This window comes from Balaenoptera physalus (genome assembly GCF_965194825.1).
Source record: "Balaenoptera physalus genome assembly, chromosome: 18".
Taxonomy (NCBI): Eukaryota; Metazoa; Chordata; class Mammalia; order Artiodactyla; family Balaenopteridae; genus Balaenoptera; species Balaenoptera physalus.
The window spans coordinates 2,149,606-2,291,693 of NC_138899.1; the positions used below are offsets into that span (position 1 = coordinate 2,149,606).

Sequence of the window (142,088 nt, forward strand, 5' to 3'; positions counted from 1 at the left end):
TCCCTACGCTCACTGGCTGGCTGGCACAATGGCTCCATTATAACTGGGGACAGACACAGAATGAGAGGAGTATTTTTAACAAAGTGCTCGCACGAGCAGCTGCACCCGTTCGTAATGACTCGTTGCTGTCGCGTCCAAGGAGGCCTGTACTTTTGTTTGCTGCGTTTACGGAGGTCAGCACACTGGGAAGCCACTGTCATCACAGCACGGCCCTCTTTCCGCCTTTTCCTGTATTGTTCTAAGCCGCGGGCCGCAGATGAGCCGATTGGTACGCAGATTGTCCATCATTAAAACTGTTTGAAAATCAGCGTCGTCACTGCTTTAGTGCTGGAACTTGCGAGTCTGCAGGCGCCACCTGAACGCTCTGTGTGCCCCGAGGGGAAGGTGGCCCTGCCCGGCGGTCCCTGGGGGCGGCTGTCTGCTCTCTGGACCCCCCAGGGGCTGGAGGAAGAGGCTGACCTTGACCTTGAATGGAGGCCGTGGAGCCGGACACCCAGCTCTAAGAAGAGTGGGAGGAGCCCTGGGTGGTGCTGCCGGGGGACCGACACTCACAGTCACCGCCCACTTCCCGGCCCGCGAGGCCGGTTCAGGTCGGCAAGGCCGGGGAGGCCGGCGGCCAGGAGCCCAGGGGCCCCACGGAGGACTGGCTTCCGGCGGTCAGCTCCCCCAGGGGCCTCGGACCACCCGGATCGCTCGCTTACGGAGGAGGAGCCGGCGGGGCCAGTGTCTCTGCCCGCCCCCCGCCCCCCAGAGAGGCACAGGGCAGGGGGCCGTGACGGTCTCCCTTCCTGCACGTCACATCCTCAGCCCCCAGACGCGCTCGTGGCCGGCACCGGTCCTACGGGAGCAGCGTGGGCTTTGTGCGGAAGGGCGTGCGGGGCCCCCCCCACCCGCCCGGCGCTCCTTGCCCCCCCGAGGGGCGGCGCCCGTGAGCGCTGCCCGGGAGCGGCCCGTCCTCGCCCCTCCCTCCTGACGAGCCCCCGCGTCCCAGGAGCCCCGTGCAGGGCCCCTCCCCCTCGAGCAGGTGGTCGGCCCCGCAAAAGCCAGGCCGCTGACAGAGAAGTCGGTGCAAACTCAGGGAACGTTGTTAAACTATTGGGGCTTTTATCCTCCCCTCCAGGTCCAACTACTGAAATGAGAACCAGTTCAAAAAGTCAGGAGGATATTCCCGGAGTATTTGGTAAGGAGCCTCCCTTACCGCACATCGGGTCCGTGCCTGGAGGGGGCGGGTGACCGTCGGGGGGTGTGTCCCAGATAAGCTGGTGCAGTCGCGCGAGGCGGAGCCAGGTGACTTGGTCTGAGGCTAGGATCGCGTTCCCACGGCCCCGCGCGGGCGGGGGCTGCGGCGCAGTGAGACCCCCTTAGGATGTTGCTGGTGAGGCCGCGCAGCTCCGGGGCCGCCCGCTGGTCAGGCGAACTCTCGGGGGGAATCCGGCTCCACCAGGTCAGGGGGCGGCTGGGACGAGCACTCACACTTGCCTGGCGGGTCTGACAGTGGCTGTAGCGGAGAATTACAGTCCCGACACGCGCACCCGCCCCGTCCGGGCGGCCCACCACCCAGAGCCCCAGACAACCTTCGGGAAAAGGTCAGAAACAATGGAGTCACCGGGATTTCTGAGGATTTTCTGGGCTCAGCAAGCTAACCCTGCAGGGGAACTGCAGCCCCTGCCCTGCCCTCACCTCCTCCCAGGTAGAAAGTGGAGAGCCTTAGAAGTGAAAAATCCTTGTGTCTGGAGATAAGCCAAGGCGACCCACATGAGAACAGCAGAGGTGCTGATTCAGAGCTCGCTGTGCAGGGTCACCCACCGGCACTGGCGTGTGGCAGAGACTCTGACAGATGGGAAGGGGAGAGCTCATGGTGGGAAAAGGGGTTCAGGGGTGTCCTGGGGGAGGTGCTGGGGGGACAGCTCAGGGGTGTCCTGGGGGAGGTGCTGGGGGGACAGCTCAGGGGTGTCCTGGGGGAGGGGCTGGGAGGACAGCTCAGGGGTGTCCTGGGGGAGGGGCTGGGAGGACAGCTCAGGGGTGTCCTGGGGGAGGTGCTGGGGGGACAGCTCAGGGGTGTCCTGGGGGAGGTGCTGGGGGGACAGCTCAGGGGTGTCCTGGGGGAGGTGCTGGGGGGACAGCTCAGGGGTGTCCTGGGGGAGGTGTTGGGGGGACAGCTCAGGGGTGTCCTGGGGGAGGTGCTGGGGGGACAGCTCAGGGGTGTCCTGGGGGAGGTGCTGGGGGGACAGCTCAGGGGTGTCCTGGGGGAGGTGCTGGGGGGACAGCTCAGGGGTGTCCTGGGGGAGGTGCTGGGGGGACAGCTCAGGGGTGTCCTGGGGGAGGGGCTGACCGGAAGCGGGTCCCGTGTGATGGGTCAGGGGAGCACGTCTGACTCTCTCGCGTCCTGAGTTGGAAGCAGGGAGGAGCACGGGAAGCTATCCGTCACTGATCAGGCCCGGCCGCCAGGGGGGCGCCGATCCCTGCAGGCGGGTGTTTGGCCTCCAGGATTGTCGCTGGGGGCGGCGTCAGCTTCCTGCAGGTGTGACGTCTGGGCGGCCAGCTGGCTGCCCCGCAGGGCACTCACACAGTGGGCCAGAGTGTTTTCTGTGCTATGTAGGTCAGGTCATTGTCCGTTTGCACGTGCAACGTCTCATTTCTCAAAAAGGAAAATTTTAAGTAGAAAAAGGACAAGGTTTAAAAGCACAGAGCTTTCTCACCTTGCACACCTGGTCGGCTCATGTCTACCTGAGGGTTTTTCCAGCTACGATTATACGCACAACATACAGAGGCGTGGAAGTTTCCGGCAGCTTTTGGTTTCGGTTTGCCCACCTTTGGGGCGGCCCCAGCCCCCAGCCCTGAGGGCGACTTCGGCCCCTCTCACCCGAGGTTGTCCCTGCCCGCCAGCAGGCAGGGTGTCCTGCTGCAGCTGGGCTGTCACCACCTGCTCCGGGGACCTCTCAGGATGCCTGCAGGTCACAGCGCGGGGGGTTCCCAGAGGCCACCCCAGCTTGCTGCGCATCACACTGACCCCAGGAGGCCGAACCCTGTCCCCTGCCTGGCCGCCGCGCCAGCCCCGGGTCGGGGCCCTGTGACAGCTGGAGGGCTGCGCACGCCTCGTCCTGCCCTCACACACGGCTGGACGCCTCGCGACAGAGGCCAAGGACCAGGGCTGGGCCGTCCTTGACCCTCCAGCACCTGGACCGCGTCGGGTACACAGTAGGTACTCAGTAAGTGCTTGTGGTTCCCATGAGTGTCCACTCTTCCCCGTGGTCCCCAATCTAGCCTGACACCATGACGTTTTAGGGACTTAGCGGTGGTCCTTCTGCACAGTAGCTCCCAGAAAAGGGGCCGAGGTCAGCTCGAGGTGGAGGAGGTGCTGCCGGAGCAGCTGCACCGGCTCAGGCTGCACCGGCCGCACGAGCAGAGCCCGGGGGGGGGGCAGCCCCGCCCCGCGGGGTCCTGTCCTGTGTCCCCAGCAGCCCCACCAGGAGGCCGCACCCCTGAGGTCACCCTGGCCGGCCCTCCAGCTTGAGCCCCGGGGTCCCGGGGGGCGTCCACAGCTCCAGACGTCAGGGCCGCCGCCAGGTCGTCAGAAAGAAGCAGGGCTGCAGGTTTAGACCCTCCACACACCCTGTACCCCCCACCCCGGCTGCAGGGGTCTCAGAGCGCCCCTGGGTGCGCACAGCCATGCCCTGGCCAGGCTCAGGCTCTGTGGGGAGGGAGCCGCAGAGCTGGGAGAGCCTGGCCCCGTGTGGGGGGGCGAAGTCTCTGCTTCCGGTGATGCTTGCGGGCTTCTCCCCTTTCCGTGTGTCTCCACATGAGCTGGAACCGGGGGACCAGCCGACCGCTTCAACTTCGCTGGGACTGAGGGGCTCCCGGGACTTGGGACTTTCATGCTGAACCAGGAAAATCAGGGCTCGAGTGAATACAAACCCAGCGCGGGGATGGCCGGTCACATGACCACCGGGCTCACAGCTGGGGCTCAGCGCTGCCGTGTATTCATTTAGCCTCAACCCCATGCCAGTCTATGTTAAGTGCTTCCTACATGCCCTGCTTCATTTGAACCTCGTAAAACTCCCGATGAGATAAGCACAGACCCCATTCTACAGACGTGAAAACCTGAGGTTCAAGAGAAACGTGTGTAAGAGCACAGCCAGTGAAGGCTGAACCAGAGTGTGGTCCGGGGCTGCCCGACACACAGGCCAGGACGCCCAGCCCAGGACGCCCACGTTAGCAGCTCCCTGGCAGAGGTCAGAGGATGTACAGGAAGGAAACCCTGCCGCACTAGGTAGAAATCAGGGAAGATGCTCGTGCCTGCCTGCCGGGGGACAGCTAGAGGGGGAAGTCTCAGAGAGGGGACAGAACGGCAGCAGGGGCAGGAAGGAGAATTACGACGACGCCCGGGCCGGGTTTCCAGCATCGTGTCTCTGGGGGCATGTTTCTTGTCCAGGGTACCTGGATGATCTCAGGTTTTCAGAAGTTATTTAGGGAGGCGGTGGTCTCCCGCCGAGACAAGGTTCTTTAGAAACCAGGTCCGTCTCCACGGAGCTCCTTGCGTCCCTGTGTCCAGTCCTGCATTCGCCGCCTGCCTTAGGTCTGCATAGAGCAGAAGGGTGTAGGGTCTTGCATCGCTGGTTTAACTGTCCTTGTGTGCTTTTTCCAAGATGAAATTCTGGTCCAAGAGATGTTGGAGCCAAATAAATCATCATTTCTTGAAACACAAAGACTACCACCAACATCAACAAAGACTCCGACAAAGAAAAAAAGCAAGTACACATTTTTTAAAGCCTAATTGCATGTGTTCCTAGAGGTCTGTGGTATATATGCACAATCCCATCATGGTAGCATTCTTTGAAGCAGCTACTTCTGGGGCAAAAGCAGATGGAGATGTGGATGAAACAGTAGTCCCAAACATCTGCTATAATCTTCCTGAGACTGGGGAGGTCACACCTAGACAGGCAGAGACAAGTTCCTTTATCCTGGCTGGTCTCTGGGTGCACGTGCAAGAAAGGCCTTGTGCTTGGGATGCAGGTGGGGTTTAGCCACTGCAGGAACCCGGGGCGCACGGAAATAGGAGCTTCTGACCACCCAGCACGTTTGATGCTCACCTAAACCTCTGAGAGCAGGGCAATGACCACGACCCCACCCGACGGGATAAAACTAAGGCCTGGAAGAGGACTGGCCCAAGGCCCCAGAGCTAGTAGTGAACAAAACAATGTGCTTTCCCAAACTGCAGCTTCATGTGGTCCAAATGCGTACAGATAAGTAAAATAGCACCCTGAGACCCAAGACGGAACATTTGATCCTTGCTAAGGAGAGAGCGGCATGGCAGAAATCTAGGCGCAGCGCGTGAAAATGCATTCAGCAGCAGGGAAGTTCAGCATTTTCTTGAAATTTTACATCCAGATGTAAGTTCCAATTCCTAGAGTTAGCTCATGGAACATCTGCCAAACAGTTGGGTTCAAGGAGGTCAGAGGATGCCTGACTGTTTACATACTAAGTTGCCAGAGCACATTTTCAGTAGAAGTTGAAAATTGTGTTAGCATCCCAAGCTAATGTTTTAAAGTACAGTATGGATCAAAACGTTCACGGGAGTGAACATTTATGTTTTCCCTCATTTTTTTTCCATGCTCTTCATCAAAGAAGCCCGTATTAAAATGAATTATCAGACTGACACTAAGACGATGCAACATGAAGATCAATTCTCTGCCAGGAAAGAAAAGAACTCTTCTTTAATGGTAAATGCAGCCTGGCAGGTCCCCCCCGCCGCCACCGAGCTCAGACGAGGTGGGAGGACGGGAGGATGCAGGCAGATACGCCTCCCTCACTGGGGATGAACACGTGGTCGGAGAGCGAGGTTGCTTCCCCCGGGTCGGGCAGATTTCCCGCCTCTGTCGGGGCTCAGGGACCCAAGCCTCCACCTCCCGCCTGTGGGTCTGACCCAGGACCACTGGACAGAGATACTGTCCCGCAAGCAGGTGGACGCCCCAGCCGAGGAGGGCGCTGTGGTTCTGCCCATTCCTTCCCAGTCTTTTACTCTGGTCATTGCTCCTCCCTGGAGTGGGCGGGACAGGGAGAGCCCAGAGTGTCCCCCAGGGGTGCCCCCAAGGAATGGGAAAAGCATCTCCCCAATCAATGAACTTGCTGGATTAAAGATCAGGGAGCCAAGGCTCTGAGGCTGCAGAGCCAGCATCCTGCGGGATAACAGAGCTTCCCTTTGCCCTAAAGACCAAGCACAGGAAAGGGGGCACCGCACAGCTCCTGGGGCTCCCGGCTGGGACCCGAGCTGGGCCGTAGAGGCAAGGCCAGGTCACGGGTGAGGGGCGCCGGCTCAGATTCTCATTCCCGGGCCCCCCCGAGCTTCTCTGTAAGCAGGGCCCGGGAGCCTGCCTTTCAGTCTGTTCCCCAGTCTCTCCAGTGAGCCAGCCTCTGGTGTTGGGAAGATCGAGCAGGAATAGGGTTCCAGTTCCAGCTAATATTCCTGACACCTCTGGACGTGTCCCGCTCCTTGACTTCTGCAAAGAGCCTGATGGTTATAAATTAAATATAGCTGGATGTCTTTGGTGGTGGGCCCACGCTAGGAGAGGTGACAGGGTGAGTCAGGTCCGGCCGCGAGCTGGACTGGCCTGGGGACACAGCGTCTCTGCATCACACGCATCGAATTCATTGAAGAAGTGGGAGGAAGTGAGGATGGACCTAACGTCCCGGGACAGGCTGAGAGCAAGCCACAGGGAGGGGATGAGTCGGGGGGCAGGAGTGAGGGAGAGAGGACGGGGTGAGGCGAGCCTGCATCAGAGGAAGCGCCGGCCCACCAGGGTCCTCAGAGGGACCACGAAATTTCCAAACCCGTCGTGCGGCGCGGACAGCTGCAGAGGGGACCACACCCTCGCTGTGTTCGTCCCCAGTCGTCCCTCAGTCCTGAGACTGACCTGAGGGCCTGGGGGGCCCTCCTCGCTGTGCAGCTCCTTGAGCTGCTGGGACCGTGGTAGATTCATCCAGACCCTGAGGCGGGTGCCAGGCTTTACCGCCAGCGGATCTGTTAATGGAATTGTTTTGCTCCTAACCACCAAGCGTGACCGACCGAGAGAAGATGGAGGTAAGTTATGAGTTTGGGGCGGGGCAGGCCAAGGCCGGTCTAGGAGGGAATGTGGGGGCAGAGAGCAGGGCCCTGGGCCGACACTGTGAAGAAGCTGTTCCACTCTGTCCTGGCATGTGACCTCCGATGGAACCAGGGCCCAGGACACTGCGGGGGGCGGCCATCCATCCCAGCAGCAGCTCTGAGAGGGGCGCCTTCAGGGCTGCTTACTTTGCTGCGCAAAGACCCTGAAGCTGCCCTTCAGGTGTTTCCCCGTGAGCAGGGGCAGCTGGTGACCCACTGATCTGTTGGGTCCATCAGCTTCTTGACAAATGGCCACTGTCCCGGGAGAGTCAGGGACTGCTCACTGGCACAAGCCCGGGCCAGCCATGACGTGTACGTGAGACAGACAGCCATGTACGACAGATGGAAGGGGGCCAGACCCAGTGCCCCCCTCCTGCCGTGTCCCTCTGCCAGGTTCCAGTGAGTGATGTTGTCACCAGCAGAGCTGCCGTGGCGTGTCTGGTTCTGAGACACTGGCTTTGAACAGCCTCCTCGGGTTACAAGGCTGGGTACCTAGACCGTTGTCGTTCTGGCTCCTAAAAGAATGCTCGGGCCAGGGGACCGCGAGCCAGGCACCTCGGGGTCAACAGCCTGCCCCGCCTTGCACACTGGAAATGCTTTTGCTTGGACTGGATGGCAAAGGGGTCCATCCCCTGGTCTTTGGAAAGGCCTGTAGCTCGTGCTCCTCAGAGGACCCATGTCCACGGCACGAGGGCTTTCTTGGAGTGAGCAAACAGCGCATGCATGTAGTGGCCACTCGCAAGGTGCAGGTGATGGATTTAGAAGCACACAGGCAGACCCGTCTCTTATCCGCTGCCCCTCCTCTTGTAAGCCATGTCCTGCCCGCCTGCCCAAAGCTGCAGGACATGAGGAAAGGTGTCACGAGAGCAGAGTCCTGCATTGGTGGAGGGCAGATCAGATGAAGCACCAAGGTTGCCCGAACATTGTGTTCGTGGCGTCATTTTCATCTTAATTGTTTAGACTATTTTGAGCACGATTCAGCTAGTGAAGGTCTCCTACGTTAGCAAGAGCTTGGGTGTGGCGAAAGTAGACTGTGCCTCTCCCAGCTAGAGAATACAATTATTCAGTTGTCTCCTGAATTTTCCAGGTGGAGAAGAGGAGGCACTGCTCAGCGACGGATCACCTTGTACCCATAGCGGGTAGAGGCAGACGGGGAGCTGGCCCCCAGGCAGGACAGGAGATGGTGCAAAGAGGTAGCTGGAGGTTTGCAAGAGGAGATAAAAGCCTTATTAGCATTTTAGCTTGGTCACAATAGAAGCCTGGTTGGACAGCTCCAAGAAGGGCGGGGTGACCCTGGGCAGGAGAAGGGCGGGGTGACCCTGGGCAGGAGGTGTGGGTGACCCTTGGGTGCAGGTGAGGTCTCCGAGGCTCTTGGAAGAGCCCCCTGGCAGGAGCGGAAACAGAAGGAAATTGCTGAGCAGGATGGAGGGCTGTCACCCTCAGCAGAGATTACGATGGTGCATCTAAACAAAGACATTTATTTGCAGAATGCTCTCGGCGATAGGCAGATTGTCTCCAGCTATTTATAAATGGGAGTGGGTTGCTGCTGTGTGTGCGCCTGTAATCCCGAGTGTACAGGCGTGAGCGGCGGCGTGTCTGGGGAACAATAGCACGGGTAAAACAAGGACAATGTGAGCATTTAAAACGGTTTCCATTGTGAAATCATTTTAGACATAAAAAACCTGCAAATGCGTACAAAGAGCTTCCTGCGCTCCCTTTACATGGCGTTCCCCTGCTGTGAACATCTTAAGCAACTCAAGTACAGTCACGGAAACCAGGACATTACCATCAATGCGATACTATCAAATAACCTACAGACCTGATTCAAATTTTGCCAATTATCTTACTAAATTTTTTTTTTTTCTTTTACTGCTCCAGGATCCATCCAGGATTTCACATTGCATTTACCTCTCATGTCCCTTTAGCCTCCTCCAATCTGGGAAGTTCCCTAGTCTATCTTTGTCCTTGATGACCTTGAAGAGAACTGGCTAGTTCTTTCATAGAATCTCTTTCAATTTGAGTCTGTCTGAAATTTCCCCATGACTAGATCCAGGTTATGCATTTTGGTCAAGAATGTTAAAGATGTGATGCAGACATATCTCGTTACCAGGGATGTTTACTTCATCACTTGTTTAAGGTGGCGAATACCAGTTTTCTCCATAATCAAATTAATACTTTTTGCGTTTGTAAATAAATAGTATCTTGTGGCGAGATACTTTCAGACTGTGCAAATATCTTATTTCTCATCGTATTTTCACCTATTTAGCATCCTTTGCTTCTTACCTGCAAAAATCATCACTGTAGTATTTGCCAAAAGGTGATTTTCTATTTCCATCTCTCCTTCTACATTTATTGGTTAGAATTCTACTGTAAGGAAGAACTGTTTTTTCTCCTCCCTTTATTTACTTGTTTATTCCATTCTGTGTTTACATCAGTGTGAACTTACTGATAGTTGATACTGATAGTGGGTAACAAACCACTAATATTTAGTCTCTCAGACGCTCAGATTTGGTTCTTGGGGGCTTGGCATGCTGCTATCGCTTCTGAGTACTTTCTAGCTTTCTGGCAACACGAGAAACTCCAGGCCCCTCCCTCACTTTCCCTGGCCCAGCCCTGGGACCAGCCATGTCTCCAAAGAGCCCTGGTCTCTTGTATTGGAGAATGGTAGTTAGAAGTCAAGATCTGGGGCTGGGAGTGTTCACGGCTCCTGGCGTGTCATTGTTTGCAGGCCCTTCCAACGGACAGAGCCAGGAAGATCTGTGTGCGTACAGGTGCATCTATTCTACATCTATCTGTTCAGATGAGCCCGCTGACCCCAGGCCTGTACCACCGGGCAATTCTGAGCCTCCCCCTCTCCTTTTAACTGTGAGAAACCTGGCTCTCAGACGTCACAGGAGCTGACCCCCTTGCTCAGTCCTAGAATCACAGGAAATAGTTGCTGACTTCCTAGCGTACACCCACCCCTGTGAAAAACAAATTTGCTATCAGACAAGAGCTGTGTACAGGCTTTTGTTCTCAGCCTTACAGTATACCGTCGTCTACTGCTTTCCAAAGTTCCTTACTGGTTCTTTTCTTCCCATCCCCTTCCATGGGGTTCTCTTATTTACCTATAACGTTCCATCTGGGGTTTGTATTCCATTTTGGGTCCCTCTCCATCATGGTTGATCTCACTTATTTATTTTGGAGTGTGTGAAACGTGACCCTGGTTCTAACAGAAAACGTGGTACACTGGGAAGCCTCACTCCACCCCACCCCCCTGCTTTCCACCTGTCCCCTCCCGGCTCCCGTAGTTAACCAGCCTCACTACTTCCTGGCTTGTCCTTCCTGTATTGTCTTGGACACAAATGAGTAGGTACATGCAAATGCTCCTTTTTGGGTACAAGATTATTCTGTTTATTGTTTTATATTGTATGTTTTCTCTTTTAATTGAAATATAGTTGGCACACAATATTACGTTAGTTTCAAGTGTACTACATAGTGATTTGACATTTGAATACATCATGAAACGATCATCAGGATAAGTCTATTAACCATCTGTCCCTAAACAGTTATTACAGTATCACTGACCATATTCCTTATGCTGTATATTACAGCCCTGTGGCTTATTTATTTTATAACGAGAGGTTTGTACCTCTTAATCCCCTATTTTGCCATCCTCCACACCCCTCTCCTCTGGCAACCCCTCATTTGTCCTCTGTATCTATGAGTCTATTTTCATTCTGTTATGTTTGTTTGTTTTGTTTTTTAGATTCGACATATAAATGAGATCATAAAGTACTTGTCTTTCTCAGTCTGACTTATTTCACTTAGCATAATACCGTCATAGTGTATGTCTTCTTATCCAGTGTTTTTTAAGCCACTTTATTGAGCTATGATCATGTATGTTTTCTCATAACCTCTCCTTTCTTACATGAAAGGTAGCACACTGTAGATATTTTGTACTTTCCTTCTTTTAACCTAACAATATACACTGTAAAGCACTCATGTTAGTTTGTAGAAAGCTTCCTCATTATTTTTTTTTACAGTTGCATAGTTCTCCACTGTGTGGACCTAATATAGTTTATTCAACCACCGCGCTATGCATGGGCTTTCAGCTTATTTCCAATATTTTGCCAACAGTGCCGAGATGGGTAACTTAAGCGTGTGTGTTTTCATTTTGTTGGAATGGTATCTTCAGGATAGATAGCTACAGTGGATCGCTGAGTCAAAAGATGAGTGTAGTGCATGTGTGGTTGTGTGTGAACCACCAAACAGCCCACAGGAGGCTGTGCCAGTTTGTGTCCCCACCAGCAACATATGCGAGAACCTATTTCCCCACAGCCTGGGCTGCAGAGCAAATCATCAGACATTTCCATCTTTGCCAACCTGACAGGTGAGAGATGGTATTGTGGAGTTGTTTAAATTCACATTTCTCTAAGTATAAATGAGTTGGAACATCTCATGTTCATGGGTCATTTTTATATATTTTTGTGAATTATCCGTTGACATCTTTTTCTCATTCTTTTATACCTTCATTTTTAAGAATTCTTTATATATGAGGGATATTGGTCTCTGTCTGTGATGTACATTGCAAATATTTTCTCCCAGTTGGTCAATTGTCTTTTGATGTTGCCTGAAAGTTTATAAACACAGGCTTGTGGGGGGGTTATGGTTTGAATTGGTCCTTTCAGCATGTTCTGGCCAAGCTGGGAAACATAGCTTTAGAGCCCTGGCATTGACACTGCTGAGACACTTGGTAGAAACAAATGCAAAACTACTTTGAAGAAACAGCCTCAACCAAGCTACACGTGATTTCCTCAGCCAAAAGCACTGCCAGACATGAGCTTATAATTCACATACAAAACATGTAAAGAGGCAGTGCACCACAGGGGAGAATAAAAATAGCAGGTTTAGACAGGAAACTCAGATAATGGAACAATTTCACAGTGTAGAATAAGCGTGCTTCAGAACTTTTTCTTACTTTTAGGATACAGAAAGCTACCAAGAACGTTGCTCCCATCCTAACAATGTGCTGTTTGTGATAACAAGGTGATATTTTCCTGGTTCCCTATATGTTGGGTATCAAATCCTAGACATTGTAAATATTATGTTGTTTTGATTTAATCCTCTGGAGAACCATTGATGTTTTTATTTTAGCCATCATTCCACCTGATTAGGTTCACATGGTATATTTTGTCCTGCCATGTGTGGGTGGTGGTTCAATCTGTCACTTTTTAATTTTTTTGGCCGCGTAGCCTGCGGGATCTTGGGTCCCTGACCAGGGATGGAACCCGTGCTCCCTGCAGTGGAAGCTCGGAGTCTCAACCATTGGACCACCAGGGAATTCCCACAAATCTTTCACTTCTCAAAGTGTTTGCTCTGCTGGTTTGAGTGTCTTGTGTATATACAAGTTCCAGGGTGAGGCTGGGACTTGCGGGGTTCCGTACATAGAATTAGGAAATCCACTTTTCCTGCATTCTCCCCTCCTGAATTCCCTCAGGCACTCTCTGCTCCCAGGGACTCCTAGCCTGTTTCCTACGGCTAGGAAGATGGCTTTCTATCTGAGTTTTCATTCTCATGACACAGCATCTCACCACCACTGAGGCTGAGCCTTGGGGCAAAGCCAGGAGAGAAATAAACACAGACACATGAAATTCATCCCCTCATGGGTAATGTTTCCACACCTGCTCTCTTCTCTGAAGCCTCAGGTCATTCCTCTGTGAACTCTGCAGAGGTTTCGGTTGTGATCGTTGGGAGAGATGACACAGACCTTACATAGGACTTAGAGCACCAAGAGGACACCTGATTCCCACTTGAGCTTTTTTAAAGTTTCATGAAATGCAGACCTTCCACCCATGAGAAAGTGCTAACAAAACGGAGCCTGAGCTACATAGTGTGACCTCCCCTGGGGACCTTTTACCTGCAGGTACTGCTTGACCACCTCCTACTTCCTCCCACAGCCCGAGTCAGCTTTTTAATTTAGGAAAAGCTGGCTGAAGTGTTAGACGCCCCCAACCTAGTTTGGCTCCTGGACATTAAGGTGTAGATGGAGGTGGAACAGGTGAGATCCTTTGTTCAGGCTCCGGCTGCAGGGTCCCTGGCGTGCCCACCTCCCAAAATCTACCCTTTGCTCTAGGATAACTTTAACAATGGCTTTAAAGTCCATTTTCACGTGTGTTCCATCCTTTCCTTGGATTCCTCCTTTTTCCATTTTCTCTTCCAACCAACAACCTCATTTAGACAGTTAAATATTCAAGTGGCCTCATCCCAGGGAGGCAGGATACACAGAGTAGGTTCAAGTCCATGTGCTTAGGTCAGTGGTGGGTACCACTTCCTGGGCCTGGGACCGCTGCCCATCAACCCCTGATATGTCAGAGGGCTACGGTTGAAGTGCTGTTCTGCTGGTGAGTATTGCCTTTCTAGCAGGGAAATCTTGACTAGGAAAATCTTTCAAAGGAATGGATCTCTACTGGTGGGACCTCAGCCATTTGGGCAGATGGCTGGGATGGGTGTTGGACTTGGGTGGGGCTGACTTTCTCAGGTTCTCTGCCCACAGCCACCCACGCTTTCTTAGGAAACGAACCAACCCCACGGGCCCGTTGGCTACACCCTGAGCTCAGCCTGAGTACCCAGAATCCACCTCACGGTCCAGGAGCAGAGCTGAGGCCCTCTGCCAGCCCGGGACCAGCGGCACCCTCAGACCCAGTTCCCCGTTTCAGGGGACCCCACGTATTACTAACATCAAAATACACCTGTTTTGCTTTTGCATCTTGTAGGAAGGGTTGTTAAGAATTTGGTGACCAATAGACAAAAGGGAACCACAGCAGAGAGAAGCACAGCGGCAGTGGGTCCTGGGCAGGGGGTGCTGAGGCTGCGGGTGGGAGAGGGGAAGGGCCACCTCTGCCCTGGAAGCCAGAGGAAGGGGCTGCTCTGAACGTCGCCCCTGATAGCCGCAGCACCGTCTGCACAGACAGGCTCTTGCTGGTCACCGCGCTGCCCCGCCCTCCGCTCAGGCGTGTGGTTTGGGAAGCACTGAGTGGGAAAAGGGGGGCGGGGAGGGGCCTGGGCCGGGTCCCGCTTCTGCCTTGCCGCCCTGGCTGCCCAGGGCAGGGGCGTCCTTTACCCTCCAGGTTCCCGGGGCTCGGGGGGCAGCAGGCTGAGGGGTCCTGGGCCGGGATGTGGCCGCCTGAGTTACAACGCTTTCACAGTGGGCTCCACCGCAGGCGGCCTCCCTCAGCCTCAGGCCGGGACCTGCTGCACCAGGTGGCCTGTCCAGTAGCGCCCATCACAGCCGCCTCCCACCTCCCCACGTCAGAACGCCTCCTGGGGACCACGGGGTAGGCTGAGCCGTTGGAAGTCCCTGTTTGTGCAGATCAAACATGGTCCAATACCCGCAGCGTCACTGGCCCCACCCCGTCCCTGGTGCCTTCCAGGCCCCTGCCCCAGGGGGGGCTCCCACCCCTCGGGGTCCCCGCAGGGAGGCGCGCCCTCCTCTCTCCATCCCCGGTCCCCCGGGCGCCCACGCTCTGCTGAGCAGATGCCGGGCCTCCTGCCCCTGTCACCACAGGCAGAGCCCCCCCTGTGCTCAATGGCCTCCCCTCCAGACAGACGCACAACCCCCAGCACACAGGCTGCCTCACACCCGCTGGGGGTGCGTTCATTTCTTCCACGAGCGGAGCAATCCCACGTTTCCCGGACTCACTGTTCGGGGCTACCCTGAACCCACCACTGACCCCCCAGAGACACAAACGTACAGGCCTCGTAACATCGTCCTCATGAACCAGACCTCGGAGTCACGAGGCAGAGAGGTTCTAAAGGAGGGCTCCCGGGGGTGACTCTGTGACGTGGACTCCAGGCTCCGCGGCAGGGGAGCTGCTCTCACTCCCCTTCCTGGGCTGCAAGATGTCCCTCACCACAAGGGGTGTGGTGGAATTTACAGTGAAATTATTCCTTTTCCTGGCATTTGATCTTTTTTTAACATAGTGTTTTATGTCTGGTTTCTTAATGATACCTGTCTTACTCTGATGGATGTCACATGACCTGGGGGCGGAAAATAAGAAAAGGGGGTGGGAACTGTTGATGAATAGAGTTTGTGCTGACAAAGGAAGACCAGCTGATGCTCCGGGCACCTTTCTGAACCATTGGCAAGGGGGCTGAAGGGCTTATGGTGGGACGTGGGGCCTCTGGAGACGGTGCAGAGACTAAGAGCCTGGGTGGAGCACCAGATGGCCTGGAGAGAGGAAAAGCACAAGTTTGGAATTAAACCACAACTGTGTGTCAAATCTAGATCATTGTGCTTAACTTTTCCTACAGAAGAGGACCAAGAAATACTTTATCAGATTACAAGCCTAGCAGCTCTGGAAAAAATCACTGAAAGTCTTCAGAAAGCTTTAGGTAAAGGGAACTGGGGGCCACCCGGCGATTGATAAGTGTGGAGGACGGGTGCTTGTGCTGGGATTCTTTTACCTGTTGAGAAGGGACGTAAGGCGTCCACTCAAGGGCCCCGCGTGCCCTGAGAGCAGCTCCGGAGGAGCAGGGGGTGCCATCCCACGGGGACCAGCGTGGGCGCACAGGGGTCTCCTGGCCCAGCACGTGCACGTTGCAGGAGTCCCGGGCCACCTGCGGGCGTCGCCTCCCTTCCCGCTGGACCGAGCGAGGCCGTGCCTCTTGCCCAGGAATAACAGGGACGCGGGGTCCGTGACACACCCACGTGCGGCGGTCTCCTGCCCCCGTGACCGGGCCCAGGGAGGTCCCGCGCGGCCTGTGGGATGCGCCCTCCTCTGCAGGCGCCCCCACCCTGCTTGGGACCCCGCTTCCCACCCCCCAGGCCTCTCCAGCTACGGCCTCCTCACCGCTGACGTCGGTCCCCGCACTCCCCCGCGCCTTCTGCCCTGGGCCCACGCCTGTCACCGGGACCTTCCTCTGAGCCTCTTCCCTAGGCTGGCCTCCTGTCCTCCCGGCCTCTCCAAGGTAGACTTGGCAGCCGCGTGGAGGCTCCAGGTGACTCCTCCAGTGCACCTGTCACCCGCGTTCGGCCTCACCTGACGAGCCCCGAGCACCTGCCTCACGCCAGGCACTCAGTTCCCGGCATTTACCACCTCCAGCCCCGACCCAGGGCCCCGCCCTCGCCGAGCGCACGTCCCAGGCCCTCGGGGAGGCTCAGGGGGCCTCAGCGGCCCAGCCTGGGGGAGCTTCTGGGTCCTGACGCTTCCTATTGGCTGCTCCTCCGGGCCCCCATCATCCTCATACGGCAGGGCCTCCATCCCGTCCTTGGCTCAACGCCCCCGAGGACGGGCTTCCGGGCTCGGCACTGGGACCTCCCGGGGGTTCAAGGTGTCGTCAGGCACAGGCCCAGCTGCTCTGAAGTGGGGCCTCCCCGCCTTGGACTTTGGGGCCGCAGCTGGTCCGGGGGCTCCCCCCACCTCCCTGCCGGCTCCGCCCCGACCTTGGCCGAGGCCTCTTCCTCCCCCAGAGCTGCCGGCTCCCTCCCCTCCTCGCTCACTGACCATCTCCCCTCAACCCACGCTCCCCACTTTCCCTCCGTGCAAACACGCCCGTGTCGCCTGGGGTTCTGTCCTGCGTCTTTAACATCCTCTGAGCCCGACCGGGGTGACGCCCAGCACCTTAAACTCAGAACGCCCGGCCGGCCTCCGTCCCCCGCTGGACGCCCGCCTCTCCCGTGTCCTCCCAGCCCCCGGGCTCCTCTGGGGAAACTGAGAAGGACTCACTAAGGTGCTGCTCTGACTCCCAGCTGGTGGGGCTGGGTAACAGCTGAGAGTGCAGGATTTAGAGCGCCCCAAGCTGGGTTCAAATCCCCATCGGGCCCCCAGTGGGTTGTGTGACCTTGGGGTAACCTTGGGCAAGTGACAGCACTTCCGAAGGCTCAGCATCTTCGTCCTCAAAGTGAGGTATTCAGAGCACCTGTCTTATTGGGGCGCAGGGGCTTGAACGAGGCGACGCTTGCCGAGCGCCGAGCCCGCGGTCTGCACACACACCCGCCACCCGGACCTGTGGGAGGGTCGCACCTCACGCGACCCCAGGAAGGCGTTTGTTCTGGGTCAAGGACCACAAAAGAGGGGATCCAGCGCTGCCCCTGGTCCCGCACTCCCCAGCCTCACTGGGGCTCACAGGGGTGAGTGAACCGCGGGAGGGTCTGCAGCGCAGGCTCATAGGAACACCTAGAATTTCTCAAGAAAATCTCCTCTTTCCAAACAGGAAATTCTCTCAAGCAAAGAAGAAAGAAGTACAAAAGTTTGTTCGAGGGAGGCAAAAACCACAAGGGGACGCAGAACCTAGCCTGAGAAACCAGGACTGCCCACTCACCCCCCGCCTCTAGGAAGAAAAACAAAATAGAATTACTAACCATTCTGTGTAAAGGAGAATCACTTTATTCAAGGAGTGCCAAATAAAATGAACCTATTTAAGTATTAAGTTAGAGGCAGTGTGGTTTTTTTCCTTAAAGAAAAAAAGAAATGAAAATCTAATTGAGCCTGAAAAATAAGTGTCCAAAGCTTCTATTGTCTACCAGGATGAGCTCTGAGAAAAACATAACCTCAGAGGCTGTGCAGTCGTCAGTGTCCTCCAGAGGAATAGAACCAACAGGATGTGCATATAAATATAGAAAGAGTGACTGTACAATAATTGCGAAGAATTGTATCACGTGATTAGGGAGGCTGACCAGTCCCGAGAGCTGCAATTGGCCAGCTGGACCCAAGAGAACAGATGGTGTGGTTCCAGTCTGAGTCTGAAGCCTGACAGTCTGGAGACCAAGGAAGACCTGATGTTTCAGTTCAAGTCCAAAGGCAGGAAAAGGCCGATGTCCCAGTTGGAAGGCCATCTGGCAAGAGGAATTCCCTCTTACTCGGGGAAGGGTCAGACTTTTGTTCTGTTCAGGCCTTCAACTACTCAGATCAGGCCCACCTACGTCGGGGAGGGCAATCTGCTTTACTCAGTCCACTGATTTAAATGTGACTCTCATCCAGAAACAACCTCATAGAAACACCCAGAATAATGTTTGACCAAGTATCTGGGCACCCCGTGGTCCAGTCAAGCTGACGCATAAAATTAACCATCACATCTGTCCAATCTGTCCGTGAAGAACCAGAGCCTATGAAGTCCTGACAGCCATCCCTTCCATGCCCCCCTCCTGCTGCAGCATCGTGCAAGGTGCACAAGCACGTGTACAAAGTATGCAGACACACAGAGTATGTTCCATTGCTTTGTGAAGGCTCAGAAAGCACACACTAGGTTTCTGTCATGAGGAGATGAACCAGCTTTCCAGGGAGCCACGTGGTTTGACCCTCACAGAGGGGGGGCTGACATCCTACCTCCCCGTGGCCACGTAGCCACTGTCAGACCCCGAGGGTGCTTAAGTATTTTGCATCTGATCCCTGAGTGAAACCAAGATCTCTACAGAGAAGAAAGCTTTCCAATCCCCAGGAATGACCCAATTTCAAGTAATTTTCACTGCACTGGAATTCTGGTTTATCAGAATGACGTTGGCTGCGGCACAGAGAGATGGACATGCTCTAGGAGCTGGCCCCCACTTTGCACCATCAGTGTTTTAGCTGCAGAGGATTTGGCCCACCAGCGTTTTCTGGGAGAAGATGAAAAATTTCGTTCAGGAACTGTCAGCGTGTCTTCCACGGCTTCTTATCCAAACTGGTTCTGGTTGTGGATGAGCTCAGCACATTGAGGTGAGCAGGCTGGAAAGTGATATTTGGGTTAAAATGTGAGATTTCCCCCATTTCTCCGAGACGTGGGTCTGGAAAAGGTCGTGAATCCTGCCTTAGAAACAACCAAGGAGAGAGAACTTCTGTTCTGAGGTGCAGACTTGGCAATGGATTGGTGTTTGTTCTAAAACCCCACTTATAAAGGCAGCTGGAGATTGGATCAAACTAAACCATCTTATTTGTAATTGCCAGCTGTGCACTCTTCTCAGGACAGACAAAACCCTTCTCCCCTTGTTCCCTGATGTCACCAATATGACTGTAAAATAGAGGACTGGGGGATTGGAATCAGAGAATGAGGCCTTTAATCCAACACCGAGACCCCAGACGAGGAAGCTGAGGCACAGAGAGGTCCTAAGACTCTCGAGTCACCAAGTAACTCGGTGGCCGAGCAGGAAGCAAATAGCTCTGATTTCCAGCCTCTCCTATTTCTATGGCATCATTCTGCAGCTCCCTATCAATAAATGGATGTTTCAGAGTCGTTACTTCTGTTTTTTTTTTTCCTACTTGATTCTCGTATTAGTTTGCTCAGGCTGCCATAACAATGTACCACTGATGGGGTGGCTTAAACCACAGAAATTTATTGTCTCCCAGCCTGCAGTCTGGAAGTCCAAGATCAAGGGCAGCATTGGTTCCTCCTGAGGCCTCTCTCCTTGGCATGCAGACAGCCGTCTTCTCCCTGTGTCCTCACAAGGTGTTTCCCCTGTGTGTGTCCAAATCTCTTCTTAGAGGACGCCAGTCAGAATGCATTAGGGCCCACCCTAATGGACTCATTTTTAACGTACCCATCCTTTTACGAGCCCATCTTTGGATATAGCCACATTCTGAGTTCCTGGGTGTTAGGGCTTCAACGTGTGAATTTCGAGGGGACACAGTTCTGCCCAGAATGCCTCGCCAACATTTTTAGAGTATTTTGTGATTTGTGAATTGTTTCCATGCACACAATGCCATTGAACCCTCACCACAGTTCTTGGGAGGGAGGTGTCACCTCCACTCAGAGACGTTAAGTGACTTTCTCATTGTCACACCATCACATGGCCTGTGGTGGACCCAATACCCCAGCAGGCCTTCTAATCCAGAGGCCAGGGTCTTCTCACTAAATGTTCTAAAATCATGACCATCACTCTTTGCCAATCAGGATGTATAGATGTAATCAGTTTACACAGCCCTGCTGCCCCCAGGTAAGACGAGATATTACAAGTCCTTTTCATGACCTTCTGTAGGTTAAAGAGATGCTTGACTTTGACATTCCCCTGGTCCACCTCTGAACCTTGTAACTCCTCTAAGTACAGCAGTTTCCAAATCCTGAAAGTGTAATGATTTAATATTTTGACCACACAAAAATGTCCCCAATCTAAGTGACAGCATCCAAAACAGCTGAGTCAGTGCATTGGGTCCTGGGCAGAGAGCTGAGCTCCCGTTCTCTGGAGATCTGCTGTCCAACAACGTAAATATGCTTAACACTACGGAGATGTACACTTAAAAATGGTTAAGATGGTAAATTCAATGTTATGGTTTTTCTAACCACAATAAAAAAAAAAAAGAATGCCTTAAAATGTATATCTACAGCTACATCATGAAGAAAATAAGAGAACCCACAGAATAGGAGAAATTTGTTGTAATAATACATTTGATAAGGGACTTGTATCTAGAATATAAAAAGATCTATTGGGGGGAGGGATAAATTGGAAGATTGGGCTTAACATATATGCACTACTATATTTAAAATAGATAACCAACAAGGACCTACTGTATAGCACAAGGAACTCTGCTCAGTATTCTGTAATAACCTAAATGGGAAAGGAATTTGAAAAAGAATAGATACTTCTATATGTATAACTGAATCACTTTGCTGTACACCTGAAACTAACACAATATTGTTAATCAACTATACTCCAATATAAAATTAAAAATTTAAAAATAAATAAATAAAAAGATCTATTACAGCTCAATAATAGAAAGACAAATAACCCAGTAAAAATGGGCAAAGGCTCTGAATAGACAGTTTTCCAAAGAAGAAAATGGGCCTTCAGTCAAGACTGGTGCTCAACCAAAGGAACCTGTAGTCTTCTCTCAGTAGAAAAAAATCCTCAGCTAGTTCCGCTGATTTATTGCTAGATGATGTATTAGCTTCCAACCTGCCAGAGCTGACCAACGGACACGAAATACAGGGTACATATATGTAGTTTAAAATTTTCCACTAGCCACACTAAAATAAACAGTTGAAACCAGCTTGAATAATCTATTTTATTTAACCCGATGTATCCAAAATAGTACAACTTTAATATGTACCCAATATTAAGTTATTAGTGAGATATTTTATACTCTTTTACTACGTTTTTACAGTTCAAGGTGCACTTTGCATTTGCAGCACATCTCAGTCGTAGAATTTGATTTTCACTGGGAATATCTGATCTGCATTTAGATTTCAGGATAGTTGCAGTCGAAAGAGAAGCTACCCATAACCAAGTTGTTTTCAGGTTGTTTAAAAATACTCAGCATTTCCCCAATAACTGAATCAAGTTTAAGATTTCAAATTTAAATAAATTAAAGTTAAATACAATTTAACATTCCAAGTCTGTGCCATTTGGATTTTAAATTCAAGAAAAATGTATTGGCCGGTTTTAAGGCAGTGCTGTTGTTAGCTTTACATCTTGAAAAGATCCTCTGGCTGCTGGGCAGGAAAAGCGGAGAGGCTGTCACGCTGGTTTAAGTGAGAGAGTGTGGCCTGGGTGGTAGGAGGGGAAGAGGAAGGAAGGGGGTCCCCTGGAGGCAGGGCCACCAGGACCCGCGTGAGGGCGTGTGTGGGAGTGGAGAGTGTTGACCCCGGTGCTGGACGTGAGCCACTGCAGAGAACCCAGTGAGGGTGAGTGTGGGTAGCAGGTCTGGGGCGACCCGAGCATCTCATCTGGGGCATCCGTGGAGACGCCTAGCAGAGATCCAGATGCAGGTGGGAACTGAATTTATAAGACAGGGCTGAGGGAGAGCGCAGGGCTGGAGATGTGAACTTCCAGATCATCAGCACATAAACAGCATAGGAAGGCGTGAGATGGGACGACATTGCCTAGGAAGGAAGTATGGAGAGGAACAAAAGGTCTAGGACCCAGGCCTGGGGTCGTTGAATCTCTGGAGGTGGGACAGAAGAGCTGGAGAGTCACGGAAGCCAGGAGATCAGGGCGATTGGAAAAGGCGCTGAGGGCCAACCCGCTGAGCGCCCAAGTAGGTAAGCTTAGGATGAAGGATTGATCACAGGCTTGGCCAACAGGAAGGTCTGTGCTGAGCTTGACCAGGGCTCTTCCAGGGGGGTCCTGGGGGCTGACACCCAGCTGGAATGGGCTGAGGAGGGAACATGAAGCAATAACTCTGCAAATTCTTTGAAGTTAGGTTATGAAAGGAAACAGAGGGACGAGCAGTGGCTGAAAAGGTGCGCATGGGAAAGAGAGCTGTTGTCGCAACGCAGAGCATCACGCTAGCGTTACCGAGCCAACTCACCTGTTCATGGTGCTGACCCATGCAGCAGGGCAGGAGAAACCCCTGCTCACTTGCTTACTGGATATGTACACTTCCTTTCAGTGAGCTGCCTTTTCACGTCCTTTGCCTGCTTTCTTTTGTTGTTCACCTTTTCTTGTTTATTTGTAGACTCTTTATGCTGAATACGAATGCTTTATTTGTTGAAAGACTTGCAAACTATTTCCTTCGGTCTGCCACTTATCGTTCACTTTGTTTCCAGTGCCTTTTGTCAAAATGAAATTATCAATTATAATATAGTCAGAGCTGTCCTTTTTTCTTTATGGGTTGCTTCATGAGTCTTGTTAAGAAATCCTTCACTACTCTAACACCATAAAGATGGTCTGCTGTTTCCTTCTGAACCATTTTCACTTTTGCTTTCACATTTCTGTCTAATCCACAGGAACTAGATGTTTGAGTGTGGTATGAGCTCTTTGGTTCACCCCTCTTCTCGCCCCTCATCCACTGAGGCAGGCAGGGAGTGGAGCGGGGCCGGTCACATGAACGACAGTGACAACAGTCCTTGGTCTCCAGCTACTCTCAGGAGGGCAGCAAGCGCTTGCTGGTGTCCCCAAACCTTCAGCAAGTGCTGCCCACAGTGACAGCCCGCTCTCTGCTGTGCCTTGAGGAACTAAGAGGAAGGGTCCACCCTACATTTGGGATGGAGGGGCCAGGGAAGGGCAGTGTCTCTCAGCCACAGGTCAGTGCGCTGTCACACCAGCAGCCCTAGGACAGCAGTGCCCGGGAGCCAGGCAAGCTCCAAGGGGACACTCAGGGCAGCTGGCACACGTCCTGAGTGGCTCCAGTTTCTGACAACAAGACCCCCGGGGGCCTGGACACTGTCATTTAGTCTTCAAGAGAAACAAAACATCTAGCAGTAGGTAATACCTCATACCAGGAAGACTTGGTAACTGAAATGTTTATAAATTGCTGGCGGTGGGGAAAATAATAAAGGTACTTTGGAGAACAGTTAGTAACCTAGATCTTCTCAATCTGAAAACGTTTTCACAACCACAACCTCCACTGACCCTGAGAAAGACCCTTTTGCCGAGCCAGGGTAATGTTTATCTTCTTTAATGAATGAGGAGATTAAGCCAACAGGCTGAGAAACGCTCCCCCAGCAAGGAGACCCGTTAATATACTTTCTTCACGCGTCCTCGCCCCCAGAAACAGAGGAAGGGCGCAGGGCTGGAGTACCAGCCACAGTGCCCTGGGCCACCGCCGCTCGGGCCTCCCTCCCCCTCCACCCCATGCTCCCAGGAACGGCGTGCAGGGCTCCAGGGAAGCGGGATGAAAAAGGCGCCCAACGTGTTGGTCTTCCAGGTAGAGACCACCTTGGGACCAAGTGACCAGAGCTTTTTGCTCCCACCGGGCCTCCTGGGCAAGAGTACTTTTAATTTGACAACCTAACTCCTGTTATTTCCTCAGGGGGCTAGGATTATACTCTCCTCGGTAACAGAGATTCCTGTCTGGCTACATGCTCTTGTTTCTGGAACATTCTTTTTTTTTTTTTTAAATTTTTATTTATTATTTATTTATTATGTTTATGTTTGGCTGTGTTGGGTCTTCGTTTCTGTGTGAGGGCTTTCTCTAGTTGCGGCGAGCGGGGGCCACTCTTCATCGCGGTGCGCGGGCCTCTCACTATCGCGGCCTCTCTTGTTGCGGAGCAGAGGCTCCAGACGCTCAGGCTCAGTAGTTGTGGCTCACGGGCCCAGTTGCTCCGCGGCATGTGGGATCTTCCCAGACCAGGGCTCGAACCCGTGTCCCCTGCATTGGCAGGCAGATTCTCAACCACTGCGCCACCAGGGAAGCCCCTCTGGAACATTCTTAAAGAATAAATCCAACAGTGGGAGTGTCAGGATGGGCGAGGAAGGCGTGACAAACACCCATCGCACCAGGTGCCTGGGTCTGGTCCAGCGAGCAGCTGCCAGCAGCTTCCGCCCAAAGACTGTGGTTCTGCCCGGAAGGCCGGCCTCAGGGTGGCCACGCAGGGACTTCCCAACCTGCTCCACGGAGGGGCCACCAACCCCGCCCACGGGGCCAGCCGGGCATGTTTAATACTAGTCATGACTCGCTGGGGCTTTTCTCTCCAGTGATAACACTGGGAAGTTAAGGAATCAGCTAAAACATTTTAACAGACTGTGTGGTTGCCAAGTTAAAGGTCAAGGGGTCAGGAGGCACGTGCGGTCATCCTCAGTGGCCAGCAGGACCCTGCTCAGGAGCAGCCCAACCCGGCTGCCCCCACCTCTGGGCGCCGGCCGGCCAGCCCGCTGTTTCCTTTCCCTTCTGCGAACCTTCACCTTCCGTCCCCATGGTTCTGCTTTCACAGTCTGCTTCTGAAGGGAGCACAGACCTTCTGTTTCTATTTCGTTTTAAGAACGTTTGTGCTAATCACTTTTCTAACAAGATATAAGTAAGACAGGACAAGCAGTAAGATTCCAGAACCTTAATGTGGGTTATAGCCAAGATCCCTGGTCCAGGGCGTGTCTCTCTTTCTGAAAAGCAGTGGCCAACGGATCTGAGTCTAGCGTGCATTGCACATCATCACGCAGCAAATTTGTACTGAGGGTTTAACGGGGCCCCCTGTCCACAGCGTGAGGACAAGAGAAGGCAACCGTGGTGCAGGAGGACAGGCCTCCCCGGAACCCACAGAGCTGGCCCCCTGACCACGGACTTCCAGAGCTGGGAGAAACACGTTTCTGTTGTTTGAGCCATCCGGTCTGCAGAACTTTTGACGGTAGCCCAAGTGGACCCAGACTCTCACGTCCAATTTTAAGCAGGTTTGCCTTCTTCACAGATGGATCCGGCAGCGTGGTGGGAGATGGAGGGGCGGGGAGAAGGGGCAGCAGAGAGAACAGAACAGCTGGGCTCTGGTCCCGCCTTTAGGCCAGGCTGAGGGCGCCATCAGAGTGGACCCTCCTCCCCGCCCCAGCGAGCTGCACGCCCACCAGCTGGTTCTCCCTCTGCACCCCGCCCCTCCCTCACCCAACACAGCAAAGCCCTCACTGGCTGGCACTTCCAGGAATTACGGAAGCTCCAGCTGTGGCAGACAGCGCGGGCCTGCCTTGCTCTCCATTCTCTTCTCCCATTACACACTGTTCACCGTGACCCGTTCCTAGGGTGACAGCAGCGCTCAGAAGAGTCCCGCCGCCATCTACCAAATGTGTGGGCCCCTCTGTGCATTTCCCACGGGAGCTTCCTTCCACTGAGTGCTGCCTATGTGAGCAATTCCTCACCACACAATCCTTTTTTGGAAAACACAATGCCAATCATAAAGGCAGGCTTGAGTTGGGTTTTGTTTCTAATACATATATTGAGTTTTGAATCCTTCTCTTTTCCATCATGTATTTGAATCATATCTTCAAATACCCAAGTTTGCTTATGTTAAAGAAAAAAATTATTTCAAGCTGTTAAAGAAGACATTATTCAAAGACACTTGTTAAAGCATGGAAAGGCAGACTTGATCCAAGCGGGGGGGCCTTCATATGGGTGTAGGGACCCCTGCAATGGGACTGGTGAGACCTTGTTTTTTTCTTGCAGTCGAGGAAAGAGCTCAGACTGAACTCTGAATGCCACATGGGCAAGCGGGAACTCAGAGCCAAGGAGCAGGGTGGGTGTCGGTGGATGGAGAGTTACTAAGAGGAGACATCAGGGTCAACTAAACATCCGGGGTTCTGGCTAAACCGACCTAAGAGGACTCTTGCTGAAGGCAAACCAGGGTGAGCGGTCATCTGGGGGTAGTGGGAGGGCGAAGAACCCAATTAGATTTGGAGGGTTATCAGAGATGGGGGCCAGGGGATTCTAGCCAAACCAACTTGGCAGGATTCTTGCTAGAATTGGACAATGCTGAGATGAACACTCAAGTCCAAAAGTTGAGGCCTCGTTGAAATTCAGGGGATCCTGAGTAGAGTTCGGTCAAGGACAGAATCTTTGTCATTTATTTATGGTTGCTTTATCAAATAAAAAACAAAGGATGTGGGCTTCCCTGGTGGCGCAGTGGTTGAGAATCTGCCTGCCAATGCAGGGGACACAGGTTCAAGCCCTGGTCTGGGAAGATCCCACATGCCGCGGAGCAACTGGGCCCGTGAGCCACAACTACTGAGCTTGCGCGTCTGGAGCCTGTGCTCCGCAACAAGAGAGGCCGCGATAGTGAGAGGCCCGCGCACCGCGATGAAGAGTGGCCCCCGCTTGCCGCAACTAGAGAAAGCCCTTGCAGAAACGAAGACCCAACACAGCCAAAAATAAATAAATTTAAAAAAAAAAAAAAAAAAAGGATGTGAGTCATGAAGGCACTCTTTTTCCCTAGAGCTTTTTAAAAACAACAGTCCTAAAGAAAAATCTGTAATTAGTAATGATTGTAAGAGTTGGACAAAACCTGGGACCAAGCAATTGGACTGTTGACTTTAGCAGTACTCCCTAGACTGTGCTTTATCATTCTCATACCCACAATTACCATGCAGCATATTTTAGGGGTCCATCATCATATTAATCTATTTCTAGACAGCTACTTCAATATGTATATGGTCCGAGTAGCCCCGAGAAACTGGAAAGTCATCTTAGCTGAGGAAGGACGAACTCTAAGCACCCTATCACTGTAACCTGCTTTGTTTTCCGAGGCCTTAGGACTCTATGCAAAATAAATATCAAGGTTAAAAAAAGTCTAATTGTGGGTTGGAAACTGGTCTGGATATTATTCTAAGCTCTGCCACAGGCAGGCAGCTTGTCCCTGAGCAAGTTCCTTGGCCTATCTCTGCCTCTGCTTCACCATTCACAGAAGGTAGGGTAAGGAAGATTACTCCCCTCTCATTATTACGGATGACAAGGTGTGCTTATGTCCTTCTGCAAAATGGGCTGCCTCTTTCCTAGGAAGGGTGGAAGTCATCGCCCAGGTATATATCTTTTTTTCTTAATTTTTAAATTTTATTTATTATTAAAAAAAATTTTGGGGGGGCTGTGTTGGGTCTTCGTTGCTGTGCGCAGGCTTTCTCTATAGTTGTGGTGAGCGGGAGCTACTTACTCTTCGTTGCAGTGCGCGGGCTTCTCATTGCGGTGCCTTCTCCTTGCCAAGCGTGGGCTCTAGGTGCCGGTGCTTCAATAGTTGCAGCATGCGGGCTCAGTAGTTGCGGCGCACGGGCTCTAGGGTGCGCAGGCTTCGGTAATTGTGGTGCACGGGCTTAGTTGCTCTGCAGCACGTGGGATCTTCCCCAACCAGGGCTCGGGCCCATGTCCCCTGCATTGGCAGGCGGATTCTTAACCACTTGCGCCACCAGAGAAGTCCCAGGTATACATCTTAAAGAGATAATTAGATTAAAAGCATCATGGTGTTTACAAAGAAAAATAATTGAATTCTGGAGTGGACCAAACTCGAAATGAGTTTATAGTATACTTCTACCTTTTTGGTCCAAACAAAAAAGTATTGCTCGAATTACTGAAATTTCCTTTCTTGCCTCATCTAACTGATGGGAGACAGATTCTAAGTCTCGTTCACACTTCCCATCCATGAGTACTTGCTCACTAAGGTGAGATCCCTGCTATGTTTTCTGCTTTGCTGTGTCTGGAGCATTTCCCAGCGTTTCATCCACTATTGTACTCAACCCACGTTTGTTGTGTGATGCGTAGATGACCGTGTTGCATATTTATACCATAAATTAACAATTTCCATTTGCTAGGCGTTAGGTTTCTAATTTCTTGTTTTATTAACTAATGCTGCAATGTGCTACCGTATGCATCAATATCTTCCCAGACATCTGGTTACCTACTTAAAGCCGAATTACAGTGATTTAGAATTTTGTAGAAGAAAAAAGGAAAGCAATATACACAAGGAAAACGAATATATACAAGTGAAACAGACCATAAGGTTACAAAAATACTGTAAGGAAATAGCCATAAATGTTAATAGTGGTTATCCCTTAACAGTGAAATTACTGATGATTTTGACGTATTACTCATAATCAAAAAAGAATATCTTTAAAAAAATCTGTGATCCTCGATCATTGAAAGAGAATTTAGTATTTCCTTGCATGCTGCCATGTTTCTCAGTGTTTTTGCCATGGGTTCTCGAAAACGTGCGGCCCACCTCGCCAGACAAGCAGGACAGAAAGCGCGGGAACTGCCCTCAGGTCCCCGCAGACGCCCCGCCTGATTAATTGAGCGAATTAGAGCTGCGCCGCCAAAACCTCAGAGCGCCGGGCCCAAACCCCAAACCTGCGCCTCCCGGAGCTTTTCATCAAGGGGGGTCGGGACACTGTCGGGCCTGGGGTCTGGACAGGAGGCGCGGCGCAGAGCCCACGCCGCCTGCAGGGCCCCGGGAGTGGCCTGGCACCGTCCCCTGCCCTTCACCACGCCCTGCCCCGCCCCCTGCTCCTGGCCCCGCCCTCTTCCCCCTCCCCGCCGCTCCAGGAGTAGGCCCCGCCCCACGGCCCCCGGCCTCCGCCCCCGACGGTCCAGGCCCCGCCTCCTGGCCCGGCGTCTCCCGGCGCCAGCCCCAGTCCTGGCGCCGCAGGCCCCGCCCCGCCCCGCCCCGCCCCGCCCCTGTGCGCGCTCTGCTCGGCAGCCGGCGGGACGCGGCGGTGGTGTTGCTCTCGCTCCTTTGTGCTCGGACGGCGGCGGCGGCCTCTCGGGTCCTCACTGGCGCGTCTTCTCTGCTCGCCAGCCCGCGCTCTCCGGTGACGGACCATGTCGGCGGCGGGAGCGGGCGCGGGCGTGGAGGCGGGCTTCTCCAGCGAGGAGCTGCTGTCGCTCCGCTTCCCGCTGCACCGCGCCTGCCGCGACGGGGACCTGGCCGCGCTCTGCTCGCTGCTGCAGCACACGCCGCGCGCCCATCTGGCCGCCGAGGACTCCTTCTACGGCTGGACGCCCGTGCACTGGGCCGCGCACTTCGGCAAGGTGGGCGCGGGCGCTTTAAGGCGCCATCTTCCGCGGTTTTGCCGTGGGGGGTCGGAGAAGGCGGGGGCCGAGGCGTGGGGGGCGCGGGGCGTGTCGGGAACGCGGGGCGCCAGCGGGGTGGGCCGCCAAGGCGCCCCGAGGGGCCGGGGCGCATGTGCGGCGGCGCGGGCGGTCTGGGCCCCGAGGGGCGCGCGGGGAGTGCCGGGAGCGCGGGCGGAAGCGGGCCCGGCGGCGGCGGCGGCGGCGCCCGGAGGGGCCCGGGGCGCATGTGCGGCGGCGCTAGCTTCGAACGCGGGCGGCTTCCCGGAGGCGCCGCCCGGGCGGGTGAGGGTTCCTGGCCGCCGGCGGTGCTGAGGGCCGGGCCTCCCGCGGCGGCCGGCTCGGGTCGAGGTGCGGAGACGCGGTCCCCGGGGCGGCGCGCGAGAGTCCGGAGCCTCTCTGAGGAAAACCTCTGTGAGGAAGGCCGCGGGGCCTCCTGACGCGCCTCCGACAGGGACGCCCGGGCGGGAGGCCGTCGCGGCCCGAAGGTCGCGTTAGAGGGTTTCCGTGGTCAGCCCGTCGGGGCCCCCCGACGGCTGGGTCGGGGGAAGGTGACGCTCGGACCGAGCTGCTGGGGGCCTCCGTGTGGAATGTCGTCCGGGCGCTTGGGACTCGGCTCGCCCGGCTTAGGCACACCTGTGGTGTCTGAAGTGTCACGAGATCGGAAGGGCAGCGTGCTGCTCTGAATTCTGAAGAGCTGCGGCGGCGTCTTCCTCATCGGTGCGGTAAAGGGGGGTGTGCGCCGGGAGAGGTGGCCGCAGAGGCAGGTGCACGGTGCTGTTGTCGAGAGTGGCTTTCGTGACGAAGACGCGGAGACCCCCGTTCGGGGCCTTCTGAAGACGTTTCGCCCTGACAGGGTGGGGTTGGGTTGAAGTCAGGAAACGGTTTTGCGGAGACACAGGCAGGATGATGGTGAAACGTGTTCCCGGCTTGGGGTGAAATTGTTGTGTTGTGGTTAGTTACCTTCTGGCACCTGACGCAGCCGCTTCGCGTTGCTCGAGGTGCTGCGTTCGCAGTGCAGGGAGAACTGCGGGGACGCAGGGGCCGAGCGCGCTCGCAGAGGGAAGCAGGTTTACGTTAGCGAAGGGAGGCGGGGAGTCGTGGCGGCAGGGGTGAGGCCGGGGCTGGGCGACAGCCCGCGGCGCGCCCCGCAGCGCTGCTGCCCTCGGGTACCGGCGCCGAGAGCGAGCGCCCTGGGGAAAGCGCCCTCCTTGCCGCCCTTCGCCCTCTGCCCGTGAACGCAGGCTTCCCCAGGCTGGGGGGTGATCTCCCCGCCGAGGGCGCCTTGTGCCCTTGTACCGTAAGCTGCAGGCAACGCTCAAAGCGTTGCTTCCCAGCATCGCTTGTGCTTTTGTGCTGTGGGGACAGGCGCCCTTGTAAGAGGCAGAGGCACAGCTTTCTGGGAGACGGCTCCCCTCGGGATTCCGATCCTCCCAACCCTGGTTGAGACGGACGCCCAGTAGGACCACCCGGTGCGTCCTGTGAAATGGTCGGCCTCGTTACAAGTGGTTACTCAGACTGTCTCCGAGTCCGAGGCTGCTTCGGGCATCTCTGGGGATTAACAGTAGCCGTAAGCGCTTAGGGCGGTCGATTTCACGCCTGTGTATTTCACGGTAAGAGTTCACGGAGTCTCTGCTTCCGTAGAACGCGAGCGGCAGGTGAACCTCTTAGACCAAAAGCTGCAGCCAGAGGCATTTACTGCGGGGTTTTCAGTTGTCTTTAATCACAGTGACCGCAGAGTCTTGGATACGGAAGGGGCCGCAGAAAGTAACGTTCAGTGTGTGCGAAAAGGCCGTCCGGGCCGCACCCCTGACCTGTCCCCCCGCGCCCTGCCCGCAGCTTCCCTCCGTCCGTGTGCCCGGATGCGTTCGCTGTGCTCAGCGCGCGCGCGCGAGGCAGCCGGGCGGGCGTGGCGCGTGCGGTGAACCCCTCCCAGCCCTCAGGCCGCGTTCCTAGAGGCGGGCCGCTCCGCACAGGGTCCTGACCTGGTGATGAGGCTTGTCCGCTCCCAGAGGACTGACCGTTATTCAGGAGCTCTGATTACGCCTTGCCTCTACGAGCTGTTCTATTGAACGGCATCTTTACAGAATTCCAAACCGGGTTTTCCACATCCAGCCCACAGGTAACAGACTTGACGTGCAGCGAGCTCTCAGGTGATGTGAAGGCTGACCGCTTCTGGCCTACCAGGCGGTTTTCATCCTTGTTTCGTTTTGTTGGGCTCGAGACCTGCTCCTCTTATCACTGGTATTGGCCGGCATTGTTCGCTCAGTGCATTGATAAAGGCGATAGATAAAAATATACCAAAGTGGTACCTCTATCAGCCATTACCCTCAGATTCAGACTCCTGGAAGACAGGTCATGTGTTAAAAATCGGTGTGCCACCACCTGTGAGTGGTCACCTCGCACAACCGTTGATGGCAGTGATCTGTCCTTTACAGGGAAGGGCTCACATTGCTGGAAGCGGGTAAGAGACACGGAGTGAGACCCGTGTGTAGCTGCTCTTCGCTTGAGGTCTGTTCTCAGGAGGAGAATTGGTGGCACTGAGAGCTTTTTCTTTGCTAGCTGCATTGTGCTTCGGGAGGGAAACGGGACCCGAGGACACGCTGGGCGGAGCAGTGTAAACCTTTGAGGCCAGCAGGCCTGCTCCCGCCATGCTTGGCACACGGGAGGCACTTGCTAAATGTTTGTGGAGTGTGCTGGTTCTTCTTCCAGAAGCGAGTATGACACCGATGCCTGGCTGCAAAGTCTTGTCCTGCCTCCTGTGGCTTTTTGTTTTAGTCACCTGCTAGGGGCAGAGCTCAGCTGTGCTCTAGGCCTTTTTATCTTTGATGGGGGGGGGGGGGTTCTGTACAAACAGTGTGAAAAGACGGAGCGCTGCCCTCTCACCTGCTCCACGCGTCTTTTCCCTAAGGAGCTAACCTGGAGCTGGGCCTCGACCGAGTATTCAGCCAGCGCGGCCAGTGCAGGCTGCAGAAAATGGTCTTTGACCGTGAAGGGTTGACCGACCAATCGCTGTAACGTTTTTCTTCTTTAGAATAGCGCGTGCAAGTGGCAAAGCTCAGTTCTGACAAAAGTCTGTGAATATGCAATCTAGTCTTTTCTGACTTTGGCTTTTTTAAACACTGAGGTATAGTTGATTTACAGTATTATATTGATTTGGGGTTTTTCAGTTGTAGGAAAAACAAAATATTTAAACTTGTATAGTGTCCATTGTTTCGATTTCCTATTCCTGTGTACCAACTTTCTTTTACAAGGACGAGGGAAAATGTTCCTTTAAATAAGCCTTTTAAAATTTGTATGATACTGGGAAGGAATGACTTAACTTTGTTTTCTTAAACAGAAAAAAAGTTTAACAAAAAATGCCACTCATCTCCATTACAGAATTTAGAATATCTGTGTAACGTTTAATAGTGTACTGACGTTTATGCCTGTTTCATCCCCCCTCCTGCCGTTCTCCAAGTTGGAGTGCTTAATACAGTTAGTGAGAGCTGGAGCCACGCTGGATGTCTCCACCACCCGTTACGCACAGACCCCGGCCCACATCGCCGCCTTTGGGGGACATCCTCAGTGCCTCGTCTGGTTGATCCAAGCAGGAGCCAGCATTAACAAACCGGTAAGGGGGTGCCCGTGATGGACGTGGTTGGGTTTTGTTTTCTTCTTCCAGTTCTAATCACGTGGTGTCGAGTTTTAAATTGAGGCGTCAATTAGAGTTTGATATCTTTACCTGTGGGCTAACTGGAACTTAGGTTTATGAAGTTATTTGGGGGTAATTGGCCCGTCACATAGCAATGCCTTGTGTTCAGAGTGCTTTCGCCTGTTATGTGACTTACTGTGATCCACAGTGAGTTGCCCAAGGTCACAGCTGGTGACTGAAGGAGTCTGGCCTTGAGCCTAGGTTTCCTGGCTCCTCTGCTCACAGCTGCCTTAGCTCCATTTCCACAGATAATGGTGAGAACACATCTGTTCCCAGCAAGAGAACGGCAGTTAAGTCATCTGCAGTCATCTGTGTGGTTCAGTTAGCGTTAGCAGGTTGACCAGCACGAGTTGTCGCTTCAGCTGCGGGTTGGAGGTGATGATGAGACGCAGAGAGGTAGCCAGGTGTCCTGCAGGCAGTGACGCCTGGACACCGGATTGAGGAAAGGTGTTTCAGCAGGGGTTTGAAACGAGGGTCAGTGAGAAAGGGGAGGGGGTGAGGGGTGAGGGGGCAGCTTGTTCTCTTTAAGAGACTGGGTGGGAAGGGCGCATGGGGAGAACCCTGGATCTTAGGCCTGTTCCTGTTACTAAGCTGGAAGCTGGATGTGGGACAGCTCTTTGGGTCCCCTGCTGCCCTCCACTCTTCTTCTTTCACGCGTGCTCCTCTACTGCGTTGTTGCTTTGGTCCGTGAATTCAGGAGTTACAAGTGGGCGACTGTGTTCCATTGTGGTGCTAGGCGTCGCCTGTCCCCACTAGTCTCCTTCCTGCTCGTGGATTCTCCCCCCCGCCCCCCCTTTTCTCCTGGTAGAAAGGGCACACCCTGCTTCCTCATCTCTCTGGCCTTGGGCACGTGGTTTACTGGTTGTAACTCAATCTCCCTGTCAATAAAATACGGATAGCCCATGAATAGCAGTAATTAATATTAGTATTCATGTGGAGTTTTAAGTATAAATTTTCTATATGATGATTTTCATTAAATTGTTACATAACATTTAGAGAGATCTAAAGAAATTGTCTAACGCTGCTTTTCAAATCTTTTTAAACCCAGAAGCCCCCTTTTCATGTAATGATTTATAGCAGCTCAGTATTTCCCACAGATAAAAGGTTTGAGACTCTCCTCCTTCCCCGCCACCCCCCCCCCCCCAGCTGCTCTAGACAGCACTACGTGGGAATCCCTCCTCCGCTCTGCTCCCAGGGCAAGAGTCCCCAGATCCTGCCCTCCTTACAGCTCTCCTCTGGCGTTTAAACAGCCCACCTGGCTCAGCATCCCCACGTCCTCCCATGTACGAGGGTGTCGCTTGGGTTTCTTAAGTGTCTCGGCCCTGCTCCCGGAAGGGCCTTGGTTGGCTGTGGTCTCACGAGCAGAGCTTCGGCCCGTCCGAGTCTCGGCTGTCGGTTTGGGCTGCTGCGACAGGCACCCAGTGACCCTGAGGCCCCGGTAGGCTTTCTGTTGGCTCATCTCAAGGTAGACAGTTTTTCTCATTTCCCACATAAACTTATACAACTAGATGCAGGTTTTTCTTATTCTTGGTGTGCCTGTAATTTTTTGAACCTTAGCATACCTTTTCTTCTTTTGGCATGTTAGTTTCTAACCATTCTAAGTTTAATAGAGACTTGCTGTGCCATGTCTAAGGTTGGCATGAGGGGTTACTGAAGCTCAGATGTGCTGTCTGGAGGCTCAGCGTTCTAAGTTTACCCAAAGAGGAAGTGAAGTTAGTTTTTAAGTGGTTTATTTTTGTAAGTCCATAGTGGCTACCCATGGGTGTCACTTTTTGTAAGTCATCTCTTTAATACCCCTTCTAGAATGGTGCTGGCATTTGATATTGCCTTTAGTTTCTTGTAACTAGATTAGAAGTAAGATTTTCTTAATTAAAATTCAAGGTGACTTGTCCGTCTTCAGATTTCTGGCACCTCTCCCACTGTCCTTTATGACTCAGAGTTTGCCAGCAGTAGTTCTAGAATCATATTACAGACTCTTTGGTATTTTTGAAATATGACTGGTCTGAACTTGAGATGTGAGTAACCTTAAAATGGCTCTTTACTCTCATTCTCTTGGTTGCAGTTTTCTTTAAATAGTGTTTATTCTGCCCTTCCCAGCTTAAGTAGTCTCCTCGTATAACGCTAAACAGGAGCAGGGTAGTTTTGCTTTTTTCTCTGGCATCTATTGCTATCCCACCCTGTTCTCAAAGTAGTATAGAAAACCTTTTTCCTCTTGTACCAAAGATAGCTTTTAAAATCCTTTTTGGTTTTCTTGAGTTTTTGTGGGGTATGGCAGAATCTCACCTAAATCTTAGTTCTACTTTTCCTGGCAATACGTGTACGTAATTTTTATTTGTCCTTATTATGTACCTCCTCTCTCCCTTCCCTCCCCTTTTCAGACAATAGGGTAGGTTTTTGTTTTGTTTTTTAAGCCTGATTTCACTGGATAGTTCCCTGTATAGCCTCATGATTTTGTTTCTTTCTTCAAAATTGGGACTGTCCTGTTTGGAACTTTACATCACTTTTGAGCTTATACCTGACTTTTCCCTCTAGTAAGCAGTTGAGTCTTTCATATTTTTTCTGTGAGATGCTCTACCACTCCTTCTTTCTAGTTTAGTTCTCACCTCAGTTTTCCCCCCGTGAGTTAATGTTTCCAAGTGCCATGCACTGTGCACCATTGCCCCACTCCTGCTTTATCTCTTTATCCCTTAATTATGTGTAGTTCTCTACTGCCAAGTTCGCATTCAGTGGTGATGGGATGTGAGTGATTCAGGAACTGTTGCTGCTTAGTCAGTTGGCACTTCTGAGGCAGAAAGTCCTAAATCAGTTTTTCTAATGGAAACAACTTCCTTCTCTTAATCGCTGTATCTTCCTTTACCTTTTTTTTACCTGAGAGCCTATGAATGAAATTGTGTTTCACTTTTTTTTTGGTCCATTCATACAGTGTAAAGTAATTCTTTTTTTTTTTTTTTTTCTGATTCCCGTATGAGTCTTCAGAGTCATTTCCCCGAGTCTGCTCATTTCCTGTGCCTCCTTCAACATTGTTTCCTGAAGGGTCAGTCAGGTTCTAATGCATCCTTTCTAAAAGTCCTTGAACAAAATCCCCCATCACAGGCAGCCTGAGTTGTATACAGAGCCGCCTGTGTTTGACCCTATGTTCTCCCTTCCCATTTTTTTCTTGACCCTTTAACCTTAGCTGTCTTGTCTAAAGTATAGTCCTAATTCAGGCTCGAGATAAAAAATCCAGGGGAGGCACTGGCGTGTCTCGACTCAGGCTCTCCTGGGGTGGACGTAGATGGACGTGGGTCGACTAGACCAGACGTTAGCTATTAGGCCTTGATTACTATTTTTCTGTCTGAGGATAATAATTTGGGGTGTTATATGCATCTGTGCTGTGTTCCATCATAAAAATTATTTCTAAATTGCTACCTAGAGTGTATGTGCTGTCATGGTTGGAGAGGCCCCTTGATTTTTTTGTTCTTGACCTAAGAATTGAGGAGAACCTGCTCCTTCCTTGGTCTGCTTTTATTTTCTCTTCACATCTACGTTTCTCTGTGTTCTGCTTCAAATTTGGCTCACCTTCTTCTGTTTCAGAGGAATGAGACAGTGCGTGGCCTTTGTTAATTACTGTAGCGTGTGGGGGCCTTGGATGGGTCTGAATGCTTTCCTTTCTGTCGTTTCAGGACTGTGAGGGCGAGACTCCTATTCACAAGGCGGCCCGCTCTGGGAGCCTGGACTGCATCAGTGCCCTGGTGGCTAACGGGGCTCATGCCGAGTAAGCATCTTCGTTTATTCTTGCCAACCAAAGACGTGGTCAGGGGTGTCGTGTTTAGAGACAGGACTTAGAGCAAGCAAAAGTGCTGAGCTTTGTTTTCAATATTGGTAGTAGAGTTTTGCTTTTTAGATCAGTTGGCATTAGTGAGCAAGTTGTTGTGTGAGTTGAGTTGACCACTAGCAGAAGGGGCTGAATCCCAGCAGCCTCAGCGTTCTTGCCATGAGAGAGAGAGCATATTAGGGTGGAAAGAACAGTTAACTCATTAAATTTGGAGCCTGGCATTGTTGACTTTACCATTAACTAGTTGTGTCACCATGGGCAAGTCTTCAAACTTTGCCAAGTTTTAATTTCAGAATGAGTGCCTCGAATTGGATTAGAATATCTTTTCAGGCCTCTCTGGCTCAAAAAAATTCCTGCAGACAGTTAGCTTTTCTTAATTTTGCTAAAAAGATGGTTTCCTCATCTTTTAGCAGATATGAGAACATCTTATGTTTTAAAACCTATTATGATTCTTTAATGATTTTATAATTCCTTGTAAAATGGAACTGTACACATTAAAGACTTTAAAAACTCACTCTGAGTTTTTGATACTGATGGCATTATTTTGGAATATCCTTGTTTTAGCCCAGTTTACATCAACTGGCTTATTTCTAGCTTGAGAGAACAGTATTAACATTTAAGTGTATTAATTTTAAAATGTGATCTTGTATGCAAATCATTAGCTAGCCATGGCATTATACATTTATTTCAGTATTTAATTCATTTGTATTAACTTTCTCTTAAAGATTCATTGTAAAAATTTTTCTTCTGCAGTTCACAGCATTAACAAAATGGATGCGGTTTTCACCCTTAAATATTGAGTGTAAGCTATAGAGCTGTAATAACCAAAATAACTATGATAATATCAGCTTTTTTGTTTTACCTTGAGTGTCTTGAATATTTCATAAAAATTAATTACAAACCACTTTATTCTAATTGGAAATGTGAAAATTTAGACTTTGGGAGAAATAAAACCCACAAAACTGACTTAGTTTAACCCTTTGGTTTCCACTTCATTGTTTTGACTCTGTATTATAATAAATATTGAAAACAGATCCTGGACAGCAGAACCATATAGGTTAATGAAAGGCCTGTCTGATACCAAGGGCTATCATTAGGCTCTTAGTATCTTAGCTTCTGTTTCATTAAGTATTATTGTTAAGATTAGACATTAGTTTGGGCTTAGATCATTTACTTATGTAGCCATTTAGTGTTATAAATATGACCTGTGTTAACTGTTACATTGCAGGGAACCTTGTGGCTTCATACGTAGTTATAACTTAAGGTAATGTAAAAACAATTGATAATATGAATATATTTTACACAGTTTAGAAAACATCAAGATGATTCTCATTGCATTGCTTTAAAGCAAAGTTGTAGATGCAGTTTTCTTAGCTGTTTTTTAGATTTAAAACTTAAATCTTTAATTTTAATAACAGAAGCTTTGATTATAAAATACAGAGTCGTAAAATAATTGATTCGATTCCTTAATTGTCATTTATTGAAATAATGAATAATTAGAAGTTGATCTTTTCAGTGACTTATTTTTCTAAACAATACTCTAATTGGTCCTGAGCATTTTATTACTAAGATGTTAGTTTTATTCACTTTAATGGATAGCTTAATCCTTTGAACCAATAAATATCTTTCTTGCGCTATGTCCTTTTTTAATAGGTGTCTTTTTAAAATGAGATCATTTTATTTACAATTCTGTCCTTGTTACAGGACCCTCGAGTGTCTCTTTCCCACCAAGTGTGACTGAGCATGGCCTCGAGTGCCAGTTTGTTTTTCCTTCTCAGTATAAGAGCCACTCCCTCAAGACCCTGCATATGGTGATTTCCCTTGACTGAACTTTCAGATATTTTTTGGAAGAAATATTTAGCCTGAGCCACCTAGCCAAAAGCAATTTTTAAAATTATATGTCTTTGGCCTGGAGATAGAGCACAAGTAATCATTATTTATTGCTATTGTGTATGTGGTTATTTAGTTTTAACACCTAGATAAAATGTCAGTTTCGCCAGTAATCTAAATTGTACATTGCTTTTTAATATCTATTCTGCACATTTTTATAGTTTAACACTTTTAGTCTACCAACAAATAATAGTTTGATTCCCCCAGATTATGGTACTTAGATCTCTTTTATTTGTTTCCTGTTATGCTGCTCATATGGTAAAGTGTAGTCCTAGCAAATAAAATGCCTTTTTCTTTTAAGGTCATCAAGGGGCACAGAATTAATTTACTTACTTAAAGTTAACTTATTTTGTTTCCAGTTCAAAGTGAGCCAGATTATTAATTTTAATATTACATGCTATAGTGTTTAGGAGTTAGTGGAAATTTTTCCTTTTTATGTGACCAGATTAAAAGCTGTCTTGTATCAGTATTTTATCACACTTGGTGGTAATTAATAATTTTGTTGCTAATTCCTACTTTGCTTTTTATATATTTGCTACGTAAAGTGGCCAAAATCTGAAGTTGCTGCTTTTTTGGTCGTGGGGTAGATAATGGTGAGGGCAAGCATACCAGGCATCTGTGGCTAGAATGGTTTGTTACATAACCTACTTGTCAATGTAGGCTGCATCTGTAAGATAACGCATGTCAGCTGCTGTGCATCGTAGCACATTTTCTAGCACCACACGTGAGTATGTTGATGGACTTTCTTTTTCTTCTCTTATTTTACATCTTGAGTTTTGGTGCCAAGTTTTCTTTTTCATGTGAGGTTTTGTTTCTCCTTATATGATTGTCATTGTTATTTGCCACTGTTTACATCTAAAAATAAAAACACACAGGATTAAGTGTCAGTTCTGTGACCAGACTAAATGTTTGTATACTTTAAATGATCTAAACCTCTACAGACGCTTCTCACTCTCATTTTTTCTCAAGTAGGGAGTTTTCATTAAGTAAGTTAAACTGTCATCATCCTTAACTTTGCTTATATGGCAGTTCAGTTCTTCACTGCAGCCAAGATTTGAATGCTACTTGCTACACACACAGGGTTTTTGATTGGAAGAAGGACATATAGTAACATGGAAAAGTCGTTGCCTTATTTCTCTTTTGGATGATCAAATAAGTAACAATATAAAATTAAATTTTAATGTGATTTCAGAGAAGGACTCTTGAAAATTTGCTGTCTGCTGATAATTAAGACCACCTTTTATGTGACCAATGAGGAGAAGCAAGAGAGCCAATTTGTGTTCCCACAGGCCAGCTGGGCACTGTTTTGTTCAGGTGACTTGGGGGCTCTAGTCATGCCAGTGGAAGATGAATGTAACCTGCATGGTGATTCAATCAAACATTTCCTCCTTGACTCCAAAAGATTGGGATCAATCCTGAATGTTTATGTGTTGGCATTTACTTTTACAAAAGAAAAATTTATATATATATATATATATATATATATATAAATTTTTTTAAAAGACCTTTTACAAACAACTTTGTAAAGTACACATTTCTAGCCTTGAATTATCTTTCCTTTTAGCATTTTGGCACTGACTGATTTTGGTTATTTTTGTCTTTATTTTCTTGAGAGATGTAGTGGAGAATGTTTCCATATCAACCAGATATAAAAGTAGATTTTTTTTTTAATGCCTCAGAGTAGAAATAAAGGGATTTAGTGGGATTTAGAGATTCAGAATTGCTTGCATCTAAGGCCAATTTGCTAGTCCATTTTAATACTACATTATACCAGGTGCCAGTGTTTAATTACGTTGTGACAAAGTCCCATAGCTTTCTGTAGGAGAGCATTTCTGTAGAAGCCATTGATTCTGTGGTAACCAGATCTTCCAGTGGGTTACATATATTTTAACTTAATTATTTTCATCCCAAGAGGAACTTAACTATGATCATCAGATAGCTGGAGAAGCATCTATAACCTTATATAAGCAAGTTCAGTGATGCACTCTGAAAAAATCTTTCTTGCCTAATTTAGAAAATAGACACAGTTGGCTTTAGTAACAAAAGTCTTAAAATGTGATCATAATAGACTTTTTTGAATGTTGCAGAAAAAAGTATTTTGCTGAACTTTTAAAAATTCTTAATTGAAATGGAGTTGGTTTAGTTTGGTCCATGTTTATGACCCACCTTTATTTGCTTACCTGTAGAGCTCTGTCTAGAAGCAAAATTTTCATTAGCGCAAATCACGTGATGAGCATATTTAATATTAATGTCGGAAGTTGGTTTGCAGCTTTTGCCCTTGGCAAACTTCATTAGACGTTTATTCATGTTTGAAGTTTGTGGTTTCTTTTCATCTGTTCACCTGTTTGCCCTTCAGAATAATAGTCCAACCATGAAATTTATTAGCAGTGTAACTCTGGATTAGTGGTTTCTGATCTTGGGTCCTGTGCGTTCCAGTCCTGACCTAGCGTTCCCTCCCTGACCTGCTTGTCACTACAGCAGTCTTGTCTGATCTTGCAATTTTCTGGCTCTTTTTTCCTTTTATTAAACTGTTGCAGGCAAGGTGGAGGAATTACTTCCCGAGATAGCTGATGAAGTTCTGCCTGCTGGAAAGGAGCAGATAGATGGCAGGCTGACAGTATTCTAGAGTTGCTTACAAATTCAGTTTAGAATTTTGATTGTTTTTCATGACAGCTTGAATAATATATAGGTTTTAATATTTGTTTAAGCACTGCTTTTATATAGTGCTTTCAAGTAAAACCAATGATTTCTAAATTCAAATGTCTTTTCCTTTGCTAAATTACAGTGGGAGCAGGTTAAATATTTCATCAGACTCTTTGAATGATGCTGTTATATTTTAATGTATGCAAACATAACTGGGGTTCAGTTGCAACATAAAACTATCCTCAGTAATGTTGAACTTGAATTGAAAACTTGGCACCAAATTTATTCAAGTAGAAACTTTAAAAAATAGTTTCTTCCTATTGTTACCTGAAGAATATATTTAAGAAAGTCTTCATAATTACGTATTTAAGAGTTTGGATACCAAAGGGTTAAAAATACACGTTTTCCTTTTACTGAAGAAATTTTAGATGTTTGTAATGTTTTGTCTGTACAAATGGACATTTAGTAATGTATTTTTATCTTTTTTTTTTTTTTTTTTTTTTAATGATTCCATGTATTTGCTTATTTCCATCTAGGAATAGTTACTAATGTATTTGAGATACAGCATACCAAATTTTAAAGTAACCAGAATCGTGAGTTAATGGTTTTTAGTCCATACTGTTAAACTTTTGTTGAAATAACTGACATAATTAAATTGGCTTCATGCTAAAAATTACTAGAAGTAATTGAAAAGGCAGTGTTTTAGAGCAATAGCTCTTGGTCAAGGTGGTCACATGACAATGGCTTACGCTCAGTAAATGTGCTTCTGCACCTCATGTATGTATATGTATTTTTAATCAAAATGTTGCCTGCAAATATGTGATCCCTTATTATTTAAGTTTCCTGTTTTATGAACCATTGCCCGTTTTAAATCACACAGAAGATTCTGAATCTGTAAAAACTACACATGTCAATGTTTTACAGCTACGTAATTCGAATTGACTTGATTTTTTCAAGTAATCCTAGAAAGGGGGAGCATTCCATATAGAAACTGCTGAAACTGCCACAGGTGCTTCTCCGAAAACCTTACAGTTGTGGCATTGAATGTTCAGTATGGCTTCCTTTCTCCACTCGAGGCATACTGTTGAGGTATTTGTTGCGGTGATTGGTTTTAATGCTAATCTAGGAGTTCAGATATAGATTCTTTAGATTTGCATGCTTTGCTTACCCTAATTTATGATATCTACCTATTTACTTGTAAACTAACAATAGTTAAGTTGAGATCAGAATTTTAACAGAAATATTATTTATATAAAAATTGTGGTTATCTTTTATTGTCACATGGCATTAACAAAAAAGAAAACATCCTGAAGGTGATGTGACAACTCAGATTCTGAAAAGTATATTTCAGATAATTCCTGATCCGTGGTTTTGCAAATTAAAAAAAAAAAAAGAAAAACTTATTAGAACGGCTTCTCCTATTCTGATGTTGTGACACTATAAGTGGAAAATAGATGGGGGATTAGCTGGCAGCAGAGTGGAGTTTAGTTTTAAAGTTCTTTGGGGAGACATTCTTAGGTATAATGAGTCTTAATATTCTATTCAGAATTTTATTACAGAAAATATAGTATATGAGCCTTTATGTTTTAACTTTAGTAAAGTTTTTTAAAAGTTTATTTTGCCAGTTATTCAGCAGAATAAATAATTCACAGTAAATATTAATCTATGTCTTCCCATGTTTTCATATTACAATTTTGAAAGAACACTAGGAACTACTGGGAGAAAATGGGTAGCCTGCCCAAAAATGACTTTTCATAGTCTCAGTGAAAGTTGTCATAGCTTCCGTAACAGATTGTAGCAAATTGATTTTTACTAGTCTAAGAATCTGATCGTGTCAACTTTTAAAGAAAGTCAGCTTTAAAACTTCAACAAACTAGACCCAATTTGGACATCAAGTTGACTGGTGTCTGATTTTTTAAAATCTCTGCCCATTTTCAAAGATTTTTCAAACGGATACCAGAGGGGACCAGAAAGGTGAACTGGAGCTTTAGAACAACCTCACAGCACGTCCCCCATGGGGCTTCTTGCTGTCAGAAATGGACAGAGGTACATTTTAGATCAGGCATCATCTGCCCAAGTGCAGTAAACCAAAGACACGAAATTCACGTGTGTGTTTTTTAAAGATTTAGTCTAAAAATATTGTGTACACTTTCATTACTACCCCAATTTTCATGCAAAATGCAGTTTTTGAGAGTAATTTTGAACAGTATCTTCCAGATACTGAAAATTTCCATTTGGACTAGTGTGTGAAGACCACAGTTCAGATTAACTTTGTCTTTAGCAGCCCCTCACTTGGGGTTGGTAGGAGGAGCCAGCAGTGAGTGGTGTGGCCATATCACGCCCGCAGTGAATGCCTCGGGATTGAAGAGCGAAGGCTTGACTGTTTAAAAAGTACTGTAACAGAAGAAAGACCAAATTCAAATGTGAAATTATCATAGAACCTGTAAATCCTAAATCACATTCATGTGCCCAGCTCCCATTGGATTTTAGGAAAATCATGGAGGGTAGCTTAGGTTTAATACCTGCTTAAACTTGTAGCACTAAATAAAGCTGAAAGCTTAATAAATTGATGATACATTTTAACCAGGATAACTGTTTCAACTCTTAAAACGTTAAAATTGAAACATGCTTAACAAATAGGAGAGCGTATATTTAAAAATGCATTTAAAGACCTGAGCCTCTTTTGTTAAAGTGTTTTAAGAACTATACCACTTAATTATTCTTTATGCTGCTCTTCACCTAGAAATCCACGTGATTTTCAGCCTCTGTGTAATACGTTTGAAAACCCTTTCTACTTATTAAGTATTGAGGCGACGAGGAATTCAGACCTGTAAAGACAGTTTCCGCCTCATTCATATTAAGCATGTCGCCTAATTCAGTCGTAAGACACTTAGAACTTTTAACAGAAAACACTCAGATGGAGTAGGAATGATTATTTCTTCTGCATGCATGCTCTCTCAAAGTCTTTTATTTTACATTCTTCTAAAGTTTACCTTTAGATAGTCTCTTGATATTTAACATTTTGTGATTTAACAGATTCAGCAACTTTTAAAAAGTTATTTTTTTGTTTGAATTGAACTGTGCATAAAATTACCAGAGAGACAGTTTTCAGGAACCCATAGGCATCTGTTATTTAGAGTAGAGGACTAGTCAGAAAGAGAAAGACAAATACCATGTGATATCATTTATATGTGGCATCTAAAATATGACACATGAACTTTTACGAAACAGGAACAGACCCACAGACATAGAGATCAGACTTGTGGTTGCCAAGGGCTAGGGGGAACGGGAGGGAAGGATTGGGAGTTTGGGGTTAGCAGTTGAAACTGTTATGTATAGAATGGATAAACGACAAGGTCCTACTGTATAGCACAGGGAACTATATTCAGCATCCTGTGATGAAACATAAGGGAAAAGAATATAAAAAAGAATATGTATGTGTGTGTGTGTGTGTGTGTGTATATATATATATATGTATGTATGTATAACTGAATCACTTTGCTGTACAGCAGAAATTAACATTGTAAATCAACATACTTCTATAAAATAAAATTTTTTAAAAAAGAGTAGAGGACTAGTTATCAGTATCATCTGTTGGTTAAATGTTACTCAATTGGTCCAGCCCATTGTTTGGTTTTGTATGGCCCATAAACTAAGAATGATTTTTATGTTTTTAAAGGGTTGAAAAAATCAAAAGGATAATATTTCATGACATGTAAAAATATATGAAATTCAAATTTCAGTGCCTGTAACTAAAGGTTTATTAGAACATAGCCAGTGCTGTGTTCACACATCATCTAAGGCTGCTTTCAGGCTACAACGAGATAATAGAGACTGTGGCCTGTAGAGCTTGAAGTCCTTGCTGTCCAGCCCTTTGCAGAAAAAGTGCCTGCCCTGGATTGGTGACCCCAGTCATTCCTTTCCACCCAGTTTTTGTGCACCATACGATTGCAGAGCCACTTGCAAGTTTTTAAATATGAGCAGGGCAGAATTAGCATGTTAAACTACAAATAAAGAAAGGAGGGATGAATGTGGGTACGTAGGAAAGGAGATGGGAAGGAAAACATTTGGAGGTAGGAGAGGGAAATGGGAGGTTCTGCTGTCCTGTACCAGAGTCAGGTATTAACGGATGTTTTTGCTTTAGAGGAACATAAACACTATTAAACTGAATGTTACATTCAGTCCTTAGTAACTGCGAAATAATATAGTTGAAAACTTCTGTAGTTTCACCAGAAGTGGAGAGAGGGGTACTGTATGTCCCTGTTTCTAATACTACTACTGTAGGGATAGTGCCAAAATTATAATCTCCCACTTAATTTTTCCAGTTACCTTATGTCCCAGATTCTGGTATCCGTCCATACGTTTGCTGGAATGTTTTGAACTCCCCTTTGGGTCACTCTTTGGATCCCTCAGAGTTATATGAGGAACCAGTTGAAGTTCAGTTCGGCTTGTGATTGTTCTTACGTGCTTGGTCCACACGTGAGGAGTACATAGCATGAGTTGACTCTAGTGACTGTTCTTTCGAGTTTTGAAGATAATACCTCATACCACCTGGAAATCTGATTGGCTTCGTCCAAGCCCAGTGATGTGCAAGTGTTGGGACCACTCGTGGTAGTGGGACACAGGGCAGGAGACGCTGCCTGTTTTCTCTCAGGTGCAGGCAGGCGCTCCCACTCGGACATTTACAGTCTCCGGATACTGGCGTGCACTTACTCTTTTTCGTTAAGGCTATATTTCCTTGGAAGAACAGTAAACTTGCTATTCTAACTCAGATTCAGTCTACTGTTCAGTTTCTGAATTAAGAGTAAAGGAATTGAGTGTAGTTTGGATGTTCTTGTTTTCCATGACTTAGAAAAGTTGACATTCTCCCTGAGCATCTCAGCTTTCTTCAGTGAATTGGCGTTTAGGGTGGTAAATGCCATTTTAAAAATCTGTGTGCTGTTCTTTATTTTATCATCCACTGAGGAGTAATCTTTACTGTCAGCGTTATTTGTCCTGATTTTAAGCAGCAGCTTCTCATTTCTGTATTCTTTAATATTTGGAGAGCAAGTTCATATTTATCTATAGAAATGATCATTTTATAAACTTTGCTTATGTTCTGGGTCTTTGTCTTTTCAAATTATGTCGTTAATTTTTTTTTTAATTTTAATGCGGCTACTTATTCTGTTCACATTCTTGATAGAGTGGACCTTTTTGGACCATTCACTCATATCTTCTGAAAATGAAATACACCATTTAAAAAAATTATCCCGTTTTACACTTGGTTGAATGTTAAATTTCTATAACATGTTGATATTAAAAATCAAGTATGTGATCATTTTCTGTACACATAACTAAAGTAATTCACTCTACCCAAACTTTGATATTTCCTCTCTATTTAATTCATATATCAAAATATTGTGAAATTTTAGAATAATGTTTATCAGAAATCATAGCCATGAAATCAAATAAAAATGTCAGTTTTAGTTCCCAGTAGCCCTGCACACAGCTGCCTTACATTTTTAAGAAAATATTGTTGGTTTTGGGGATTTTCAAGTCTTGTCTCTTTTATATTTGATCAGATTGAGTTTGGGCTTTTGCCTTTCTTCAAAATGTAGGATACATTTCTTTATCTCATGCTTTTAAAAGTGGAGACATATTTAGTGATTGTCCAAAAGTATATAGAGTTTTCATTTCTGAGTTTGGAACCTTCTGAGTATGATGGCTGGAAACAGGAATACAGACAGGGCTTATTGTTATCTTTAAAATGGAAAATCCTTATTTGTCCCTGATTCTGTAGTTTTCTCTCTGAAATGGCTTTTTTTTCCCATTAACGTTAGTCTAGGGAAAAAGCATCCAGGGTTGTGCCCTGTTCTTTCGGGAACAAGACGAGGCCTGTGTTTGGTCACAACTGCACTCTGTGGCAGAGCTCGCTGGGAGGCGTGGTGCTGCCTTGGCCCTTCAGTGCTTCTCCAGTTTCAGTGGATCGGCCTGCAGCTAACAACCTGTCTTGCTTATTTACAGATTTATTTCACAGAGCAGTGTATTTTCTTGTCTTCCAGGGGAACTTCAACGTGGAGTTGCTTTTGTTCCCTCAGTTTTGTTTCCTAATTAAGGTTTACAATTTCAACTGGTTCTTTCGTATTCATCTTATTTAGAGCTTTCATTTATATTCTGCCACCACTTCTGATTTAGTCTGACTCTTAGCTAATGCAGAGGACATCGGACCTTGTTAATGTTATTAGCCACGTAGGATGATGTTGATTCTTTTTGATGGTAGGACTCAGCCTAGGGGGATGAGTTCCTAGGACAGTATTAGAAGGAAACACCCACTCAAATGCTCTGAAATTCTGCAAGTTTTCCTAAGGCCAAAAAAACGAAACACAAAAAAAACTCAGCTTTTCAGATCTCCAGTCTGATGATAAATTAGTCTCAGGACATCCTTCTAAACTTCCACTTATAGTGTCACATGTTAGCACAAATTCTGGCTTGTCATTAAGCCAGTTGGCTTTGTTTTTAGGAAGCCAGTTGTTATAAATGCCATGGACAATTCAGTACATGTTTGTTTGTTATGATTTTACTCGAGCTAAAGGAATGGATTATTAAAATTAAGTGCAGATAATATAGAATTCAGTTTCAGGTTAAGTCTGAAGTTAGCATAAATTTACATTCTTCAGACTAACAAAAAATGATTTTGAGAAGTTAAATAGGAAGATGCCTTTTTTTTAAAGTTTAGTATATTGATTTTTAAATTACTGTCTCCCAAATCTTGCTTAGTAATCAAATGTGCATAAGAGAAAAGTTAGTTACAGAGCTAGGATGAGTAACTCCTTCTTTAATTCAGACTTGCTGTAAATCTGTATGCTCTTTCATATCACCTTCAGATAGTTAGTCAGTTCAGCAGGAGCAGAGACCAGATGAAAATGGTAATGGGATGTAATTCAGTGTTTTTGTGTCGTACAGCCTGAGAAATGCCAGTGGCCTGACGGCAGCAGACATTGCTCAAACCCAGGGTTTCCAAGAGTGTACCCAGTTTCTCTTGAACCTCCAGAATTGTCATCTGAATCCTTTCTATAACAGTGGCCCCTTAAATGGGGGCCATCCGAATGTATTTCCTAATCACATTAGTGTGGGAACAAATCGCAAGAGATGCTTGGAGGAGTCGGAACCCTTTGGAGCAAAGAAAGCTAGAACCACAGGTGAGACCACTTTGTGGGTGGGAAGGAGCAAATGTGTTTCCTTTCTTTAACGTGTTTTCTTTTTTATGGCTGAAAGCGCCTTCGAGATGACTCCTTCACGTAAGGGGTACTGTGCCCGGAGGACTCTGGTGCAGTGATGGAGGAGTTTTTCCTGTGTTGCCACTTTGAAGATTGGCCATTTAACGAAAGGGGAGGATATGAGAGGGCAGTGTTGACAGCTGAAGTATAAATGTGTGTATATAACTTTCTGCACACCCAGGTTTACCTGCCATGAATTAGATTTTTCTCGTTCGTTGTACCTGTTTGAAATACAACTATTAAAAAAAAAATCTGCCCCTGTGCCTCATTTTTTTTTTCCTGTGAATTTTCCTGGGCTTACAACAATTGTTGGTGTGATAGTAAAATATAATTTCACATCTGGGAAGGTAGATGTTTGCATTGGACACAGTGTGGTGTGTGTTTGTCACAGCAAGGCCCGGTGTGCCACTTTGACATTGAGGACTTAAGTCTCTAAGGTAAGTTATTTTAGATTTAAGTGTTCTTCCACCTTTTTATCTTTAGATAGTTTCGGGGTTTGTAAATAAGCAGAGTCAGCTAGTCACTCTTTACTGTTGAGGAAAAAAAATCTCCCTTTCATTTAGGGGGAAAAAAATTAAGAAGAATTACTAGCTTGGCAGGAATATTTAGCGTACTTACATGGAAAAGGAAGTTTAGAGATGACGGTGAAAAGTGATCATGGTGAAATTATGCGCTCAGATAAGATTTGCCGAAGATAAATACAAAGTTGTGCCCTTTGGCTTTATAAAAAAAAAAACAACTGTACAAGTATAGTCTGAGAAAAACCTGAGTGGCTAGTTTCAGTTGACTTTAATGTGTCAGCTTTATCCTCTTTCCAGTGCTGTGCCTCTTGTGTGTAACTGGAGTCTATCCAAACAAAAACATTTTTCCTACAGAGTCAATAAAATTGTATCATCTCCTTCACAACTTTTAAAATGTTGGTCAGTATAAAAACTTGTGATTATGTGACTTTTCTATAGAAATGAATGTATGAACTTAAAAGTAATCGTTTCTCAAATTCATAGCTTTTGTAAGTTACGGGCCTAATAGTTTTTAGAAAGGTATAAAAATCATATGCACAACCTGAAGGTATGTCTAAACTTCAAAAAATATTCCTTGTTTTGTTTAATGCCTGCTTAATTTGGGATGGTATTGTTAGCTTCACTCTACGACCTCATGCAAGAATTGGACGGGTGCCCATGTCATGTTAGTGTATAGGATAAATCTTAAATTCTGTTTAGTTTTTTAAAAAGGATGTCACTTAACATTCTAAGAAGACTCAAATGTACCTAAAGAGTTTTAAACTTGTCTCATCAGGTTTTAAGTTCGGTTGAATTGGCCAGTATAGTCTTATTGAAGTATCTCTTTCAAGCCTTTCCAAGGATTCCTAAAACTTAAGAACTTGTTTCCTAGACCCCGGGGGTGCACAATTTGGGTTTGAATAATCACGCAGGTATTTGGGAGACTTCATCTTCCTCCTCTAGACAGGGATTCATCTTGGCTGACTGGGTTAGAGGCTGGTGTTTTGCACATTAAACTCACAGTGCAGCTTCCCCAAAGTGCCCATTCCTGGTGCTCAGGTCGAGGATGCCAGTTGAGAAGAAAATGGGGTTGGAGCCTGGCGTTTGAGTTCGCAGGTGCTGATTACACACACCTAAGCCAGAGTGCTGCTCCAGTGCACGTGGAGAGAGGGGGTCTTCTCACCCTCAGCTCGTGCACCTGACTTCTCAGCTCCTGTTTCCGGGCCCTCACTTGGCTACTGGCCCCTGAGGTTCAGCCCACGTGTCACTCAGGATTGTGCATGTGTGTGAATGCGCATGTAGAACAGACGGGCCTTCGTCCCACCCTTGCCCCTGCACTCCTTTTTCTTTTCTCTGGGAGAAGCTTTCTCTTTTTTCCTTTTACCATAACATACTCACTGTGAATGGGGTATTGGGGCAGTAATTCTCCAATTACTAAAACAAGGTTTTTCTTCCCAACTGCCTGAATTTTCTAAGTGAAATAATAGTTGGCTTCAATAGCTGTATAGTTATTCACATTCTGTGACTGGGGTGTTTTTGTGTGTGGGTGGGTTTTATTTATTTTTTTGTATGTTGCTTTAGTTCATTTTCATTTAATTTCTGACATCTTGTTTTGATTTGCTATATAAATGTATGAGCTTGAGGTTTTGCTCATTCTGAATTACTCATTTTGTAGATAAGTTTTTAGTTCTCATGCCAGAATAAAAAAATATGTTTACCCCCTTGTGTAACATATGCATATAAAATAACATCTTTGAATAACTTCACATGTAAAAGTATTTAGAGAAATTGTAAATCTTTTGGTGGGGCAATTTAAGTTTGCTGTTTTAAAAATAGATGCCGTTAATACTATCTTGGCTACATAAATGCATAGCGTGGACGTTATCAATAAACTTAATCTGTTCTGTCTTACTAGAATTTAATAGCTACACATATTGATGTTTTTAGTGTGGAATATATATTCACAAAAGCAATTAACTTCCAGAAATATTTCTGGCCAAGCCAACTCTTAAAGATGTATGTGTCCTGTAAAATTGACTCTAACTTTTTTTTTAAGTTTGGAATCACGAATGTGAAAGTTACCTACTTTTCTCCATAGCGAGTAGGATCTCTCTCTTAATAAAATGTTTTCAGATATTTTAAGGTAATCGGAGTAATTTTTCCCATGGCAACCTTATTGATGTAAGAGAACGTAATGCAGTGATAATTTGTTCTGCTCAAATACAGACTATCCTTGGAAGCAAGTTGTACTACAGACATTGATACTTTAAATGCCTTTCATGCGGTCATTCACACCAGTATCAGAATGCACTCTGGTCAGAACACAGATGTGATAGTTGTGGCCACGACCTCTCGAAGGTGAAATAAAATCCAAAGCTATGTGGATGGTTGATATAAATGAAAAGTACTTTGGGGTAATATTTTCTCCGGTATGGATTTTGTTCATTTAGGATGGTGCAAGGAAGTATCAGTATATATAACTAGGTTTGGGTTGGTTGGGTTTTCTTTTCCTCCCCGTTTACCAACCATTTGCTCAGGATGGAATGACAGGTGGACCTCGGGACTTCAGCTGCAGCTGCTCAGTAAAATTTGTGTTAGGTCTGTTTAGCATTCTAGTTAATCTTCAGGAGTAACTGCAATTATTCACAAATGTATTCCTGGAAAACTTGTCCAAATTATCAATGATCCAGAATAGAGAAGAATGCCACTCCCATCCATGAGAGAAACTTTTCATCTTGTTTTTAATCCATAATTGTTGGGGTGCAGCTCCAGAGTGTTCACTGGGGAGAGGCAGTGTGAGTTACAAACTGACCCAGGAACCTGCAGTTTTATTTTGGGTTAACAGTTGCCATCAGTAGGAGGCTGTGGTGGTACCAGACCTCACGTGTTAAGCTGACTTCATGGTTTTGTGTTAGTCAAATAGATGTATTACTGAGCTTAGCATCTCATATGTCACGTGTTAGGTATTTAATATAAAACACCGTTTAGGAAAAATACATCATGAGTTAGCTTAAAGTCAGCAGTAGGAAGTTGCTCGGCACATGATCCCCAAGATGAATTTAACATAGAGAATCTCCCTCCACTTTCTGCTCTGAATTGTTCGTTTTGACCAGGCTTAAAAAGACAAGGAGAAAGGAGGATGGGTTTGGCTTAATGAGCTTGTTAAGTGATACAGGTTAGCTAATGACTTAAAACTTCAGATGATAGAAATCAAATTGGTAATGTAGTTCCATGTATGTGACATACACAAAAGACTTTAATAACTTCTGGTGTATCTTTAGTGTTCTCAAACTTGCAGTAAATGGCCGTATTTGCTTTTAAAAATTTGACCAGAGAACATTCCTAATTGCGTTGCAATAACAAATGATTGTTTTATCTCAATGCCCAAAGACATAGCATTTTATAAGTACAATCTGAATGACATTTAAGAACCAAGTGATTTTCTGTTTTAGTCTTGAGCTCAGCAAACCTCATGCACTTCGTCCTCTGCACATTTTGGCAGCTGCGGCGGGAATCAGCCAGGGCCAGGTCCTGGCACGCTTTGTTCCGGGTGGTCTGCGTCACATGCACCTTCCCTTCCGTGTTCTTTTAACAGAACCCCAGATCCCTCGTTAGTGTTTCCACAACTGTCACTGCTTCTCCGTGTCCTTGGTATCTTCACTAACCTGCCCTCTTGAATTTCCCCACCCCCAGTCTGCTGCAGTTGAGGCCCTGGCAGGAGTCCCACAAAAGGTCACCGTGTGGTAGAACCACCTTCCTACTGGCTTTATGTGCTGTTGTGATTTTAACAGGACCTTTCTTTGCAAAGGTAGTTATCTGGGTAAAATGCACTGCATAGTAGAAGAGAACAGTTGTAATTAGTAATGCAGGGAAACCACTAAGGAAACATTTCCTTCCTGGTTCCTTTCATGGGGAGCAGGGTTCCCCAATGGTCAGAGCTCCCAGTTCAGTGGGAAGGCCAGAGGGGTGTGAGGTAACCTTGGTTGTGGGTCAGCACCTAGGATTTCCCACGCTGGCCCCCTCAAGAGGCGCAGAGGACGGTGAACAACTAGTTGGTCCCCTGGCCCCAGACTGCACTTGACCCGCTGAGTGAAAGTGCTTGACAGTGTTCGCACATCGCACGGTGTCAGCTGTGTGGGTTGTGTCTAGGGAGTGGCGCCCTGTTACCTAAGTGTTCACATCTTAAAGCACAGGACTGTGTAGACTGGTTTTTGCCTAGTAAGAGATTTCCTTGCCTTAAAATAAGTCTGATGAAAAAAAATAAGTCTGATGAGGTGTTTCTCATAAGCCCTAGATGTGTGTTGTAAATGTGCCTGGCGATCAAAATCCTGTTGTGTGCATGTTGTGCATCTTGAGATGAGGGGGGTGCCACTTGCACAGTAAAGGCACATCTTCCTAAGTTGACCTAGCCAGCACAAAAATAAGCTTCCTCGATGGCAGTTTCTGTAATGCTGCAGACCCCTCCCTGTCTTTAAAAGTTAAGGAAGGCTTTTCCGATGTTTTAAAACTCCTTGATCAGAAATAGTTTATGTCGTTTTAGAGTCTCACTGATATCTGGCTTTAGGAGTTTTTTTCAACTCTCAAGTCTTAGATGAAAATTCAGATGCGGATTTCTGTGTTGCACGGGGCACCTTCCCGAATGGAGCATCTCTACTGGCCGCAAGGTCAAGGATGAGGGGCTTCTTAGGCAGTGGTCACACCTGGTCATGACTCCACCTCTGGGGATAGAAAACTGGGAGGGTTTATTTTGAGCCAATCCTAGGTGATTTTCTGTCATAAATACGCATCGTGTCACATGTATTGGAGTCATGTCTAGTCAACAAATACCTGCTTTGGCAGTCAAAGTAAAAGATAAGGACGCTTTTTACAAATGTTCGGTAACTTTTCCTTTTAACTGGAATAGGAAGATGGGAAGGGAATGTGCTTCTTTTCTAAAACAAATAGAATCAAAATGGATACTTTTGGAAGAAAATGTTTTTTTCTGAAATGTCTACAAGCCACTTTTCTCAGACGCGGTGTGGAATATTTCGGTAGTTCCTTTGGCAATGGCGATAGGTGTGTTGGGAGAAAATGCCGCAGGTGGCGTGCTCCGTGGCTGTGGAGAAAGGAGTCGAGTCCAGATGCAGTGTCCTTCAAAATTCTGAAAGGCCAATTTTAATTTCACGGCTTATAGTGCAGTTTTAAAAGGTAAACGATTACAACCTCAGTGCTCCATTGAGCTGTTTGAGCCCTTCCTGTTTCCAGGTGCTAGAAATGAAGACATGAAGGCGTCGGTATAAAATACATCACCCAGGGTTCTAGGCAGCTAGGTTAGCAGCCGGCTGGCTGCATATCCTGGCAGATGGAGCCTGTATGGGAAAAACGCCTTGCAAAGACTGCGTATCTACGGAGAGAGTAATTAAATTCTAGGCTGTCTGTATTAGCATGTGCCTCCCACGTTCAAGAGTTTTCTTTACTAGAATCTGAAAGCTTTGGTCTGTTTCATTTTTATCCCGCTCTGTTGGTGAGCAACGACCTGCATGAACAAAAGACACGTGTGAAAGGATAGCGTCCCTAGTGCACTGCATGGGCCTCTGGTTAAGGGATCAGTCTCTGCTTTAAGGTGGTATTGTGCCCGCTCCTCTGTGCCCGCTTTTATTTTCAACATCCCCTGCCTTTGCCACCAGCTCGTCTGGCCCCCTAGTGGCAGGTCTGCCCTCCTGTCCTTTTTCATTTTATAGCTAGTCTGACCTGATATGACTCCTCTTGTTACTCTTAATAGTTTTGCTTGCTTTCTGTGTGTGTGCCTTTTCTGGCTAGAGCCTGGGCCCCATTCATCGATGGAACACTGCCAGGCACTGGGCTTAGGGAGTGAAGAGACACATTCCCTGCCTTCATGAAGCTGTTTCCTTGTTGCACTTTTGGGGGAGGAGGGGGGGTCCTCGTGTCTCACCTGTCAGCTTTCTTTTTAAAACCTGCTTTTCAGAGATCTGAAATTGCCGCTGTAACCTAGATGTCACTTTCCCCAAGGAACACTGGCCCTGAATTCCAGAACAAAACCAGGCGTTGAGAGTATGGCTACATAAAGCTGTCTGCACTGTATCCCCAGTGAAGTCTGACCTTTTGTACGAGGACGTTTGTGGCTTTGCCCCGATAACCTGCACTGGTTCTCAGTAAACTGCCTGATCTGGCTCATCAAACGTGGGCCTTGCTACTGCAGGCCCCTCATCTCTGCGGTGACTGGCCGAGAACTCCTGAAGGTTGTGAGACTTTTGTCAACTGGTACCTGGAACGTCCCTCTCCCAGCCCCCCAATCCCCCATTTTCGAAGATGTCCTGTTTACCACTGACTTTTTGAAAGTACCTTGTTTCAAAGCGAATATGGAGCCTAGCCTATCACTGATTTGGGGCCTGTGGAGGATTAAGAAAAGCTTCACAAAAGACTGAAGTCCTCAGTTTGTTGCCTCTGGCTTTAAATCACCTCTATTTGTAGGGTGCTTTTGGCTTCATACCTGTGCAGATCTTTTCTCAACTGCGCAAATCACACGGCTCTGTTTCTGTTTCTTCCATATACTGATCGTTGAGAATTTGTGTTAATCTTTTATTAAGACTTTTTTTCATTTAAAACTGTTTCAACAGTTTGGAGAATACTCTGGAACGGATATGCTCATTCCTATACTGAAAATGACTCGTGTGTGTCTAAAATTAGAAGTAATTGAAGCTGCACAGTTCAGGTTTCTCTGTTTTTAAATGTTTATTTGAAAGAAATTACACTGCAAGTTGTTACTTATTTGTTGTATATACCTTCTGACCCAGAAATCATTCTAGTTTATCTTGGGAAAGAACCAGAAGTGCATGCAAAGGTGCATTTGTAGGGATGTTGGTTATGGTATATTCATGATAGGAAAGGAAAGGAGCCACCCACGCCGCAGTGGGGAGCTGGGTGGTGGGTGACCTGTAATCCAGCCATCCAGTGGGTTATTATTCAACCTGGAAGGTCCTTTTGGATTTAGTTGATGGGATGCATGCGTGCCATGGTAAATGAATAAAGGCGAGGCATGAAAGTGATTTTTGGATTCAATTTTGTAAAAACGCGTGCTCCTTAAGACTGGAGAGCCATACGCTGCGTGCAAGTGGCTGCTCCCAAGAAGTAGGCTGCCCGGGGGTTGCAGGAGGTATTGCTGCACAGAGTGTGTGACCCCTGGAGGAGTGGCCAAGTGTGCCATGAGCTGCTCTCCAAGACGCGGGAGTGGGAGTCTCATAAGAAAGGTGCGTGCGTAGCGTCCTTCCCAAATGTCTTGGAACCCAGACGTTTAGTGGGTGTTTCCAGTTGCGTTGCATCTTGGTGCAGGGGGCCAGAGCTGCTCTCGGGTGGTACTGGACAAACCTGTCTTGATCTTGGCTTTTACTTTACTTTCTGTTAATGAAATAAGTTAACTTTTTTTTAAATTTGAGGACCGTTTTAATGGTTTCTATGTTGTTCAAGAACTGTCATTTCTTTATGAAAAACAACTGAAGGAACATTTGGGGGCGTAACATAGAGTGTCCTGAATCTTTAAAACTATTTAGAAATGTCTCTGAGTTGTATAACTGCTTTACATTGTCCAAATAACAGCCCTAAATGAAAATTTACGCCGACAAGTAAATCTCAAGTAGGTATCTGAAATGCCATGACTTTTCACTGAAACTGCACATTTGAGGAATTGTTTTCTATTGGGGAAAGTAAGTTTCTCGGTAGTGTGCCAAGTCCATTAATGATCCGTAGATTGTAAAGTTATCTGACAGTTTTGGAGCGTCCAGTGCTCTGACAACAAGGAATGAGAAGCATCTGTGTTTAAAAGTCCTCTGCTTCGGTGTAGGGAACCTAAACTTGCCTTTGTTTTCTGTGCAGCTCAAAGCTCGGATGACCCCATGCCGCTCGTGAATGGCGAGGCGGAAGACGAGGCTGACAGCATGCACGTCGATAGAGAGTTTGTAACAGGTGGGAGTGGACGGTTTCCTGTTAGCCGCAGCAGCGGTCCAGTGGTCGAAGACACCAAACAGCAGGAGGGTGGTTCCATTGGACCGAAAGAAATAGAAATCTATACTGTTTCAGCAATGCAGACCCCCTGCCGTTGCAAGAACCAGTATGCGTGTTATTTCTAACATGCATTCGCTCAAGCAGTTTTTGCACTTTGTCCAGTGTTTTAGAGAATGTTATGCTATAATTTGCATATCTTGGACAAGTTTGTAGCTTTAAGGAGAAGTGTTTTGGTGCATTTTATGGATATGAAATATATAAGTGCAATCTTCCTATTTTGATTTGAGGCTTTTGCTTAATGTGCCTTGTTTAATTTTAATGAGGTCTCACATTTTTCATTTTCTGACATAGGACCTTGGGGTGACTATACCAAACGGACATCTATTGCTAGTAATTTCGAACCGATAAGCAGCAAAAGGAATGTCTGGCTGTAAACACTGAGAACTAGTAGATGTTGTGGTTTTGACTCGTAACCAGTCAGGCCACTGTGAAACCTCTAACTCAGCATTCCCGGTTGCTTTGGTTTGTGTGGCGCTCACTCTGAATCTACTAAGATGCTGAGCACGGTGTCTCACAAAACACATTTTCTCACTAAAATTTTTAGTATATTAAAACAGTTGATAGTCATTTTTGGTTTTTAAAAGGTAAGGGCTTTGTTTCTTTTACTATTTAGAGTAAAGATTTAGCCATTTAGCTAATGCTTTTTTCTACCACTCTTTTATCTAGGTGACCATGAAAACATTTTAGCCATTCTTTTAAAGTGTTAATATATTTGGGAATAGATACTGGTTTTTTAAAAGTTTTATTATTATATCTGTATGCTAAATTCTTTACTGGGGATAAAAGATTATATATTTTGTTTCCCAGAGGTACATGAAAATTTCATTTTTGTTCACTAAGATGAAAAGAAAGTGTGTACATCTTTCTGGAAGCTACAGAATTGTTACGGATGGAGTCACCATTTTGCCAAATACTTAAATGAAATGGGTAGATTTTCCAAGGGAAATTCTGATTGGATAATACATTTAAAGATCTTGGCTAAAGATAAATAACAGAACTCAAAGCCAGCTTTTTAAAAAATGGCATTGCAAAAAAAAAAAAAAAATGGCATTGCTACATGCTTTTAAAAAGGCAGAAGTAATCACTCTTTAATCTTCAAACATTAATTCCCTCGGTTTTCAGGTTAAATTTAATGCCGCTCTTGAACCTAACGTTGAAAAGGCCATTGTTTAAACTCAACTCATCCCATGTAATAGGTGCCAAGTAAGCATTCCCCATGTTTTTCATCACTTCGTGTATAACACTGTCTGACTGAATAAACAAAAGGTATGAAATTGCTAGAGATTACTTGCAGTAGGTGGGCGAGGGGATGGGGTGGAGGAGGCGAGTCCTGGAAGGTACGTTGGAACACAGTGTACGGGCGGCCCTGGGCGGTCCTGTAGACCGTCGGCAGGTGCGGGGCTGGCCAAGCAGCGTTAGGTCTTAGCCAGTCTCTGGGAGATTTGCTGCTTTCATGCTCAGTTTTACTAGATGTTCCATAATGACATGGGGTTACAACTAACCTTGATTTTGAGAATGCATAAGGGAGCTAATTTACTTTAGCTGGGCACCAGAGAAAAATGATACACACGCAGTGAACATTAAACAAAAACACATCACTCTAGTTAACTCGGATTTCTGAGGCCCAGTCACCTAAAAATATAATTTCTATCTTTGTTAGTAGTAGTATAGTTGTCTTAATAACTGTCGAGGTCAACATCCTACTCATGAGTTTTATTACCCAGGAAAAGCTGTTTATTTTTGGGAAAAAAAATAAATATCTCCCTGGGAATAACTTGTTTTATTTTTACCTCGTGTTTAGTTCTTGAAACACTTGTTCTCCAACCTTAAGTTTAACGAAATAGAAAATCTGTCGTTCAGTTTGAAAAGAAATAATCCATAATCCGCTGAAGAATTTACAGCGGCTGTTAAACTGTGTCACTTAAACTGCCAGAAAATTGATGATTAATAGAATGTTTCGAAGATGTTTTTGTTCATTGAACAAGATGGGATTTTTTTTGTCATCAGAAAGATTGTCAGGACACACAGAAACCTATGTCCGGGTGCCAGTCGGGGGTCATAGTGTGCGGGGTGTTAGGGTCATGGGACACACACCTATGTGTCCTCATTCTAGAGGTTACAGAGTCAGTGCTTCTGTATTTAATGTCACACTTTACTTGAATAGTGCAGAACATTGGGGTGCATTTTAACATCATTAAGCACGTCATAATTTTAGATCATTCTCTGTACTGTTCAGTGAATTCCTGTGAACGTGAATATTAATCCTTGAGTTTCACTATACAGAAAATACCTTGTAATTGCCTATTCCCATGTGTCCAAACGTTTTGTGATTGACATTTTTTTCCCATAAGACATCTCCCTCTTAACAGATGTCTATATGTGCAGATTATGGTTTTTGAAAGTGGAAGCTTGGAGATCGTAGTCACTGTAATTGCTGAACTCAGAAGAAGCTCTTCAGAACTGTGCTCTTGGCCCAGGACTGTGTGCATGGAATCATTAGGATTCACGGCCCTTCCTGCAGTCGGCCAGCGCTGCCCTGTGGCGCTCTGCAGAAGCGCTGTGTCATGAACGCTCCCTGTTCCTCTGCCTGTGCGCGCGTCCCGGGCTTGGAGGAAGCGCTCTGCGGAGCCTCCCGTGGCGCTGTCAGACTTTGTCCCGGGAGCCTCCTTAATTCACATGCTTCATCAACTGCTTTTCCTGTTTTTTTAAATTTCTTAGAAGCTGGAGAAGTTTTTGGTTTATTTTAGCCCTTTGTGGGAACACGTTCAGTTCTGATGGACTGTTTCACAGCTGATGATTTTTAAAACTGCTTTCCAAAGTAGTCTTAAACTGAGAACAGTTGAGTGCTGTTGGTATTTTTCATGCAGTATGTTTGTCAGCTGAAGTTCTTTCATTTGGTTCCCCAACACTAATGAAATTTATAAATGTTTCCTATCTTACCAGGCAAATGCTTCTGTTGTGTTTTACTTTTAAATCACTTATGCACCGTTTTTTGCCTTGCCTTGCAAGAGGAACTGGTTTGTTTAAAGAAAGGAAACTAAATAAATCCTTTAAAACAGTAACAGGAATGAAGCATTTTATACTGTCTCCTCCCCTCTGGTTCTGAATTTTGGTGACAGGTGTATTTCTTAATGCAGATACGAAAAACAGTAGCTCCGTATCGAATACACTGACAAATGGATGTCTCATCAATGGACATTTGGACTTCCCCTCCACGACACAGCTCAGTGGGATGGAGAGCAGGAGTGGCCAGTGCTTAACAGGACCTAATGGAATTGGCGGTGGACTAGTTCCAGGACCGCCGTTTCCGAGCAGCCAGGGTTCTCCCTGTGTTAATGGGACTGAGGAGCCAGAAAAGGGCACGAGCGTTAACCCCGAGATGTGCGGCTCTCTGCACCTGAACGGGAGTCCGAGTAGCTGCGTAGCCAGCAGGCCTTCCTGGGCGGAAGACATCGGGGAGAACCTGCACTACGGACACTACCACGGGTTCGGGGACACTGCCGAAAGCATCCCTGAGCTGAACAGCGTGATAGAGCACTCCAACTCCGTGAAGGTGGAGGAGGGGTACGACAGCGCCGTCCTGGGCACCATGCACCTGTTCCACGGCTCTTAGGGCCGAGGCCGCCTCCTGGACACATCAGGCCTCCTGCTAACCAACTCCGAATACTAGTGTAGCATCACCCTGAAGGAATGCCACGACTTGTACTATTTTTTTATACTTCAGCTTTCTGAAAAAGTGCACTCTTATTTGGCAGGTTCTCGTTGAGTCCTAGCATGAGTACAAGTAGGCTTATTTAGCGCACAGGTGTCTCTCCGTGGGATAGTGGGCCTCTTTCAGGATGCACTTTTGAAATTTAATTTTTCTGCTGCCAATCTCAATATTTTCTTTTGAATACCATCACCATAGATTGCCATTTTTCCTTCCATCAAATTAAATTGTATCTGATCAGGATAAATTGCAGACAGTAAATGAGGTGTCTGGTAATTTACCCCTTTGCACACGGGCATCATTTTGAAGAGCTTGCTTTTACTCTTTCCAGTAGAATTTTTGACAAAAGACAACTCTTTCCCTATGCAAGGTACAGCCTTACAAAGATTTCTTGGAGTGATTTGTATGAAGAAAAGAACGTTTGTCTTTTTCAAAGTCTTTTCATTGAAACTTTGCTATGTGCCGTGTGGTGAAGGTCTTACTTGTAGACACACGTATTGGTTTGGGGACATGAGTGGTCCCTTCTTTAATGGTGTAGCTCACTGCCCTGGATTTCACTGAAAGCACCTGCAGCCTGGGACTGACTTCTGATTTGATGTGTTTTTATGCCACATTTCCTACTTGGACTCTAGGATTTTTACCACAGATAATGGTTTCCCTTATATGTAGTGGAAGTTACTCTTTGTAGGGACTGTCAGGTCAAAATATTTAACTGACTCTTTTGACTTATATTTTCTTTTTTCCTTGTTTTTGTTTTTTGGGGTTTTCTGCTTTAAAATATATACCACTATGTATATCCATTTAACTGAGGGACTTTTGAATCTCTCTTAATAAAGCTGCATTAAGTTTATGGTTTTATAGAAATTAGCTTTTGTTTAGGCAACTAGTGGTTACACTGTGCAGATATTGTCATGAATTTTTACTTTTCTGATTTTTGTAATAAAAATTGGTGAAGATAGAGGATGTGTCAGATGAACAAAACCAATGTTCTCAGAGTGTTACTAACATTTTGTTTTTAAATTGTCCTTTACACATGGAATAAACAAACGCTCACACCCGCTGTGTCTCTGGGTATGCTTCCCTGTGTGAGGGTGGTCCGTGGGAGGAACTGGAGGCGTAGACTTCTACTGCTGCCTTTCATTTTGCTTGTAAGATTCCATTTACTCTTCTCATCCTCCCATGTAGTCCTTTTCACCGCTTTTGGTTTGTTCACATGCTCTAATTTTATGAACACATTGTCTCACTGGATCTCTCTTGGGGGTAGGGGGAGGTATAAAGTGCTGTCAGCTAACAGTATTATCCCTGCATGCTTATTTTCATAAAAGACCACAACCATAGTTTCCTAAACTTCTTTGGGCCAGCAAGTATTAATAAATGTAAGCCTTTTAAGTATATAAATTATAGTTAATAACGGCAACAGAATAGCCATTCTGGCATGCCTAGTATATTATTTAAAACGTTTATTTTTGTACATTATGGAAAAACCTACTAGACCAAATGAAGGAGCACGAGCCTTTGGAAGTGTCACAAAAATTACTCTGTGCTGAGAGCAGAAGTCAGAACATCTGCCGTGTCACCTCCGCCTTCTCCCGTGCAGGGTCAGTCATCACGCCCGGACGCAGGTGACCTCGGAAACCTTTTTAAGGGACTGATCATGAAGCCACCCAAGTGGCTGAGTTTGAAGACAGGAAACCTAATGCTGTTCCCTCATTCCCTGCGTGGGCTATATTTGAAAGTATCTCAAAGACTTCATGGTGAACTAATATTTGCTGGAAAACATTAAATGAATCTCTTAAAATACGCTTAAGATCAGAACATTTGGTTAGTCATGGAATTGGGGAGAATATGACTGCTTCTTGGGGATAAGAATATTGCATAGAATCTATACTTTGGCAGCCTCCACACTTCAGTGGGTGGGTGATACATTGTGGTTCAAAGTTAGTAACATAAAGTGCTTAGAAATACATAAGAAGATTGCTATGTTGGAATTCTATCTTGCCTGGAATTTGCTTCAGAATAATGTAGGACTAGAGAGTGAATGGGACAAAACTAAAACAAGATCTGGGCTGAGCTGACACCAACATTGGGTACACGAAGGTTCGTTATTCTGTCTACTTCATATAAAATTGGGGAAGAATTTTTTAAATTAGGACTTTAAGAAGAAAACAAATGTTCTAATACTTTAAAAAATTGCGGACATCATTTTCACATTGACCAAGAATAAGCTCAAATTTTGCTCTGCTCAACTCACCAAAATTCAGTTCATGCTGAACTCTCACAGTAGTTCACTGGTTCTTAACATTTGGTCTGAAGAGCCTTTTAGGTGCTTGTATTAAATACTAGTGGCAAGCAGTTGGAAAATGAAATAAGTCCATTTACAGTAACATCAAAACCATAAAATACGTAGGAATATGTCTTAAAAGGTGTTCTAGACCTCTACACTGAAAACTATAAAACACTTGTGAGAGAAAGGTCTCTCTAAATGTTTGTGTGCAAGTATGTAGTAATTGAGAAAGGAGAGGTATTTTAATAGCCTTTGCAGTTGATCATGGGTATTGGATACAAAATCAAAACTCTACAGAGGTAGTTTCTACAGCAATGGTTTCATAAAGGTTTGCTGCAGTGTTGAATCAGAAACCATGTGGATGAATTTCTTGTACTCAGTTACATTAAATCTGTTTATCTTGTACTTTGAATGGACGGCTAATCCATGCATGATTTTATAACATCATGCCTTAGCTATTTGGAAAATAGTCTTTTTTTTTAATCTTCCTTTTTTTTTTTTTTTTTTTTTGGCTGCACCGCACGGCCAGTGGGATCTTAGTTCCCCGACCGGGGATCGAACCCGTGCCCCCTGCAGTGGAAGCACGGAGTCCTAACCACTGGACCGCCAGGGAATTCCTGGAAAATATTCTTTAACTGAGGTCCGCAGATCTTCCAGATGTTGAAACATTTCATTTAATATTTAGAAAAACTCACTAATAACACTAACATAAAGTCAGAAGCCGACTTCATCATTCGCCACAGATACTGTCATTTGTTTTCCTTGAAGTGGCAGGCTCACTTGGTTAATTTTTTTTTTAATCACATCTGCCAAACAAAAAGTCTCATAAAGTCTTAGTAACCATTGTTTGTCAATCATTTTTCAAATAAAAATGATGTTTCTAGAAAGAGCAACTGGTTACGTTGTAACACAACCAGCCAGGCAAGTGCTTTTCCTGGAGGCAGTGTTGTACTTTGTTCCACAGGCTTTCCATTTCATCACACAGGACATGTACTCAGTGGTTGAGATGTAATATGTATTTTTTGCTTCATCAAGGACATTTTTAAGTGAAATTGGCCTTTTTTAAGTGCACAGCAGTGAGGAACATAATGGTAATCAGGACAGCCATTGCTAAGGCTTTCACCATTGCTTTTGAGCCACAGTGCAAATGTCAACACAGGAGAAAGCAAATCACATCTTGGTAACATAGCTGTGACCTTTTGGGTCCCTGAAATGGTCCCAGGGTCCCAGGGAGTCTGCTCATCCCAGTTTGAGAACTGCTGGATCAACTGTGCTGTTAGCGTTTGGGCCGATGAGACCTCAGCAACTAAGGGATAAATGCTGGGATCTAGACAGGGTTCTTTGAATTGCTCTTTAGGCCTTTCTGTAGATTGAATGTTTTAAACTGAGAGCAACAGAGAATGGAGGAAGACTAATTGGAGACAGAAACGTAGAAACCTTTCTGAAGAGTTTTCCTGAAAAGAGGAGCCAAGAAGTAGGCTGTAGGGAGAAGGGGACGTGACATCAAGAGAGAGTTTGAAGATGGAAGATACAGGAGGGAAGCCTGGAGGCGCAGGTGAGGACGTGAGAAGGGGTGGGTCCCCTCACTGCTCCCGTTTCTGGTGAGTTGTGAGCCCCCAGCTTGGGCAGGTGGTTTCCAAGAGACAATGGCATCCCAACCTGTGGCTGCAGCCATAGGCGATCCTGGGCAGAAGGGCCGAGTTGACTTTGGGCTGAACCACGTTACAGTTCAGCTGAGCCAGCTGGACACAGCAGCGGTTGGAGTGGCTGGGATTTAAGCTGATGAGGGGAGGGCAGGGGCGGGGGGAGCAGTTCTGATGGAGGTGATGGCGTCGGCTACTCGGGCATCGCGGGGACAAGACTGTACAGTCACCGTGAACAGTGAAACAGCCCGAGCGGAGTGAAGGGCCAGGGTGAGCCAGGCAGCAAACCCGCGGGGGAGGAGGGACAGGCTCTGGATGGGGGCGTAAGTGCAGCCAGTGGTGGGGGGATTGCCGGTGCTGGCTGATGAGGGGGTGAAACTGGGCCAGGCCGCCCCCCAGGCTGGGTGGGGCCTTTCATTTTCTAACAATAATGTCAATATGAAAAAATTTTTTACATAAGTTTGTCTCATATCCAGTCATCTTGCTGAATGTTCCTAGTCTAATACATTTTTGGTTAAGGATTTTAAATTTTGTAGTCATATCTTATACCATACATACAAATTAACTCAAAATGGATTACAGACTTAAATGTAAGATCTGAAACCATAAAACTAGAAGAAAACATGGAGAAAAACTTCTTGACATTGGTCTCAGCAGTGATTTCTCGGATATGACACTAAAGGCGCAGGCACAAAAGCAAAAACAGACGAGGGTCACTGCATCTAACTAAAAATCTACACATCTACTGAAACAACCAACCAAGTGAAAAGACAACCTATGGAATGGGAGAAAATACTGGCAAACCACTTATCTGATACGGGGTTAATTTCCAAAATATGTCAGGAACTCCTTCAACTCAATAGCAAAAAAACAAATAACCTGATTTTAAAATGGGCAAAGGAAGAGGATTCAAGATGGCGGAAGAGTAAGACATGGAGATCACCTTCCTCCCCACGGATACAGTAGAAATACATCTACACGTGGAACAACCCCTACAGAACACCTACTGAACGCTGGCAGAAGACCTCAGACCTCCCAAAAGGCAGGAAACTCCCCACGTACCTGGGTAGGGCAAAAGAAGAAAGAAACAACAGATACAAAAGAATAGGGACGGGACCTGCACCAGGGGGAGGGAGCCGTGGAGGAGGAAAGGTGTCCACACACTAGGAGCCCCTTCGCGGGTGGAGACTGCGGGTGGCGGAGGGGGGGAGCTTCGGGGCCACGGAGGAGAGCGCAGCCACAGGGGTGCGGAGGGCAAAGCGGAGAGACTCCCGCACGGAGGCTCGGCGCCGAGCAGCACTCACCAGCCCGAGAGGCTTGTCTGCTCCCCCGCCGGGGCGGGCGGGGCTGGGAGCTGAGGCTCAGGCTGCGGTCGGATCGCAGGGAGAGGACTGGGGTTGGCGGCGTGAACACGGCCTGAAGGGGTTAGTGCGCCACGGCGAGCCGGGAGGGAGACCGGGAAAAGGTCTGCAGCTGCCTAAGAGGCAAGAGACTTTTTCTTACCTCTTTGTTTCCTGGTGCGCGAGGAGAGGGGATTCAGAGCGCCGCCTAAACGAGCTCCAGAGACGGGCGCGAGCCGCGGCCGTCAGCGCGGACCCCAGAGACGGGCATGAGACGCTAAGGCTGCTGCTGCCGCCACCAAGAAGCCTGTGTGCGAGCCCAGGTCACTCTCCACACCGCCCCTCCCGGGAGCCTGTGCAGCCCGCCACGGCCAGGCTCCCAGGATCCGGGGACAACTTCCCCGGGAGAATGCACGGCGCGCCTCGGGCTGCTGCAACGTCACGACGCCTCTGACGCCGCAGGCGCGCCCCGCCTCCTCCGTACACCTCCCTCCCCGCGGCCTGAGGGAGCCAGAGCCCCCGAAGCAGCTGCGCCTTTAACCCCATCCTGTGTGAGTGAAGAACAGACGCCCTCAGGCGACCTACACGCAGAGGCGGGGCCACATCCAATGCTGAACCCCGGGAGCTGTACGAACAAAGAAGAGAAAGGGAAATTTCTCCCAGCAGCCTCAGGAGCAGCGGATTAAAGCTCCACCATCAACTTGATGTGCCCGCATCTGTGGAATACCTGAACAGACAACAAATCATCCCAAATCGAGGAGGTGGACTTTCGAAGCAAAGATATACATATTGTTTTCCCTTTTTCTCTTTTTGTGAGTGTGTGTGTGTGTGTGCCTCTGTGTGTGATTTTGTCTGTATAGCTTTGCTTTTACCATTTGTCCTAGGGTTCTGTCTGTCTGGTTTTTATTTTTGGTTTTTTTATTTTTTATTTTTTTTAGTATAGTTTTCAGAGCTTGTTATCATTGGTGCATTTGTTTTTTGGTTTGGTTGCTCTCTTCTTTCTTTCTTTCTTTTTTTTATTTTTAATTTTTTTAAATAATTATTTTTTATTTTAATAACTTAATTTTATTTTATTTCATTTCATTTTATTTTATTTTATCCCTTTCTTTCTTTCTTTCTTTCGTTTCTTTCTTTGTTTCTTTCCCTTCCTCCCTTCCTTCTTTTTTCTTCCTTTCTTCCTTTCTTCCTTCCTTCCTTCCTTCCTTTCTTTTCTTTCTTTCTTTCTTTCTTTCTTTCTTTCTTTCTTTCTTTCTTTCTTTCTTTCTTTCTTTCTTTCTTTCTTTCCTTCCTTTCCTTCCTTTCCTTCCTTTCTCCCTTTTATTCTGAGCCGTGTGACTAATAGGCTCTTGGTGCTCCGGCCAGGCATCAGGGCTGTGCCTCTGAGGTGGGAGAGCCAAGTTCAGGACATTGGTCCACCAGAGACCTCTCAGCTCCATGTAATATCAAATGGCGAAAATCTCCCAGAGATCTCCGTCTCAATGCCAAGACCCAGCTCCACTCAACGACCAGCAAGCTACAGTGCTGGACACCCTATGCCAAACAACTAGCAAGACAGGAACACAACCCCACCCATTAACAGAGAGGCTGCCTAAAATCATAATGTCACAGACACCCCATAACACACCACCAGATGTGGACCTGCCCACCAGAAAGACAAGATCCAGCCTCATCCACCAGAACACAGGAACTAGTCCCCTCCACCAGGAAGCCTACACAACCCACTGAACCAACCTTACCCACTGGGGGGAGACACCAAAAACAGTGAGAACTATGAACCTGCAGCCTGTGAAAAGGAGACCCCAAACACAGTAAGTTAAGCAAAATGAGAAGACAGAGAAACACACAGCAGATGAAGGAGCAAGGTAAAAACCCAACAGACCTAACAAATGAAGAGGAAATAGGCAGTCTACCTGAAAAAGAATTCAGAATAATGATAGTAAAGAAGATGCAAAATCTTGGAAATAGAATGGAGAAAATACAAGAAAAATTTAACAAGGACCTAGAAGAACTAAAAAGCAAACAAACAAATGATGAACAACACAATAAATGAAATTAAAAATTCTCTAGAAGGAATCAGTAGCAGAGTAACTGAGGCAGAAGAACGGATAAGTGACCTGGAAGATAAAATAGTGGAAATAAATACTGCAGAGCAGAATAAAGAAAAAAGAATGAAAAGAATTGAGGACAGTCTCAGAGACCCCTGGGACAACATTAAATGCACCAACATTCGAATTATAGGGGTCCCAGAGGAAGAAGAGAAAAAGAAAGGGACTGAGAAAATATTTGAAGAGATTATAGTTGAAAACTTCCCTAATATGGGAAAGGAAATAGTTAATCAAGTTCAGGAAGCACAGAGTCCCATACAGGATAAATCCAAGGAGAAACACACCAAGACACATATTAATCAAACTATCAAAAATTAAATACAAAGAAAAAATATTAAAAGCAGCAAGGGAAAAACAACAAATAACATACAAGGGAATCCCCATAAGGTTAACAGCTGATCTTTCAGCAGAAACTCTGCAAGCCAGAAGGGAGTGGCAGGACATATTTAAAATGATGAAAGGGGAAAACCTACAACCAACATTACCCTACACAGCAAGGATCTCATTCACATTCAACGGAGAAATTAAAACCTTTACAGACAAGCAAAAGCTAAGAGAATTCAGCACCACCAAACCAGCTTTACAACAAATGCTAAAGGAACTTCTCTAAGTGGGAAACACAAGAGAAGGAAAAGACCTATGATAACAAACCCAAAACAATTAAGAAAATGGTAATAGGAACATACATATCAATAATTACCTTAAATGTAAATATATTAAATGCTCCAACCAAAAGACATAGACTGGCTGAATGGATACAAAAACAAGACCCATATATATGCTGTCTACAAGAGACCCACTTCAGACCTACGGACACATACACACTGAAAGTGAGGGGATGGAAAAAGATATTCCATGCAAATGGAAATCAAAAGAAAGCTGGAGTAGCAATTCTCATATCAGACAAAATAGACTTTAAAACACAAACTATTACAAGAGACAAAAAGGACACTACATAATGATCAATCCAAGAAGAAGATGTAACAATTGTAAATATTTATGCACCCAACATGGGAGCACCTCAATACATAAGCCAACTGCTAACAGCTATAAAAGAGGAAATCGACAGTAACACAATAATAGTGGGGGACTTTAACACCTCACTTACACCAATAGATCATCCAGACAGAAAATTAATAAGGAAACACAAGCTTTAAATGACACAATAGACCAGATAGACTTAATTGATATTTATAGGACATTCCATCCAAAAACAGCAGATTACACTTTCTTCTCAAGTGCTCATGGAACATTCTCAAGGATAGATCATATCTTGGGTCACAAATCAAGCCTTGGTAAATTAAAGAAAATTGAAATCATATCAAGTATTTTTTCTGACCACAATGCTATGAGACTAGATATCAACTACAGGAAAAAAACTGTAAAAGATACAAACACATGGAGGCTAAACAATACGCTACTAAATAACCAAGAGATCACTGAAGAAATCAAAGAGGAAATAAAAAAAATACCTAGAAACAAATGACAATGAAAACACGATGACCTAAAACCTATGGGATGCAGCAAAAGCAGTTCTAAGAGGGAAGTTTACAGCAGTACAATCCTACCTCAAGAAACAAGAAACATCTCAAATAAACAACCTAACCTCTAAAGCAATTAGAGAAAGAAGAACAAAAAAACACCTAAGTTAGCATAAGGAAAGAAATCATAAAGATCAGCTCAGAAATAAATGAAAAAGAAATGAAGGAAACAATAGCTAAGATCAATAAAACTAAAAGCTGTTTCTTTGAGAAGATAAACCAAATTGATAAACCATTAGCCAGACTCATCAAGAAAAAAAGGGAGAAGACTCAAATCAATAGAATTAGAAATGAAAAAGAAGTAACAACTGACACTGCAGAAATACAAAGGACGATGAGAGATTACAAGCAGCTCATGCAGCTCAATAACAAAAAAACAAACAACCCAACCCCAAAATGGGCAGAAGACCAAAATAGACATTTCTCCAGAGAAGATATACAGATTGCCAACAAACACATGAAAGGATACTCAACATCACTAATCATTAGAGAAATGCAAATCAAAACTACAATGAGGTATCACCTCACACCGGTCAGAAGGGCCATCATCAAAAAATCTACAAACAATAAATGCTGGAGAGGGTGTGGAGAAAAGGGAACCCTCTTGCACTGTTGGTGGGAATGTAAATTCATACAGCCACTATGGGGAACAGTATGGAGGTTCCTTAAAAAACTAAAAATAGAACTACCATACGACCCAGCAATCCCACTACTGAGCATATACCCTGAGAAAACCATAATTCAAAAAGAGTCATGTACCACAATGTTCATTGCAGCTCTATTTACAATAGCCAGGACATGGAAGCAACCTAAGTGTCCATCGACAGATGAATGGATAAAGAAGATGTGGCACATATATATGATGGAGTATTACTCAGCTATAAAAAGAAACAAAATTGAGTTATTTGTAGTGAGGTGGATGGACCTAGAGTCTGTCATACAGAGTGAAGTGTCAGAAGGAGAAAAACAAATACCGTATGCTAACACATATATATGGAATCTAAAAAAAGAAAAAAGAAAAAGAAAAAATGGTCATGAGGAACCTAGGGGCAAGATAGGAATAAAGACGCAGACTTACTAGAGAATGGACTTGAGGACATGGGGAGGGGGAAGGGTAAGCTGGGACAAAGTGAGAGAGTGGCATGGACATATAAACACTACCAAATGTAAAATAGATAGCTAGTGGGAAGCAGTCACATAGCATAGGGAGATCAGCTCGGTGCTTTGTGACCACCTGGAGGGGTGGGATAGGGAGGGTGGGAGGGAGGGAGATGCAAGAGGGAAGAGATATGGGGATATATGTATATGTATAGCTGATTCACTTTGTTATAAAGCAGAAACTAACACACCATTGTAAAGCAATTATACTCCAATAAAGATGTTTAAAAAAAACCATTAAAAAAGCCTATACATTTCTAAAAAAAATAAATAAATAAAAATAAAATAAAACAAGCAAATGATAATGGCCATGTGGAATGTGGGTACAAATAATGTGAACAATGCAATATTTACATTTTTTTTAATTTATTTATTTATTTATTTATTTTTAGCTGTGTTGGGTCTTCGTTTCTGTGCGAGGGCTTTCTCTAGTTGCGGCGAGTGGGGGCCACTCTTCATTGTGATGCGCGGGCCTCTCACTATCGTTACCTCTCTTGCGGAGCACAGGCTCCAGACACGCAGGCTCAGCAGCTGTGGTTCACGGGCCTAGTTGCTCCGCGGCATGTGGGATCTTCCCAGACCAGGGCTCGAACCCGTGTCCCCTGCATTAGCAGGCCGATTCTCAACCACTGCACCACCAGGGAAGCCCCACAATATTTACTTTTTGAGATTAGATTTAGAAGTGCCTTTCTGGTGTGCATATAAGAGTGAGCTGAAAGTAGCAACACATAAAAATAACCTATCAGGACTGCTTTCTGCTTGTCTCACATTATACAAAAGAGAATTGGTTTTTCTCATTTTGTATTACATATATAGATGCATTCTAAAAATGGGACTTTGTGAGTGAGCCCATAATTTTGTTGTTGATAATTTTTTGATAATATACATTATACTCTGTGTACATGTAGAATAGAGGTAGGGAATCTAATCACAGGAAAAAATGTACAAATATTTTAGGTAAATTTTATTTGCATCTCTCTCTCCATTTTATTTGGATTGCTCTTGTAGATACCACAGCACTGTCACACTGTTTACTTGTATCCACCGTGAGTCGAAAAACTCCTTGACTTTGCATCCCCAGAACTTACCATGCTTGAAAAGTTGTTTTCAAATTAAATCGTAAATAAATTTTAAATGAAAAAAAATAAAATAAAATAAAATGGGCAAAGGATCTGAATAGACTTTTCTCCAAGGGAAACATACTAATGGCCAACAGGTACGTGAAAAGGTGCTCGATATTTTTTTTTTTTTTTTTGCTAATCATCAGGGAAATGCAAATCAAAACTATAATAAGACACCACCTCACATTGTTGGGATGAGTATTTTTGTTAGTATTTTTTTTAAGTGTTGGCAAGTTTGTGGAGAAATTGGAACCCTTGTACTCTGTTGGTGGGAATGTAAAATGTTGCAGCCACTATGGAAAACAGTGTAGGGCTTCCTCAAAAACTTAAAAATAGAGCTACTGTACAATCCAGCAATCTCACTTCTGGATATATATTCAAAAAAAATTGAAATGAGTATCTCAGAGAGCTGTCTGCAGTCCGATCGATGTTCACTGCAGCACTATTTACAAGAGCCAAGGTATGGAAACAACCAAGTGTCCATTGACAAATGAATGGAAAAAGAAAATGTAGCATATACATGCAATGGAATATTATTCAGCCTTGCAAAAGAAGGAACTCCTACCATTGGCAGCAATGTGGATGGACCTGGAGGTGGTTATGCTGAGTGAGATAAGCCCGCCACCGGACAAGAGCCACATGTTCCTCTGCTGAGAGGCACCTGAAATAGACACAGACAAGCAGACAACAGAACAGTGGTTATGGGGGAGGGGGCAGGGCCGCCATGGGTGTAAAGTTACAGTTACACCAGATGAGTAGTTCCAGAGATCTGCTGTACAGTATGTGCTGAAAGGTAACAAGAAGGTATTGTGGGGCTTCCCTGGTGGCTCAGTTGTTAAGAATCCGCCTGCCAATGCAGGGGACACGGGTTTGAGCCTTGGTCTGAGAAGATCCCACATGCCACGGAGCAACTAAGCCCATGTGCCACAACTACTGAGCCCACGTGCCACAACTATGGAGCCTGCGCTCTAGAGACCACAAGCCACAACTACTGAGCCCACGTGCCACAACTACTGAAGCCCGCATGCCTAGAGCCCGTGCTCTGCAACAAGAGAAGCCACCGCAATGAGGAGCCCACGCACCGCCACAAAGAGTAGCCCCTGCTCGCCACAACTAGAGAAAGCCCGCGCACGGCAATGAAGACTCAACACAGCCAAAAATAAACAAATAAATTTATTAAAACAATAATAAAATAAAATAAAATTCAGCACTTCCATCTTTAAAAAAAAAAAAAAGGTATTGTGCACTTAAAACTCTGCAAGGAGGGTAGCTCCCCTGTTAAATGTCATCACCACAAAAAACACAAAACTGAGACACGGAAACTTTCCAAGGCGATGGATGTGTTCATTTACTTGGCTGTGGTGATGGTGACAGGAGTCTATACATATGTCCAAGCTCCCAAATTATATACATTAATATGTCCAGTTTTTTATATACCAATTATACCTCAATAAATCTGGTAAAAATAAAGTTAATTTTTAGCCATTATTTAAAAATGAGAGTAATGATAGTTTGTCTTTTCTTTGGCAGTATTTGTATACTCAGTTTTATTGCTTTGTTGCTTTGATTGAAATGTCTGAAGCGATATTACATGAATGGGCATTTCTAAATGGTTTCTGCCTTTAACACCTTCAGTATTTCCTCATTTAAGGCTGTATTTGTTGTTGGTTTCTGGAAGACACTTTTGTTATAGTCTTGAAGTTCTATTCTATTTCTATTTACACCAAGCTTGTGATTAGGAAATCTGATTCTATCAGCTGCGTTTTGGTCCTGCAGTGATAAAATTCCATGAGTTGTCTTCTCTTCTCTGGAACGTGGGATGTGATCAGCTGTGTTGATGGATCTCTCAGGGAGGAAGCAGTCCCCACGCTCTGGAATAAACCCCTCTTGACCGCAGTCTGAGTTCTTAACATATCACTGCTGGGTTCAGTCTGCTCATGATTTACTTGGTGTGTTTGCTTGTCATGAGGAAGGAATGTCTCTACAGTGTATGGGGGGATCTTTATTAAGTTGTTTGTGAAGGTTTTATGAAATGATTGGTACTCGAGTCTTCTTTGTTCTAGAACAGTTTGTGTAAATAGGGATTACATGTTCCCTGGATATCTGGTAAAATCACTTGAAAAATCGTCTGACTCTGGCAGCTTTTCACCTTCTTTTGGTGGTGAGTCTTTGCTATGCTTTTCACAGGATTACGTGGTTATCAGGCTATCTACCTGGGCTCACTCCCACTCCATGGGTGAATTTTTCCACAAAGTCATTAATTTCGTCCATATTTTCAAATTTATTGACAAAAAATTGTACAGATAGCTTTTACAGTTCTTTTCATCTCTTGCATCTCTTGCCGTTGCATCCCTGTTCTCATTCCTAAATTTGATTGTGTATATTCCCTCTCAGTTTTCCTAAAAGTCAGGCTTGCCAGGAACTTGTCTTTCCCAAATATATATATTTTTAAATAAACAGCTTTTGGTATTTTTTATTGGTCCAGGGGTTTTTTTGTACTCTATTAATTTTATCACTCTCAATTTTATCCTTCTTATTCTCTTTTATTCATTCTTTTTCTGGTTTCTAATAATGAATGCTTAACTTGTTCATTTCAAACTTTCCTGCTCAACAATAAAAGTAATTATAGGTAAAGCTATAAAATCTTCTCTAATTATGACTTTAGATTCATCTTAAAGGTTTTAAGATGAAATATACTCACTTTACAGATTTCTACATAACTAGTCACTTAGAGGTTATTTGCCTTTTGATCTGGGAATCATTTTCTAAAGTGTTTTCCAAATTTCCAAGTGGATAAATATTTTGGCTTCTTATTATTAATTTCCAGGTTAGTGTGGTCTGTAAGAACTCTACTTTTCACATTTATGAAAAACTCCTTTGATATCAAAGAAATTGGGAAATTTCTATCTTCACAAGAAGAGAATATCTCACACACATACACACACACACACGCACTCACACAGACGCTGGCTCGTTGATTCTTATTTGAACCCTGAATGTCTATCTATTTCCTTCTTGACCGGTCAGGTTCTGAGAGAGGGGTATTACAGCTTCCCACTGGGATTGGGATTTTACAGATTCTCCCTGGATTTGTGGGGGTTTTGCCTGATGTGTCTGGCTTGGTGCACTGACGGTTTCCTTTCTTAGGTGGACCATTCTCTTTAACTTCGCGACCTACCCCTTAGCCCAGCGGATGCGTGGATGAGGCATCTGTCCAGCCCCCCAGCCCCGCCCCCTTCCCCGGAGGAGACCCACCACGGACGGCCTCCAGGCTCTGCGCCCCGGCCTGGGCGGGCCTCGGGGGGTGGCGGCCCCGCCTTGATCCCGCAGCCCCTGCCCGTGGGTTTGCCTCACGTTGCCCCCTCTCGGTGACCCCTCCCACTGACTCTGTCCCCCTGGGCCCCCTAACCCGCCCTCCCCCAACCTTTCAAAACTTGGAGAAAGAACAGTCCTGCGATCGGCAGCCCCCAAGTGTCCCCCGTGGTGCCCAAGACACTGTCCCACCTTCGTGCCGAGTCCTGTCACTCAGCCCTCCTCCAGCGAGCCACATCCGAGGCTGCCATCTGTGCGTGCCCTGTTATCTTACCAGGACCTGAAATCCCGCTTTGCCTGCTCCTCTTTGTTTTGCATTTGCCTGTTCTTTTATTTCTTGACGATTTTTTTGACTGTCTCATAAAAATAATATAGTTCAGGTTCGTTTTGTTTTCCTTTTAATCTAATCTGAGTGACGGGAGGGTGCACAGGGTGCCCCTGGGGAAACGTTCTGCGTCTTTACCGGGATGATGGCTTCACAGGTGAGCCCACTGGCTGCCGTCCTCAAGCCACACAACCGTGGTCCGCGCCTTTCGCATGTGCTGTGATTCAGTGCAAATGTGAAAGCAGAACCAAGCTGGTGCAGTTCTTGTGTGAAGCTGACGGATCCCCAGACAGGGCAGCAAAAAGCGCCATCCTTCTCAGGGTCATAACAGGGTCCCGCTGTTGCCTCAGCGTGAGGACAAGGAGCTGCTCATAGGAGGAATATTCTTTCCTCAGTAAAGTCACAAGCAGCATCTGAGACATGTTTGACTTAGTCACTTGGTCAAGGAGCAAGCAGGACCTTACACTCGGCTGGAGTGAAGACTGGAGCGGAGCCGGGGGACCCAGGACCGGGCCCAGCCTCTACCTGCCCCACCTGGGAGGCTGGGCAGAGCAGAGTGCCCAGGTGCACCCAGGGAGCCTCTTCCAACCATCAGAGTCTGCCCAGCGGAAGCCTGGGGGCTCCAGGAAGCGGCCCAAGGCAGGCAGGGTCCGAAGAAGGGGCAGTGCCTCCGTGGAAGTGTCCTGAAGGCGGGATGGACTTGCTGGCCGCAGAGACTCATAACAGGGGCCCCCGCGGGGCATGAGTATGAATCCAAGGGCAGAAGGGCGGCCAGGGGTAGAGGGAGCCTCCCCGGTTCCATCTGGAGGGCATCGCCCGCCCAGCACGTAGGAGAAATCTTCTTTCTCCTTAAGTAGCTGGGCAACAGCCAACTTCACCACCCCCGGCCTGTAAGCCCCCTCCCCTCCTCTAGGTGGAAAAGTGGGGCGCCCACGCCACCGTGTGCCAGGGGCCCCTCCTCTGGCTCTCGGTGCTGGTGTGGCAGCTCGACGGAGGCAGAGGCCACCACTGCCGTCCCTGTGAGCTGCCTGCCCCTCGGCAAGCTGGCGGAGAAGGTAAGAGGAGGGGTAACAAGTCAGGCCAACGTCTTCCCTGGACGCTTTACCTGCGTCTGTGAACACTGCTTAGGATTCTGAATTCTGGTTACCAGCCCAAACCCCTTCCTGAGCTTCAGCTCCAAATATTCATCTGCCTTCTAGAAGGCTCTCAAACCCAGTCATCCTGCTGTCCCCTGTCCTGGCAACGGGGACCCCATGTACCAGCTCCTGAAGCTGGAGGACATGCGAGCCCTTGACCCCCTCCCCCAAGCCGCTCACCATGTCGCAGCGATGATAATCCTGCCCGTTTCCGGAATCCCCCCTCCCCTCCATCCCACGAGGCTGCCCTCGTGCGGGCTTTTATGGCCTCTTCTCGGGCGGTGACTGTCTCTTTCACCTGAACCGTCGACCTAACCTCCACGCCACTGACAGTTCTAACATCCAAGTCCAGCTGTGATAGTGGTGGATTCGGGCCTTTTAGTGAAGAGCTAAGTGCAGATTCCCTTCCTGTCACCTGACTCATCTCCCAGGCAACGGTGGGGAGGGGGCAGGAGAAGGGGGAGCTCAGAGCCACTCGGACAGGTGGTCTGGAGGGTCAGAGGGAGAGCGGAAGGGCTACGGCACAGGCTCTGGGGACCCATGCAGCCGGCGCTCGCGCCTCAATCTGCCCAGCTGTGAAATGGGGGAATCAGCATCTGCTTCACAGATTGGTGTAGAATTAAATTAGTTAATGCTTGGAACATCCTTAAAAGGCGCTTGGCTCCTGGAAATCACCACGTGAGAATTAGTTATTACTGCCTGTTTCCTGGGGCCAACAGAACAAAATACCACAAACCTGGAGGCTTAGAAAACAGAAAGATCGTCTCCCATTTCTGGAGGCAGGAAGTCTGAAACAAAGGTGCCAGAGGGTTGGTACTCTGTGAAGACTGTGAGGGAAGGGCCTGTTCCAGGCCCCTCTCCTAGGCTTATAAATCTCTGCCTTCATCTTCACATGGTGTTCTCCCTGGGTGTGTGTACCTGTCTCTGTGTCCAAATTTCCCCTTTTTATAGGAACACAGAAATATGGGACCATGGCCCACCCTAATGATCTCATCCTAAAACTGGGTCATCTTCAAAGACTCTATTTCCAAATAAGGTCACATTCACAAGTAGCAGGGGTTAGGGCTGCAGCCTCTTTCAGGGGGAACACAATTTAACCTATAACACAGCCATGTGAAAATATCTAGTTGAACACTGCTATATGTAAAAGAGATAACTAATAAGGACCTCCCTGTAGAGCACGGGGAACTCTACTCAGTACCCTGTAATGACCTATATGGGAAGAGAATCTAAAAAAGATTGGATACGTGTATATGTGTAACAGATTCACTTTGCTGTACACCTGAAACTAACACAGCATTGTAAATCAACTCCAATAAAATAGAAAAATATGTATCTAGTTGACAGTGAGTAAATGGGCGTTTCAGTCTGAGACTCGAGAAGATCTAAGAAGGTATATGGATTGAGACGTGGTCAGATTCTAGGTGACAGTGGGAATGGGTGAGTTCACCTAGCGAGGCTAGGAAAGGAAAGAGAACGTAAAGGAGGCCAGTGGAAGAGGGGCCCAAGCAGAAGGCAGTAAGACTGGGCAGGCACGTCGGAGGAACACCGCGAGCTGGCTGACTGGACACGGGGAGTGAGCTTTCAGGAGGCAAGGCGCGCTCAGCGGGGCCCAGAGCTGCTGAAAGGTCCAGGAGGGTCAGACGTGAGAAGTGCCCCATCAGAGTGGGGGGCAAAGGGGCCGCGCGCGTGCGAGGACAGGTTTGTGGAAGGAAGGGACCAGAGTCAGACAGCGAGGTTGAGGAGCACGTGGAGGGGAGGGCAGCTCTCCTTAACACTAGCTCCCCAGGGAGGTGGGGGACCTTAGACAGAAAGGGCCACGTGGTGCGAGTGGAGCCGGGCAGAGGGCCGGGAGGAGCTGGCCTTCAGGACTGGAGGACGTGGCCGGCTTCTACCTGAGGGGAACAAGGCCGTAGGGAGGGGTGACCCCAAGCCACAGGAGACAGATTGGACAGCTGATGGATCCAGGTCTTATAAATTAGGAAAACGCAACATAAGTCCAATAATCACCGTGTTTTAATGAGGGACCCAATGCTCTGATGTAAAGAAATAGAGCTAAGGGACTTCCCTGGCGGTCCAGCGGTTAAGAATCCACATTCCAATGCAGGGGCATGGGTTTGATCCCTGGTCCGGGAGCTAAGATCCCAGACGCCGCACGGCCATAAAGAAAAAGAAAAAGAAATAGAGCCAAGAGAGATTTAGGACCCAGGCATTTATGGAGGTACCGTGAGAAAGAAGTCCTCAAATTCCTGCACCTCAGACAGCAGCCCATCCATTACTGTTTACATTTGAGACACTTAGACCTTTGGTCATAGTCAATTCAATTCAGGTCACGAGTTTACAAAATCTGTGTGCTGAGAATGTCCGTGTCCCCATCCCTCGGGAGAGTCCCCAGATGTGCTGTGAGGAGAAGGTCAGGTCACCAGCCCTCAGGGGTGTCCCCAGACGTGCTGTGAGGAGAAGGTCAGGTCCCCGTCCCTCAGGAAGGTCCCGGTGTGATGTGAGGAGATGGGTCGGGTCACCAGCCCTCAGGGGGGTCCCCGGGTGTGATGTGAGGAGACGGGTCGGGTCACCAGCCCTCACCCCGTTCCCCTGCTGTGAGCATCTGGGCCAGGACCGAGGACCTTCTAAAGGAATGCTGTGTGTGAACTCGGCTTGCTCCAGTCGGGCCTGCTGACTGCTCTGTCCCGGCGTCCTGGCCCACGTGCTGGTCTGCGTTTCTGCCCTCGACCCCCTCCCTCCCCGCCGGCCCCAGATGCCCCTGGGTTGGGGGACAGAGGGACGCACCGCAGCCCGTTGCCCTGGGTCTTCCTTCCGGGACGGCTCCCGTGCGGCTGTCCTCAGGCCAGGCTGTCGGAGGCCCCGGGAGGGAGGATGGCTTCTCCCTGGGGGGCCCAGGAGGCGGGGACATGAGGCCATGCGGGGCCAGAGGAGCGGGGCCTGGGCGCCCCTGGGCGCCCCTGGGCCAGTGCATCACCTGCTCCGGGCCCTGCTGCCCTTTTCCGGCACGTGGGTGTGCAGCGGGGCCCTGGGACCCGTCCCCGCGCCTCTCCTCCCACACGGAAGGCGCAACTTCAGGCCCGCGGGGAGCCCAGGGGAGGAGAGGCCGCAGCGGCAAGGCCGGCTTCCCTGCACTAGGCCTCGTCTGCCTCGGTTGCCTGTTGTCTCGTTGGAACCTGGACGTGACGTGCCTTCTGGCCCCCAAACCACCACCTCTCGTTTGCGGGTCAGGGGCTCCCGCGGCTGATGGGACAAAGCCCCTCGCACAGCGGGCTGAACGACATAAGCGGGTTCCCACACAGTCTGCAGGCTGGACGGGCTCCCTCTGAAGGCGCGAGGGGGACCCTTCCTGCCTCTTCCAGCTCCCGGGGGCTCCCGGCGACCCTGAGCACCATGGCTTGCAGATGCTCCTCTCCGCCCTCTGCTTCAGAATCTAGAGAATTCAGTGGGCACCTAGGCAACCTGCGATTTGGCCGACAAGACAAACACTGGCCACTGGCCATGGCGCCCGTCCGTTCAGGCCTCCGCGAAGGCCCAGAGGAGCAGCTTCCTTTGTGTTTGAGCAGCAGACCAGCCTCAGGACCCAGAGGCTGTAAACAGCCGGGGATGGGCCTCGCTGGGCAGCCCAGCAGGTCTAACTCGTGTCCCTAGCAGCGGTGGCTTTGGGGGTGACGCCAGCAGGAAGAAGTGACACTGTGGGAGCTGTCCCGATCTAAAGCCTTCATCTTCGGACAGAGTGTGTTTTCTTCCAGTTTCAATTTTTAATGAGGTGTTGAGTGAGACGGGTTTGATCAGTTTTATCCTTCAACGGGCTTGAAGGATAAATATATTTACAAACCAAGTTGTAAGCTATCAACCCTGATCCCTCTATCTCTGAACCTGCAAAATTCCCTTCAGGAAATGACCAGAAGGAAATGCAAAGGTTCGGGGGCACTCATCCTCGGGGGCAGTCCCCCACGGAGCCTTTGAGGTGCTACCAGAGGGCAAGCTTTGCAGGACCGCCGATCCCGTGGCAGATGAGGAGGGAGGCTGGAGCCTGCACGTGACTCCATCTTTCCCCAAACTTGGCTCCACCTTCAAACGCTTATCTAGCACCCACTGTGTGTGTCCACTGTCCCGAGTACGGGGGGCGGGGGCGGGCCTCAGGATGCAGGAGGTGGAGTGGTGCCTGCCCCGGGGGCAGGACCCTGCAGAGATGCCCCCTCTGTGTGCGGAGAGCAGCCCCTAACCAGGCCCCCAAGCGCTTTGTGAGAAGGGGCCGCAGCGGCTTCTCCCCGAGGCCGGCTTCCCTCTGCGGAGCGGGGGGCCGCAGGGGCCGCGGAGTCCTCAGGCAGAGCGGTGACGCGGGAAAGTGTCCGGAGCAGGAGGTGGGAATCTGGGCCGAAGTCTCCTTCCTGGAGGCTCTAGGAGGGGGCTGGGCTTGAGCACCCTCCTGCAGGCTGGGGAGGTTCCAGGGAGAGGGGCAGGCGTCGGGGGGCGAGGGGGACCCGGCTGAGGGGCTTCTGCGTGGTGGCGGCGGTTCCCCACCATCAGGCCCATTTTCCCCGGGGGAGAGGAGCTGAGGGGCCAGTCAGCTTTCAGCCGCTCTCTGGCTGCTCCCAGGGGCACCGGCATGTGCTAAGAGGAAGGGCAGGGGTCCACCCAATGCAGCTGCCCACGGTGACCGCCGGGCTTCTCTGGCCCCTGGACGTGGGCGAGCCCGCAGGTGAGGCCTTCTGGAACCCAGCTCTAACCCGCCAGCCACCCTGTTTCTGCTGCCACCTGAGCAGGGAAGTTGGGGACCGATGGAAAGAGTCATGGAATCACTACATCTCCTCAACCTGTCCTGATGACGCGTCCCACCAGGGCTGGAACCATCCCCAGAAGTGCGTGTGTTAATGCACTTTCGCTCTCAGTACTGCATATAATATTATTTGAATTAAAGAAAGAGGAAGAAAGATAAACAGTGTTCATGTAAATAAAAGCTGAGGTTTTGATTTTTTGGGGGGGCACGTCCAGTAGATTTTGTGTATCAGCACTTCAGCAGGGCCTTCCTTGGAAAAGAGGGCAGCTCAGAGGAGACACATCTGCTGGACTTCGCTCTAGTTAGTTTCCACCCCCTCCACCTGCTTGACTAGCCTTGGGATTTGGGGGCCACCCCCTTTACATGCCTTAATCAGTCACCCCACGTTGTCAGATTCGCCATCAGCAATTTGAACCCTCCTTCATTTTCTACCGTAATATGAGGAGGCAATCAGTTAATTTATGAAGACGGCTGATTGCTCTACAAGTAGCCCATCCTGAAGCCACTATCCTCCAGATGAGCCTGGAGCCCGCCCGCCGGCACCTCCGGAAAGACTGACCCTCCGCTGGCCGGGCTTTGACGGTCACGGGGGGAGGGGCTGGAAGCCATCCCAGCTGGCGCAGAAATTCGCTCAGGAAAACCAACCACTTGGAAAATGGGTCTCCTTCCGAGCATGACTCACATCCGCCTGGGTCCCCGGGAAAGAACCAGCACAAGGGCAGGACGGGCGCTGAGATCTGAGCGTCCCTGAGCGTCCCGTCACCGTGGCTCCAGCGCTGGACCGGGCTGCGCTCAGTCACGCTCTGTCCCTCGGCTGGGACCCGGGCTAGTGTCTCAGTGCCCAGGGCTCAGCTTCCGGGTCCCGACGGAGGAAGTAACACCCCCCACCGCAGGTTCTGGTGGGTTACACCATTCCAGCGACGCTAGCCTCCATCCCCACTCGTCATAATCAGCCTGTCGTAGGTGGTGGTCCTAACCTAGTCTCAGGATTTGGGGGTCATCCCCCTTTAAATGGATTAACCAATAAACACCACATTGTGGAATTCACCACCAACAAATCAAACCCCCAGACTGCACATCCAAATCACCGGTTGATGCAGTGGTCGTGACCATGAGGGCTTAGGGGGAGCTGCCCTGGTGCCCTGCTTCCTTCTCCAGCTCCCGGTAACGCGTCTCTGCATGTGTATAAACCCCGCGGGTTCTGCTTCCCCAGAGAACCCTGATTTGTACAGGTCAGACCCCCGGGCACCGTCCTGGCCTCAGCCTGGGGCTGCACGGGGCCTTGAATAAGTCATTCAGGTTGTTCTGAGTTTTCTCCTCTCACGGAGCAGAATGTATGGTAGCGTGATCATCATTCATCAGATTTCTAAACACGTTGTCAGAAACCTGAGCTGCTCGTAAACAAACCCCGGAAGTTGGTGGAAGTTCAAATGAAAAGCACGTAGGGAGGTCTGGATGTGACAAAGAGGCCTGTGGCCTGGGTGCCTCGGGCCGCCCCAGATGTGTGCACTGGGCCGCCCCAGATGTGTGCACTGGGGCCGAGGCGCCTGCTCCAGGGTCTGGCCCCGAGCCACACACGGCCCGACGATCCAGTGGGTGTGTGAGTGACCGGCACGGTTGTGTTGAGGATGTATTTAACAGAGAACGGAGACGGCCGGCACGGAGGGCTGCACCAAAGCCAGGCTTCTTTCTGCTCTCAGCCCTCACGTGTGCGGGCTTGCGGGGCGAGGGGCACACAGTGTCCCCTAACCTCCAGGAGCTCACCCTGCTTCTGCGACACACGGGTAAACAGGGAATTATGATTCTGTGCCACGAGGGGGGAGTACAGGGGCCACGGGGGATGAGCTCCCCCAGGGTGGGTGGTGGGGTTGTCAGGGGAGATTGTCCAGAGGAGGGGGCTCACGCGGAGGGAACCTGGGCAGGACCACTGGATGGGCTCTGAACCCCCTTGTTTCTGCTCCCTTTGCTGGCCGGCCCTTCTTCCGAACAAGACCGTAGTCCTTCAGCTGCTTTGAAGCCGGCTCTCTTGTGTTAAACAAAAAGCAAACAGCCCAAGGTTCCAGAATATTCCCATCCAATGACGCTACTGCATTAATATTAGAGTCAGTTCATTGGGGGTTTGATGTTTAGTTTTTCAAATTATAATAAATGATCATCCATTATGAAAATAACCTTTGATATCTAATAATGGGAGCTGACAATGTTTAAACGACCTGATTTCTTGCACAAGGCATGTTTCTTTAGCGTCAAACAGACAAGCATCAGTCACTGTATCCATTCGTGTACTTGGGTTGTCAGAACTGGAAGCAAACTCAGGCCCCCGGAAGCAAGACGAGGCAGCAATGACGTTTCGTACAGGGCTGGCTGGGGCGCACCGGAGCCTCGGGAAGCGCCTGGAACCAGAGACTGCTGAGAACGCAGCTGTTTCTCCGAGTTGAGTGTTCAGTCTCCGCCTCTCTCCCCACTTGCTGGATTCTCCATCTCTCCCCAAACTGGCTTTCGCTGGTCTCTGATTTACACGAACCGGTTCAACCACATGCAGAGACCAACTGGCAGAAGAGGAAGCCCCTGTTCTAGTCCCCAGCAGGGTCCACCCATGCCGTCCCCTGCGGGTGGGAAGTGGCTAGGGCAGCGCTGTTCTTCAGTGCCGGGAACTCTGAGCCAGAAAGCCGCTCCCACAGGTCTGCACACCTCACACTTCAGAGAAACCAGAGCAGGTCCCTGGGATGTGAAGGCCCTGTGTTCTCAGTCCAGTATGCATTTATCTCTGAACTGAACAAACTCTTGGAGACAATAATTCCTTATTTCTGAGGATTTCCCTGGGGAAAGTGGCAGGAAGTGGTCATCTGCTACAGAGAGGCAGCCCCCAAAGCCCTTGATCCGCAAAGGTCATTTACAGCCCCACACCCAGGCGAGACTTCACCTCCCCATCGTAACCCCTACAGGGCAGCAGGTGGAGACGCAGGCCCGTCCACCCATACCCAGAATACGGGCTCCTAACCCAACAAGGACATTTTTGAAAAACAACATCTTAAGCATTTTTTTATCATTTATGTATGGAACGCTGTTTTCAAGGGTTATGACAGGAGCAAACCTACATAAAGTTATACCGGGCACTGGAGTCCAGTTGGGATGACACCTTTTAAATCACGGTGATTTAACCCTGAAAAAGAAAAATGGAAAGCCATAGAGCCAAACATAAATAAATTGTGTTTGAAATCTTGTTAAATAGGGCACAAGTAAACACAACAAATTTACTAATAAATTTACAAATGCTTCACATACCATTAAAAGCCAACATGGGAATTGTATTTCAGGAAATACCAGTAAATAAAAAGCAAGCCACAACGTGAAACAAATTAGAATAAATGTATATAAAATTCATATCGACAGAGCAAATGTACTACTAAAAATTGGTACAAAATATAAGGCAGACTAAAAATACTTAAATGATTCTTTAAAAAGGTAGCCATAGTACATGTTAAAAAAATACCTTAATGGGCTTCCCTGGTGGCGCAGTGGTTGAGAATCTGCCTGCTAATGCAGGGGACACGGGTTCGAGCCCTGGTCTGGGAAGACCCCACATGCCGCGGAGCAACTAGACCCGTGAGCCACAACTACCGAGCCTGCGCGTCTGGAGCCTGTGCTCCGCAACAAGAGAGGCCACGATAGTGAGAGGCCTGCGCACCGCGATGAAGAGTGGCCCCCGCTCGCCGCAACTAGAGAAAGCCCTTGCACAGAAACGAAGACCCAACACAGCCAAAAATAAATAAATAAATAAATAAATAATTTTTAAAAATACTTTAGTAATAGTGAATACACAGTATATAACAAAATAATACATTTGAAATAGTTACAATGTCCAGTGTCTAGGAAAAGCAAAATTTCACCATAAATATTTAATACCTGGTGAGCAGTAGGAAAAAAATAACTTCTGCTTGAGACTAGCTTAACTCTAGTAGCAACGCCACCATTGCTTTGGAGTTGTGTACCCAGGTGTTTTTCACTTCAATGTTACAGGAAAATCCCAGATTCTGCATCAAATTAGCTGTGTGGCTTGTGGGAAAAAGATACCCCTGGGACGGGAAACTCCGGTTGCCTTTGCTTTGATGGTTGGCAATGTCCACTTCCACCAGCAGGGGGCAGCAGCACCCTCCATATCACCTTCCTGGCCACCTGGTGATGTCCACTGAACTCCCATCCCAAAGAAGGCAAGGGGAGTTCAGGGTGCATCTTTGATAACACACATGGTATCTAAAACACAACACCAAACCTCAATCTGGGCGTGACAATTAGGGGGAGTCACTGATAACTCATGTCAGAGTCAAAACAGAACCACAGCTGGTTCCCAGTTATGGGAGGGAGGAAAGGGTTTCCAGCTGTCCACCTGCTGTGAAGCAGGCGATTAGGCAGATGGGTCACGCCCCATAGGAACTGACCCTAGTGCTAATGCCGGGGGATTGTACCAGCCCATCCACAGTCTACATGGTACCTCCCATCATTCTATGGCCAGTTAAGAGGGAAAAAAGTGTTCACAATTCAATGAAAAAGCATGCTGTATCAACATTTAGAATTTTCATTTTGTACTTGTCAAAAGAGCTATTGTTGTCTTATTTAGACACGGGTTTTTATCAAATATCACTTCTTTGGATACCTAAGTAGGGAAATAAGGCAAAACCAAGTGGTTAAGATTCCTTTGCCTTTTGTCAAGTTCAGGGTCTGTCTTCCAAACCACATCCCAGCCCGGGATGCGCACGTCAGGCTCCTCAGGGCACTTCCACAAGGGCAGCGGCACAGGGAAGCGGCGTCTGTGGAATGAAGGGCATTCCAGCCCCGCCGCTGCAGTGGTTCTGCCTGCACGGTCCTGTGCAGGAGAGGACACAACACAGGGTCAAGACGTCTGCTTGGCCCAGGGCGACTAGACAGAGCATCCTGAGTCCAGAGAAGAGAAAAAAATGGGCATTTTGGGTTGATAACATGTGGTCTGCAGCATATATAAATATTCTATATATATATATGTTCTGTATATGTATACATGTATTCAATAGGTATTTTGTATATAATAGACTATATATAAAAAGATGATAAAATGACATTAAAATGTTAGCAGTGCTTATCTCTAGTGGTGAGATTTGCTTTAGTGATTTTCTTTGTTTTTGTTTTACTGGGTTTTCCAGTTTTCTACATGAAACTTGAATACTGTTTTTGAGGGAAAAAGTTTAGAAAATAACAATAGAAAAGTAAAAACAGACTTGTAGATTCAATAGAATTTCACTTAAATCACAACGAGCTTTATTTCTTATGGAACTTGAAAAGCTGATTCTCAAATTTATATGGAAAAATGAAGGACCCAGCGTAGCTGAGACTGTGTGGAAGAAAAGCAAGGCTGGGGCAGGTACCCTCCCAGGAGGAGGACAACTCAGGGAGCTGAATGGTTAGTACAGCATGGGGTGGGCAAGAGGACACACAGACAGACAGCGGGACAGCGCAGGGAGCCAAGAACCAAGCCCCTTCATACCTGAAACAGATTTGTGTTGGAGCAGGTGTGCCCTATTTGATAAATAGTAAGTACCATTTAATGAGTAGTACCTTGGCAATACATTAAACACAGAGGAAAATGATGTTACATCCCTATTTCACACCACATTAAAAAATCAGTTCCACATGGATTAAAGACTTAAATACGAAAAAGAACTGTAAAACTTTTACAAGATAATAAAGAGACTCTCTCTATAACCATGGGGTGCATTTGGATCTGAAGACACACACACACACACAATCATGAACAAAACTGATAAATTGAACTATGTTAAAATTAAAAACTTCTACTCATCAAAAGATACCATCAAGAGATTAAAAAACAAGATGATTAAGCGCTAGACATCTGCTCTACAAAATTATGCCCATAGTTGCCAATACTGTATTGTACACTTTAAATTTGTTAAGAGGGAAGTTTTACCAAAATTAAAAAAAAAAATGTTTGTTTGAACAAAAAAAAAAGATTAACAAGACAAGCCAGGATTAGGAAAAGATGCTGGCGACACATGTAACTCACAAACAGTTAATATACAAAATATGCAGAGAATTCACATACACAGACAAGAAAAACACAAATAACCTAATAGAAAAATATTCAAAAAACACTATCAGACAGTTTGCAGAGAAGGAGTCACAAATGGCCCATAAACGTATGTGAAGGTCTCAACCTCATTAGCAATCGAGAGAATTTAAAACCAGATGAGCTACCACTTCATAATTAGAAGCCAGGCAATACCAGCTGTTGGTGGGAGGGAAGAGCTGGGCATCGATCCATCAGGAGTAAATGGATAAGTAAGTTGCGGTGTGTTACATAAAAAAATACTATGCAGTTGTCGTAAAGAATGGGACAAAGCTGTGCAAATTAACATGATGTGTCTTGAGCAAGAAACATCGTGGGAGAATACATAACGTGCAACTCCATTTGTATGAGGTTCCAAAACGACAAAACCAAACGCTGTGTGTCTACGGGGATACATACGTCGGTGGTGAAACTCTAGGAAAAGTCGTGGAAGATCAGCCTGCGCGGGGGACAAACACGCAAACATCTGGAAGCTCGCAGGAATCAGCTGGACGCATCCTGCCCTGCGGGAGGGCCACAGGCCAGCAGTCAGGGGCCCACCAGGGGGTACCACAACGTGAGGAGCACGCGGGCTCCCAGCGGGGGCCCAGTTCTTATAGCTGGACCACAACCGCTCCAGTCGTCCACCCCCCAGCCCCGCCCGGCTCAGTCCAATGCTCCAGGCAGCCCTCGGACTGTGCCTGGTCTCCACGCGTAGATTTGCCTTTAAGGAGCTGCCGTAGACTGAATATCTGTGTCCCCCCAAACGCATATGTTGAAACCAAATCCGCAATGTGATGGTGTCAGGAGGTGGGCCCTTGGGAGGTCATGAGGTCATGAGGGTGGAACCCCCATGAATGGGACTTGTGCCCTTTTAAAAGAGACCCCAGACAGTCCCTCCCCTCTTCTGCCACGTGAGGTCACAGCCAGAGACAGCCGTCTATGGACTGGGAAGCCGGCCTTCACCAGACATGGAATCGGCCGGCACCTCGTCTTGGACTTCTAGCCTCCAGAACTGCGAAAAACAAACTCCTGTGGTCAAAAGCCAACCAGTCTGGAATGGAGACAGGAGGGAATATAGGATCCGCAAACACTTGTATTTTGCCCACTGGGTTTAGTTTTGCTGTAGACTAATACCGTGACCTCAGATTTGGGGGAGCTCATTTAACATCAGTTCCTTGCCTCCTGTAATAACTACTGATGTTCTGAGCCTATGAGACTGGGGAGACCCTGAAACGTGGAGGCCCCATCAGAGCAAGGTCACACACAACACAGGTGTGTCCCAGGGGACAGCAGCCTGCCCTCCACTTTTCCGACGGGTCCTTGTTCCCAGTGTGCCGCCGGGATGAAGCTGCAGAGGGATTAGGTAAATCGGTGAAGGTCGTCCGGGAGCCAGGCTGATGTAAAGGCCACCTCGAGAGAACGGGAGCTTGGTGGGCCCTGCTATCTGTATGTCTGCTGTCCGTGTGTCCAAGCTTTGTCACTTGGGGAGTGAGCATGCCACGCATCTTTGGTGTAGCTTGATTATGGAAATGCTCCAGTGCAGATGGGCTTTCTTGTTTTTGTTTCATTCCCTCCCCTGCCTTGAGAACCTCAAGTGTAGGTTAGATGGATGGAAGGACGTCACTTTCCCGAAGGATCCGTGACCGGTTGTTTCTGGAATGCTATTGTGTCATTTCCTAGAGCAACACCGTTCCTTAAGTAAATCAAAACGGATACATTTGCACCCTTGTGGCCACAGGAAAAGGACCTGGGATGCTCAGAAATGAAGCTCTTTCCTCTCTTCTTAACAAGGGCACAGAAGGGCCCCAAAGCGATACGTTCACTAGTCCTTCTGTCCTTTGCGATGTTTTTGAAAAGGCCACTTATCTGTAAGGCACCCTGAAGACTTCCCGACAAGAATCGATGGAAAGTCCCATGCAGGCGGTGGGCTATTGAACAGCGCTGTAAAAACACGTCTGCTTGTGAAAGAATCACGTTGTTACTACGCAAAGGACCCAGCAGCACTACAGGAGCAACCTCGAGGGGCATTAAAGAAGAAGGATCAAGGTGGTAGGAGGTTTGAGGCTGGGAAAGGAGACAGAAACTGCAAACAGAGGCCAGCGTGGTCAGGCCCCGCAAAGCCGTGCCCAGCCTCCCGACCACAGAATCAGAGAAACACGCGTGTGCTGTTTCAGCTGCTGACATGGTGACGGGGGCCCGCACCCCAGTCTCTGATCAGCCGGCTGTGTGACCTTGGGCAAATCACTCAATGTCTCTGAGCCTCAGTTTCCTCACCCGCCAGCCAGTTGATCCCTAAGGTCCTTGAAAGTCCTGTGAACACTTTATTCCACATTTAGAATTAAAGGAAGGCCAAAGCCAAGAAGAAACGCTGGAGAGGGTTGTGGGCTGACCCTGCCTGAGGCGCACCTTGTGGCGGGAGCACCGCCTCTGGGACCCCCGTTTCCCGCCCCACTGTGCCTGCCTCGCTGCCCCTCCAGCCCTGCTGCCTGCACGGGGGCAGGTTGACCTGTCCCCCACCTAAGCCCCGCCCCTGCCCCCCGACCGCCCCTTCCCTCTGCCGGCACCACCGTCCCTCGATCCGCCCTCACTGCTGCAGGAGGGACAGACAGCCAGTGGCGCTGCTGAGCGGGGCCCTGGACCTGCCTCCGAGGAGGCCACGTCGAGCCCAGGAGGCCGAGAGGCGAGGACGCGGCGCAGAGCGAGGGCTGAGGCTCCAGCGGGAAGAAATCGGGCCCCGGCGGGCCAGTGAGAACACACGGCGCAGGTCGGGACGCGACGGGGCGCAGCGGGGGAGGGCGGGCAAACGCGAGCTTGGAGGGGACCTGGGGTAGCACGAGGACTTGGCGACCCGTGGGTTCAGCCTCAGCGCGGGGCGCTTCCGGGAAGGGCTGCACCCAGAGGCTGGTGGCCGGCGCTGTCGTCCCCGCGGGGGGACGGGGGGGGCCCTGAGCTGACCCCCGGCCGAGGCAGCGAGCACGCCCGGCAGCCCGGCCTCTCCCGTCCCAGGGCCAGGGCGCGGGAGCCGCCTTGCTGGGCTTGCGGGAGGGCCGGCCCTTACCTACCCCAGTGCCGCGGCCGTGCGGGAGGGCCGTGACGCCGGCTCCCGGGCGGTGAAGGTGCATTTTCCGAGCATCTTGGGGCGCAGTGGCCAAATTCACCCCTGAACGTCTAGGTGAGGCAGGGAGGGGCCTCGGACGGCGGCTCCACCTGCCTGAATTACTCCTCTCCCGGGCAACACGGAGGACATCACACCCACTTCAAAGGGCTGTTGAGGGCATTAAGTGCAAGTTCCTGTGAAGCACTACGGAAGCATTCCCTTCGTGCTTCACGGGGCGGCAGGGCCCGGCCGCATCGAGAGGACGCCCGACGCACACGCAGGAGCCGGGCGGGTTGCGTCGCTCGGGGCGATGGCAGTGCCTCCGTGATCACACCTCGCCAGTTAACTAAATGTGAGGCCGGGGTGTCAATCCTCCGCACTGTAGATTCAAACCACGGGCTCAACGGGGTTCGAGCTCCCTGGGGAGGAGACCGCCCCCCGACCCGGCCGGCGGGACGCCCGCTTGCTGCCCTCTGGTGACCCCGTGACTCACCCAAGCACCCAGGAGTCGGAGCCTGCTGGAGACCCGCGTCCCGTCCTTCTGCAGCAGACCTTGGAGACTATGCCCCGCCGTGAAAGTCCAGTTCAGGAATCCAAGATCCCACGCCTTTAAAATTAAGGTGCTGATGCTGGCTTCCCTCGGGGTGCTGATCACTTCGGCAGCCAGGGCTCAAACTTCGAACCTCGAGACCAGGAATCTGCCAGGGTCAAAGCCCAGAGCGGCCCCCGACAAAGGGCCACTCCCTGAGGTGCCCGGGGAATGCTGAGGCTGGAGACCCCATTTCCTGGCAAACGTTTCATCACGCAATCTTCTGTCCTCCCGTGAAACCATGATTGGTTTCTAGTGTGACCCTGAGCGCTGAGGCGCCTCTGAGTCGTCCGAGCAAAGTGGATGATTCCTAGCTGAGGCGCTTTGTTACATTCTTCGCAAACTGGCAATCCGTGCACGCAGTGAAAGCCCTTCTCTTAACCTGAATACTGTGTTAGTCGGTGTGACCCACTCTCCAGCCACCTGCACTGTCCATCCTGCACTGTCCCAGACAGACATGAGGCCAGCAAAGCATGGGCACAGCCAGCAGGGCTGCCTTCTGGTCCCCCCCGCCCGCCCACCAGGCTCTGAGAAACGCCTCCTTTAACTGGATGACGGAATCTAAGCTCCGTGAATGTAGAGAAGTGGTGATGCTTCCCTGGGCGCCTGCGGACGGCAGTGTCGGCCCGACGGACGCCAGGATCCCGAGGCGAGGACCCCATGGATACAGAGCCCCCCAGCCAGCCCAGGGCTTCCCAACAGCCCACGGGAGCAGGGACCTGCACGGGCCCCCCCTGGAGCCGCGTCCCAGGGCCGGCGCTGCAGCGCACTGGGTTCCCGGCTGCACGGTGAAGCCCTTCCACCCCGGCCTCAAGCTCGCCTCCTGGCCCGATGCTCGCTGCAAACCTGGTGTCTCTCTGTCTCATCCCATCAGCTAACGCAGGGTAAGCTGTGGGGTAGTTAGTAAACATGGTCGAAAGGAAAAATGAGAAGTCTTACATTGTTTTACTCTTTTATTTTTGTGACATTCTTTGCACATGTAATAACAGCTCTGGTGCCACCTCTGTTCCTCAGGCTCGTGTTTCTTTTACCCAGAGACAAGCTCTGTTACTGGTTTTTTGACATCTCAAGTATTATGTACTGCATTATCTGTGTAAAAGTATATTTATCTCCATACCCAGTAGACACGGGTGCCATCTACTTTACACAAACGAGAGCATAGGAATCACACTTCCTCATAGTACTTTTGTTTTGTTACTTTGTTTATTGGAAGTGGTTTCATTTTGGTACATACAGAGCGTCCTCATTCTTTGAAATGCTTTTATATATTTTCCTGTTCGGTTGCGCCAACATTTATTGAAGCGGTCCACCGAGAGGTGTTAGATTATTGCCGTTATTTTTGCTTTTACAAACAACACTGTGTTCCCTGCGCTTGGGCAGGAGGAGCCCGGGTTCCCTCCAAGCCATTGCTCAGCCATCCCTCTGGCCACGGTCATCGCCGAAGGGCCACCGCTGGGACCTGCCACAACTCTGCAACGTCGGAAGAGGGCATAACAGGATTTGGTTTGATTACCCCCAGTTCCCACCACTGGGACTAAAAGGCAGGAGTTTTCATCCCAGCCCTGCAGGTGACGTCTGTTCACCCGGGACCCCTCGCTGCCTCTCCGGGGGTCACGCTGCATGAGGAAGCACACCCCTCTCTCTCCTGGCTGTTTTCTCAGACTCACCTAGTGTGTGAGTGTGACCAGGGCAAGATAGCGGCCGTCCATGCGCGGGTCCTGCCTGCAGATCCCATCAGCTCAGCGTCCCCCCGAGGGCCAGGCGGTTTGGGCTGTAAACCACCAGTGAAAACTTGCAGGGATCATAGCAAGACCTGGGCCAAAAGAGAAGCAAGGACTCTGATGCCGCTTGAAGCAAAAGCTCACCTCCCTCCTCCATTTCTTTCCCTGGAAAGACCTTGAAAAACCAATACAGATTCTTAACCATGCTTTTGGGTGACCTCCAGGTGGAAAATCAGGTTCCCTATCTGGGCTTTATTTTTAGGGCACATTTTCTTTTGTTTCTCTGTCCAAGGAATCGCAACCCACTAGGCGCCACTGCTTTCAAGTGCTCACTTGGAAAATTCCTGCAGTTTGCACAGTATCGTATAACAATTTCGCGGAAAGAGCATCATGGCTTCTGCCTAAAAGTAACTTCTTAAGAGGGAAAGCTCAAGCGCTTGGCTTGTCATTGGCATGAATTTCTCTGGTCATGGTCTAATGCAGACCAAACTGGAAATCCCCGAAGTTAATAATTCCACTTGGTCACTCTCAGATGCTTGACTTAATGAGGTCTTTTAGTGGTGAAACTGCCAGTGATGGTGCTGGCTTCTCACACACCCTGACCGCAGTAGCTTCCTCTTTGCCCCAGAAGATGCTTCAGTAACAGGGGAGGGCAGGGCGACGGGGGTCGGCCCTGGCAATCAAGGTGGCGGTGCGGGCACTTGCGGGTGCTTGCGTGTGCTGTTGAAGGCTTTGTCCGTCTGCGAGCGGCCTGTCTCTCCAGGCCGTGGGCCCGCAGCCGGTCGGCCCAAAGCCCGTCCTGCCTGTGCCCTACGGCCCGGTTCCACGCCAGGTCTGGGTGCCCCCACAGCTCAGCACCACTCAGGGCAGCCTTCAGGCGTCCTCTGGACCCACACCCACCGTGTCTTTCTAGGTGGAGCCAGGCTTACCTGTAAAAGTACATGGGCAGGTGTGTCTGTGCACCTGCGGGGAGATGCATGTTAGAATCTCAAAGTAGGCCACAGCCCTTGCGATGCTCAGAATAGTAGCCATGCATTTACTTATTTTTGTTTGTTTTGAACAAGAACAACTGCAGAAAGAAAGACATTCTCGATGATGAAAACACTTCTCCTGTTTAAATGAGGGATACGTCACAGGAGGCAAACTGAACTCCTCCTGTAGCAGAAAAAGGAAGGAAGGGAGTGGATGGGGCACGAGTGGTCCGTGTGCTTCAGGCACAGGCTCTGCCTCATTTGGTTTCCTGGACGACCAAGTGAGGCTGTGATTTTACTCAATTCTACAAAGAAGCCGAGGCCCAGATAGGTTTAGGAACTTGCCCCAAAGGGGGAGGACCAGGAATAGAACCAGAGACGTCTGATTACAAAACATCCCGAGACACCATGATGGCTTTTCAAAAGTGTTTTGCATGTGGGCGGAGAGGTCATGAACAAATACTTCCAAAGAACAAATTCTCCACGGAGAACGTGGAAGAGGAAATATACACAGAGCTTTCCACCCACTTCCCCAGCAGTCTGGGCCCCAGCATCACTTCCCCGGGAGGTCCTGGTACCTGACTATGGACCACAGGAGGAGGATGGGCACCCCTCCATGGCTGTCCAGCTCCGCACCTTAATGTGGTGCTACATTCTGCGTCCAGATAACGACAAACATGTCGTAAAACCAAAGCTGGGCAGACATAAGACACTTCTTACTGTGTGGGACCCCCTGCAGTTTACAGAACCTTCGCCATCCCTGGCCCTTGCCCACTAAATACCAGCAATCACTGCAACAACCAAAAGTGTCCCCACAGATCCCCTCGGAGGCAGAACCTCCCCTGGTAAGAACCACTGAACGAAGCGTTTAGTAACACAGACAAAAAGATACAGTAGATTCAGAATGGGTTTTGGAGGCACACTTACAAGTTGTGTGACCCTGAGAAAGTCATTTAACTTTCCCTTCGGAGCCTCAGTCAATTCTCTGCGAAATGGGGACTCAGAATCACCTCTTTCCCCCCTCGCTTCATTGGTGTAAACGCCGGCGCGCTCGTGCTCCTGGAGTGGCCACGGCGCCCCAAACGGCTGGTCCTCGCTCAGCCCCCGGCCCCTGCCCGCTCCCACCTGCCCACGAGGGAAAGTGGGGTAGATAATACCTGTCTAGAGCGTTCTTGTGATAATGCGATGAGCCAGCGTGTGTGCAGGGGCTCCCAGATGAAAGCAGAAGTTAAGCATGACAGTGTCGTCGCACATGGGCACCCAACGACCTCACACACAGATTGGCACAGCTCTGATTCTCTCGGGGCGCCGGCAGACAGTTAAACGTTCACCACTGTCCTTGGTGAATATTTGCAAGTCCTGATATTCAGATCCCCGGTTCCACATCTACTGGCACAGCACACGGGGCATCAACAAAGGTGCCCGTGAGGACGGAAGAGGATTTCACGGTTTCAGCCTCCACACTGAAGGGAAAAGCCCATTTTAGAAACTCCGTGGAGGCTGTGGACAGACTCACCCGAGTCCGAACGCGGGGGGAAGACACACGAGGCTGGGTCTCAGTTCCAGCGAACCCCTTCCTGCCTTTACACCACGCGTTTACTTCCCACCTTCTCTCAGCCTCCCGTTTCCTGAACTAAAAACTAGGGACAACTATCACTTCACAAAGAAGACTCACCTCTTCTTGTTATGAGAATTGAATGAAGAAACACATATAAAACATTTGCTCTGAGGTTCATGCCATCCTGGATTCAGAGCCGTGGTCTAAGAATACTTTTGATCTCACATCCCCAGAAGTGAAAATAGCTAAGCGAACTCTCCTTACATAATTATGTATTTTTAAACCATATATAAGTATGGCCGTGCTAACATATTACCTATATTTTAAAACCTACACAACAATAAACATGCTTAAAGGCTGAGCTAAAGATTAAACGAATAATGCCCTAAAATAATTGTGGGTTATTTTATTTATTTATGGTATGGCAAACCTTTTTATCCTCCCTAAAAGAATACATAATACATACATAATACATAATACAATTTTTTTTGTGTTGTGTTGTAATACATAATACAATCATACATAATAGTATTTTTAGTGGAGAGTGATGTGATTGAACTTCACTCTTTTTGAGACTCTTAGTTTAACATTTTCTGATACAGCATTTGAAGGTCTGATTCTAAGTCGTGTACCTTGATACTTGATTTTAATGGCTCTCAAACTTGTAAAAAATACTCCTCAACGAAGCACAAACCCAAACAGTAATGAATAATTGACTTACTAAATCATGTTACTCATTTTTCAATCTTATCCCCCAATTCTGCAAACATTTTTGTCTGAAATTCAGCTAGTAAATTTCCATCTTCCATGATGTCAATTAGTTGTTCTTGCAAATTAATCGTAAGTCACTGCATATTAACATTTTATAGCAAATGGAATTACAACCCACCATTTTGGGGAAGATTGTCAAATAAGATAGAAAATAAAGTCTATTTTTTTAAGTATGCAGACCGGAGCATTTTAATAGATGACACACATCATTTTGGGCAACAATAAAAATTTTAGCCCATCTGTTTTCAAAAGCTTCTCTCAAGTTTCTTTCAAAAAGCTGTAATTTTCTTAGTCATTTTTTTTAAAAAATCACCTTTATTTTTAAGGTACAAAATTAACAGTGTTGGTTATTATTTTTTAAATATCTGCTAAGAATCATCCTTCTGACAGCCATTAGTTTTCCCAGTGGCAGGTCACAAAGTTTGAACAGCTATGTTGTGGTTTTGTAACAGAAAACTGTATAAATCATCTTTAAGTTCAACACTTTTAATTATCCTGCTACAATTTAACCAGAATAATTCTGGTACAAAAAAATATTCGTTCCCCACCTCATTACAAAGTAGTATAAACATTCTTTTATGTTTTCATTTCTAAATCAGCATAAGTGTGTTGGTGGCATCTGTAGCACTTGGAGGCTTGTGGCTACAAGAGTCTGATTGTTGTAACGCACTTATGCAGATACAGTGAATGAGTCTCACGTGCGTTGTAATAACTATTATCCAGATCCTTTCCTTTTCTGCTTCAGTCAATGAGATTGGTTACAGTTTTTCCATTAAAATTTTTTTACTTTAATAAAATAGCCAGTTACTGTTAAGAATATATGTTCTGGGCTTCCCTGGTGGCGCAGTGGTTAAGAATCCGCCTGCCAATGCAGGGGACATGGGTTCAATCCCTGGTCCGGGAAGATCCTACATGCCGTGGAGCAACTAAGCCCGTGCGCCACAACTACTGAGCCTGCGCTCTGCAGCCCGCGAGCCACAACTACTGAGCCCGTGTGCCACAACTACTGAAACCCACGTGTCTAGAGCCCGTGCTCCGTAACAAGAGAAGCTACTGCAATGAGAAGCCCGTGCACCACAACGAAGAGTAGCCCCCGCTCGCCGCAACTAGAGAAAGCCCACACGCAGCAATGAAGACCCAACCCAGCCAAAAATAAATAAATAAACTAAACTAAAAAAAAAAAAAAAAAGAATATATGTTCTATGACACATCTTTCTATAGATACACAGTAGAAAATGGATCTCTTTTCAGTTTAGTTTTGGAGCAGAATACAGCAGGTGTCATGAGTATTGGATACATAGACACCTTGATTAGAAAGAAGACATGTGCAGCCTCCAAGTGCCTCCCAGACGCTTGCTCTTTACAAAAGGAACAGCAGCACTTTTCAGGGGAGACCTGCAAACAGACCTTAGTGAGGAGGCGGCGGTTAGCGTCTGCAGTAGCGAGATGTTTGGACCTGTGGACCCCGGATGAGGGGCGGACAGACACCCAGCGTGCCCTCCGAGGCATTCCTGACACCTGAGAAAGTATCAGACAAACCCAAAGGGGAGACATCCTGAAAAATACCTGTCCAGGACTCTTCCAAAGTGTCCAGGTCATGAAAGACTGAGGAACACTCCCAAATGGGAGTGTGCAGGGAGACCTCACACTCACGCCATGTGGGGTCCGGATGGGATCCTGCTGGGAAAAGGCCATCGGCTGGAAAACAGGAGAAGCGCAGAGAAGGTCTGCCGGCTGGTGAACAACACGCGCCAGGGTTGCGGTCCTGGTGTCCGTCACTGTGCCGTTAACATCAGGGGAACTAGGTGAACGGTACGGGGGAGCTCTCTGTACCAGTTTTACAAATTTTCTGTAAATCTGAAATCATTTTAAAATAAGACGCTAACAAGGAGCCTCTATGCTTTTATCTGCCTGGATAGGAGCTCCCCCCTCGCTGTGTACCGCACTCTAACCCACTCCCTTTCAGTCTCGGGATGCTTCCCACTCGCCCCCACAGCGCCCGGGACAAAGGCATGCGTTTCGGCGCGCTGCCCCATTACTTTCTTTGTATTTCGGCTCTTTCACCCACAGATGGAAGTGCTTCCTCCGTGGTGTTTGACTAAAATTGCTGCTAAGTTTGAAATCCAAAGAGGCTTCTGGAAATTTTTCAAACATTTAGTGAAATTTTATAATGTATTATATTTAGGATCTTTAAAACAGTAAAAAAAAAAAAATTGTCATCATTTTCATGTGTTTGATCCTTAAGTGTCTCTCTCATCTCGGTGACTTTATACTATTATTAGCCAATATTTCAAGACACGACTTACCCTTCGGGGAGGGTTATCCTGGCTGATGGGGAAGGTAAACCTGTGACTCACAGTCTTGGTCGCTCTGAATCCTGTGGCCTTGTCAGACACGGGAGCAGGGGTCCAGTTAGACCTGCAGAGGCCTCCACACACCATGCCGTGCTGGAGCAGATGTGTCCCCTCTGGGGACTTCCCTGGTGGTCCAGTGCGTAAGACTCCATGCTCCCAATGCAGGGGGCCCGGGTTCCATCCCTGGTCGGGGAACTAGATCCTGCATGCATGCCACAACTAAGAAACCCGTGTGCCGCAACTAAGACCCGGCACAGCCAAGCTAAATAAATTTTTTTTAAAAATTATTAAAAAAAAAAAAAAAGTGTCCCCTCTGTCCTGTCCGTTTCATCAGCATGACCGTCAACCTGTGATTCTGCACAGGACTCTTTCTAAATCAATGTTCCACTTTGCAATGATTAGTTTTTCTTAAAACCAGATAATTTGCAAATCCAGTAAAAGAGGCACACACCTAGGCTACTTATGAGACTCTGAACAAGCCACTAAGGCGCCACGGTCACCCTCTGACTGGGACCTCCCGGCCAGGTCCCCGCACAGCTTGTGGCAGTGACCCCCCAGAGGCCAACTAAGCGAGGGCCCCAGGGCCACTCTGAATATTAGGTGCTGGCGATGTTAGTTTCTTCGTTAGCTGAGAATAAATATCAGTAGAAGTCCGGATGGTTTTCTCCCCACTCTCCAAAGCCGCGCTGTCCAATAAAGTAGCCAGAGCCATACGTGGCTATTTAAATAAAACAGCAAATTAATGGAAGGTAAATAAAATTAAAATTTCTTTCATGAGCCACATTTCAAGCGCTCAGCAGACAAACGTGACCACACTGCACAGAGCAGAGAGAGAATGTGGCCAGTTCTGCTAGGCAGAGATGCTCCGGTGGGCTGCCTTGTGAACTCGTCGCTTCAGAGAAACGCCGGCGATCCACTGGGCGGGAGCCCTGGCACGGACTGAAGGGCCACTGGCACGGCCCAGAGCCAGTCCGGGGCTGGGGGTCCCCCGCGCCGATGCACTCCCTGCCCTCCTGCACCTCTTTGCTCCATCCCAGCAGCTGCCAGGCCCTGTGAACCCTGCTGGGCTGTGAGAGCCGAGCAGGGCCCGAGCTCCCTCCTGACCCCGATGGGCTTCAGCATGCACTTAGCAACATCTGAAAAGACCAACACCTTCCTTGAGTCTAATTCCCCATAAATCAAGCAAAATAATAGTTCAGGCTGTGAAAACAGGGCGAGTGTTATTTGTCCCGTGGTTTATTATGGGGCAGCTTCTTAAGGTGTCAGAGAAATCCAGTTCTGGCTGAAAATCCTTTAGAAGGTGTGACCGAGTCCACATGATGGCGAATGACAGTGTGAGCTGGCACGGCTGCAGGTAGGGGATCCTGGAAGGAAGAAGGGGGGCAGGTACAGAGAACCGAGGGCGATGGGCGGGCTGAGGCCAGATACACAGCCCGCTGGCAGCTTAGCCAAGGGCTGGCCACACAGGAAGCCCCACAGGTGCCTGAAAGGATTAAACTGTCATATGCTGACCTGTGTTCGCAGCCTAAATTATTGTTTGCCCGGGCAAGGAGGCAAACGCCGCTTTCTAAAGCTGGAAAAATTCAATCAGTGGGGGCCGAGGAAGCAATCAGTCAATCAGCAGCCCAACCCCTAGACCTGATGAAAAAGAAAGTCCTTCCCTGGAATCCCGCTCCGAGGGTCCTGGAGAGGCGAGTGGGGGGTGCACAGTCCCTGTGTGTCCAGCCGTGATGGGAGGACGAGATAAACCGCAAGGAGATACGCTTCAGTGGGAGAACAGTCTCCCTGCCCACTTGTCACCAGGCAAATGCGACAAGTGATGAAGAAGTTGGAGAGGACGAAGTTGGAATTCCTTTCGTCTTCACTAGCCTCGTGCATCTGATCAGGCAGCAGGAAGAACGCCTTGCTGCTGGTGGATGCCAGAGGGCGTAATGGGAAGCAGCATCTGTTTTCACTCAGGGACCAAATAATATTTTTCTAAGTCTGGCTGAGCAACTGGGTTTTCTTCTACTGGCAAACCCAGCATGGTGCCTTGTAAATCTGAAGGTAACACTTTTTCTTAACTTTTTCCTTCTACTGACACGTGGGAAAACAGACTTGTATTTTCCCCTCCACGCCTGGTCCTCTGACTGCCCTTAGCATTAGCTGGGATTCCCACCGGCTCAGAGGAAGAACCTTCCATGCAGACCTGTCCCCTCTCCCAGACAGAGCTGGCAGACCGTCTCCTCTCTGTCCTGATGCCACGTTTCCTTTCCTTCGTCAAAATCACAGGGGCCAGGCTGACAGAGGTCTTCCTTTGTCCAAGAGAGGAAGAGAAGGGAACTTAGTTACTTTTTTTTTTTAACAGGGGTCTACATGCACACAGTATAATCCGTAGAGTGTACTAATCTTACGGGTACAGCTCGATGATTTTTTTCCATGTATATTCACCAGGTCAAGATCTAGAACATTCTCAGCACCAGAAAATTTCCCTCACACACCCTCCTGGTCCATCATGCATCCCACCCCCAGAGGCAACCGCTATTCTGATTTCTGGAAACACTGATTCTTCCCATGAGCCAGGCACTCACTATGGGCAGCTGAGCCCTCAGGACAAGCTCACGTTAACCGAGACCATACAACAGTGATGCCAATTTGCTAATTTGTGGCTAGAGATGCCATTTCCCCAGAGGCTCATTCCTGCCGGCAAAGCCCGCCTCTTGCCAGTCACCGTCCTGACACCCTCATTCCCGGGGCACGAGCTGGGTGAGCATGGCATGGCTGACATTTTCTTGTTGTAAACTTCCAGGCCAGCAACTCTTTAAAAATGCAATAAGCCTGACACCAACATGAAAAGGAGGGACAACACCAAGTGTTGTTGAGAACATGCAGCGCTGGAACTCTCACGCTGCTGGTGGAGCCGAAGTTGTTGAAACGACTCTCAGAATGTGCGCTGCAGTCTCTACAAAGCTAAACAAACGCCTCCCCTAAAACAAGCAAATCTATTTCTGATTTATAGCCAACAGATAGACACGTGCCCACCAAAGACATGTGCTGAAATGTTCACAATAGCTTTATTTGTAATAGTAAACCTGGAAGTTACCCAAAGGCCCATCTATGGGAGGATGGATGCATACAATGAAATACCATCCATCAGTGAGGCAGAAAGGTGACAATGACACCTCTAGGAAGTGGACAGCCAGGGGTGGAACCCAGGCCTGGCGGTGCCAGAGCCTCACTCTCCTGTCTCCCAGTGTGACGTAACAGTCCAGTACTTTCACCATGAGCAACAGGAACTCAGGCCAGCTTAAATCACAGTGGGATGTATTGGGAGTTCCCCGGCGGCCTAGTGGTTGGGATTCTGGGCTTTCACAGCCATGCCCCGAGTTCGATACCTGGTTGGGGATCTGAGATCCCGCAAGGTACGAGGCCAAAAAAAAAAAAAAAACCTCCCTGGCACAGAAATGCTCAATAAATGTTGTTGTTATTAAAAAAAAAAAAAAGAGTGGGATTTATTTTGAGGCTAAAAAGATCTAAACAGAAGGGAAAAGGAAAGAAAGGAGGGAATGAGAAGAAAAAGGAAGAGGACTGGGCCTTGCAGGAAGGTGGAGGGGCGCCACCCCAGGCGCTGAGCGCTGGCCCTTGGTTCTTGCTCCGTCTGCTTCCACAGACTCTGTTCTCTGCTGGTCACGCCCTCCTCCTGTAGGGATGGAGAGGACCCTCTCCCCGAGCTTGCGTCTTCTTACCGAGGGGGGTGTGTGCGAATGTCTGATTCTCACTTATCGCTGTTTTCAAATACTAAAGGACTCATTGAAATAGCAGTTCATGCACATGATGTTTTAAAAAAATCAGAAAGGGATGCATTAAAGAGTCTCCTGTCTGACGCCAGCCCCTAGCCCCCTCCTCCAGAGGCAGCACCCATATTAATGTTTTGTATGTCTTTCTAGAGATATTCTGTGTATAAAAGGCACTTTTTTAGCACCCAGGCTGGTAGAAAGAAAAATTCAGAAAGGCCAATAAAAATCTGAACAGATGCCTAATCTCACTAGTAATCAGGGAATGAAAAAGTAAAATGACAGGATATCATTCCATCAGATTAGCAGAAGATTTTAGGGCTGACCATATTAACTGTTAGCAAGAACATGGTTAAAAAGAACTTTCATTCTGCTGGTGGGAGTATAAATGTGAGGAGCCGCTTTGGGCAGGGAGTTGGCAGACTATAGTGAAATACAAATGCTTTTGTCCTAAAACCGAGCAATCAGTCCACTGAGATCTACTCCAACCAACACTCAGAGTTTACACAAAGAAATGCATACAAGCACGGTTGTAATAGGAAAAAAGATAAATGGTCGCATAACCATAACATGGAATGCTGTACAGCCATTAAAATAAATAAACTCGACGTCCATGTAAATATTCAAAATATGACGAGATCTCATGGTCTATCTACACGATCCACTCAAAAGCAGGAAAAGATTCCAAAACTATAACGTTATTCTGGTTTCTGCTTGGGGATGTAGAAAGCCAGAAAGAGGGTCACTTCCACCCTTACCACTAGGAGAAGACCGGAAAACTACAAATTCCTGCTCTGATGGGCTTTCCTAAGCCCATCAGAGCACTGAGGTCACAGGACAAAGGATTCACCAGAAATCTGAGGAGAGGCAGGTGGCTGCAGGTAGAGACAGAAGGAAAGTGCTTGCTTACCTGGGGTAGGTGCCGCCAGCACCAGCTAGAAGAATTCAGCTAGAGCCTCATCCACCAGAGGGCAGGCAGCAGAAGCAAGAAGAACTACAATTCTGCAGCCTGTGGAAGGAAAACTACATTCACAGAAAGATAGACAAGATGAAAAGGCAGAGGACTTTGTACCAGAAGAAGGAACAAGATAAAACCCCAGAAAAACAACTAAATGAAGTGGAGATAGGCAACCTTCCAGAAAAAGGATTCAGAATAATGATAGTGAAGATGATACAGGACCTCAGAATAAGAATGGAGGCAAAGATCGAGAAGATGCAAGAAATGATTAACAAAGACCTAGAAGAATTAAAGAACAAACAGAGATGACCAATACAATAACTGAAATGAAAACTACACTAGAAGGAATCAATAGCAGAATAACTGAGGCAGAAGAACGGATAAGTGACCTGGAAGACAGAATGGTGGAATTCACTGCTGCAGAACAGAATAAAGAAAAAAGAATGAAAAGAAATGAAGACAGCCTAAGAGACCTCTGGGACAACATTAAACACACCAACATTCGCATTATAGGGGTCCCAGAAGGAGAAGAGAGAGAGAAAGGACCTGAGAAAATATTTGAAGAGATTATAGTCGAAAACTTCCCTAACATGGGAAAGGAAATAGCCACCTTATGCTAATGCATATATATGGAATCTGAAAAAGCGATACTGATGAACCTAGTTGGCAGGGCAGGAATAAAAACGCAGACGTAGAGAATGGACTTGAGGACGCGGGGAGGGGGAAGGGTAAGCTGGGACGAAGTGAGAGAGTGGCATGGACATATATACACTACCAAATGTAAAATAGACAGCTAGTGGGAAGCAGCCGAATAGCACAGGGAGATCAGCTCGGTGCTTTGTGTCCACCTAGAGGGGTGGGATAGAGAGGGTGGGAGGGAGACGCAAGAGGGAGGGGATATGGGGATGTATGTATATATATAGCTGATTCACTTTGTTATACAGTAGAAACTAACAACATTGTAAAGCAATTATATTTCAATAACGATGTTAAAAAAAATAAAAATAAAAAGCCTTCAAACTCACTAAAATGCAAACAATTACCCTGGGAAACCACTACACACATCAGAAAGGCTAAAATTAAAAAGAAGTTCAATAACATGTGTTGGTGAGGTTGAAGAGAAGCAGAAACTTCCAGATGAGGTTGGTGGGTGTGTAAATTGATATTACACCTTGGAAAACTCTGACATCATTTACTGAAGTTAAACATGTGCACATCCTATGTCACAGCAATTTCCCCACTAAGTTTACACCCAAGCAGGATACAGGGACCTGTGTGCCAGGGTGAGGGGGGCACAGCACTCTGGGATGTGGTTCCACCAAGCCCATAACCCCAGTGTAACCATGAAAAAAAAATCACTCAAACACAAACTGAGGGGCAGCATACAGAATACTGACCAGTATGCCTCAAAACCATCCAGGTCACCGAGAAACAAGGAACTTCTGAGAAAACGTCACAGACCAGGGAGACTTCATGCCTGAAGGCTGTGAGGTTTCTCAGTCAGTCCGGGCTTCTATAACAAAAAATACAACAGGCTCAGGACTTGGTGGCTTAAACAACAGACAGTTATTTCTCTGTCACAGTTCTGGAAGCTGGGAAGTCCAAGATGAGGGCACCTGCCGATTCCACGTCTGGTGAGGGCACACTTCCTGGTCCATAGACTGTCTTCTTGCTGTGTCCTCACGTGGTGAGGAAGGGACGAGGGACTCTCTGGGGTCCCTTCTAAGGGCACTAATCCCATCATGGGGGCTCGGCCCACACGACCCAATTTCCCCCCGAAGTGCACACCTCCTAATACCCTCATGTTGGGGGCTAGGGTTTCAACATATGAATTTTTTTCTTTTAATTTATTTATTTATTTATGGCTGTGTTGGGTCTTCGTTTCTGTGCGAGGGCTTTCTCTAGTTGCGGCAAGCGGGGGCCACTCTTCATCGCGGTGCGCGGGCCTCTCACTATCGCGGCCTCTCTTGTTGCAGAGCACAGGCTCCAGACGCGCAGGCTCAGCAATTGTGGCTCACGGGCCCAGCCACTCCGAGGCATGTGGGATCTTCCCAGACCAGGGCTCGAACCCGTGTCCCCTGCATTGGCAGGCAGATTCTCAACCACTGCGCCACCAGGGAAGCCCTCAACATATGAATTTTGAGGAGACACAATATTCAGGCTGTAACATGAGGATCCAGGATGGGACCCTGAGATGGGAAAAGGACATTAGTGGGAAGACTTATGAAATCAGGGTAAAGCATAGAGTTTATAGTCATGTATCTGTGCTGCCTTCTTGGTTGTGACACATGTAATGATGACAATGAGATGTTAATAATGGGGTGTGGGCCAGGTGGGAACTCCCTGCAGACTTTTCTTTGCAACTTTTGTATGAATCTAAATAAAGCTATTCAAAAATAAAAAGTTCATTTTAAGAACAGGTTAAAGGGGATCCCTTTGTATGTAATTGGCCATTTCCTTTGGGTTTAACTTGAGATGTTTTCTTCTCTCTCCATCTTTGCCAACATCATGGGTCACGTACTAAATGGGATTTCATGGAAATGCATTCGTCATCTCACATTTGGGCACCACCATGAATATGTGCCTTGCAGAAGGGATGTTCCGCACGTCTACGTAAAGATTCATCTCCTTCTCGCTCACACTGGTGAGCTCTGAATTCCCAGCTTGGGGGAAGGGGGCAGAAACACTTACACAAGATCACGGAGCATTGGGGCATTAGAGGAAGGGTTTCTAAAATTGAAAAAGGCTAAAAAATCTGGTGAACAATAAAAAGTTCAAATTAAGGACATGGATTAAGAGAGATTTATAACCAGTTGAGGCTTAATTCATTTAAATAATATCAATTCTTTCCCCAAGTGAGACTATGAGAGAGGGAGTCCCGTCTGTCTGAATCTCCTTTTACAGAACCCAGGCGAAGAATTCAGGTATTTTTTTTCACATAGACCATCTTCTACACATGATCAAATCTTTGCAGCTCCAGGAACTTTAGTCCCTCAGGGGCCCATTTGGGTTTTCAGTCAAGAAAAATATGAATAAGGCTTTCTATAGAGTCAATTTCCTTTACCGCTTGATAATTTCCAACAGCATCAATCAGGCATAGGAAGTTGGTCCTGGTGCTCTCGGGAACTCGGTGAAGACTGACCTGTCATTAGCGTAGGGGACACTTCTCATGTTCACTGCTCAGCCTGGAGTCCTAGACGCCTCCTGTCTTGTCCAGTTCTCACTGTCAGGGTTTAGTTGTCAGGTCCGGTCGCTGGGCCTGAGCCGCCTTCAGAAAAGGGAGAAAACTGGAGCACGATTTTCAGGACCAGCCAGACACAGGAAAATGCAGCTAAGAAGCTCAGGATAGGGAACTCCCTGGCAGTCCAGTGGTTAGGACTCTGCTTTTTCACTGCTGTGGCCCAGGTTCAGTCCCTGGTTGGGGAACTAAGATCCCACAGGTCGTGCAGCGCAGCCAAAAAAGAAGAAAAAGGAAGAAGCTGCTCAGAATATTGTTTTCATTCTTACTTGGCCTTCTTCACCCAAAAGGGAGGCCTGGAAGATTAACTCATATTATGTGCGCTCATGCAGAGGAAGGTGTGAAGAATTTTGATTGACCTCTGTTGCCACTGAGAAGTGTTTTTCACAAATGTACAAATTTTTTACAGTCACAGAATATCGGACAAGGAGACTTCCTGGGGCCGATTTCACGCCTGTACATTTCCTAAATCAGTGGCTGCAAATCTGAAACTGAGCTTATGCCAGTGGTTCCCAGACTGTGTGCCGAGGAACCCTGGGGGGCACCACACACCCCAGTGTGCCACGGGATGCTTTATACTTCCAAGGATACTCAGTAATGTTCCGGGGAACGACGAGCTCGAAGGAGTCCACAACTTCACATCAGATAGCAGCTCCATGCCTTTGTGGAGCTGGGTTTCCTCCAGCTGCTGTGCTAAGAAGCAAGTACCAGGCAAAGATCAACGTGGACCAGGAAATGGGGGTGGCAGTGCCCCACGATAATGAGGGTGGTGGTTCCCCAAGTAGCAAGGACAGAGAAGCTGAGGGGTAACAACCAGGTGTGCTCGTCCATTAGCTGGAAATTGTTCTTATGTAAGGATGACTGAAATATTGTTTTTAATTCTGATGCATGTGTATTATTTTTTCAAACAATTACCTGCTTGTGAGGATACAAATACTTGTTTGGACGCTACCACTTAATAAACAGGATTGTCAGGTATTTCTTTGGGCCAAGGGGCACCTTGAAGGGTCACCACTGGACACTGACAGGTGCCCTGAGCTGGGGAATCTGGGAGCAGAAAGCAGACACTGTCCTCAGACTAACAAAGGAGGCGGAAACAAACCCAGAACATGCGTGACGGCCGGTTTCTTTCTGAAATTCTCCCCGTGATTTTGCCGGAGCCGAACGGCTCATTGAGCTTTAGCTCTCTGTTGTCCCCAGAGCAAATATGCACCTTAAAGTGTTATTAAAGGGCTTCCCTGGTGGCGCAGTGGTTGAGAGTCCGCCTGCCAATGCAGGGGACACGGGTTCGAGCCCTGGCCTGGGAAGATCCCACATGCCGCGGAGCAACTAGGCCCGTGAGCCACAACTACTGAGCCTGCGCATCTGGAGCCTGTGCTCCGCAACAAGAGAGGCCGCGATAGTGAGAGGCCCGCGCACCGCGATGAAGAGTGGCCCCCGCTTGCCACAACTAGAGAAAGCCCTCACACAGAAACGAAGACCCAACACAGCCAAAAATAAATAAATAAATAAAATAATTTTTAAAACAAATTTAAAGTGTTATTAGAGAAAAACACCTTTTTCAAATAGAGCTCACTCCGCAGTGAGTAAAGCGTGACACTCAGAATCAGATCCCGGAGGTCTATTCCTCAGCCTCTGATAGGAGCTGGCGGCCTCGGGCCAGTCAGTGAACGGAAGATTCCTTTTGCTGCAAACCTGTGCATCTTTTTTGTAAAATTAGAGCTGGCGGCAGAAAGCTACCACTTCGGAGCAAGGTTTTAAATGAAAAGCAAATAAAAGCAAAAGAACTTCCCCATTCGGTGACAACTGAATTAACGAATCCCCTAGGGAACATCTTCAGTGTGTAAATGTTGTCTCTGATTCAGCCACAAGGACCAGAAAGCACTTCGTGGACCACGTCTGACAGGGAGTCTGTATTTCATTACAGGCCAAGGACACACGGCTGGACCAGCCACAGCCGCTGCTCACACGCCCACCCGCCAGGCGCTGGTGCACAGCCAGGCGGAAGTGACTCCCACTCCCCCCGGTCCCACCCACAGACACTTGATGCTGGATCCTCAGAAGTTTCCCACTTTCCAGACTCCATCATGTTCGGGGGCCCTGACCAATTACTTCTTTCCAGCGCCCGGCTGCTCTGGGCTTCCGTTTCCTCACCAGGAAATGGGGGTAATAGTAATTTCTACCTCATGGTGTTTCTTTTCAATTAAATTAACAAATACACGTAAAGCAATCACAACAGCGCTCACAGGCCTCCATAAACACTGGCTGTTATTATTATTGAGATAAATGTCTGATACGGAGCCGCTGAGTCAAGTGATGAGAGTAGTTTTTGGCTTTTGAAATGTATACCTAAGTTTTCCTAGGGAAAATTTTAAACCAACTTACCTTTTTTGGAAAGGGCCTCTTTATCTGAGTGCTGGATATTTTAATCTTTAAAAACTTGCCGGTTGGAGCTGTAGACCACTATCTTCTGCTGTACCCACCTCCAGTTCCAGATGTAATTTGGTTGTCTACCGCTTTTTGATGTTAAGTATTCTGAAGCATTTTCTACAATAACTCCAACCCTGATTTCTGAATCTGACAGTTCCATCTATTCTAAGAGCACGTCCTCTTCATGGCTGCAGAGCTGTCTTGGTCTGGGGGACCCTGGGGACTCATAACCCCGATTTCCACTCAGAGACTGCACATCTCACCACCACGCCCAGCACACGGGCCCTCTGCCCCCGTCCCCTCATGTGCTTTGGGAGCAGAGCTGAAGAATTCTAAATCCCACCCTCTTAACCACCATGAAAGACCCCCTCAACTGCGAAGGGGGGACTGAAACAAGCACCCCAAAAGGGCTCTTTCTCCAAAGAGAATCCTAAGAAGACACAGGTAAAAAACAAAAATTTCCTACAGAGGAAGACGTTAAAGAAACAATATTTATCAGAAAAAAAATTGAATTGGCAATTTTAAACTGAGACAAATGTATCTTATTAGAGGAGAGAAAGAGATCAAATTTAGTTAAATATAAATGGAGAAAGTAAGTCCAGGTCAAAGGAAGGAAAAGTACATTTTGACGTACACAGAAATAGAAAATAGGCACTTTTTAATAAAGAGTTAGAAATCAAAGACTTGTATGAAATAAAAAAAGAAATGTGGGGGTAAAAGTGAAAAGAATAGACTTGCCTATATAATATTTTAGTGTTTGAAATCAAATAATACGGACTTCCCTGGTGGCGCAGTGGTTAAGAATCCGCCTGCCAATGCAGGGGACACGGGTTCAAGCCCTGGTCCAGGAAGATCCCACATGCCGTGGAGCAACTAAGCCTGCGAGCCACAACTACTGAGCCCGTGTGCCACAACTACTGAAGCCTGTGCGCCTAGAGCCCGTGCTCCGCAACAAGAGAAGCCACTGCAGTGAGAAGCCTGCACCCTGCAACAAAGACCCAACACAGCCATAAATAAATAAATAAATAAATAAGAAAGAAATCAAATAGTACTGTAGAAATAAATAGCCTTAATAATCAGAAGGAAGGCAGACAACCTAGAGAAGAGAACCAAAGGCAGGGGGATGGGATATTAAACGGAGTCCTTTCTGGTTTGGGTATTGGGATACTAGTGGCCCCATACGATGAGTGGGGAAGTGTTCCCCTTCTATTCTTTGGAAGAGTTTTTGAAGAATTGGTATGAACTCTTCTTTAAATGTTTGGTAGAATTCAGGGTGAAACAGCCTGGGCTCCTCTTTTTTTGACAGTTTTTTATTACGGATTCAACCTCTTCGTCTGTCCCAGCCCCTCCCCCTCCTCTATACCACCCCTCCCCCCAGCTCCCCATCCGAACCCACATTCACCTACGCGCCCACTCTTTATGCCTTGTTCCCACTCAGATGTACATGCTGTTGCTTCCTGACCCCCATTAAGAAAAGTGAAGAATTTAGCAATCAATTCAGAAAGATCCTCAGGGCATATTCTCCTGGGCTCCATGATCTATATCAACTTGTCCATCCTCTGGTGGGCCCTGGAGACGCCACTCTGTGGTTTGAAAGTGCCCAATGGGCGAGTGTTCGTGAGGACCTTCAAGAAACCACAACACCCCCGAGGCCTGGGGGCTAAAACCACAGGGGAGAGACTTGCAGTTCATTCCCTCTGTCCTCCCCCAAGCCCCGACTGGTCAAAGATGCAAGATTGCAGGCCTTTAACTACAGACACAGATTCGAATGTTTGGAAGGACCCGGCCTCACTCTGGACATCCAGTGTCCACTAGCTTCACTGACTGCTCACCCTGGTGATTCGAGGTGCATCCAAAAGCACAGTGTGAATTGGCAAAGCGCTCCTGTCTGTGAAGTGCGTTCTCGAGGTCAAGGCCGAGAGGCCCATCGCAGGAAGCCCAAGGAGGCACAGTGCACACGCAGAACAAACCAGGGCCTCACAGGCAGGTGCATTTGCGGAAACTGGAAAGAAAAGGGACGCTGGACGGACTCAGGATTGCCTGGCCTTAAAATGCAAAAGGGAACGAGAGTCTAAAGTCCCTCTCGGGGCTTCCCTGGTGGCATAGTGGTTGAGACTCCGCCTGCCAATGCAGGGGACACGGGTTCAATCCCTGGTCCTGGAAGATCCCACATGCCGCGGAGCAACTAAGCCCATGCACCGCAACTACTGAAGCCCGCGCGCCTAGAGCCTGTGCTCTGCAACAAGAGAAGCCACCGCAATGAGAAGCCCATGCACCGCAATGAAGAGTAGCCCCTGCTCGCTGCAACTAGAGAAAACCCGCATGCAGCAACAAAGACCCAACGCAGCCAAAAATAAACTAAAATAAATTTTTTTAAAAGTTACAAAGAAAAAAAAGTCCCTCTCCCCCTGAATCCCCTCCGTGGCTCCTCCCCAAGTGTCCGCAACTAACCCAGTGCCCAGGGGAAAGGACCGTCCCCAGCAGTGGCTGCCCATCCCCCCCTGCAGGTCCAGGGGCAACATAGCACCGTCCATGCCTCTCATTTCCCCACCACATTGGGGTGGGCAGACCAGGCTCAGGAGTCTTCCACAAGCTGCCTTGCCCCGAGCCTCTCCATCTCACCAGCACCTCACTCCCTGTGCACCCCCGGGGAGGTACCTTCCAAGCAGACGTCAGTGTTCTGTGCTCTCCCGAGGCCCCACCACCGAAGGCCCCGGCTGGGCGCCTGTACCTTTGTCCTTAGTGCCTCTCACCTTTCCTTGCTCCTGTTCTAAGCCCCTGAACCCCTTTGAGCCCTCAAGTCAACCAAGACTCCTGGTTTCCCCCCCAGGCAGCTTGCTTCCCTGACACAGGCCAAGCCCGGGGGGCTGACCCTCTCAGAGCAGACGTGGACCCTCCTGTGCTGCCGCCAGCATCACCGCCTGGTTCTCTAAAGCGAGAAGCCCCCAGATTCTGCAGCCTGTAATTCAGGTCTCGTCAGCAAGGTGTGGGAGAGAGGGTCCACGCAGGCAATATTCGGTCACAGATCTGAGGCCTCCCGCCGGCTCTCAGACTCACCTGAGAGCATCCCTCCCGGTGGAGAGCAAGCAACACGTCCTTCAGAAACTGCGAGGACCACGGCTGTGGAGGGGTCTGGCCTCTAGGGTCAAACAGACGGCTCCTCCCTCTACCATCGACAAGAATGACCTTCTCACTGAACTTACTGTTCAAATCATCCCAACCCCCATCCCTCAAGGTTCCTGCAGACTCACCTTGTAACGGACGAGCTTACAGAAGGTTAAGAAAATGACTTAAAAATATAATTATTGTTTCTCATTATAAAAGTAACGTATATATTAATTAGTAATATTTTGTAGGCAACTAAAAATAGAAAATCACAAAGTAGACGTTTACCTTTTATAAAAATATTATAGATACTGTATTTTTTTTTTTTTAAAGAAGATCTTTTTTTTTTTTAATTTATTTATGGCTGTATTGGGTCTTCGTTTCTGTGCGAGGGCTTTCTCTAGTTGCGGCAAGTGTGGGCCACTCTTCATCACGGTGCGCGGGCCTCTCACTATCGCGGCCTCTCTTGTTGCAGAGCACAGGCTCCAGACGCGCAGGCTCAGTAGTTGTGGCTCACGGGCCTAGTTGCTCCGCAGCATGTGGGATCTTCCCAGACCAGGGCTCGAACCCATGTCCCCTGCATTGGCAGGCAGATTCTCAACCACTGCGCCACCAGGGAAGCCCGATACTGTATTTTTTTAATGTTAAGAAGAAAGAACCAGCAAATACACTTTTAAAACACTCATGACATTCACAAAAGGAACACCAACACACAAATGAAAATGAAAACTAATGACCCTCCACTTGGCCAGCACAAGGGCATAGAACGTAATGAGGCATTTTCTGCGAGCAATCTGACACTGTGCACCCCTGGATATCTGAACAGTCCTTGAAATAAAGTGGCTTTTGGATAAACACGGGGCTGCCCATCTCTGCATTATTTCAGAGACAAAATACTCTAAAGCTGAAAAATGCTTGTAGCCCACCAGCTTAAGGGGCCCAAATTGGTTGATAGAACTGATATTAAAGCCCATTTATTCAAAACTGCATCTGCTCACAGAAATAAACGATCATCAACTATACTTATTCTACTGGGGTTTTCTTTGTGGACTAATATATAACACAAGCAAATTTTGTGGCTCTTCGGTAGACACTAAAAAGGAAGGTGTATTTTGTTTCAAGATGCGAAGTTTGATAAATAGCAATTAGACCTGCTTCACTACTGCTGCTCTTCAGGATTGCCTGTGTCAATTTGTCTCATTGCTCGCGAAATTAACTTTCATCCCTCGGTTAGGAGGTTGCCAGGCTGCTCCACTGTGAAGGTAACAGCTTGCGGGTAGATACTCTGAAATGATGTATCTATCCCCTTCCACATCAGTGATGACCCTTGCCTGAAGTATTACCATGATGTTGTATTACCAAATGTTGATTTTCTAATTCCATCACTCATTCTACTTCTACTGGTTGACATTTATTTATTTACTTACTCATTTATTTATTTATGTCAGAAGAGATCCATGGATTCTTACTATTCAATGGGTCATAATCTCTTATGATCCTTCTTTATTTTGATGCTCAGGTTTGGCCCACAGAAGCTCCTTCAAGATGGCTCCTGTGTTGTTTTGACACATTCCCAACATCTTTGGCACTTTCTTACTTTCTGACCCAAGGCATTCCAGGCTCAGCTGTGTTTTCCTTGTGCAGGCTGGAATCAGCCATTTTTCTGGAAGCCCCAGTTCCTTTCAGTGGACAATGGTATTAGAAACCAAGATCTGGGTGCTGTGTGTGCTCATTGCCACTGGACTGCCATTGCTTCTGAGCCCTAAGTGGGCAGAACTAGGAAACATAGATGCAAGCACACGCACATCTGTATCGATTTCCCTGTCTATACATATTAAAGGCCATGAGTTCCTATGGACATGACTAATTCTAATTCAATACAACAGAGATCATTTAAGCTTCCCCTTTTCCATATTTGTAATCTTCCAAGTGTTTGGAACATGGCTCTGCTTATCCACAGTGCATTTACTTATTTGCTCAGTTGCCTATAAGACAAACCTCCTGGCCATTCAGACCATCTATTTGGCATCAAGACTGCCGGGCCAACCACACCGACGCCCTCCCCGGCCCAGCGCTGCCAAACTTGCTGGTTGAGCCACTGAATTCTCAGCCCCCAGCCCCACCAAATGCACTAGTCACACCAGCCGATCCTTGCTGCTGACCCAGGAGAAGGGGAAGGGAGATGCTATGTTTTTGCCTTATTGACAACTGTTATATCTTCATCAGATATTGCTCCCATTATAATTATAAAGCACCACACTTTTAACTTGTGTAATTCTTTTTATTCTGAATTCAATGTTTGGGAATGCCCTGGTGGTCCAGAGGTTAGGACTCAGGACTTTCACTGCAGGCGACCCAGGTTCGATCTCTGGTTGGGGAACTAAGACCCCACAAGCCGCGGCTTGGCCAAAAAAAATTTAAAAACAATAAATAAGTAAATAAAATGAATTCAATGTTGTCTTAAATTAAGAGTTACATTTTTAAGCAATTTATTATTTTGCAATAATTTATTTATTTTTTATTTTATTTATTTATTTATTTATTTTGGCTGCATTGGGTCTTCACTGCTGCATGCAGGCTTTCTCTAGTTGCAGGGAGCGTGGGCTACTCTTCATTGTGGTGCGCGGGCTTCTCATTGCGGTGGCTTCTCTTGTTGCAGAGCACGGGCTCTAGACGTGCGGGCTTCGGTAGCTGTGGCACGTGGGCTCAGTAGTTGTGGCTCGCGGGCTCTAGAGCACAGGTTCATTAGTTGTGGCGCACGGGCTTAGTTGCTCTGCGGCATGTGGGATCCTCCCGGACCAGGGCTCGATCCCGTGACCCCTGCATTGGCAGACAGATTCTTAACCACTTCACCACCAGGGAAGTCCTGGAATAATCTTAGATTCACAGAAAGAGTTGCGAAGATAGGCGAGTCCCATATATCCCTCCCCCAGTTTCTCTAACATAACTATGGTACATTTGTCAAAATTAGGAGCTTAACGTTGGTACATTACTGTTAACTAAGTTCTAGGTTTTATTTGGATCTCACCAGTTTTTCTGTGAACATCCTTTTTCTGTGTCAGGATCCGGTCCAGGACCTCACACTGCATCTGGTCACCGTAGCCCCTCGGTGTCCTCTGGTCTCTGCAGGTCTGCGATCTTCCTTTGTCCCTGGTGACCTTGACAGTTTGGTGAGCAATGCTCAGGAATTTGTAGTGTCCCTTAGCGTGGGTTTCTCTGTTTTCATTGTGTTTAGACAAGGGTTATGGGTTTTCTGGAAGAATATGGAAGGCGCCTTCTTTCTCCCCACGTCATACTGGGGTACAGGATGTCTTCACTGTGAAGTTACCTTTGTCCCGTTTCCAGACTCTGTTGTTTGGAAGCAAGTGGCTAAGTCCTGTCCACCCTCGAGGTGGGAGGGGGGGAGGTTAAGCCCTCACACGTTTTTTGCTTTAGGGTCACTTGTACGTACGATAGTTAAAATTTTATTTTCATGTTTCTTTGGTCATTTAAACTGGTCTTGAGAAAGGAGAGATAGACACACAAACAGAAAGTTTCATCTTGGAACAAAAATGTTTACATAATGTTTTGTCATTTTTAAAGTCCCAGAGTACGTAGACTTCTTCATCCTTTAAGCGTTCTCCAAACAGAAATTCTCAATGGCTGCACTGTATTCCCACTATCCAGCCAAGCATACATATTTACATCATATTCCTATTACTAAATAATTCGGTTGTTTATAACTTTTATCTAAAATGATTATAAATAGTAACATAAATTATAACTAAAACTGCCATGTATATCCTCCTATGTCAATTTTTCCAGACATGTCTGATTATTCCCTTGAGACCGTGTTTGGAAGTGGTGCTGTGGGACAGTCAGGAAGGACACCCTACAGGTCTCACACACCAGGCACTCGCCCTGTCTGCCGATTACACCCCCTTACCACCTCCCACGCCCCTCAGAGGAGGGTGCCTTCAGAGAAGTACCTGGGAAGTTTCTCTGAGCTTGTTAAAATAGAATTCTAGCAAAGGATTTAGCTAGCTAGGATTTAGCAAACTAAATCCTAAATAGGATTCTGGCTACATAGGATTTTGCTAACCATGGATCCAGGGGACACTGAGCGCTTGAAATAATCCAAGGGCTAATGCAGCTGATGCAGGGTCATCTGGAGGTCAGTGAAAGGTCAGATCCTCTCCCCCAAGGTCAAAGGTGTCTCCTCACTGATCTAGAAATCCATTGCATCTAAATGAGCTCTTTGGATGAAAAATCTGAAAGTAAGACCATAAGGAAAAGAAATTGAGAATGATGAGTTTTTTCACGGGGGAGAAAGGGGAGGGCTGGGAGGGACGAGGGAGTGCACTGGTGAGAGGTGTGGGCGGAAGCCACCGTGGTGACCAGGAACCTGGGGGTCCCTGCTCGGGGCGCCGGGAAGAACTAGGAGAGAGTAAGGAGGTGGGAGCCCTGGGTAGGTCGGCTTCATAAACACCCAAGATGAGGCGCCAGCCAAGCCAGCCAGCACTGGGTTGACAGAGAAGGGCTGGGAGAGGAGTCCACCGGGACGCGGAGAAATAATTTGAGCGGATAAGCTTTGTAACTTACAAAGTGCAGGTACTCGTTCCCATTGTTTTATTTGGTTTTCACAATAACCCCATTAGATTAAGCGTGGCAGGTGATATTATCCACTCTCCCCATTTTCAGATGAAAACACCAAGTCTTTGGTGAGGAGCCCCGCCGGGCTGTTTCAGACACCATGCTGCGATTCTTTGCAGAAAGGTGACTGCCCGGAAACCCACCACCCGGTGGATCTGCTGGAGGACTCACAGTCTGGCCAGTTACGCTGCTGCTGAGCCAGCTTTTCTGGGGCTGGAGCCCCACTGTCAGGGAACCCACTCCTACCCGAGGGCTGGGCCCCTATGTCTGGGTCTGAGGAGCATCTGTTGGTTGACTGAAAACTGCACCAACTTCACTGAAGAAGGACCCAGCAAGATGGTAGGAGGAGAGATTCCCAGAGGCGTGCTGGTCCCCCTAGATGTCTGCAAGGGGTTGGGTGGGGACCAGGAGAGGCGGGGCAAGGGGGCAGGGGCACCGAGGGGTCACACGTGCCTTAGGGTCTATGCCTAGTGCCTTCAGGGCCACACTTGCTTACTCGTCAGATAAAACCTGGCAACATTCAAGCTATGTTTGAAAGACCAAAAAACTTACTTAGGAATGACTTGTGTTAGAAAGGCACCTGGACTAAGGAGCTACATTTTCTTCATTTGATACAAATTTTAAACCATAAATTATCAAAGGGTCTAGATTCCAAAATGTCTTTTCCATGGAACAGCAGGGAGACGGCCTTAAGCAGACATCTCAGTTTTTAGTACATTTTAAAATGATGAAGAGAGTTTCATTAACGCTTTCCGGAACTTGAAAAGATACTTTATCACACAAAATCACATTACTCTTTAAATAGAATGAAAAACCTAGATTACCAACCGTAGAATATAATAGCAGGGGCCATGAAATTAATTTTGAATAATGAAGCAAGTATGCAAAATAAAGAACTCAAGCTTAAAAGACACAAAACAAAGTTTTTTAAAAAGAAAACAATTAATTTAAATTTGAAAAAAACCGCAAAAGAAGAAATCAAGCTTGAAATCAAACTTGTAAAATGTAGTAGTGTATTTCTCACTGAACTTGCAAAGAAGAACAGAATTTAATTTTTTTTTTTTTTTTTTAAGTAGAGGTGGGATTTTAAAACCTCTGAGTCTATGAACCGATAGCGTAGGCATTTATGAGGTTTTCAAATGAGGCAGAACCAATCAGCAAAACAGAGAAGCTTCAGCCCTAAGGTCTGAGAGGCAGGAAAGCCACTTGGAGCCCACCCCAGTCTGAGCTTCTCTAATGTGATTTGAGGGAGGAGCTGCCGGTTCATACTTTTCTTGGGATATCTCCCTCGCCACCTGCCAGGAACCTCCATCTTTACAAAGCAGCTCAGAAGTTCTTGGCGATGGAAAACAAATTCAGAAAGACAGCAAGACTCTTATCACTGAACAAAACATTCGCAAGATAAGACTGTGTTTATGATTTAGATGTTCCACTCTTTAAATCTTATGTTAGTAGAACTGGCAGTAGATTAGAAGCCTGGTAGAATATGCTTTGAAACCAGAAGCATTTTGCTTGAGAAAAGCATTAAACAAACCATCGTTCTCCAAATTGTCTTCATTGTTCACCCCATTAACAAATGATGCTGGAGCATGCACCCCAGTCTATGCATATCTGTAAGTTACGTGAAACATGCTAATATATATTATGAAACATAAAAATAGAATTTTTTTTTTTTTTTTTTGTGGCCAAGCCACGCGGCTCGCGGGATCTTAGTTCCCCAACCAGGGACTGAATCCGGGCCCTCGGCCGTGAAAGCGCAGAGTCCTAACCACTGGACCGCCAGGGAATTCCCTAAAACTAGAAAATTTTAAAGGATAACATAAAATAAATTATAAGTATGCTACAATTTTGGGCAGCTGCTGGGGGTCACAATGCACTTTGGAGTCGACGGAAATACTAAAGGAATTAATAAAAAATATATTCAGCCTGTATTTCAATTCAGAATACGAGAAATGCCAGTTGAAGAAAGAGGATGGATAAGTAACCACAGGAGAAGCGTGCTCATGAGGGACAGGGCGTATGTTCTGGGTATTTTGGTTGTGTTTTCTCTTGGTTTGTAATTAAATGTTATCACTCACATTTCTAAATAGAGATCATGGCACTTCAAGTTTGCATTTAGTTAAAATGTTAAATTTCAGGGACTTCCCTGGCGGTCCAGTGGTTAGGACTCCGCGCTTCCACTGCAGGGGGCACAGGTTCTAACCCAGGTCAGGGAACTAAGATCCTGCAAGCTGTGCAGAGAGGCAAAAAAAAAAAACACTTAAATTTCAACTTAGTTCCCATAGGAAGAGAGCTATGGTAAAGAACAAATGAAAATCCTGTAGAATATTAAGAAAGAAAGAGAGGGAGGGAGGGAGAGGTGAGGCAAGGGCATTGGGGGCAGCGGCACTTGCACAGGTGTAAGTCACCTCGGAAGAGCGGGGACAGGGCGCAAGGCCATCTGGTCAGGGCTCACCTTGGAAGGGCCAGTGAGCACAGTGCCGGGAGCAATAAACATTGAGAGTCTTGGGCGGGGTGGGTGGAGGCATTAAAATCTGAGCCCACAGGGGCTTTATGAAGCTTTGCCCATAGCAGGAGGGCAGCCTGGGACGCCGACCCCGGGGCGACAGGGCCACAAACTGCTTCCTGCCCCTGACCCACACCCCTTGCCTTCTCCTCCATTCTGTTCTCCACCCAGCAGTCTCCTCTCCAGGAAAACCGTCCCAGCTGCTCCAAAACACACTGCCTCACTCTCTGTGCTACTGCCTGCCCGATGCTGCTTCTATTGTGGTTTATCTCTTGCTCCATCGCAGTGATTAGCGCGAGTCCCTGACTGGGAGGACACGGAGGCAGGAACACGCCTTCTTTGCAGCCCGTGTTCACCACAGTGCATGGACCACGCAGCCCAAGAAGCTGACTGAGGAGATGCATCCTGAGTGAGGAAGGAGGGGGCAGTGAGATAATCCAGTGATCTTGGCAAACGTCAGTACCAGCGAGGGAATGTGAAACGTCATTGGAAAGCAGCAGAAGCTGCAAACATTTTATGCTGAAAATATTTTTCTAAACCTTTGCAATCTGATCCCCATAATTGTGCAATTTGTCTGCAACACAGACATCTCTGCTGGCCTATTGTATCGAATTCATGTGACTCAAATTAAAATACAATTGGGCAACTTCCCAGTGAATTTGATTAAAAAAGAACATTCGTGTGGATAGCCAACTTCCCAAGTAATTCTCTAATCCATATTGTGGTGTTTAGTTACAGCCTTAAGAGTTTTCAGGGGGAGTTCCCTGGCGGTCCAGTGGTTAGGACTTGGCGCTTTCACTGCAGGGGACCCAGGTTCGATCCCTGGTCGGGGAACTAAGATCCCGAAAGCCACGAGGCATGGCCGGAAAAAAAAAAAAAAGAGTTTTCAGGAGAAAAACTGTCTTGATGGTACCTAGAATTTCAAGCCAATTACTTCAACTTGAAATGACTGGCTTTGACATTCATTCAAATAACACTTCTGTGCATACACCAATGGTGACAGGTCCCAGGACAGAAAAATGAAATCAGTCATGGTTCCTGGTCTCCAGGAACTCAATGTTTACTGGGCAGAAGGGATTTGATAAAAGACTTCTATCACCAGCAATACGGCAGGCTAGATATCCTGAATACCCTCAGATTGAAGTGATTAATATGTTTAAAAAATATTTTTTAAATGCATTGCTGAGATGGCATGAGATTGAAAAAAAAAAATCCACTGAGGCCAAAACCTAAAGGAAAGCAGAAATCCTTGTTAGTGACAAAAATGTCTTTCTCCTTAGGCCAAACCCTGGAGTCCTGGCTTCTTCCCAGAGGGCTCTGTGGGACCCAAGGTGCAGAGTAGAGGGCTGTGTGGGACCCAAGGTGCAGGGGGAACACATTCTGGGGCAGAGCTCCCTGACCTTTCTCAGGTCTCGCTCTGGCCCAGAACCCAGCCCAGTGGGAAAGCCAGTGTAGTCCATTCTTAAAAAGCTAGAATGAGAAATAAATTTGCCCTGCAGAACAGGACAACAGGGAAAGTTGTCTTTCTCTACCTTGGTGCTGTGTGAAGGGGGGAGATTTGAAAACACAAGCCAGCTTTCATGTGTGTTTGTGGTGTGAATTTCTCCTAGTTGTATGGTTTGAAAAACCACAAGCTGGGATTTTAATTTTACTTGGTTTCCAGGTTGTTAGTGAGTTGGCAGAAGAAAAAGCAACTCCTCAATGGAAGAACTTACCTTCAACTGAGGCCTCAAGAATTTCTACAGGTAAAATTCCAAAGAGATTAGCTGTTTCACAGTAAAAGGAAGTAAGTAAGTAAATAAATAAATAAATAAATAAAATAAGGAAACAAGGTACCAGAAGTGAGAATTATAGACAGCGAAATAAAATCCTCAAAGACTTCAGAAATTAGAACTATCACACAAACATTATAAAATAACTGTTTAAAATGATTTGAAAATAAAAGAATCTAATAATGGATCAAAGAACAAAGAAAATTTTTAAATAACCAAGTAGAAGTTTTAGAAATGAAAAATATTATTGAAATTTTAAAATTAATGTACAGAATAAATAGATTAGATATTACTGTAGAGAGCATTCATTACTTGGAAGATAGAGCCAAAGAGTGTAATGTGTAGAGACAAAGAAAGAAAATATACTTAATAGTGAGATTAAGAGAATGAAGAATAGAATGAGAATTATGATGTGTATGTAATTGGAGTTCCAGATGGCTATAACAAGGAGAACAGGGATGAGATAAATTAGAAAAGATAATAGATATTAAATATTTTTAATTCTGTTCAAAGCTACCAATCTTCAGATCAATGAAGCTAGGTGGATCCTAAGAAAACTTAGAAAACAAAACTGGACAGACAAAAGTAAAATTGCAGAATTCAAAAGAAAAAAAGACCTTAAAAGCTGCCAGAAGGAAAAGATAGATCACCACAAAGGAAGGGCATTTAGACACAGGATCGATGTCTGTGTAGCAGCAAGAGAAGTCAAAAGTCAGGAAACCTCTCTCCAAGAGTCAAGAGCAAAATTGCCACTCTAGAATTCTTTGCCCTGAGTAACTGCCTTGTAAAATTGAGAGTCAAATGTACTTTAAGTATTCTTAGACTCAATTGGAAAGAGCAAACCACTTACATATTTTCATTAAAGGAAACCCCTAAAGTCAGAATTTAAAGAAGAAAAAAAAAAATCCCAAAGAGAACGTCTGAGATGCAGGAGTGTGGTAAGCAAAGACAGTAAACGAATACTGGCTCTATAAAACAATAATGGTAATGTCTGATTTGTAAGGAAAAATAATACTGAAATACTGGACAACAATGTAGATAAATTGGTCTTTATATTGTTGGGGAGGAGGGCAAAAAAGTTAATTAATTTCAGGCCTTGCTAGGTATGTAGGTGAAAAGTCTAGCGTAACTACTAAAAGAACACAGAGAGTGTATAACTCCTTGACATTGGTCTTGGTAATAATTTTTTAGATATGACACCAAAATCACAGGAAACAAAAGTAAAAATAAACAAATGGGACTATACAAAACTAAAAACTTTTTGCACAGCAAAGGAAATAAACAACAAAATGAAAAGGCATCCTAAAGAATGGGAGAAAATATTTGCAAATCATATATATGATAAGGAAATATGTAAGGAAACCCTACCAACTCAATAGCAAAAAACAAATAACCTAATTTTAAAATGGGCAAAGGACCTCAATTGGACATTTTCCCAATGAAGACATAGAAATGTCCGACAGGTACATTGACATCACTAATCATCCGGAATTCATCCGGGAAAAGGTACTTGACATCACTAATCATCCGGGAAATGCAAATTAAAACCACAGTGAGATACAACCTCACACCTGTTAGGATGGCTATTCTCAAAAATACAAATGATAAATGGTAGCCTGGGTGTGGAGTAAAGGGAATCCTTGTGTACTGTTGGTGGGAATGTAAATTGGTACAGCCCTTATGGAAAACAATATGGATTTTCCTCAAAAAATTAAAAAATAGAACTACCATATGATCCAGCAATTCCACTCCTGGGCATACATGTGAAGGAAATGAAGCCAGTATCTCAAAAAGATATCTGCACCTCCATGTTCATTGCAGCTTTATTCACAGTAGTCAAGATATGGAAACAACCTAAGCGCCTGTCGTCATATGAATGGATAAAGAAGATGTCAGATATAACGTAATGAAATATTATTCAGCCACGACAAAAAAGCAGATCCTGCCATTAGCAACAACAGGGCTCACCCTAGAGAACATTGTGCTGAGTGAAAGAAGACAGACAGAGAAAGACAAATACCGTATGATCTTACTTACATGTGGAATCTAAAATTAAAAAGAAAAGTTGAACTCATAGAAACGGAGAGTAGAATGATGGTTACCAGGGGTTGGGAGTTGGGGAGGTGGGCAGATGCTGGTCAAAGGGCACAAGCCTTCAGTTATAAGATGAATAAGTTCTGGGGATCTAATGACAGCACAGTGATTATAGTTCATACTGTATTGTATCCTTGAAATTGCTTAGAGAGCAGATTTTTTAATATTTTATTTTATTTACTTACTTTTAAATTTTTATTTTATGTTGGAGTATAGTTGATTAACAGTGTCGTGTTAGTTTGCTTAGAGAGTAGGTATTAAGCATTCTTACCACACACAAAGGAAACAATGTGAGGTGATGGAGGTGTTAATTAGCCTGATTGTGGTACTCACGTCACAAAATATGAATATGTCAAACCGTCAGGTTGTACACTTTAAAACACATACAATTTTATTTGTCAATTATAAGCCTCCATAAGGCAGGAGGGAAAATAAATAAATAATGTGATAAAAACAATACAATGAACTCAAAGAAAGAAGAAAGTTATATTGATAACGGAAGAAATCAATAAAATGAAAATAATAACAGATTTGATCAATAAAGCCAGACACATGCATTTTGAAAAGACCAGTTAAATAGACTAGTATTTGACAACCCAATTTAAGAAACAAGAGACAATATACAATAAATAACACTAGAAAGGAGAGGGTTCCATAACCATAGTCATCAAGGAGATAAGAAGTAATATCTTCAAGTGTATGTCAATAAACTTGAAAACCTAGATGAAATAATTATTTTAATGAAAAATACAATATAAAATATAGAAAATATGAAATGGTAAAATGGAGTCAAGAAGAAGCAGAGATCCTGATTAGAAGGGATTGGAAAGGACTGCTAAAATGATGGTTTGCCCAGTTATTCCTAACAAACCTTTAAGGAACAAATAATTCCTGTGATATATAAATGTTTCCAGAGCATAAAAAAAGAGGTAAACCTTCTAAACTCATTCTATAAGGCTAATGTAATCCTAACATCAAAACAAAATGGGACAGCTTAAATAAAAAACTTCATCTCAGAGACATAAAAATACTAAAATATTATCAAATCAAACACAGAAGTGCATTAAAAGGATCAATCTATCATGTCTATGAAGAGTTTATTGCAACAATGCCAAGATTTTTCAAAATTAGAAAATTTACTAAATTTTTTAAAAAAGGAAAGATCCACATGTAGCGGCTCCCACCCCCAACCCTACTGAAAAAAAACATCTAACAAGGGCTTCCCTGGTGGAGCAGTGGTTGAGAATCTGCCTGCTAATGCAGGGCACACGGATTTGAGCCCTGGTCTGGGAAGATCCCACATGCCGCGGAGCAACTAGGCCTGTGCGCCACAACTACTGAGCCTGCGCTTCTGGAGCCTGTGCTCCGCAACAACAGAGGCCGCGACAGTGAGAGGCCCGGGCACCGCGATGAAGAGTGGTCCCCACTTGCCGCAACTAGAGAAAGCCCTCGCACGGAAACGAAGACCCAACACAGCCAAAAATAAATAAATAAACAAATACTTTAAAAAAAAATCTAACAAAATTCAACACTAATTTCTGGAAATAGAAATCATGGGAGTAACTTGTCAGAATACCTGACAAACGGTATTCACTAGGAATCTCTGTCAACATCAGAATAATGGTGAAACGCCCTAAGCATTTCCGCGAGAACCAGAACAGGACTCTGGTGAAGGAAAGAAAAGAGGGTCTGAGCAGGAATGCAGCCGCCAGCACGGAGGTGCTCCAGGCACAGCTAGAAAATCTCAGCCCACTGACACCTGAGAAATGAATTTCTCTTTCACTGAAAGAGAAATGTCCGCAGGCGAGGCGGCCAGATCAAGGATCGACATACAAAAATTAACTGCAAATAATGGCCAATACAGCAAAGTCATGAAAAATTGGTCCATGTAAGGTAGAAACTAAAATACAAAATACCAATAAGAACTATGAAGAAAATGGTAAAACTTCACAGAAGGCTATGATAGATCTCATGAGTAAATGGAAATATACCATATGCCTGCACAAGAAGATTCAAATAGCAAATACATAGGTATTCTCCAAATTAATCTATAATAGTTCATGGAAACAAATAGAACGTTTGTCCTATTAAATATAAAAAAAAATACCATAAAGTGAAGTTTTTGTTTGTCTGTTTTTGCAGGAATAAATAAATGAATCAGTGGAAACTAATGGAGACATCCATGTATATATAAAAAAATGAGTATATAATAGAGTTGACATTCCATATGAGTGAGAAGGTAACGGATTATCCAATATTGGGTTGGGACAATTGACCATCCATTTGGGGAAATATTTGGTGAGAGTTAATATACACATTAAGTTTAAGTTCTAGGCACTTTTATATATTATCTCATTTGAACTTCATATTAACACTTTGAGGGACACGTATTATTACTCATTTTACAAATGAAAGAAATTGAGCCTCAGAGAGATGAAGAAAGTGCACGCAGGTCACACAGCTCCTAAGTACCAGAGCCCGAGGACAGGTCCTTCTGCCTCAGGACCTGTATTCTCCCACACCATATGGAATTTCAATTAACTCCCTACCCTAAACACCACAATAAATTCCAGATGGATAAAGCAGACATTGTTTTAAACGTAAAGAATATAGGAGAACATTTTATAGTCTTAGGGTGGAAAAGACTTTCTTAAGCAAAATGTAACCCTATAAAGACAAAAGTTCAGAGGTGATCTCAAAATGTAAAGGTTCCTATGACAGAAGATGACATAAACAAATATAAAATAACAATAACAGAATAGGAGAAAAATATCTGTACATAACGAAGCAATAGGAAAATGAATAATCTTCAAATAAATACAAATGGCCAATATACACCTGAAGAGTTGCAGAAAATAACTAGAAACAAAGAAAGTGCAAATTATATTTAAATACACATATATAAAATGTATGTATTATATAATAGGTATAAAATACGTAATATTTTAAGTATTTCAGATATAACCATGTATAATTATATTTTTTTTCTCAAAATGGGAAAACCTTTATTTGGTTACTATGCAATGGCACTAAAGGCAAGAGGAAGTAAGTATTCTCTTATACTGCTGGCGGAGATATAAAAGGGCACAGCTTTTTTTTTTTTTTTACAATTCAGTAGAAAGATAAAGTGTAAAATCTTCTCTGCTAAAAATCTCATTTCTTTGTATCTCTCATAGAGAAATACACATGTACGTGCACGATGAGATCAACACAAAGACATTCATCTTAGCATGATTTTCAAAAAAAGAAAGTTGAAACAATCTAAATACTGATCGTTAGAGGAGTGTATAAATAAATTATGGCATAGCCATAGGACATCACTATTTGCAGTAGTTAATTATACTGAATTAATCTCCATGTATTGACCGGGAAAGATCTCCAGGGCAAAGTGTTACATAGGAAAAAAATTAGCTAGCTGAAGTTCAATACATAGGATATGATCCCACTTATGTTAAAAACAAAGCAAAGCAGAACTGTATCTTTGCCTAGGCATTGTTCTGCCTGTCTACTGCTATGTAACAATCCACCCGCAGATGTGTTTGCCCGGGAACCTGTGACTCGGGCATAGCCGGTGGGGACAGCGCGACTCTGCTCACTTGGCATGGGGTGGGGGGCTGGGCTGGAATCGTCTGCAGGTTCTCACTCACACGCCTGGTGGTTGCACTGGCTACCAGCTGGGGCTCAGCTGAAGATACAGCAGGAACACCTGTCTCGAGGCGAAGCATCTGTGGGGAGGAGGGATCCGTCAGAAGCTGTGCTGCTGGTGCATCCCAGCCTTGAAGCTCTCACGGCACCATGTCTGCTGCACTCTCCTCGTGAGGGCGGGTGGGAAGGCTCATCCCGAGACCGGGGGAGGGAAACGAGACCGCATCTTTGATGGCAGGAGTGTGAGATCTGTGGTGTTAAAACCACTGTAGAGGAGTGTGTATAATTTCTAAGAAGAAGATCTGTAAAGCTAGATACTCACCAACAGTTGACAGCTGTTACCTTGGGGAGGTCAGTAGATTGGGAAGTGGAGGTCGTAGTAGATTTGGTTAGTATACAAACCCATCTTGAACCGGCTTAAGAACAAAAGGATTTTACTGACTCACGTAACTGGCCGTCCCAGGGGTTCGTGTGGCTTTGGAGGTTGAAACGCTGCCATCAGGCCACTATATTTCTCTCATTTTCCAGGCAGACTTTCTCCATGTGATGGGCGAGGCCACCTTGGAAGCCCCAGACCTAAATCCTCACAGGTTAGCTACTCCAATGGAAGGAGAAAAAGTAATCGTGCTTGTAGCTCCAGAAGAAAGTTCCAGGAAAGATGCGTAGTGATAGGCTTGGGGTACCTGCCCATTCTTACCTTCATCACTACGGCCAGCAGGTAGGGCATTTCAACTGGCCAGGCCCCTGTCACCTGCCCACCTCTTCAGCAGCTGCTTACTCTTCTGACTCTGACGTCCTTTGCTTTGGCATGTGGAGAATTTCCTTTCTTGTGTTTGCTCTTAAGGATGTAATAAAACTTTTTCCCTCCTGCACATTTCCTGCAGTTTTTTAGTGTTTGATCATATCGATCAGAAGCTCTTCGTGGCTCCCACAGATATTTGATTTTTATCGTCCACATTTTTATTTCTCGGGCTGACCTTCTGCTTTTTCTGCGCTTAAGGAATGTTGGCCTGACATCTACAATTGTCAAAAATTCCAAGTCGCCCCACCAACGAGGGGAACGTCCACCCTTGGTGATGCAACAGTCTTCTATCCCATGCACGCTTCAGTGCTGTGACTTTACCAGTAAGGCCAGAAGTGTCCTTCACTAGCTTCTTTCCTGTGCTGGATATTAGAAAATATAAATAAAATTGACATTAAGAGTCAGACTACAAAGGAACCTCATAGGAATAAAAGAGGAAATAAGGTGAGTAAATCTGTCCGTGTATTTTGCTTTCTCAAGGCAGTAGCCCCAGTAACTACCATAACGCTGTCACTTTAGGTTTTTGCTAGTATTATCAAATTTGTTCTTCTGTGGTCTATTCAGTTGTCATATTTTCCAAAAAGTAGGTTGCACTGCAAACTCAGTGGCAGGAATTATAACTTCACCTAAGATTTGCATCACACCAATATGCCCTGTCAGAGCTTAATAAAAATGATAATAGTGTGTCCTTTCTTTACATTGACCTTAAAGATCATTTTTGAACTATAGTGTAATATGGAATAACCCCCCAGCTATTTCACAGTTGTCCTCACACATTCTTTTCTTATCCTTCCCTTGTGCAGCTAAATCTAGTTTTCACTTTTGTTAATGTTCTTGAGTCTAGAAATAAGGCCTCAAAATTTGCGAAGTGAAATGCTCATTACTAGCCTTTCTCATTGAATGATGATCTGTGAAGTTCATCCTGGCGTATCCCTACCTTCAACTGACCGATATTTTAGGGCAGATCTTTGTGCCCTGAAAGTATTTCACTGTTGGTCAACTTCGGGTTTTTCCTGTTTATGGAGTAGATCTATGATTCAAGGAACCAAAAATATTTTGAAAATCGTGTATATTGACCATGGAATAATTATAACCCTCACCACCACCTAATTTTTACTTACCTTAAGATACAAATGATAATTTCCATCCGCTGAGCACGTCCCAACTATCGGGGAAAGAATGAAGCCAGATCCACTCTGGTTGCCATGGTGGCAGTATAATTATCCATTTTAAACATGGCATCCATCAGGGCAAGAAGAATTTTAAAAAGGGAAGGTTGACTCTAAACATAGTACCTGAATGTCAGAGCCAGACTTGCAGTAGCTCCCAGTCTAGCACACCATCTGCCCTGTTGGCCATAGTTGATGCCAAGTGGATCTGTCTCTACCTGGGCCAAACTGTTTCTCAAGTCACATGTGTGCTGCAGAGAGAAAGCCATGCTGCCTGCCCCCATTGCTGCTCTGGCTCCTGGATTTTCTGAGCCGTCCCTTCTCTCTGCCGTCTTTGCTTAAGGCATAGTCAATTACTGCTACTGGCAACCAAAAGATGCTTAAATACAATCATAGAGGAAATTTAAGTATTTATCAAGCAATTTGTTGTGCAAAATAAAATTTGGGAGACAGCAAACCATTTCTAAGCATCTTTGTAAATGGATAAATTGCTAATAAACCCTATGGACAATTATTGACACTTGATTTTATGAAATTTTATAATAGAAAGTATTCAGTGCATTGGGTAATCAAAATCTAACCAAATTCAATTTCTCAAATATCAATCATTTAGAAACATTGCATTTCTAATGGCTTATACATTTGTCCTAAAAATCTTTCCTCCACACAAACCAATTGAAATTCCATTTTAGGTGTGATTATAGAACATTTAGAACTTAGAGAAGAAAATGTCTTGTTTTTCTATGTCAGTTCTTGGATTCGTTATTTACTCAACACGTGTTCATTGAAGGCTGATGGCTTCCCACGGAGAGTGTCTAAGTGAGACCAGGCCACACGTGGAACAGCGTGGCACAGTGGGATGGGCCGCCCTGGAGTCACAACACCCAGATCTGGTCCAAGAGCCCCACCGCTGACTTGCTGAGTGACTATCATTCTGGGCCTCAGTTTCCTCACCTACACACAGAAGGGACTGAACTACTCTTCGCTCTACACTCAAATTCAACCAAGAGGTGAGTCAGCAAGAAGTTTACTGGGCTTTGATAGCTGCTGAAAATAAAAACTCTATTTCTCTACTTACTTCTGTGTTCTACAAAGAGAAACAATCATTTATAGAAAAGCAGCTGCAGACTTACTCAGGCAGGAGGAAAGAGGAAGTGGCCGCCTTATTCTAAGGCTGGACTTGACTGTTTCTCTCCAGCTGTAAGGAATCTCAATTTCATTTTTCAGAATACATCTGTTAACTAGAATAATCAACAACTGACCGGAAGTATTACTCCAGTCATTATTGGCACGGTGTTTAGCATTTGTAAGGTACTTGCACACCTTAGCTAGGCCGATCCTCCTGCCGTGGGATAGACATGCATTGTCGCTGGCCTGATTTTGTCTATGAGGACACTGGGCTGAGAAACCAACTTCTCGGAGGTCCGACTGTATGAGGTAAACTAGTCCCGATTCAAACCGTCCGACCTCACATCTCACGCTGAGGCCTGGATAGCACTCTGCCTCTGGTAAATTGCTTGAAATTTACTATGGGGCCAGACAGGAAATGCGCTAGGACAGCGCACTGCTTCACTGGAGGAAAGGCAGGTGCAGATGTTACACTTGGTAACACAGGTCCTTCATTCAGGTAAAAGCCCAGCAGTGCAGACCCCAGGCCGACTGCCCTGCACCCTGGGCTCCTATTCCAGCTCTAATCCTGGGCCCGGCAAGTTTCTCCTATCTTCTTCAGTTTTCTCAGTCATAAGTGGAAGGTAATTCTCTATGGCCCAGGGCAGCGAGGACAGAGGCAAGATCGCTGCGGCGTCAGTTAATATGGGCCAACGGTGCCAGGTCCTGACTGCCCGCGGGCGTCCTGGTGCAGGATGGCGGTAAGAGGACACAGGCTTTGCAGCCCAGTGAGGGGCGAGAGGCCTGTGAGAATCAGGTCCCCTCACCTGAGTTTTAGCATCCTCACCAGGAGGACTAACACCTTCGAGGCAGGGTTGTTATAAAGGTTTAACCTAAGTGTACAAATACCTACCGCAGTGCTAGCATGTGGCAGGCGGTGACTGGTGGCTCTTAATTTGTCAGCAGTGCTGACTCACTTTATTTAAAGTGGACCTGCTCAAACAAAAGCATTTTCTGGGTTAATAGGAACACTCGGGTTTAACGAAGTATTAAATGGTTCAAATCAAGATTTAACCTGTTACTCAGTTTGCAGTGACTTCTTCTCAAGTAAGGGTTTTAAATTGAGAAAGTATCAACCCCATTTTTTTGGAACAAAATCAGATAATACAAAGAATTTGAGGCAGGGAAAGAAAAGTGACCTAATGCTTTGTTTCATTTCAGTCAAAACATGTTGTCAACCTTTCTCGGGGGCCGGGGGACACAGCACGCTCCTGTTTGGTTTGTGAGGAAAACAACTGTTACGTTAAATATTCTGAAACAAAATCCCTCATAAAAACCTCCCGAGGCTATTTTGAGTCACGACACACCTTTTACCACTGTTATCTTCCGGAGCCTCCACACTCGTGTAGAATGAGGGTGATGAGGACACAAGTGCATCAAGAAAAGCTGCAGTTGACCAGCAATTTCTCCAGATTAAACGAATCCAGAAGTCTACCTCCCAGACTGCCTAAAACCACCGGAACCAAGATGAAAGAGGAATGGGTCACAGGCTACAACAGAGAGGGAGGCAATTTCCATAAAATCTTGTTCTATACATGCCAGCGATTGCTAAGAGTCATAAATTACTTTAGACAGAACGATGGGGAAGGGCCAGACCCTCCTGCAGAAGCACATTACGTCTTTAAAAGTGCACAGACAGAAAGTTCATAATTTGCTTAGTGAAAGGTTTAATACCTTAATACATGTGACCTGGAACACTATATGAACATGATGTACAAAAGGATATTTCAAGTAAATACTTATTTTTTCTAAATAAGTATACAGTAAAAAAAAGAAAAAAGAAAAGAAGCATATAGTAATAATACAATGGATTTTGCTCTGGTAAATGCTTTATGACTTCAGCAATTGCACCCACAGATGGTCTCGGGTACCGAGACCACACCACAACGTGCAAGTTGCTGGAGGGCACGTCTCTGTGGGCGACCCGTGGGTCCTGTCACGGCGGTATTCCTTCTCAGGACCCCGAAGGTACCCTCTTCTGAGCACCCCGTGCCCCAGGTACACCATGCCGTGGCTGCCCGATATGGAGTGGTTGAGTGAACTGAGTTGCCTTGTCCCAGTTTAAAATAAAGTATGTTCTAATGGAAACATTTTAGACCCTTTATCTGGACTGTAATAACTTGGTTGTTAAACATAAGCAACTGGTGGTTAGCAGAGGTGGTGGGTGCATGAAATGGGTGAAGAGGGTCAAAAAGTACAAACTTCCAGTTATAAATAAGTCATGGGATCCAGTGTACAGCATGGTGACTATAGGTAATAATACTGTATTGCATATTTGAAAGTTAAGAAAGTAAATCTTAAAAAGTCCTTATCACAAGATTTAAAAAAATTATAACTGTGTGGTGACAGGTGTCAACTAGACTTAGTGGTGATAATTTTGCAATATATACAAATATCCAATCATTATGTTGTACACCTGAAACATAATTAACATTTAATGTTATGTCGATTATACCTCCATAAAAATGTTTAAATCAAAAAAACCAAAAAGCAAATAAACAAAAGCAACTGTTCTACATTAGATAGCTTTTCACTAACCTACATAAATACAAAAAGAATTCAATCCCATTTTCCGCACTCCCCGAGGGTTACCTGGATCTTTCGGTTTTATCTTATCACTTACCTGGTGAAAAGGTTCTAAGCACTTATCTGTGACTTTTTATCCAGTGTCCACTGGAATTAATCAAAGTGATTTAAAAGACAGCTAAATCTAACAAACTCTGCCTCTGTAACACTCCACATTTTAAAAAGAAAACATGGCTAGCCATTTGTCCTTACTGGAAACTTCATCAAAGGTAGGGAAAAAAGACCCAGCATTAGATTAACTCTATGCCAGTGTCTTACTTCAGCTCATTTAGTTCTCGGAACCACCCTAAATGAAACATATAGTTGATTCTTGAACACCACAGAGGTTAGGGGCGCTGACCCCAGGGCAGTGGAAAATTCGAGTATAACTTAGAGTCGGCCCTCCGTCCCCGCAGTTCCTCTGTATCTGGGGTTCAGAGTCCATGGATTCAACCAAGTGCAGATCGTGGAGTACTGCAGTGTTTACTTTTGAAAAGAACCCGCGTGTAAGTGGGCCCATGCAGTTCAAACCTATGCTGATCAAGGGTGAACTCTATTTTAAAAGTGAAGAACCATGATCACGGGTTAGGCAATTTATTCAATACCTAAGCCTTAAGGGACAAAGATGGAGTTTGGACATAGCAAGTTTTGGCCCCTGTGCCTGTCTCTCTCCAGTAGAGCTGTCTACACCGAAACTGAATAAACATGAAGAAATCCAGTATTAGCAAATATGTTCTCTTCAATTTTCTCTTCCATAACTTAACTTTCATCATTAGCTCTAATTAAAATAGAAGTGGAAAACTAGCAAATAGAACTGTTTTCAATATAGTTAATTTATACAAGCAAAGATTGGTTTAAATTGCTCTTCTCGCCATTGGACTGTCATTGACTATTTTAGTTAACTTATTTTCATCTAGTAAACTTCCTAATTTTTATTTGTCTAGGTAAAGCTTATCAAATTTAAACACTTAAGATTCTTAAACGTTTGGGAGTTTTGCTGGAAAGCAAATGCCCATTTGTAGGTATTGATATGCAAACAGTTCACGTTTTAATGTGTGATCAACTACAATGCGCATTTCTCTACCAAACAGCCCTCTGTACTGGAAATTCAATGTGAAAGTTAGGGAGTTATGTCTGGCACAAAAAAAGTTCTCATTAATTGCTTACCAAATGAAGTCAACAATCAAAAAACAACTTATGGTTTTACGTGTAATAAACACATGCCATACACGTGCTCAGATGCTACAGTGGTTCCTTGATTCTTCCTTGTGGTAGCTTCAGGTACTCAGCAGACTACGGAGAGAAACTGTTCTCTCCAATACAGGGTTAAAGTGAACCATATATCACTTAGAAAGAAAAATTCCATTGACCCTTTCAATATGTGGGCAGTGAAGGATGCCAATTACCACGCAAGAAGTCAGTCTAAATCAGAGGTCAGCACAGTTCTTCGATTGGGCCAGAAAGTAAATAATTTCAGCTTTGTGGCTCGTATGGCCTGTGTCCCAACCACTCAACTCTGACGCTGTACCAAAGCGGCCACACACAATGCGCTAGTGAATGAGCCTGGCTGTGTCAATAAACTTTATTTACGGACACTAAAACTTGAATTTCATATAATTTTCATATGTCACGAAATTGGATTCTCATGTTGATTTTTTTTTTTTTTTTTTAACCATTTAACAATGTTAAGATCATTCTTGGCTCACACACCATACAAAAGCAGGTGGTGGGCTGTATTTGGTCTGTGGGCAGTAATTTCCCCACCCCTGCTCTAAACATATACTCTGTTTTAACACTTATTTTTTGCTGGCAATTAGATAACTTCTACTTCATTATTAAGTGAGAACAATAATACAAAATTTGCTTAAGGCTTTGTCTAAGCTGCTGGCGTACACATTTTTAAGACAAAAAGTTAACACTTACTTATGTCAAGATTAAATATACCGGTAGATGAACAAACTGGCCGAGTTGCATTTATTTCTTGATGTCAAGTCTATATGGCTCTCATGCACACAACGGCAACTGGCTGCACTTCTGACTCTAATACAGCGAGTGCAAGTTCACTTGAAAATGCACATTTGTACATCTTATGTAAGCTAAAGACAGCTACACTAGTATTTGTTGATAGCAAAAGCGTGATCTGAAGCTCCAGGACTGGACCACTCCTGTTTGGTTTAATAAAAAAATGTACCCAATCATTAAAAATGGCCATTTGGGGAACGGGCCAGCATATAAAACGTTTGTCAGGTAAAATGTAACCATTTAGCTTTTTTAAAAAATGATTTTCAAACTTTAAACCTTTCTATTGAATTGTTACATGGATATACACTATTATAGCAAGAAACAAATTTGCTATGGGTTATATTTTCAGCAACTTGGCTAACTTTTTAAAAATCTGTTCGTGAAGTAATAACATTTTTAAAAAAATAAAATAGTAGCTAAGTGAAATTTCTTCTTTCCACATTTAATGTGTTCGGTTGCTTCCAAGTCACCCCCGACTCCCAAAAACAACAGAAACCAGAGACCCACTCGAGTGTTTAATTCAAACCTATATTTGCAGTTTCTAAAATGCTTATCCACAGACCACTCTCTCGTTACACATGTGCACCAAGGGAAAAGCAAAGAGAACCCCGGTCGTCCCTACGAGAGGAAGAGCTCCTCTTCCAACAGTCTTTAGAAGACTACACGTGCAGTCCCCGCGCCCGTCCAGGTGGCGATGCAATAAATACTCGGCTCGTCCTGCTCGCCTCGGGCCAGCCAGGCCCGCCACTACCTGTTGTAGGCCCGCTCCTTTTTGGACTTCTCCAGGGCCTTGTCCATGGTCTTCTCGTTCTCCCCTCGACATTTGGGGCAGTACCACTTGCCCTTGGGTTTATGGTTCAGCCCCACGCAGGAGAAGTGGAACCACTCGATGGGGCACTCGTCATTGTCACAGCCGATCATCTCTCCATAGGAGACCTGATTGCACAGACAGTACGTGGGCTCGTTCGGGTCAATGGGAAGGTCCGCAGGGGATGCCTCCCTCTCGGCTTTGGCCTTGGAGCGTTTCTTCTTCTTGGAGGCCTTCGCCTTCTTCTCCTTAGGCGTTCCGGAGGTGATGTCATCATGGTCGTGATTATTAGCTGCGTTTTCCCGATTCTCGTTGTTGCGCTGTCGCCGGGACCGCTTGCTGTTAGGCTTTTCTGCCTGCGCGACTGTCTCAGTTTTTGATTTATCCTGGCCAGCTTTGCTGTGGCCAGTGGTGTCACTGACCTCTTGATGTGCCTCAAAGAGTTCCACGTGACTGTCCACCTGCCTGGCCCGGTTCTCCACCAGCTCTACCATCTGACTCACGATCTGGATCTTCTCGTCGCCCAGCTCCTGGCTCCGAATCAGCGCCCTCTGAATGCAGGGCAGCACCCTTCTCCTCTGGGCGCCGTCCGTCTCCCGCTTGAACTTCTCGTAATACTCATCCAGCTCCTGCAGGATTTCTGCAAAGGAAACAATAAGCGTTACACCCTCGCCATAAACCCTACCGAGGCTTTCGGTTCTCTGATCTACAAAAAAAGTAATTGTTAAGAGACAAAAAGGATCAATGAAAGGCTTCCTAGTATGAAAACTTGTAACCTGTAGGTCTCTCTGGCAGGCTTTTTTTTTTTTTTTTCCTGGTGAAAAAATCTTTAGAACTAAATACAAACATCAACACAGTTCCTATTTATCAAAGTGCCCCTCAAAGCTCCCCAAGGGACTCTGTGTGCATTCAGAGATTGGGTAACGAAAACTCCTTGGACAGGCACCTATGGGGAAAGTTCAAGTTTAGGTAAAGTGCTGAGGTCCAAACCTTTATTTTCTACAAAATTAATGATTATGTCCTACATTTCCATTGTTTCTATCCAAATATTTTTGTAATAATTTAAAGGCTATTATTTTAGCTATTTTAATGCACTGACATCTAGAATACCGGATTAAATTAGAGAACGTACATAAATACTACATAGTGACCCAGGGCCTCAGTTTATTGGTCACATCATTCCATCCCAGCACATACAGGAATATCTCTGTATTACCGTGTATTACTGAAAACAAGAATGGTTTGTCACAATAAGCCAGGCGACCCAGCCTTGCTTTAAAACAAACGTTGCAGATTTTACATTTCCATTTACTGCTTAAAACAATCACATCTGTATCTATAAAAGACAACAGATTTTAAAACATTATCAAAAACAAACAAAAACCCCTCAGTACTGAATGTAAATCTTCTTGGACAGGTTAGAAGACAGTGTATGTGATTTTAAAATGTAATTTGGCAAATGTAATTAGGCAATTTCTCAAGAAATAAAAGCTGTTAGATAATCTGATTGAAATAAGGAAAGTAAATATTCTTCCCAAGAATCTACTTAAATACACAGATAGAAATTCCCAGTTATTTTCCCTAAACAGTAACCATGAAATTAAATAGTATCAGATTTTTCTCCTGAAAACCTTTCATAGTCTCTTTTTTTTTTTTTTTAACCTTTTATTTATTTATTTATGGCTGTGCTGGGTCTTCGTTTCTGTGCGAGGGCTTTCTAGAGTTCTGGCAAGTGGGGGCCACTCTTCATCGTGGTGCGCGGGCCTCTCACTATCGCGGCCTCTCTTGCTGCGGAGCACAGGCTCCAGACGCGCAGGCTCAGTAGTTGTGGCTCACGGGCCCAGTTGCTCCGCGGCATGTGGGATCCTCCCAGACCAGGGCTCGAACCCGTGACCTCTGCATTGGCAGGCAGACTCCCAACCACTGCGCCACCAGGGAAGCCCCCAAAGTCTCTTAAAATAAGGCAATTCAACTCTCCAACTCGGAAGCTGCGGGAGGATACGGGTGGGGCGAGTATAAAATGTGACATAACCCCTTCCAGATCTTATATCCAATTAGCTATAAGGCATAAACCTCACACTAGAGTAAACATATGAACTTAGGCGAATACTACTTAAGCACATATTATTTTCCAGGCTACATTCTTCAACTGAAGATAGCGCTGAAGACACTTCCTAGAGGAACAATGCAGACTGTCTGCCCCCAGAAAGGAGGCATGCCATAGTCTCACGGGCTCTTGGAGTTATTATTCCCGAAAACAAACAGCTCTATTCAACTTATCCAAGTTCTATTTCACAGGTGCTAAAATATGAGTTTCTGCCATTTATTTTTTAAGTGGATTACACATTACAAAACGATATCAGTTGGTTTAATTAGTAACCAGATTTCTAAAGACAATGTTATCATTTCATAGAAAAGAGAACAATTCCATCATATTGCTAATTTAGTAGCATACAGCTTCTTCTACATCACAAGCAAGCTTACTGCCACGTGAAGCCCCGCTGTGGGAAAGAAACAAACACCCCATTACAAAATTACCAAGAAATAATTCTTTTACCTACACAACGGCATACATTTCTTCGATGCCCCAAGCGAAATACTCTTATCAACAAAGCCACTGAAGTACAAACATCTGTAAACAGGAACCCCTGTGCTAACTGGGGCGGCATCCTGTCAGCACACCTGGCTTCTTCAGCTTCATCAGCTCCAACCGCTGCTGACCCTTTTTTCTAAAAATGCTCCATACTGACACTATAGGAAAGCAATGGTACCATGGAAAGAATCTAAGGATTAAGCGAGACTGCAGACAAATTTAAACTGATCTGTCCAATTATTAGAAATGTTTTTTTTTTTTGTTTTACACAGGGATTGCGCTGAAGTTCTTTATGAAGTCTTCTTCCTTGGTGCGTGGGCATTTAAAAAAATAACACTTCAAAAATAGCTGAAAAATATTTTAAATTCAAAATAACCTCAAATATCATTGGTAAACTAATTATGATCCATCCTTATGAATTAATGTCCAGTTGATGCTTACTATGCAAACACTGTTAACCAAAGTTTGACTTGCAACCTAGGAGTTCTTTTAAAAATAAAGCCTTAATTTTTAGATTAGACTGTGCTGCGTATCTCAACACTTAAGTACCAAGTCCCAACCAAATGAGTTACGACTATTACCATGACGGATGTTAAGGCTCTGCAGCTCACTCGGCACTGGCTTCCACGAGAGCCGGGTAGGGTGCGGGTGGGACTGATTTTCTCCGAAGGAGCCAAGTACGCACTGTGCGTGTATTAACTCGACGGAAGATACGCCGGCTCTGAAGCGGTAAAACAGGCTGCCAGACAGTAAGGAAAGCTGTAAGAAAGCAACCTCAACGGTATACTGACGTGGACGCTCGAAAATTTTCAGGATGAACTTTTTGGTCTCCTTGAGATTTCCTAAAAATGCTAAGGAACGGTGCCGGTGACGACGAATTCCTCAAAGACTGGGAAACCCGTTAACTCTCCGCTTTAGTCATTCCACCACCCGAGCCGCCTCCGAGCTCAGCGCACACGGGACCCCCTCGGGGGCCGCCCGGCTCTCCCTGTCCTGGGTCACCGACTCACCAGGCCCGGGTCACTCACGCTTCCCCCGCTCCACGCGGCCGCACCCGCGGGTCCTCGGGGCCCGGGCGGGAGGCCCGACTGCGCCCTCGGCAGCCCCGGCAGCAAGGATTGCCGGCCTCGCCCTGTCCCCCGGGCGCCGCCATTGCTCCGCGACTGAAGTGACCAGGCTCACGTCCATGGGGGCGGGGCCAAGCCGGTCCCTGCCAATGGGGAGGTGACCAGCCGGCGGCACGCCGCGCCCCTGGAACCACTGCCTATGGGGATCGCCGGGCCGGAGGGCGGAGGCCATGCGGGGCACCAGTCACAACGCAGAACCAGAGACCACAGCCCGCCCTAGCTACACCAATGGCCAATGCGACGGCGGAGGCCGAGCGACCCGAAGACATTCAAATCAACTCGACCTCCTCCCTCCTCCCCGCCCCTCCACCAAAGAGAAAAAAGAAAGCAGCGGAAACAGAGACCCGTGCCAGTCACTGCGCAAGGCCCGCCCTCATCCGGCCCAGCAACCAATGGTTCAGCAGCGGACTGATAAGGACATTCCATGGGAGATGCCACGGCCAATTACAGGAGGCCGAGGCGGAACATTCGCAATATGCTAATAAGGCTCCTATAAAAGTCGCTGCGAAGCCGAGCCTCCAGTAGAGCGCGCAGGGGCGCCTTCCCCTTAGGGGCTTCGGTGCGCTGTGGGGCGCTTTCTGGCTTTCCACCTCCCCCCACTCTTCCGTTTGCCTGCTGCGCAGTCCTGTAAACATGGGTAAACTCCGAGTGACTATCCACGTTCCAAATACAGACCCCAATGCCGTGCCTGACCAGGAAGGAAAGTTTCCCCAACAGCCAGCAATTCCCAGCGGACCCGAACCCTCCGTCTCTCTCCGGCAGTCTGGGCAGCCGGGGCTGCAGAGAACGACCCACAGGTCCTCTCCCCTGCCATGTTCCTCTCCAAGCCGACAATAATTGCCTGCGCCCCCCGAGCACAGCACAGATGGGCGACTTCTTCGCCCCATCCTCCCTTCCCTGCCCTCCCCTTCCCCACTGCACACACGGAATAAAGCCCTGGCCCTCCGCAAACTACACCCGGCCGCGTCGCCCCTCGCAAGTCGGCCCTCACTCGGTGTCCAGGGCCGGGGACTGGGCGGGGGCGACTGGGGCTACACCACGCGGAGTACGGACCCCGGACTTTATGTAACACTCAGATTCAGGACTGGGTGAAGGTGGTTCCGGGGATAGCGAGCAGGGCCGGGGGACCCCTCGTCCGCAGCGCCCTCCCAGCAGCCCTGCGCGCAGCCCCGTCCCTGCGCCCCTCAGCCTAGCGACCGCGGCACATCCCTCCCTCGGCGCTGTAGCCTGCGCCCCCTGCGCCCCCTGCGCCCCCTCCCCCGCAGCACCCCGCCTCGTCACTTCACTACAAAGAGCGCTTTGCTCGCGCAGCCTGGCGTTGAGACCTCTCGTTCCTCCTTCCTCCTCCGTGTCCGGGCTTCGCGCACAAGGACCTTGGCAAATCAAAGACGCTCCAAACCTTTTGTTTCTGCCGGCGAGGGCCCCGCCGCGGGCTCGCGGCTCTCCAGGAGGGGAGCAGGACGGCCCGCGGCCCCGCGGCGCGCCGCGACCGGCGGGGATGGAGCAGCCGCCCCCGCCCATCCATCCCGCCGTACCTTGGTATTTCGCGTCGATCTCCCGCATCAGAGAGACGTTTCTCTGCAGATCGAAAGGCAGAGACTCGATGGAGTCCAGGTAGTCCTCCACATAGTTCACCAGGTGGATCTGCTCCCCGTTGGCAGGGCTCAACATGGTTCACCGAGGTCCCCGGCGACTACGCGCGGCTTTCCGCTTCCTCCGGCCCCCGCCCCCTCGGAGCCCAGCGCTGCAAAATGCAAGGCTCCCGCCCGCCGGCGCCCCCCCTCCGGCCGGCCCCGCGCCGCTACATCTGCGAGCCGCGCTGCCTGGGCCCGGGGACCGGCGCCTGGCGGGCCGGACCGGCGCTCGGCGGCCTCAGGCGCGGGGCGGGCGCAGGCGGGCGTGCGGGCGCGCACCCCAGCGCAGGGGCAGGGGCCGGGGCCGAGCGAGCGCGGGAAGGGGCGCGCGCCGCCCGCCGCGCCGCACTTGTCCAACGTGGAAAACCCAAATACCAGTTTCAAACACTTGGGAAACATTCGGCCCCCCCAGCACCGCGCATGCGCCCCGGCCCCTCCGCCCCCCTCCCCCGTGGGCCCCGCCCCCACCGCATTCATGCCCCTCAACAACCCCGCCGCCCGGGGGTGTGGGTTTGTCTGTCACTTTTGCTCGGGCGGGGGTCGCGGGGGCAAGGGGCGGCGGGCGAAGCGCAAACTTTACTAGGAGTTTCGCACTGGTAGGCGGAGCGCGTCGGGCGGCACTGCACGCCCACAGGGGGACGCGGGGCAGCAGGTAGCCCCGCCCAAGACCTGGCCGGAACCGACCCGGCAGTGGCACCATGGCGAGCGCAGGTCGCCAGCTCCCTCCCCGTACTCAGCCCCTTGCTCTCCGAAGCCCGCCTTGCAGCGGGAAATAAGTACGGCTCGGAACAGACTGGCAACCTCGACAGCCAATCGAGTTGCCGCTCTTACCTCAGTAGTCCAATCAGAACGAAGAGAAGGCGGGGTGAGCACGGATACCTCCTCCTGGGCTCTTACTACTAGAAACCCGCGTCCTCCAGGGGGCGGAGGGACAGGGCTGGCCGAGCAGGCCGGAAGCGATGGCGCATGCGCACTGGTGCGGCCCAGGCAGCAGGCTGCCCGCGCGGGAGACCTACCATTCGGCAGTCGGACCACCACTCCCAGCAGCCTCGGCGGCTCGCGCGCTTGCGCAGTCCTCACCTCCCCCTTTGTGTTGCCGGCCAGAGCCCAGTGTTGAGCGGCTTGGAGACAAAGCGGCTCGAGAGGGGAGTCGTTCCCCACGCCGGGCCCCCGCAGAGGGCGGGCTACCCCGACTCCTTCCCGCCTGTGTCCTGGAATCCGTTCTTTAAGTCCGCGCCCCCATTTCGAAGGACCACCCAAAGCGGGGCGGGGCAGGCTTCCACTTGCCGGGGTCC

General features: G+C 47.0%; 2 protein-coding genes and 2 long non-coding RNA genes across 10 annotated transcripts; 2 read left to right on the forward strand and 2 right to left on the reverse strand.

The window, feature by feature from the left end:
• The first annotated feature begins 284 nt into the window (after positions 1-284).
• On the forward strand, positions 285-24,173 carry LOC309647521. The gene is made up of 4 exons (XR_014256138.1): positions 285-1,180; positions 4,647-4,748; positions 5,626-5,720; positions 17,336-24,173. It is a non-coding gene; the product is annotated as an uncharacterized lncRNA (long non-coding RNA).
• A 4,643-nt stretch (positions 24,174-28,816) lies between these two features.
• ANKRD10 (ankyrin repeat domain 10) lies at positions 28,817-61,902 on the forward strand. The gene is made up of 6 exons (XM_082434938.1): positions 28,817-29,241; positions 32,741-32,893; positions 36,637-36,728; positions 48,264-48,499; positions 56,947-57,036; positions 60,273-61,902. Exons 1-6 carry the CDS (start codon positions 29,032-29,034, stop codon positions 60,746-60,748), a joined length of 1,257 nt encoding a protein of 418 aa, XP_082291064.1. The 5' UTR covers positions 28,817-29,031; the 3' UTR covers positions 60,749-61,902.
• Positions 61,903-81,757: 19,855 nt separating this feature from the next.
• Positions 81,758-90,145, reverse strand: LOC309647724. Its single transcript, XR_014256264.1, has 2 exons — positions 85,395-90,145; positions 81,758-85,085 (listed from the first exon to the last, which is right to left on the reverse strand). It is a non-coding gene; the product is annotated as an uncharacterized lncRNA (long non-coding RNA).
• Positions 90,146-135,138: 44,993 nt separating this feature from the next.
• Positions 135,139-141,165, reverse strand: ING1 (inhibitor of growth family member 1). 7 transcript variants are annotated; one of them, XM_082435295.1, is made up of 3 exons: positions 140,695-140,852; positions 138,614-138,771; positions 135,139-136,079 (listed from the first exon to the last, which is right to left on the reverse strand). In XM_082435295.1, exon 3 carries the CDS (start codon positions 135,931-135,933, stop codon positions 135,379-135,381), a length of 555 nt encoding a protein of 184 aa, XP_082291421.1. In that variant the 5' UTR covers positions 135,934-136,079; positions 138,614-138,771; positions 140,695-140,852; the 3' UTR covers positions 135,139-135,378. The 7 variants fall into 7 exon arrangements, with proteins under 7 accessions (XP_082291421.1, XP_082291419.1, XP_082291418.1 ...); XM_082435293.1 differs by lacking the exons at positions 138,614-138,771; positions 140,695-140,852 and adding exons at positions 137,997-138,190; positions 139,043-139,177; XM_082435292.1 differs by lacking the exon at positions 140,695-140,852 and adding an exon at positions 137,997-138,190.
• Between the last annotated feature and the right edge of the window lie 923 nt (positions 141,166-142,088).

Coding starts and splice junctions, on each gene's coding strand:
- ANKRD10 (XM_082434938.1), top strand. CDS start 29,032: ATGTCGGCGGCGGGAGCGGGCGCGGGCGTGGAGGCGGGCTTCTCCAGC. Junction 32,894..36,636: donor GAGCCAGCATTAACAAACCG/GTAAGGGGGTGC, acceptor CTGTCGTTTCAG/GACTGTGAGGGCGAGACTCC. Junction 48,500..56,946: donor AAAGAAAGCTAGAACCACAG/GTGAGACCACTT, acceptor TTTTCTGTGCAG/CTCAAAGCTCGGATGACCCC.
- ING1 (XM_082435296.1), bottom strand. CDS start 139,331: ATGGCCTCCGCCCTCCGGCCCGGCGATCCCCATAGGCAGTGGTTCCAG. Junction 136,080..139,060: donor CCGCGTGGAGCGGGGGAAGC/GTGAGTGACCCG, acceptor TTTCCTTTGCAG/AAATCCTGCAGGAGCTGGAT.